This window comes from Mercenaria mercenaria, chromosome 13, assembly GCF_021730395.1.
Source record: "Mercenaria mercenaria strain notata chromosome 13, MADL_Memer_1, whole genome shotgun sequence".
Lineage (NCBI taxonomy): Eukaryota > Metazoa > Mollusca > Bivalvia > Venerida > Veneridae > Mercenaria > Mercenaria mercenaria.
In genome coordinates, this window is record NC_069373.1 from 70,504,037 (window position 1) to 70,630,638 (window position 126,602).

At 35.5% G+C, this 126,602-nt stretch overlaps 3 protein-coding genes across 4 annotated transcripts; 1 reads left to right on the plus strand and 2 right to left on the minus strand.

Moving 5' to 3' along the window:
- Positions 1 to 13,231: 13,231 nt before the first annotated feature.
- Positions 13,232 to 27,591, minus strand: LOC123528568 (kielin/chordin-like protein). The gene is made up of 5 exons (XM_053522207.1): positions 27,381 to 27,591; positions 22,342 to 22,578; positions 20,373 to 20,612; positions 19,024 to 19,167; positions 13,232 to 17,923 (listed from the first exon to the last, which is right to left on the minus strand). The coding sequence occupies exons 1-5, from the start codon at positions 27,538 to 27,540 to the stop codon at positions 17,847 to 17,849; spliced, it is 858 nt and encodes a 285-aa protein (XP_053378182.1). The 5' UTR covers positions 27,541 to 27,591; the 3' UTR covers positions 13,232 to 17,846.
- A 130-nt stretch (positions 27,592 to 27,721) lies between these two features.
- LOC123529505 (P-selectin-like) lies at positions 27,722 to 117,989 on the plus strand. 2 transcript variants are annotated; one of them, XM_053522206.1, is made up of 9 exons: positions 27,722 to 28,323; positions 63,086 to 63,533; positions 104,828 to 105,004; positions 105,695 to 105,871; positions 107,112 to 107,282; positions 109,215 to 109,397; positions 110,490 to 110,513; positions 112,638 to 112,667; positions 115,848 to 117,989. In XM_053522206.1, the coding sequence occupies exons 2-9, from the start codon at positions 63,212 to 63,214 to the stop codon at positions 116,042 to 116,044; spliced, it is 1,281 nt and encodes a 426-aa protein (XP_053378181.1). In that variant the 5' UTR covers positions 27,722 to 28,323; positions 63,086 to 63,211; the 3' UTR covers positions 116,045 to 117,989. The 2 variants fall into 2 exon arrangements, with proteins under 2 accessions (XP_053378181.1, XP_053378180.1); XM_053522205.1 differs by lacking the exons at positions 27,722 to 28,323; positions 63,086 to 63,533 and adding an exon at positions 101,294 to 101,867.
- Positions 46,861 to 51,883, minus strand: LOC123528567 (uncharacterized). The gene is made up of 5 exons (XM_045308379.2): positions 51,658 to 51,883; positions 49,685 to 51,117; positions 48,270 to 48,420; positions 47,892 to 48,024; positions 46,861 to 47,689 (listed from the first exon to the last, which is right to left on the minus strand). Exons 2-5 carry the CDS (start codon positions 51,109 to 51,111, stop codon positions 47,073 to 47,075), a joined length of 2,328 nt encoding a protein of 775 aa, XP_045164314.2. The 5' UTR covers positions 51,112 to 51,117; positions 51,658 to 51,883; the 3' UTR covers positions 46,861 to 47,072.
- Positions 117,990 to 126,602: the final 8,613 nt, after the last annotated feature.

Genomic DNA, 126,602 nt, shown 5'->3' on the forward strand with positions numbered 1-126,602 from the left:
ATTTTGATACGATTTTGTCCATATTGAACGGCAGATTGTTATTACAAATTACGATTAAATTCTGATTTCTGTCTGTTTTAGGTAAAATGAAGCAATATTAGTGTTATTATTGCAAGAAACGACACCAGACTTTGAAAACATAATTAAACACAACTTTATTCAAAACTGACGAAAACATACAAATTAAAATCGAAACACACGACAACATTGAAAATAAGAAAGTTTTATTCACAAAAGATTTCCAAGTAATCCCAAAAGAAGTTAACAATAGCAATATAATGATGACACCAATTACAGAAAAAAAAAACAATAAAAATAAAAAAGATTCCGCTAGTAAATTAGAGGCTTAAGGAAGTTTAGCAATCCAAATTTAAAATAATGACACTCGAAAAAAAAAAAACATTAAGGAGAAGAATTCTGTAAGATTGTATGTTTCATTCTTATCCTTTCCTAATTATCTTGTTCAAACTACGATGTATGTATTTAATCTGTACATGTATTACTGGGAATAAAATATGTTTATAGTGAAAAATAAGGCTTAGGCAATTTTTTTTTTTTTTTGGATTTAACGTCGCACCGACACATGATAGGTCATATGGCGAGTTTCCAGCTTTAATAGTGGAGGAAGACCCCAGGTGCCCCTCCGTGCATTATTTCATCACGGGCGGGCACCTGGGTAGAATCACCGACCTTCCGTAAGCCAGCTGGATGGCTTCCTCACATGAAGAATTCAACGTCCCGAGTGAGGCTCACACTGATGAGGGGCAAGTGATTTGAAGTCAGCGATCTTAACCACTCGGCCACGAAGGCCCCGCTTAGGCAAGTTATGCTTAGTCAGAATAACACGGGAAAAGGAAAAAAAGGTGAGAAAGTGTTTTAAAATTATTTAGATTTTTAAAATGCTAAGCATGATGTATAAATTATGTTGTAATACCACTCATAATGAAGGCTATATTACACGAGAATGAGGTAGTGCCAGCGTTTACATTGCGTGTTTCCGTCATTTGACAAAAATATTAACCTAGGAAGAAAAGGAATGCCACTTATTTATAGCCCTCAACCTAAAACATGTGTTAAAAAGATTAACTCGGGAAGAAAAAGAAAGCAACTAAGCCCTCATCGCAAAACAAATAGCCTGATGACAAACACACAAAATACTGTCTCATAACAAAAATTATGGAAGGCAATGGACTTAAAGCACAGAAATGTATCCGCAGTTTAAACATTTCAAAACTCAGACGGTAGTCAGTCGCCTGTTGATAGAATTGTTATTACCGGTAAGATTGTAATGAACAACAAAATAAAGTGAACTAGATGGCCGAAAAATCTAATTGAGGTTTTGTTCTTAAATATTTAGTAAACTATAACTACATCTAAACTATACCCAACATAATCATGAATAATTGTCACTCAAACCAAACAGCTGCCAAGTTTCAAACACATATTGCACAAATTAGTTATTGTATGTACATTTGTATTTGCTAAAACTGCATGATAAATATTGTAAATTCTTTCAGGTCCAATACCACTGGCACTGTCTACAAAATCTCTCCAGTTTCAACAGTTAACTGAAAAAGAATTACTATAATTACTCCCAGTTAATCGCTATAAATTTTCAATAAAATCGCAACAAATCGTTCACATCATTGTGGACAGTTTCAATAAATCGTTCAATATGAAATGACACATTGACTACAGAAATCGATATATTTCTACGCAAATGATAAATACCTTGTAACGCACGAGTTTAAGAACAATTTATTGACAATGCAGGACTTCTTTAATATGAATCTTATACACGTCCATTATCAACTAGAAGGGAAAACTTTGTTTATTCGTGTGACACTTTCTGAAGTTTCAACAGAAATCGGTGATTACTTTTGATTACGGTAACATAACGACGGTACTTAACACACTTACTGATGAAATCTAAAACGAATTATCTCTTCAATGTATAATCTATTGACTACTTACAGATAATGACGCCTAAACTCCACTATAGTGTAAAAATAAATGAAAATAGCAGCGGCGTGTAAACCCAGATACTGTGTATGTCGTATAATCACATCGCTATTTCCGTTTGGGTTGTTCACTGTTTCTACACTGTGTAACCTACACAATGTGCAAATACCACAGATAACAGGCAAGGTCGCGTATGACTCAATAATACGGTGTACCTGTTGGGTCATAAATGTATTGTCAAAGGCCGTTAAACCGGTGTAGTGCAGTTCGGTCATAAACATGGAATAATTTGAATTTGCCAATTAAACAGAGTAAATAGACTGAATTTGTAATAGTTTTATTCGGTTAGAACATACAATTAATTCAAATAAAGTCTGTACACAGGTTGGACACTTACTTACATTTATAACTTAGTTATGACTGGTATAACTACAAAATTTTGAACTACATGACAACACTATATTGAACAACAAATGGATACAGTTTTACCGGGTTTTACCGTAGGCCTATTTAGCAGTATCATGTTTTAATATATTTAACGTGACGAAGAGGTAATTATAATATGCTCGCAGAATAATTTCACGAGTGAACGATCATACGCTTAAACAACATGTATATTTAATAAGTAAATGCTATTTTGTGCATTATTACGGGTATAAACCAAATTTGGACTTCTTGCAAATCCATGAATCGCGCTAGCGATTCTTGAATGCTTTTCAAGAAGTCCCAATGTGGTTTACACCTGTATAAACGCACAAAAAAGTAGCATTCAATTCCTATATTTACATTTTACGGAACCTTAGTACAAAAATAAGTGGTGTTTCCAGGAGTATCAGAAAATTAATATAAATGTCAGGATATTGATCTTTTCTACATTTAAACAGAACAGCCAAAAACACCCGCCCACGTTCAATTGTAATTTGCCGTCCGATGAAAATTTCATACAGTCGTGTCGATTAAATTTCGACTTTTACCATCAGATAAATTAGTTTAAACTATAATTTTATGTTCTTTTTGAAAATCTACCGTCAAATTTTGAAAGAATTTTTGGAACGACGCCATTTTGTCAATGTTTCTTTTTTTGTGAATGACGTCAGACTGCTATTTCGATCCCGCGGAAAGGGTCGTTTTTGAAATTATTACACCAATGTTGTTTATACGAAAATAAACGTCTTTTTCTTTCCATACAAAGTGTATGCTGAATATAAATATGATATGTTTAAACTATGATATCTTTTTAAAGAAAATCTTTATAGATACAAACGACAATTCTCATACTGTCATTCTAAAAACACAACAATACGGTTATGTAACAATTGATGCACGCAAACTTTGTGCCGTTTTTTCTGTAAATTATTTATTAATTTAGCTAAATTACTGTATGAGTTTGTATAAAGATGAACAATGATATAGGCTATATACCAATAAAAGAAATTGTTCCTTGTTTCAAATAAAATTCAGCTACTTCAGATCAATTTTGATACAGTTTCTAGATTTTCTCTACAAGATATCCGTACATTTGCTTCAAGAAAACGAAAAGAAAAAGGGATGTTGAATAGTATGCAGTGAAATGCAAGTCAACTGAAGTCAGGTACCCTAATATTGTCGCATTTCAGAAAGCGGTCCCCAGAATAAACACCTTGCTTTCGTTTACAAGTAAACAAGTCGAAAACATGCAAATATAAGCATGAAAAATGCTTATTTATGCAAAATACATTCCACGAGGGAAGAAATGCTCATTTGACCCCCGGTTTTACGCGCAAATGCGCTAAAAATGGAAAACGTATACGACCTATTTATTAGGGTTTTTTTTCGACTACACCACGGAAACACTTTTTGACCGAATTACTCGACACAACCTATACATCACATACAAGTATATATCCCTTACTTTAAGGGAAAACTATGGTGGCTGATTTCTGCCATTTCGCGTTTTCGCCCCGCGACCCCGCCGAGCGAAAACACGAGAATTAACAAGTTAAAATGGCGGGGGCGCGGGACGAAAACTCGCTATTTAGCGTGGGCGCGGAGCGAAAACTCGCTGTTTAGCGGGGTCGCGGGGCGAGATTTAGTATCTGGTATGTCGGGGGCGCGAGACGAAAACACGATAACTAGCGCTGCTTAAACGTCGAGTTTTCGCACTACGCCCCGACATTCCAGTTACTAAATCTCGCCCCGCGCCCCGCTAATTATCGTGTTTTCGCTTCGCGCCCCCGCTAAATAGCGAGTTTTCGCCTGGTGCCCCCGCCATTTTATCTTGTTAATTTTCGTGGTTTCGCTCGGCGGGGTCGCGGGGCGAAAACACGATAATTAGCGGGGTCGAGGGGTGAGATTTAGGAACTGGAATGTCGGGGGCGCGGTGCGAAAACTCGGCGTTTAAGCAGCGCTAATTATCGTGTTTTTGCCACGCGCCCCCGACATACCAGTTACTAACTCTCGCCCCGCGACCCCGCTAATTATCGTGTTTTCGCTCCGCTCCCCCCGCTAAATAGCGAGTTTTCGCCCCGCGCCCCCGCCATTTTAACTTGTAAATTCTCGTGTTTTCGCTCGGCGGGGTCGCGGAGCGAAAACGCGAAATGGCAGAAATCAGCCACCATAGAAAACGTGTAAATTACGTTACGGCACAAATCTGACAGATTTAGATCTATTGGGTTAATAAGATATTTGAACAAAAGATAAAACTAAAATATTTGTATAAAATGTTTCAAATTTACTGATAGAAAATCAAGTATTTACGCACTACATTTTGAATATATCCTTGGAGAGGACAACCGTAAGCTGATATAGCTTTCTGTCCAATTCCTTAATTAATGTTCTGTAAATGTTTCATGTATTACTGAAATAAAATATGTTTAAACTAATATATCCTTGCAATTTTACTAATTTCTATTCATAGTTGTTCTCTACAAATGTTAACACTGTTATTTTCCCGTAAATTTATACAAAAATCAAATACAAGGTAAATCTTTACTGTAACAGATATAATTTTACAAGCTTCAGTAATTCTGAGGAACAAAATACATTTCATAAATTACACACACAGGCTCTTCGAATAAGGTTAAAATAATTCATTATGTCGCGAAATGAACACAAGACACGTTTTCTTTTATTAGTCCAATTTCTAAACTTTTAAAGCTATTCAAATTATAACAGTTGACCCTTGATTTTCAAGTTAATCAAAGCCCTGAAAGGACTGATAGCTAGTGTTTATTGAGTGATATTCCAACCAATACACCTGATATCATCAACATTTCATTGTCCATAGATCGGTCATGATTTGAACAATGTTGGTAGAGGTCCACTAGACAATGCTACATACCAAATATCTAAGCTCTGTGCATTGTGGTTCAAGAGAAGAAGAGTTTTAATGGTTTTCCCTATACAACTCTATGTAAAACTAAGATTGCCCCAGGGTGGGGCCAGTTTCAACCCGAACCCTAAACTCTAACCCTAACCCCTAACCCTAGAGCGGAGTGATTCCGAATATTTCGAATGTGAATATAAAGCTCATAATTATTCTAGAATCCGTTGCTGCTTGGTTTTGTTGTTTAAAACAGTAGTCCTCGGTTGCTCACACACTTGCACAATACCAAGATTATAAACAAGAGGACCATGATGGTCCTGAATCGCTCACCTCTTCCCACATGTCCCAGTTTTGAGTATGACGTCGTTTTTTCTATTATTTGACAGTGACCTAGTTTTTGAGCTCATGTGACCCAGTTTTGAAATTGACCTAGATATTATCAAGATAAACTGACCAATTTTCATGAAGATCCATTGAAAAATATGGTCTCTGGAGAGGTCACAAGGTTTTTCTATTATTTGACCTATTGACCTAATTTTCGAAGGTACGTGACCCTGTTTTGAACTTGACCTAGATATCATCAAGGTGAACATTCTCGCTAATTTTCATGAAGATCTCATGAAAAATATGGCCTCTAGAGAGGTCACAAGGTTTTTCTATTTTTATACCTACTGGCCTAGTTTTTGACCGCACGTGACCCAGTTTCGAAACTGACCTAGATATCATCAAGGTGAACATTCAGATCAATTTTCATGAAGATCCATTGAAAAATATGGCCTCTAGAGAGGTCAAAAGATTTTAATAATTTTAGACCTACTGACCGCAGTTGACCCAGTTTCAAATTTAACCTAGATATCATCAAGATGAACATTCTGACCAACTTTCATACAGATCTCATGAAAAGTATGGCCTCTAGAGAGGTCACAAGGTTTTTTTATTATTTGACCTACTGACCTAGTTTTTGACGGCACATGACCCAGTTTCAAACTTGACCTAGATATCACTAAGGTGAACATGCTGACCAATTTTTATGGAGATCCATTCACAAGTATGGCCTCTAGAGAGGTCACAAGGTTTTTCTATTTTTAGACCTACTGACCTAGTTTTTGAACGCACATGGCCCTGTTTCAAACTTGACCTAGATATCATCAAGATGAACATTCAGACCAATTTTCATACAGATCCCATGAAAAATATGGTCTTTAGAGAGGTCACAAGGTTTTTCTATTATCTGACCTACTGACCTAGTTTTTGATGGCACGTGACCCACTTTTGAACTTGACCTAGATATCATCAAGATGAACATTCAGACCAACTTTCATACAGATCCCATGAAAAATATGGCCTCTAGAGAGGTCACAAGGTTTTTCTATTATTTGACCTACTGACCTAGTTTTTGTCGGCACGTGACCCACTTTCGAACTTGACCTAGATATCATCAAGGTGAACATTCTGACCAATTTTCATGAAGATCTCATGAAATATATGGCCTCTAGTGAGGTCACAGGGTTTTTCTATTTTTAGACCTACTGACCTAGTTTTTGACCGCATGTGACCCAGTTTCGAACTTGACCTAGATATCATCAAGATGAACATTCAGACCAACTTTCATACAGATCCCATGAAAAATATGGCCTTTAGGGAGGTCACAAGGTTTTTCTATTATTTGACCTACTGACCTAGTTTTTGATGGCAGCTGACCCACTTTCGAAACTAATCTAGATATCATCAAGATGAACATTCAGACCAACTTTCATACAGATCCCATGAAAAATGTGGCCTCTAGAGAGGTCACAAGGTTTTTCTATTATTTGACCTACTGACCTAGTTTTTGATGGCACGTGACCCAGTTTCGAACTTGACCTAGATATCATCAAGGTGAACATTCTGACCAATTTTCATGAAGATCTCATGAAATATATGGCCTCTAGAGAGGCCACAAGGTTTTTCTATTTTTAGACCTACTGACCTAGTTTTTGACCGCACATGACCCAGTTTCGAACTTGACCTAGATATCATCAAGATGAACATTCAGACCAACTTTCATACAGATCCCATGAAAAATGTGGCCTTTAGAGAGGTCACAAGGTTTTTCTATTATTTGACCTACTGACCTAGTTTTTGATGGCACGTGACCCAGTTTCGAACTTGACCTAGATATCATCAAGATAAACATTCAGACCAATTTTCATGAAGATCTTGTGAAATATATGGCCTCTAGAGAGGTCACAAGGTTTTTCTATTTTTAGACCTACTGACCTAGTTTTTGATGGCACGTAACCCAGTTTCGAACTTGACCTAGATATCATCAAGGTGAACATTCAGACCAATTTTCATGAAGATCTTGTGAAATATATGGCCTCTAGAGAGGTCACAAGGTTTTTCTATTTTTAGACCTACTGACCTAGTTTTTGAAGGCACGTGGCCCAGTTTCGAACTTGACCTAGATATCATCAAGATGAACATTCTGACCAACTTTCATAAAGATCCCATGAAAAATGTGACCTCTAGAGTGGTCACAAGCAAAAGTTTACGGACGCACGGACGCATGGACGCACGCACGGACGGACGACGGACGACGGACACCGCGCGATCACAAAAGCTCACCTTGTCACTTTGTGACAGGTGAGCTAAAAATAAATATGGGACTATTTTTTTACACGTCCAAAATATTTATGGTATGCGGTCACATAGAAATAGAAAACTCAAACGACGCGAGGTTGAAACTTGGTAGTTGATTTAGAGCTATAGCTAGGCTAAAACGCAAAGCCGTTACACGTCTGAACACTGGGACTATCGATTAATGCAGACTTTTAGCTTTTCAAAAAGTACCATCGCCGAAAATAGCATAAAACGCTGCGATCTGCTGCTGGCATCTAATTCTACAGAAGAGGATATGGCGCGAAATGATTTGAAAACTTGCAACCGATTCCACATTATGTTTTCAGTTCTTGTAAATGTGCAAATAGGTACAAAATGCTTATTTCCCAGGGAATTTCACATAAACTACTATATATGACTTCATGTACGTTTCCATACAATGTATTAGTCATTAATCATTTACAAGTATTTCTTGATATGAAATACACTTTTAGTATGTAAGAAAAATGTAATACTATGTTGAGATAACGCATAATCTTTCGCGTTAAAACATCTGCAGAATTCCGAGGGATCAGTTAATGGCTTGGCCTGATGGGGTGAAGGTACCAACGTATAACGTAACGTAGGGATTCTGCTACAGTAACAACATGAAGCAAATATGTGTCAACTTTATATCCCAAACAGTGATTTGTCGTTGAATAAAATCTTTGATTAGAGTTTAAATGCGAAATAATTATATATCACGAGTGCGCAGCAATTTTCACAATTTGTAGTCTTCTTTGTTTAATAGAAAAAACAAATCGGGTCATATTAGAATCTAGCATAAATCTCGTGAAATAAAAAAACACAAATAAAATGAATATACAGGAATGCCGACGGTGTTTGATCACGTTAACGGCTTTTACTTTTGAATTATACAGGGACGTAATACGGTTACGTTTTGCCGGGCAACGCACATATGTTAACAGCGCGTGAGCATGGGAACCTCTTTGTAAACGCATTTCCAGGCACACTATGAAAACGACAAAAAATCCAGCTGTTTTATGCCTGAATATTGAGTTTAATCACTTAAGATTAAACTGTTTATCTAGCACAAAAGAATAATGTATTTTGTTAATTGGTTTTTAATTAGATGACGTAATATAATGAGAAGATGAGCACGCGCTTAGAGCGCCATCTATAATGAAAAGATAGCACGCGCTTGGAGCGTCCTCTTTCTCGCTGGCTTCCAACGAAGGTAGACACGCTTTTGGTGCTCTGTCAAAAAATTTAATTTAAGTCTCTAAAAAACACCACCCACCCTCCCCCTCTTGTTTTCAATAGTTTGTTGTCCTCTTTTTTGTATATTTTCAGCTCCAACTCCGCTTTGTCATGGCTGTGGATGCGTTATGGAAATGCATACTTCCTGAGAAGATACATACATGTACTTATGGAAGAATTGGAAACAATATATACAGACTATACACTATATAGTTCAATTGTTTTGCTACCGTTGCCGGAGCAAAAAGCTAAATCTTAAACTTGAAGTGTGGAAGTGCTTTTACATAAGAACAATAGCTGGAAGAATTACGACATTCGTTGGCGTTTTTAACGCATAAAATTCGCTCTGCTACCGTTGCCGGAGCAGAAGTTTTAAATAAAAAGACTTATGGATTATCATCAATGCATCTATTTATAAATTTATCAAAAATTAATATATATTCACAGCCATGGTCAATATATGCCACTATCTAAACAAGAGCACCGCCTTGCGGGTGCTGACGCTCATCTGATTTTTTTTGTATAATAGAAATATTGTCCTACCCATGATTTTCTAAGTCTAAAAAGGGCCATCACTCTGGCAAAAAGCAGGATAGAGTTATGTTTCTTGATGTACAGTGTCCACTTATGATGGTGAAAAACTGTTGCAAGTTTTAAAGCAATAGCTTTGATAGTTTATGAGAAAAGTTGACTTAAACATAATATTCAACCAAGAAAATGATTTTTCTAAGTCCAAAAGGGGCAATAATTATTGCAAAAAGCAGGATGGAGTTATGTTGCTTGCTGTACAGGGTCAGCTTATGATGGTGAACAAGAGTTGCAAGTTTTAAAGCAATAGCTTTGATAGTTTAAGAGAAAAAGTTGACCTAAACATAAAACTTAACCAAGAAATCTGATATTTTCTAAGTCCAAAAGGGGCCATACATCTTGCAAAAAGCAAGATGGAGTTATGTTTCTTGCTGTACAGGGTCAGCTTATGATGGTGAACAAGTGTTGCAAGTTTTAAAGGAATAGCTTTGATAGTTTAGGATAAAAGCTGACCTAAACATAAAACTTAACCAAGAAAACTGATTTTCTAAGTCCAAAAGGGGCAATAATTCTTGCAAAAAGCAAGATGGAGTTATGTTTCTTGATGTACAGGGTCTGCTTATGATGGTGAACAAGTATTCCAAGTTTCAAAGCAAAAGCTTTGATAGTTTAGGAGAAAAGTTGACCTAAACATAAAACTTAACCAAGAAATCTGATATTTTCTAAGTACAAAAGGGGCCATAAATCTTGCAAAAAGCAAGATGGAGTTATGTTTCTTGCTATACAGGGTCAGCTTATGATGGTGAACAAGTATTCCAAGTTTCAAAGCAATAGCTTTGATAGTTTAGGAGAAAAGCTGACCTAAACATAAAACTTAACCAGGCAACGCCGACGCAGACGCCGACGCCGACGCCGACGCCGACAACCGCTCAAGTGATGACAATAACTCATCATTTTTTTTCAAACAAGAGATCACAGAGTGATCTTGGCGCCCACCAATGTGTCATTTTTGTGTGTTCCAAATTTCAAGACTTACTGACTAGCTCAAGGTCAAATTTCATTTCCGAACACAACACTGTGCATGTGGTCTAAATTCGAAAGCTGTAACTTGAGAAATGTGAAAGTAGGTCACTAGATCAATTTCAAGGACAAAGTTCTTTGTACACAAAACTATGCATGTGCTTCAATTTTGAAGACTGTAGTTTGAGAAATTTGAAAGTAGGTCACTAGGTCAATCTTAAGGTCAAAGTTTATTTCGGTACACAAAACTATGCAAGTGGTCCAAATTTGAAGGCTGTAGCTTGAGAAATGAGAAAGTAGGTCACTAGGTCAAAATCAAGGTCAAATTTCACTTCACAACACAAATCTATGCATGTGGTCCAAATTTGAAGCCTGTTCCTTCAAAAATGTGAACTTAGGTCACTAGGTCAATATCAAGGTCAAAGTTTGTTTCGGTACACAATCCTATTCATGTGGTCTAAATTTGAAGCCTATAGCTACAGAAATCTGAAAGTAGGTCACTAGGTCAATCTTAAGGTCAAAGTTCATTTCGATACACAAAACTATGCAAGTGGTCCAAATTTGAAGGCTGTAGCTTGAGAAATGTGAAAGTAGGTCACTAGGTCAAAATCAAGGTCAAATTTTATTTCGGAATACAAAACTATGCATGTGGTCCAAATTTGAAGCCTGTACCTTCAAAAATGTGAAAGTAGGTCACTAGGTCAATGTAAAGCTCAAAGTTTGTTTCGGTACACAAAACTATGCATGTGGTCCAAATTTGAAGGCTGTAGCTTGAGAAATGTGAAAGTAGGTCACTAGGTCAAAATCAAGGTCAAATTTTATTTCGGAATACAGAACTATGCATGTGGTCCAAATTTGAAGCCTGTACCTTCAAAAATGTGAAAGTAGGTCACTAGGTCGATGTAAAGGTCAAAGTTTGTTTCGGTACAATTACCATGCAGGTGGTCCAAATTTGAAGGCTGTAGCTTGAGAAATGTGAAAGTAGGTCACTGGGTTAAAATCAAGGTCAAATTTCATTTCGGAACACGAAATTATGCATGTGGTCCAAATTTGAAGCATGTACCTTCAAAAATGTGAAAGTAGGTCACTAGGTCAATGTCAAGGTCAAAGTTTATTTCAGTGCACAAAACTATGCATGTGGTCCAAATTTGAAGGTTGTAGCTACAGAAATGTGAAAGTAGGTCACTAGGTCAAAATCAAGGTCAACTCATGTCAAGGTTCATCTTGCCACTCAAAACCATACATGTGGTCCAAATCTGAATGTTGTAGGTTATTGACAAGAAGTTTTTATAAGCTTTTCCTATATAAGTCTATATGAACCATGTGACCCCCAGGGCGGGGCCATATTTGACCCTAGGGGGATAATTTTAACAAACCTGGTAGAGAACCACTAGACGATGCTACATTACAAATATCAAAGCCCTAGGCTTTGTGGTTTGGACAAGAAGATTTTCAAAGCTTTTCCCTATATAAGTCTATGTAAACCATGTGACCCCCGGGGCGGGGCCATATTTGACCCTAGGGGGATAATTTGAACAATCTTAGTTGAAGACCACTAGATGATGTCACATACAAAATATCAAAGCCCTAGGACCTGTGGTTTTGGACAAGAGGTTTTTCAAAGTTTTTCCCTATATAAGTCTATATAAACCATGTGACCCCCGTGGCGGGGCCATATTACACCCCAGGGAAATAATTTGAATCATATTGGTATAAGACCACTAGATGATGCTTCATACCAAATATCAAAGCCCTAGGCTCTGTGGTTTGGGGCAAGAAGATTTTCAAAGTTTTTCCCTATATAAATCTATGTGAATTATAGAAATAAACAAAGGGCCATAGCTTACTTAAAATTTGTTGAACCAGTCTCATTTTCATGGGGACACAACTAGGGTACCAATACATCATTCTGACAAAGTTTGGTCAAAATCCCCCTGGTAGTTTCTGAGGAGATGCGATAACGAGAAATTGTTAACGGAAGGACGGACGGAATGACGGACGGACGGACGGAAGGACGACGGACCACGGACGCAGAGTGATTTGAATAGCCCACCATCTGATGATGGTGGGCTAAAAATCAGATGAGCTAAAAATAAATTTCATCAAACTTTATTTGTAGTTTGTTTCCTTTGTTGCTAGATAATGGTTATTTACACGTGTATTGTCTTCATCACATATACGAAAACATGGCGTTTGTCGAAAGTAGAAAATATTCGCTTTCTTTGATACACCTGTGTGAAAACTTAGGGGTACTTATGTACAGACAAACTTCTATTGGTTAATGAGCGAAGCGGCAAGTGAGATCACTGCGTAGGAGTTTGATGAATTCAAAAATGCGTGCGCATTGTTATAAACATGTATACATGTACTTTAAAAAGTTGTACTGGATAGAAATTTATAAGCATATATTTGTAAAATAATATTATTATGATGAGAAATTTACGTATGTCATTAGACTATGTACTTCTTATGTATGTCGCAACACTGACATGCATTGTTGTATTGCCATATTGGTCCGGGACCTTCGGGATGCAAAAATAAACTTAAACTTTAACGTAAACATATTAAAATGATTATATTCATACAAATGGCATGGACATAATATAACAACAAAATGTAATGATACAAATGTAGTACAGTTCTTGAAATTTTCAAGAGTCAGTGCGGATTATCTATCTTTTACTCATATAGACCAGCATTCTAATGTGTTTCCGTGATGGTGATTATAAACAATTTGCATAGAAACATTGAGAAATATAATATCAGTACTTAACAACCATTCTAACTCCACACTTTGTGTTGTTAACCCTGTAACAATTAGGATAATGTTCTGTTTTAAAATATTGATAAATGATGCACATGTATATCTAACAAGAGGGCCAAGATGGCCCTAGGTCGCTCACCTGAGAAACACACCATAACAGTGTAAACATGTTTGACCTAGTGATTTCATGGAAACAAATATTCTGGCCGATTTTCATTAGGATTGGATCAAAAATGTGGTCTCTTGAGTTTAAACAAGTATTTTCTTTGATGTGACCTAGTGGCCTAGTTTTTAATTCCAGATGATCCATATTCAAACTTGACCTAGATTTCATCTAAACAATCATTCTGACAAAATTTCATGAAGATCAATTGAAAAATACAACCTCTATCGCATACACAAAGTTTTTCTTTGATTTGACATAGTGACCTACTCTTTAACCCTAGATAACCTAAATTCGAACTCGACCTAGATTTCATCAAGGCAATCATTCTGACAAAATTTCATGAAGATCAATTGAAAAATACAGCCTCTATCGCATACACAAGGTTTTTCTTTGATTTGACCTAGTGACCTACTTTTTTACCTTAGATAACCCATATTCAAACTCGTCCTAGATTTTACCAAGGCTATCATTCTGACTAAATTTCATGAAGATCAATTGAAAAATACAGCCTCTATCGCATACACAAGGTTTTTCTTTGATTTGATCTAGTGACCTAGTTTTTGAACCCAGATAATCCATATTCAAACTTGACCTAGATTTCATCAAGGCAATTATTCTGACCAAAATTCATGAAGATCAATTGAAAAATACAGCCTCTATCGCATACACAAGGTTTTCCTTTGATTTGATCTAGTGACCTACTTTTTGACCTCAGATGACTCATATTCAAACCCGACCTAGATTTCATCAAGGCAATCATTCTGACAAAATTTTATGAAGATCATTGAAAAATACAGCTTCTATCGCATACACAAGGTTTTTCTTTGATTTGACCTAATCACCTAGCTTTTGACCCAACATAACCCATATTCGAACTTGACCTAGATTTCATGAAGGCAATCATTCTGATAAAACTTTATGAAGATCAATTGAAAAATACAGCCTCTATCGCATACATAAGGTTTTTCTTTGATTTGACCTAGTGACCTAGTTTTTGATCCCAGATGACCTATTTTCGATCTTGGCCTAGATTTCATCAAGGTAATCATTCCGACAAAATTTCATGAAGATCAGTTGAAAAATACATCCACTATCCCATACACAAGGTTTTTCTTTGATTTGACCTAGTTTTTGACCCCAGATGACCTATTTTTGAACTTGACCTAGATTTTATCAAGGTAATCATTCTGACCAAAATTCATGAAGATCAATTGAAAAATACAGCCTCTATCGCATACACAAAGTTTTGTTTTATTTGACCTAGCGACCTAGTTTTTGACCCCAGATAACCCAATTTCAAATTTGGCCTAGATTTCATCAAGGTAATCATTCTGACAAAATTTCATAAAAATCAGTTGAAAAATACAGCCTCTATCGAATACACAAGGTTTTTCTTTGATTTGACCAAGTGACCTAGTTTTTGATCCCAGATGACCCATTTTCGAATCTGGCCTAGATTTCATCAAGCTAATCATTCTGATCATAATTCATGATGATCAGTTGAAAAATACAGCCTCTATCGCATACACAAAGTTTTTCTTTGATTTGACATAGTGACCTAGTTTTTGACCCCAGATGACCCATTTTCAAACTTGGCCTAGATGTCATCAAGGCAATCATTCTGACCAAATTTCACGAAGATCAATTGAAAAATACAACCTCTATCGCATACACAAGCTAAATGTTGACAGACGACAGACAGACAGACGACAGACAGACAGACGACAGACGACGGACGACAGATGACAGACGACGGACGCCGGACATCGAGCAATCACAATAACTCACCTGAGCATTGCTCAGATGAGCTAAAATCCAGTACCTTTAATGCAAAAATGTAAACGTCTTTAGTTTCATAACTTAATGTTTTTGTGAATATTTTACAAATGCTGCGAAAACGTCACTGAATCAGAAAAAAATTGTACTTACAGCGGACACGACTAAGTTAATTTCCTCAGTGTACCATTTTTGACCACCACAATGCACTAAGAAGGCTGTTCTTTGAAATAATTCCTGCCATGGAAATATAGAACGCAACCAAGCAAAATAATGGCAGACTCGGTTACTGCTTATGGGACCTAACACCGGCTCAATCGGAATTTCTAATAATATATATGTTCATACACAAGACGAATTTGAAAATTAACAAGAGCTGTCGGAGGACAGCAACGCCCGACTATTCAACAGCCTTGTCAATTAAATGAATACGAAAGTCGAAAAAGGGGCATAATTTTGTAAAAATGCAAAACAGGGTTATGAAACCTGCACAGTGCTTATCAGCTCATGACAGTGGACAAGTGTGTGAAGTTTCAATCCATTCCAATTAGTGGGTACTGAGATACCAGCTTACATATAAGAATTTAACCAAAAACTGCTAAGTCGAAAAAGGGGCATAATTTTGTAAAAAGTAGAGTTATGGGACCTGCTTAGTGCATGTCAGATCATGACAGTGAACAAGTGTGTGAAGTTTCAATCCATTCCCATTAGTGGATACTGAGATACCAGCTTACATACAAAAACTTAACCAAAAGCTGCTAAGTCGAAAAAGGGGCATAATTTTGAAAAAAAAAGTAGAGTTATGGGACCTGCTTAGTGCATGTCAGATCATGACAGTGAACAAGTGTGTGAAGTTTCAATCCATTCCCATTAGTGAGTACTGAGATACCAGCTTACATACAAAACCTTAACCAAAAATTTCTAAGTCGAAAAAGGGGCATAATTTTGTCAAAAAGCAAAATAGAGTTATGGAGCCTGTGCAATGTAAGTCAGTTTATCACAGTGAATAAGTGTGTGAAGTTTCAATCCATTCCCACAAGTGGTTACTGAGAATAGTCGAGCTAAAAATGGTTATCATTTGCCACTAGGGTGGGTTGTTTCTTGTATATTTGTATCATGACGAATGCAGGCATTCCCTAAATAATTTGAATGCAGATAATAAACAAACGGATGCATATTTAGGCGGTCTAGTAAGAATGGTGATTATTTGCCTCTAGGGTTCCATGTACATTTTCAAACTTTGCTCTCGCAGTACGATAAATTTAGGCGTCCTCTGATTAATAAGAAAGATGATTATCCACAAAGGTTGCACTTGCAGCTCAGCAAATGAAGGCGTCCTCTGATTAATACGAAAAGTGATTATTTGCCACAAGGGACCTTTTTGTATATTTTTAACCTTTGCACTTGCAGTACGGCAAATTTAGTCGTCCTCTGATTAATAAGAAAGGTGGTTATTTGCCGCTAGGATTCCTCGCACATTTTCAAACTTTGCACTTGCAGCACGGCAAATAAAGGCGTCCTTTGCTAAATAAGAAAAGTGATTATTTGCCACTAGGGGCCTTTTTGTACGTTTTTAACGGTAGCACTTGCAGTGCGGCAAACTTAGGCGTCCCCTGATTTATAAGAAAAAAGAAAGGTGGTTATTTGCCACTAGGATTCCTCGCACATTTTTAAACTTTGCACTTGCAGCACGGCAAATTAAGGCGTCCTTTGCTGAATAAGAAAGGTGTTCATTTGCCACTAGGATGCCTTGTACTTTTTCGAACTGTGCACATGTAGCATTGCAAATCTGGACACTCTTTCATAAACCTGATTAATACGAGCGGTGAATATTTGCAACTAGTGTCTCTGTACATGTATTTTCAAACTTCGCACTTGTAGCGTGACATATTCATGCGTTCTCTGATCAAAACAGAGCGGTTATTATTTGCCACAAAGTTCCATTTTGCAAGTCTGATTTATGTGTACTCTGATTAATAAGAAAGGTGACTTTTTGCCACTAGGTTTCATTGTCCGTTTTCAATCCATGACATTGTAACATGGCGAATTCAGGCATTCTCTGATTAATGATAATAAAAATGGTAGTTATTTGCCGCTAGAGTTCGTTGTTCGTTTATACTTGTAGCAAGGCAAATTTAGGCGTTGTCCAATTGATATACGTGTTATTTGCTAGCAGGTTTCGTTGTTTGTTTTCAATATGTGCCCTTATAGCCTGGCAATTTAAAGCATTCTCTAACTAATAATAAAGGTGATTATTTGCCACTAGGATTCGTTGTTTATTTTCATACTTTGTGCTTGTAGCATGGTAAATTTAGGCGTTTCCTAATTAATACAAAAGGCGATTATTTGCCACTAGGGTTCTTTGTTCATTTTCATACTTTGTGCTTGTAGCACGGCAAATTTCTGCGTTCTTTGATTATTAATAACGGTGATTTTTTTCCTAGCTCAAATTTCTTGTAAAGTTTTCAAAGAAGTTGAATTTCTTTCGATATCAAGAATAACGTCAGCAAAAGAAACAAGCTTGTCGTGAACTGTGAGGAACCTGTAAAAGAGGAATAGATATACAATGTATATTTGGTTATAGACCAGTAATGATACACAGTAATTTTCTTGCAAATATCTATTCACTTTATCCTACAGCTGCATGGAAATGCCGAGATCGCATCGGAAGAAAACGTAAGCTTACGTAAATTGCCGATTCCCATTATTGGTTTTAAACTGATATATAAGGCATGAACACACTAAATAGCTGGCCTTCTTTATTCTATATAAAATTGACAACTTTCCAATGGCTGCAGCACACATCAGGATCCATTCTAAATGTCTGTAACTTATATGTTCTTGATGAAAATTGTCAATGCTGAATAAAAATCTAAAGAAAAGCGGGCGTAATGTTTGATGCAAGAAAAATATTTTAGTCAAACACACAAACTCAGCTTGAGACCCAAAACTGTAGTGGTGGTGTATGATCCAAGATTCCATGACGAATTCTGTCATGCTCTCATTTCATTATGAAAATGCTTCCTAAATGTCAAGTATAGATCTGTCATGTGATTTCATAAAAAAAAAACTTGCAAAGAAAATAAGAAAAAAATAGTTCTGCAGAGCAAAAAAACAAAACAAAACAAAAACAAAACAAACTGAGAACTATTTGAAATCGCCATTATGCGGTACCAATTTCTTTCGTTTAGTGTCACCAACTGCCGCATATAAATGCCAGAAGATGGCGCTGGGGCAGGTTTTTATATCAATTATGAATGCTTCACATCAGATCCCTTTTCAAAATTTTAAAAACTACTGATAAAAAAGTTATGAAATTCGTTTATATGTTCTTATAATGCTCATACAAACACAAAATGGTGTTTTACATTTAAAGCGTACTTACAAGGATTTCAAGCTATAGGTCAGTCTAGCGCTTTTCATTAACAACCATAGATTTACAACTTCCATAGTCATAGAGATATTTTTATTTTCAAATTAATGGTTAGTTTGATTAAACGAACTTGGCTAAAAATTAGTGTCAACATTAGAAAACTTTTTTTCTACACAGCTTTATTAATGTTGAACTTTTGATGCTTATCAAAATGAAGTATTATGGAGCTGCTGTTAAAAATCATGTAATGAAAAATAGTTCTATTTTACCGCATGTAAAGCAGCACATTCCGTCTGGCTTATATTTGACATCACAATCCAGCACCGTATCATCACAAGTGATGTTTAAGCACGATTCTGTGCCGTCTATTGTGCACGTGCACACGTGACATGGATCAGTGTTCGTTCGTTGACCTGAAAACAGAGAGGATTAGTTCTGTTTATATTCTATCAAAGCGACTACTGGGGTCATACAGCGACGGCAGACATCTTCAGATGTATTTCTATACCCGATTCGTAAATGATGAATCAGAGACAACGCGTAGTACTTCCGTTATTTCTAAGCAGTATTCTTGTCATCTATCTGTAAAATATGGCAAGTCGTTTTACTATTCAGTGACTATAGGAAATAATAAAAATACAAAGTTGGCATGATGTCTTTGTGTAAAATGTGGCTGCAACTTGTTCTTGATATAATCATAAGATATATTATCTTGTGCAGTCCTTTTTTTCGATAATTGCTTCCAGGGACTGAATATCTAGACGAAGTAAAAAGGATGGACTACAAAAATCCTAATGCGGATTGAAATATGTGGCAACTGTTTCGGAGATGACAAGACTTTGCCGAGTTTCCACACAAAAAAGTTGCCAGCGAACCACACCTTCTACTAGTGGCATATAGATTCTTTTCCTTGCATTTCATATTCTTCAAACAATAGCAGGAATGAAAGTAAAATGAAAGTTTTTCTTCCTAGCACTATTTTATTACAGTAGCGTATTAAAAAAATAATTAAAAATTCAGGGTGAGAGTCATGATTACACCCCGGGATGTAAAAGAATTTTTCCAGCACCGGCAAAACACTGGTAAATCCTGTCTGACATTCAAGAAAAGTGGTTCTACATCAATCACTCTAGCCCCGGTGATTCCCGAGACTAAAACTATTCTTTTTGATATTGAGACTGGAAAAAATACTGCTTTAGGCAAAGCATCCTAATTTCTGTTTGTTCACCTACTGCTATTCTGTTGTGTGTAGTCTATATCTAGCTGACAGATGTGTCGTGACGTTATAATAAGCAGCTGTAAGAAGAACTTCTGCACGGACGGACAGAAAACAACCAAGTTGAATAACAGAATCGGTTTATTTGAGTGTTCTTTTAAAAAAATGAAACGTGAAACAATCCTCACGACCACTTCCTGATGCTTAACATATATTGGATGGATTTCTTAATCTCGAAGAGTTAGAAATTAAAACAAGATTATTTCATCGTTTGATTAATGTACACCATTATAGTACTCAAACGACAGTATTGCAACAAATTCAGGTATAAAAATCCATACGAATTTCATTGAACATGCTTTAGATTTTGAGTGTTTATCTGTAAAATTTTACAAATCTTACCAACTATGTAGTGTCTGTCCCCAATTTTGCACTTCTGTTGCGGACCACTAGTGGAGGTAGTAGTTTCAGGCTGTGGTGAAGTTATATTGACGCAAACTTTACAACATTCCCCAGTTATATTCCTCCATCCACCTTTACACACGTTTGGAGGATACCAGCAGTTTGTTTGCCAAGTGTTTACTACCCCGTACTCACATTTTGAACCGAAACAGTCATATGGATCTTTTTCAACATATTCCCCTATAAAAATATAAACATACATTATTATACTTTTGAAATTGTTGATCGCACTTCATCACTACATCATGAATTATTTCAGCATGAGACGTTTTCGGAGAACAGAAGAACACTGACAGACCTACAGGACGTCATTCCTCTTTTTTAGGGTTCACATAAATGAAAAAATCTATCTGTGTGTCCATGGGGCACTGGTGCCCCCCCCCCAGCAGTCACTGTTCCGCCATACGCTACTTTTCGGCAATGTAAGACTAAGCAAAAAAAATAATACATTGGGTTTTGGGAATGAGTTCGGGTGGGGTTTGTATACTATACAAAATAATATCGAGAAACAAAAAAGTAGAAAAGAATAAAAGAAACTAAACGAGCAAAAAGAATACATAATTAATATCTAATGTATTTATTTATATATTTATTTGTTTATTTATTTATTTATTTATTTATCTTGGTTTGATGACTCCAGGTCATAACATAAGCTTTTGAGCCTTCGTGTATATTTTTGATAAGTCAAGGGTTGTAACTCTGGGATGGATTAATTAAATCCTTGATAGCAAAAGCCCCATGTACACAACTTCACATACTGAATAACAATCCTTGATGTCTGAAGACTTCAAATCAATTGAGCCGTGCCATGAGAAAACCAACATAGTGCATTTGCGACCAGCATGGATCAAGACCAGCCTGCTGTTCGCTTTCAAAGCCTACTGCAATTAGAGAAACCGTTAGCGAACAGCATGGATCCTGACCAGACTGCGCGGATGCGCAGGCTGCTCTGGATCCATGCTGGTTGCAAAAGCACTATGTTGGTTTTCTCATGGCGCGGCTCAAAAACTTCTTGAAATATGTATAAGAAAACTATTTTACAGCAGGGCAGACATCCGTACAGACGGAGAGGCCTGAGGTCAAGGGAAAATCTGATTATAAATGCCCTCCCCCCACCAAAAAAATCCTGGTGACACAAAAAAAAAAAAAACAAATGATGATATACTTTATGCCTGCTGATGACCTGCAAAATTCGATTTACTCTATACAACTGAACAATTAAAAGAAGAAATGTAAGTTGAAATACTGTTGTTGAAGATAAATATGACGACGATGTAAATATGCATATTCTCGTCTGAAGTTAATCGTATCTATAAGAAGATCGTTTTGAAGAAAGAAAATGCAGCCAAGCAAAATAACAGCAGACTCGGTTTGATTTAGTAATTTCACGACAGGTAATGCGATATGTAACACTCCTCGCTCTCATCGGCAGCTGCTCAGATGGAACTCAATTATCGAAACATGTTGAATGGGCTCCTTTGCTTCAAGGACAAGAAAATACAACAGCACTGAGTCCAAGCAAGGGAAACCTACAATGTCCACCACAGGACACATAAAGACTGTGCATTTTGATAGTCAATAAAATCTATAAAATAAAGATCCTTTGGAAGCAAAGAAAGCAACAATGCAAAATAATAACAGACACTGTTTAGCTGAGTATTTTCATGAGAGGCAATGAAATGCGCAACATCCCAAACGCCATGTAACACCGGCTGAAGTCATACGGAACGTTGTGATATTTTATTAAATGCACACAGGGGAGATTTTTTTTATTATTTCTCCATGGAAGCACAGAAAGTAACCAAGGAAAATAATAGCATACTCGGTTTTACCGAGTCTGTTCAATAAAGGTAATAAAATGTGTAACACTCAACGTTGTATGTGCAGAAATACAGAAAATAGCACTCACCGTTAGCGTATATCTTCTCCTCGTACACACACCCATCTTGAGGGGTACTACTGGGGGGTATTGTTGTGGGTATAGTCGTCATGTTATGGCATATAGGACAACACTGTCCGAGAACTCGTTCACTCCATCCGTTACAGTATGGAGTACGAAAGAAACATTCACCATCCCATGACACAATAGCACCACCGTCACAATACGTACCATAGCAGTTATAGGGGTCTTTTTCAATATTTTCTCCTGTAATGCGAAGATCGGCAATAACGTTTCGATTAATTTAATTCAAGATGTGATCTCCTTCCTTATTATGCAAAACAAATGCGTTTTATGTAATTTTAAAGATATTTGGAATAGATAGTGTGGGTTTCACTTTGACGGCATATGTTTTAATTGATTTTATATGTATTTACTATATGTTGTTTTATTTAAGGACGCGTATTAAATAAAGTCATATTTTGAATATGTCTAGCGTTCCATATTTATTCAACGCAATCGAATTCTGTATCGTAAACAGTTGTTCCAGGTATGAATAATTAACATACAAAATTTAATTAATTACTTATATTAAAATAATTTCTGAGTAATCACCTTACAGAATCCTATTCGTGCCAGTTGTAATGTCGTCCGTCGCGCTTACAGGGCGACATACGAAAATGTGATGTGACATCGTGACAATGTGATATGACACACGGCAATGCCAAAGACGCTCGACAATGTCAAACGAACGACAATGTGTACGGATGATGTCACGATGTTAAATTGTATTGTCGCGTGTCAATAGCACGAAATATCGCAATGTCACTTCGCGTTGTCGTGCGTCGTATCGCATTGTCGCGAGGTCACTTTGCATTGTTACGGAATCCTGGTAGGACCATGTCGTATGTCGTCCGTCGCGCTTTGAGGTCGACGCTCGACAATACGACACGACATCGGGACAATGGGACACAACATCGCGACAACGCGACACGACATTGCGACACGACACACGACAATAATATCGTAGTGTCATGTCAAATTGTCGCCTTTCAAAAGTGCCATATTTCGCATTGTCGTGTCGGATTGTCGCGATGTCGTGTTGCATTGTCGTTGTCGTGTCGCATTGTCGCGATGTTGTGTTACATTGTCGCGATGTCATGTCGCATTGTCGTGCGTCACGGTCTGCCTTTTTTGCTGCTCGCGACGCGACGTTCGACAATGTGCCGGAAAATGAAAATTAACCTGTTAACGTTGTCTATGGGAAGATGAAATAGTTTGGCACCACCTCATGAAGGTCTGCGAGTGTTCCTTTATGTATCACAGACCAGTGCAAATAAACTGGAACACTCGCAGACCTTCAGGACAACGTTAACAGGTTCATATTCATTTGCACTGGTCTGCAACATTTTCAGGAACATTCGCAGAATTTAAGGAGTCAGTGCCAAATGAGTTCATCCTCTCATAGACATCTCTTACAGGTTCATTTTCATTTGCAGTTGTCTGCAATATTTTAGGAACACTCGCTTTCAGGAGGTCGTGCCAAACGAGTTCTTCCTCCTGTATTTATCAACAACAGGTTCGAATCCTATTGCACTGGACTGCGACATTTGCAGAAACTTTTGAAGACTTCCATTTCGGTCGGGTAAATATGGACTAGACACCAGTCGACGCGCGACAATTTGAAAGAATATTATTAATGTGTCGCTTCGCATTGTCGAGCGTCACTTCGCGTTGTTGCGTTTCGCGTCGCGTTGTCGTGTGTCGTTTTGCATTGTCGCCTGACGCGATTCCGGCACAGTCACGACGCAGGACATTTCAAGATGACAATGCGAAATATTTACATTCGCCCTATTCTTTTCCATTGAAAATTATGACGTTCATTTCGTATGAACAGCAAAAGGAAAGGCGCGAAAGTTACGTCATCGCTGCTTAGTGATAACCGACTGCTGTTTTGACGACGTCCGCGTATAGTAAGGGAGAACGTTCCTTAGATGACATCGCAGTTGTTCTGTGTGGTGAACAGAATGGCCGGGAAACTGATATTAATGTTAAATGCCACAAAATATGTGCAATTTATAATATTATCTTATTTACAAATGGAAAGGAAATATAATGTAAATATGAGAAATGAACTATTTTTTTCGGTGTTCATGCGAAATGAACGACAGAATAGGATCGGCAAATTAAACATAAATCGCTAGCGGGATTCATGGATTTGCCAATCCTATTATGTTGTTCATTTCGCATGAACACCGAAAAAAATCATTTCATTTCTTAAATATCGCTTCGTATTGTCGAGCGTCGCGTCGCGTTGTCCCGCGTCGCGAGCAGCAAAAATGGCAGACCGCGACGCACGACAATGCAGAACGACATCGCGACAATGCAAAACGACACACAACAATGCGACACGACATCGCGACAATGCGACACGACAAAGCAACGCGACAATGCGAAATATCGCGCTTTTGAAAGGCGACAATGTGACACGACACTAAGATATTATTGTCGTATGTCGTGTCGCAAAAGTTGCGTTGCATTATCGTGTCGCGTTGTCGCGATGTCGTGTCCCACTGTCGCAATGTCGTGTCGCATTGTCACAGCGCGATGGACGACATACGACATGGTCCTAACAGGATTCCATAGAAAATCATACGCCGCTCATGAATTATTTAATATAAAAACCAGCGTTGTTTATTTTAACAAAAAACATTTGAATATCCAACGTTTATTACGTACATATATTTCAAATGAAAGATACACAATATCTACCTTTTACTAAAATATTTAGTATTTAGATATTTACTTCAAAAGCAGAGAATCCTCACCAAATGTATCTAACTTTTTTAAATATATAAATTTGTTGTGTATCTATTGCTACAATTATAATTAAATGTCATGCAATAAAAAACAATAGCTGTCTCCATAGGATGACACATGCCCCCGATGGCACTTTAAATGAATAGTTATGGCCGATGTTAGAGTTTAGGACCTTTGACCTACGGAGCTGGGTCTTGCGCGCGACACGTCGTCTTACTGTGTCACACATTTATGCGTAGTTATTTTAAAGTCCATGCATGAATGACAAAGATATGGACTGGACACGCCCATCAATGCACTATCATGAAAAATGACCTTTAACGTCTAAGTGTGACCTTGACCATTGAGCTACGGACCTGGGTCTTGCGCGCGACATGTCGTCTTACTGTGGTACACATTCATGCCAAGTTATTTGAAAATCCATCCATCGATGACAAAGATATGGACCGGACACGCCCATCAATGCACCATCCCTTAATGTCTAAGTGTGACCTTGACCTTTGAGGTACGGAACTGGGTCTTGCGCGCGACACATCGTCTTACTGTGGTACACATTCATGCCAAGTTTTTTGAAAATCCATCCATCGATGACAAAGATATGGACCGGACACGCGCATCAATGCACTATCCCTTAATGTCTAAAAGTGACCTTGACCTTTTAGGTACGGACCTGGGTCTTGCGCGCGACATGTCGTCTTACTGTGGTACACATTCATGCCAAGTTATTTGAAAATCCATTCATCGATGACAAAGATATGGACCGGACACGCCCATCAATGCACTATCCCTTAATGTCTAAGTGTGACCTTGACCTTTGAGCTACGGACCTGGGTCTTGCGCACGACACGTCGTCTTACTGTGGTACACATTCATGCCAAGTTATTTGAAAATCCATCCATCGATGACAAAGATATGGACCGGACACGAAAAATGCGGACAGACCGACAGACAGACAGACGGTTCAAAAACTATATGCCTCCCTTCGGGGGCATAAAAACAGTCAATTATTAAAAGAACTTCCAGTCTTTTAGTGGCTGTGCACATTTATATTGTGTTCAGTAGTACATGTATACAGTGTGTATTATTTTTTCAAATGCATAGTAATGTTAATACACATAAACTTGTTAGTTCTATGTTTACATAAACTATATGTAGTATTTGATCATGATTTCAAATATGAAATTTTGGTCTTGCATACCTTTAACTGAATAGAAACAAGAGCAGTCACAGGAGACAGCGCGCTCGACTATTTCGATGCTGGAGAGTGAAACTGGGCACATCTGAGGAAATTGGAGCTGTCACTGGAGTGTTTAATGACTCCAATGGTGGACGAAGATATTGCACAATAGCTTGAGTCTGTGTAAAAATATTTAGTAATAAGACAGGTAAAGATAAAGTGTATCAAAACAAGAGTTATGCACCTTGTGTCATATGATGTGGGTGATGATGTGGAACAACTACTTCAAGTTTGAATCAAATCCATGTCGTAATAACTGGGATATAGTGAAAATGCATCAAAATTAACCTTAAATTCTTAGTAAAAGGGGGCATAATTCATGAAAAATTGGTGCCAGAGTTATGCACCTTGTGTCATGTGATGTGGGTGATAAGGTAGAACAACTGTTTTAAGTTTGAATCAAATCCATTTAGTAATAACTGAGATAGAGTGAAAGTGTATCAAAACTTAAACCTGAAATTCTAAGTAAAAAGGGGGGATTATTCATGAAATATTGGTGCAAGAGTTATGGCCCTTGTGTCATATGATGTGAGTGATGATGTTGAACAACTATTTTAAGTTTGAATCAAGTCCATTTAGTAATAACTGAGATATAGTGAAAGTGCATCAAAACTTTAACCTGAAATTCTAAGTAAAGGGGGGATAATTCATGAAAGATTGGTGTGAGAGTTATGACCCTTGTGCCGTATGGTGTGGGTGATGATGAGGAATAACTATTTTAAGTTTAAAGCAAATCCATCAAGTAATTACAGAGATAAGGAGAAAAAAAGAGAAAGTAGAAAAAAAACTTTAACCAAGGTGGGGACGCGGAAAGACGCCGACGCCGACGCAGGGGTGAGTAGGATAGCTCTCCATATACTTCGTATAGTCGAGCTAAAAAATTACATGTATCCAAAACATATAAATATATACCATATCACAGTATGTATAGTAAAGATAATTTATTTTACTGGTAAATAAGCTGTATTAATAGAGCCGAAAAATGTTACCTAATTAACGTGTTTACTCTTACCGTCAAGATAATGTTTTCCGTAATGTAAACATCCTCCCGGAGGAGTACCTGGAGGAGTAGTTGTACGAGGCACAGTTGTTATAGGTGGCGTTGTTGCTGCTGTTGTTGTTGTTGTTGTTGTTAGTGATGCCGCTGTCACTATGATGAAGACAAACTCCATAGTCACAATCCTAATTGTTTGTTATCTGCTGAAAACTTAAGTTCGGAAGAAAGACATTTAAATGGGATGTTATCAAAATCAAACCCTTAAAACTGTTAATAAAATGCCAGCAATCTAGGCAATCCGTTGCACATATAAAGATATATTTGAACATGAATAAGGCCATGCAAACACTTCCAACATTATAAATACGCTTATTTTGCTATAAGAGTTGTGTTTCAGAAATGAATCCTAAACTGAATCGGCATATTACATTTAAGGCATCGCCACAGTCACAACTCAGTATCAGTTCATATTTTCAGGCCGAGTATTTTTCTCTTGAAAATTGCACTGAAGCCTTAACAGCTGGTCAAATTATCATCAACGTAAGAAGCATATGATGATTTATAGTACATATGCCGCTTGTAAAATATTTGAGTCTCGTTTAGACCGAAAATTTACCCCAAAATATTGAAATTTTGTGTGCAGTAGAACTCCAATATAAAAAATATTACACAAGACAAAATTTAGTTAATTTCATAGTACAATAAGTATACTGCAAACTCTTATGGATTTTTGTCGAAATTGTTCCTGGTTATTGCATTAGACACAAAAAGACAACCCCATGTAAATTTAATTTAAAATGTTGTTTGTACATGCATTACTGACCACAGGTAGCCAGGTAAACCTATACATAATCCTATAATATCACCTGTTTATATACATGTAAATTATGTGTGAACAGATAACACAAATTGGATAAATTGATGGTGTTGGGATTTTTGTGTATAATTCAGTAATCAGGTAAAATTTCAAAATAATTTCTGAAGACTTTATTCTTCACGGTCTGCTTTACAATTGGCTGTAATTATCTTTGAAATGTATTGAATATATATTGAGTTTGACTGCAGAGAAAATTGCAAAATTTTGTCATAAAAAATATCGAATTAAGGCATAATACAGGTAGTGAAATGCACATCCTTCTACTTGCATATGTTCACATAGAAATTTAAAACATAATTATGACAAATTTATTGACTTTATAGTTACCACTTAGTCATCTTTCATTTTTATGAAAATTTGCATGTAAAATTTTGAGTCAAATGGCTGCCACTGTAGGCGATGCCTTAACTAGGGCAGCCAAACATCCTTGACACTGCAAAAATATTTAAACATAAAAGTATTTCATTAACACTATACAACAGTAAAGGAAAGGAGACATTTGTGTCGGCAACATTGTAACCAGACATTAATTTCTACTTCCACAGGCTGGTAACATTGCCCGATCGGGCTTATGACACAAAAAGTAATATTTCTTGAAAAATAATGAATATATTTCTTTCAAACTCGGTCCATTTATTAAGCATAAGAAATGATACAAATTAGAATAAAAATAACTTGGTTGCCTTCATCTTTGGCAGAATTATTCCCCTTTTCAGATTTTTATGACGCATAAACTTTGAAGTCCAAAAAAATAATGTTCTAATGCTAAGTTTAAAACAAAAAAGGGTTAAATGGCTTTCTAATGCTCTAAATTATTGCGCTAGTACATAAATGTATACATTTTACTCTGCTTTCACTTACAACATTATAGAGAAATGTTAGTCCTAAAAAAATTGCTCATACATCTGCACTAGAAACAAAGTATTTACACTAAATATATAGAATAAAGGTACTGGCGCACAAGTTTGGAGCAATAGAAAGCCATTGAACCTTTTTCTGTTTTAAACATTGCATTAAAACATATTATTTTTGGACTTTAAAAATTATGCAACATAAAAATCTGAAAAAGGGAAGTAATTCGAACTAAACTAAAGGCAACAAAGTTGTTTCTATCTTGATAAGCATTATATGTAATGCTTAATAAATTGACCAAGTTTGAAAGAAATATCTTCATTATTTGTCAAGAAATATTAATTTTTGTGTTGTAAGCCCGATCGGGCAATGTTACCAGCCTGTTCCACAGTTATCATTTTTCAAAATCTGATATCTTAACCAAATTAACATATATTATTATTATTATACCACATTTATATAGCACTTTTTTCACGTTCAAAAGTGCTTAAATATTTAACACAAAATAAAGCTGTCCTAAATACATATGAAAATCAATAAATAATAAAAGAGCTTCCACTTACTTTGTTAACAAAATTCGCTATTGTACCTGTGTAAATCACAATTTACTGTTTGTTTTGATATTTTTAAAATGTGTATATTCATGTGCTCAGCAATGCGGAACCTGTTTGTTGCAAGCGATTCAGACCGTATGGATTGTTTACAGCTTAAATGATCGCCCTGACGTCACGCATCAACACCTGTTTATCTGCTGGTGGGTAAAACAAAATATTTTTACATCGTTTGTGTATGGGATCGGAATTTTCAATTTTTAACAACTTCTTCGTTCATTTATGGATTTTAAAAATTCAAAAAGTTTTGAAATGCTTACGATTTTCATATTTTCTTATTCAAATATCTTTTGAAAATGAATAACCGTTTTAAATGACATGTGATTTTAATAGCGGCGTAGCTATGCTCTAAACTTTTAGAAAAAACACTGTAAGTTAAGCGTCCATAATTAATCCATTTTATTTCGAAATAATGATTAAAAGTTATCAATAAATTGCTTGTTTTATATTCTTTCCATTGATCAAAAATATATTGATATTATTTGTATTTTAAGAAAGTTTAAGCCGTTTGAAAAACATCACTGTTAACAAAAAAACATGGACGCTCGGCGTCTGCCCACCCGATCTTTGTCTTATCAGTTCTAAAAATAGAATATACAACGGATTTGTGTACAAACACATTTTCAGATTATCACTACGTCACACTCAATGCGGTCATCTCTATTATTAGTAACAAACACTCGTGGCTCAGAGGTTTTCGGACAGTAGAATTCTATAGCACATAGAGTTAATTACTGTAAGGATTGCATATGCACATTCTTATCTCACAGTAAATGATGTACCTGGCCAGTGTTGCAAAATTTGTTTATATTTAAGGCACTAAAATGCATATTAACTGAGATGGTTGAATATTTGGTGCATTTTGTTCGTATCATTTTAATATAATCATGAATGGAATATACATGTAATAATTGATCATGTATACATATTTATTTGAGACTTTTTGCCAATACTCTTAGTAAAAAATGTTTATAAAATGTATTAACAATTGGCGAAAAGGGCAGTTAAAATAAGAACATCTGCATGATTTATACATACGATAGTATAACTTAAAAAAATAATTTATTGTAATTTTATAGCCCATTTTAAGCTACTTAATTAATGTTCCTAGTGAAGGTGCTGGACAAACTTTTAAACTATTATCTTCCACAATGTTATTAGTTGATATTTGTTAATGATAATAAATGGATTATATTTTGTAACAATCACTGCTTTTGTTTAAGACGGAAAATCAAATTTGAATTTAGTAACTTTTACACATAATAATTATTTATATGATCTTGAATGATTGTAAAAAATTGCAGAAAAATATATTGTTTTTAATTTTTGTTACATATATAAATTTGTAACATTTGTTCTGACAGATTCTACTTGTTTTTTTTTGTTTTTTTTTTTTATTGTTTGTTGCGGCATTATTATCATTTTAGTCATATTTAGGCTATGTATCATGAGTCTCTGAAGTAATGTAAACTGTCATACAACTTCCCCACAAAATTTGGATCGAGAACAAATTATTTCTGATTTACTCTCTCTAGTCAAATTGTCACTGAGATCAAACTCGCAACATCTGGATTGGTCGCACTGAGTTGGCTAAAATACTGATCATGTTTTAGTTTAAACATAAAAGTAAATTTTCTTACATCTTACAAAGTAAGACAGTTGTTCATGATCTCCCCACTCTGGTTCTCAAAAAAGGAAAAATTGTTTTATGCTGACAGATCACTTTATGTAACTTTCATATTAGAATCTAATATGTATTTTCTTTATTGATATAGATTTCAATCTAAGGCTTCAATAACAGATGGTTTATTTTCCTATCCGTGTCGTCTGTTGTTTACATTCACCAATGATAATACAGAACAATATATCATTTGATTTTATGATAATCTTAGCTAAAACCCAATTTTTAATGTTATTTTTTATTCATCAAGTTTTCCTGAATTATTATTCAAGTCAAGTCAAGTCAATACTTTTATTCAGAGTCACAGTTTACATGGTGTAAATACATGTGAACAAATAAATACACATAACTGATAAAGTTCATACGGGAGTGGTAATTTCTGAAGGGGAAGTGATCAAATCAAGAAGACACTTTAAATAGAAAAAATTGATACTATACGATGAAAAATATCAATAACATAATGTCAGATTTAAATAACAAGTAGAAATAAGAGACAAAAGCAAAAATAGAAGTTGAAAAATAAAACAACAAAAAACAAACATTGCTTTCAAATTATATGGCACGTTATTTTTGTTGTGTAATATAGAAGTAGCTAGGTTTGCATATACTCTGTTTTGATTGGACGAGTTCGCAGGGCGCGCGAAGATCACGGAATCCACGTGTACAGTTTATGAATGGAGGCTACTATCGAGAGTTTATCTTAAATTGTAATAACAAAATAAGTCCGAAAGTACATTTTCCGTATGCTGATATCAAAATGGATTAAGATTTCGGAATGCGTGGACTTACACGAAGGTACTTTATTTTCTTTCTTGACTGAAATGCAAACAAACAAGAATTCGTAATGCATGGACTTACACTGGTTTGTTAAATCTTATTAAATCATTTGGTACATAGTAAACACTGTTTAAGAAAGGTGTGTATACAGATAGGAAATTACTTAAATTCTCGCAATACATGTTTAACAAATAAGCATACATTATGAATAATTGTTTCATTTTTGCACGTCATCAGTTCTTTGTATTTCAGGATATTTGGTCTATGGGAAAATCTATGAGGAATATATTTATTCCTAAGAGCTGTAAAGAAAGGACAAATTAAGAGGTAATGCATTTCGTCCCCAATATCGTTAAGTGGGCACCGTGGGCACTTTCTCTCCTCATGTGCAACGTGAGATTGTCGCCAGCGCCCGGTTTCAACCGGAAGTCGATGGTTTCCTGTTCTGAAATGCAGGAGACTTAGTCGGAGCGAGCAAGGCAACGACAACAAATAGCTTTCCATCTGAAGTTTATCTTTAAATAGGCTATAGCCTGTACCTTTTGATGATCCAGTTAGGGAAGTTGACCACTGCTGGTTAAACTGGTCTGTTAGAACCCTTTTAACCAAAATATCGATACCTTTACAATTTAATGTCGCCTGATTAAGCCAGTAACAGGAATAGCCAGTATTGTCTAGAATGCTCTTAATACAAGATGACCGTTTAAAAGCGTGTACAGACTGTATCATGTTCTGATAACAAATATAAACAATTTTAGAATGCTTGGATAAGATTATTTTATTCCAAAACTTTATCATTCTAGCTTTAATGATAATTTCAATCGGGTATCGCCCAAATTCTGCATACAGCATATACCTAGGGGTACTGCTCCTACATTTTCCTATTTTACGTAAAAAAGTACAATGGACATTTTCTATCATGTCTAGATTACTATAGCCCCACACTTCGCACCCGTAAGTTAGTATTGGTAAGATGGTGTGATCAAACAGCTTTAACTGAAGATCTACGGGAAGATCTAGATTATTTATTCTTGAAAAAAGTGCAAACATTGCCTTATTTGCTTGTGAAACAATATTCTTTTGGCATTGTAAGAAACTACCCGATGATGCGAACAGCACTCCTAGATATTTATATGTTTTTACGACATCAACCACTTGTTCACCTAACAGAAAATTATAATTCTGTGGCTTATTAGTTCCGAAAACAATAATTTTGGACTTTGTAAAATTTATATTGAGCTTCCAAGCGCGGCAATACGAAGCAAAATCATTTAGGCTGTTTTGGAAATCTTTTTCGTTATCGCTAATAACAATAGTATCATCTGCGTAAAGTAAAACCAGTAGTTGTAGAAATACGACTGCGTTGTCAATTTCAGCATTTAAATTTATTCCTGCATTTTTCGTGGATAAAAAGTCTTCTAAATCATTTAAATACAATGAAAACATAATTGGAGACAAATTCTCGCCCTGTCGAACCCCGCAATGACTTTCAAATAGATCAGAGTTCTGTCCATTTGCCGAGACACAAGACTTAATATTTTGGTACATGTTGGTTATAACATTGAATATTTTACCACGTATCCCACTTTTAAAAATTTTACTCCATAAACCTGATCTCCAAACTAAATCAAAGGCGGAAGAAAAATCAATAAAACAACAAAATAACTTTTTCTTACTTGATCTTAACTTCTCTATTAAAAAATTTAGTGTAAATATATGGTCTATCGTAGAGTAATCAGCTCTAAAACCAGCCTGATTTTCATGTAACAAAGTGTTATCATTCAAAAATAGTTTAATTCTGTCACCTAGTATCGAAGTAAAAAGTTTACCTAAACAGCTTAAAATAGTTATGGGCCTATAGTTACTGGGTGATAGTGGGCTACCTTTGTTTTTGAATATAGGTTGAATAGAACCCATTAGCCATATATCGGGTAAGATACCTGTGTCAAGGATTTTGTTAAATAACAAACAGTAAATGGGAAGCATCAATTCGGTCGTACTTTTTAAGTATTCGTTCGATATTTTGTCAAAGGGCGACGTCGCTTTATTTCTCTTACATTTTGAAATCATTTTCTGATTTCGTCCGCTGTAATTGGTCTATTTAGCGAATCTAAATTATGTATGTTTGGAACAAACGAGTCATCATAAGGTTCATTAAAATTTTCGTGCCGGGTTTCATTTACCGTTTTATAATAGTCATAAAAAGACTCGATGTTAGGCATTGTTTCTGTTTTCTTTTTATTAATACTGTTAAGAAGACGCCAGTAATCTCGCGGTCTATGTGAGCTCATGTCGCGTAACTTTTTCTCATGACTATGATTATGCTTACTCAGGTAGGTATTGATTGTTTGTTTATACGCTCGGCTGGTCGCATTTAGTCTGTGTTTATTTAACATCGACCTATTTAACTGATAATCTTTTCTCGCCCTGTTATATTTATTCCTTGCGCGTTTGCAGTGCGGCCCAAACCATGGTTTGTTAGATTTATTTTTACTAAAATATTTCGCATTGGAAAAAGTGCAATCCGCTGAGGTTAGAAAAAGACGAGATATATTTTCGGTAGCTTGATTAATAACTAATTTAGAATTTTCAGTATTATCATTCCGTAACATTGTGTCTATTTCATCTAAAAGTGACGTATTTAAATTATTAAAAAAATCGTTTTGTTTTCTGTTATCCCATTTCGGAGGGCGAATTGAATTCGGTGTGTCACAAGCTGTTTTCTCTTTTGCTGCGTTAGCCTGAGTACAATTTGTACTCAAACAAATCTCTAAAAGACAGTGACCATCTGAGAATATTGGATCTGTTTCTAAAACCTTAAAGTCCTCAATCATGGGCAGAACCGGAAGTGACGAAATAGAATAATCAATAACCGATAAATTTCGGAATGTAAATGCCCCATCGCGATCAGAGCCTATCCTTCCGTTATGAATGAATAAATTGTTATATCTGCATATGTCTAACAACTTATGTCCAAGCCTATCAACTTTGGTACACATGGATGACCTATCAAGTCGGATATTATAATCGCTTAGTAATCGATATTGGTTAAAAACATTTTCATCTAAATCAAAATGGTTAATTAAAAAATCATCAAACTCTGCATAGTCAGGTAGCGAGCCCGTATGCCCATTTGTGTCACCTAATAATAAGACGTTCTGAAATTCTATACATTTGCTTGCAATATCATTTTCAAACAGAAAATATTCATCCTCATTTAAAAAACGCGACTGCTCAGGCGGTACATACATAGCCCCTATTACAAAATGTAACTCATCTGTTTTAATCTTGAGCCAGTAAATGTAGTCACTGTCACTTGACAGTATTTCAATATTATCTAAAAGAGAATTTTTAACGAAAAACCCTATTCCGCCAGATTTCCTTATCACATTTTTTGTCCTTGGTTTTGAAAAAAAAGTATAATTAGGAATGTCAATAATATCATACATATCTAGTTTTGTCTCTATCATGCATAAAATAGAATACTGAGAGATCATATCAAGGAATTCTGGAATGTTAAGCCTGGCCTTAAGGCCGCACACATTCAGCGAGCCTATCTTAAGTTTTTCATTACCTGCTGGGCTACAGTTATTTGATACAGAATTTACCATGGATAAATTACAAGTTAAAACGTTTTCATGACTGAGTGTGGCACTTTCAAAGTTAGTGGAAGTATTTTCACAAGCTTCATTTGACTTACGATTTTCACAGTTGCTGATGAATGCATTTTCACAGTTTTTGTTTAAATCCAAATTGACAAATAATTCCTCATTTCCAGTTTTGACTGTTTTAGATCCAAGAGTTAAAGAATTAATTCCACTTTTATATTTTTCAGAAAGATGAATACAGAACAGTTGATTGGAGGAACACGGCAAGTTTACACATTTGTCACAGAAATAGGTCACGTTCCCCACGTGATCCTAGGCTTTGTTGTCAATGTTTGAATCTTCGTTGTCAGAGGGTTCCGGAGGTACACATTGCTGGATGGGTGGGTGGACTCCAAGTAAATAGCCAGGAGCAGTGTTAATTTCTACTGGAATCTGAGAAGGTTCCCCTAAGGTTACCGGTTCGTCATCTGAAGATTCAGAAGAATCGGACATCTGAATATTAGTGTTTTCTGGCTGACGGGAGGGTGGCGCACTCTGCTCATCTCTGGTAAATGGAGAAGAGATTCGAGTTGAACGTTGATAACTCTCCTCCACCCGGGCCCTGACATCTTATAGCTAATGTCATAGCTCTCAGTATAGTCAGTCTAATTAAATTTCAACACGAATAAGATATAATCTAATTTGGTGTGAAAACAGTTTACTGCATGTTATAATAACATCAGGTAAAGTAAATGTTTTCTGTAATTCAGTCAACAGAGTTCTAGGACATGTCTGAATCCATTTACAGTTCTTAAACAGAAAAAATAATGTGTATAACAATATTCAACCATCACATAACATTCATTGAGTCTATATAAATAACACACATCTCTCTGAATGTTTGTCCGAATCCTAAAGCCATAAACCTGGGTTTATTCAGGTCATTCTAAAAATAGACACAGGGGCTGATTAGTGAATGTGCTATTGGACTCCCTGCTAAACCCTTTCATCAAGATATCAAAATGTTTAAGTTAAGTAAAGTTATATTAATAGATTAAGGAGTGACTACATGCTTGTCTAGTATGTATGATTCGTGCTGTTGGTACAAGTCATACCATTATACCGTGTTCACACTGGCAGAACGGTTTTATTTTTATTAGGCACTAATTGGCTTTAATTGGTATTTGACATTCAAAACCCATCAAAATATAATCTAGTTTGCGTCCACACTAGGCAAAGAAATGTGGTTTAAATATATACATGCAATGTTGAAAGTTAACAAATATCTTGCAATAAGCAAAAAAGGTTACAAAGAATTGAGACTAACAGCAACAAGAAGGTGTCATAAATATTAAAAATTCTGTGTTCATCTAAGAATTTCTGTTCATTCCGTCTCTTGTCCATTTTGAGCGTCAGCATGACTCCATATGGCAATTTAATGTTTTTGTTTCAACAACAGTCCAGTTACTTTTACCAGCCACACCATTGATTGTTTGATACCAAAGAGAAACGCATGGTATTCTTCCTCCAAAAGGTAAGATCAGTGGATTTGGTATTGCAAAACCAGTTATAACCCACATTTGCGTTCACATTTGTAAAATAATGTAGCATTACTTTTTAATGTACAATGTAGTATTAAAACCACCTCCCAAGGTAGTTTTATACCGTGTTCACACTAGAAGAACGGTTTTATTTTTATTAGGCACTAATTGGCTATAATTGGTATTTGACATTCAAAACCCATCAAAATACAATCTAGTTTGCGTCCACACTAGGCAAAGAAATGTGGTTTAAATATATACATGCAATGTTGGAAGTTAACAAATATCTTGCAATAAGCAAAAAAAGGTTACAAAGAATTGAGGCTAACAGAAACAAGAAGGGCTCATCAATATTTAAACTTCTGTGTTCATCTAAGAATTTCTGTTCATTCCATCTATTGTCCATTTTGAGTGTCAGCATGACTCCATATCGTAATTTAATGTTTTTGTTTCAACAACAGTCCAATTACTTTTGCCAGTCACAGCATCAATTGTTTGATACAAAAGAGAAACACAGGGTATTCTTCCTCCAAAAGGTAAGATCTGTGGATTTGGTATTGTAAAACCAGTTATAACCCACATTTGCGTTCACATTTGTAAAATAATGTAGCATTACTTTTTAATGTAGTATTAAAACCACCTCCCGAGGTAGTTTTAATGCTACATTACAGAAACCACTTGACCTTTACAAAATTCACATTTTACACCACATATAGTGTGGACGCAAACGAGTTTAAAAAATAAACCCAAGTTAATGTAGGATTAAAAACGTAGTCTGAACACGGTATAATTGTCCTCTACTGATCATGTGTCTTTATTATTATTATTAGAATGTGAATCTCATGTTTATGTTATGTACATACTGATAATTTAATAATAAACTTGGAACTTGGAACTTGGATGCAGCTACTGTAGGGATTTTTCGGCGACGCCGTCTAAATTCGTTTTCGTTTTTCTATGCCACGTGACTTCAGTTTGCTAATCAAACTACTTGATAACGCATTATAGATAATTTATCAAAACGGAAGATTTATGCAACACTCTGCCTGATTGGACGAGAGTGTCAATTTCTTTCACTCTGTTGACTGTGCTACGCTGAGTGAAATGTAGACACAGCGTTTATCCTAAACGACGCTGCTCACACTTTTAAAGCCAACTTTGGCTCAGTATATTTAGCAAGAATATTGATATATCTCAAAATAATAAGTAAGTTTAATAAATATGATAAAAACCTGTTCAAATACCAACATATATCAGATTAAAGAAAGAGCTGAATACGGTCTGCGTATCACATGAATAAGGGTGTGATAAGAGTCTTTTATGTAGAGAAGTGCTTTTTAAAAGATTTTCCTTACAATTGTCGTCTGTATATGAAAAGGTTTCTTGCTTTTGTGACTTATTCAGTTTGCATATTAAAATGAGTACTTGTTTGCTTTGATATATTTGTTACAAATTATTTAACTGATTTGTTATATATGAATATTATTTTTTAGTATTGTATGCAAGTATTGAACTCAGTTGAAATCTGTTTCATTATATATATGCTATATAATGACTGAATCTCATTTTACACTGAAATGAAGGTACGTTGCATACAGTTTTTCTATGTGATATAACTACGGTCAAACTTTGCTTATGCGGTCAAAATTTGCTTATGAAACAGAAATATTGAAATAATAACAATTGTATGTTTTGCTTGACCTTCACTTTTTATAGGTGTGACGTCATTGTCCAAAGATTCACGAATAGCGAATATGCATTTGTTAAAGCGGGATCAGTTGGCCTATTTTAGAAATAAATAAAAAATAATAAATAAAAAAATCCTTTAATTGATTTTTTCTCATGTATTCTAATCAAACTTGATTTGTAGCATCTTTATTAGGCCCGCAGCCAACTTTGTTCAGGTGGGACATTTGACCCCTTTTAGGGGCTGCTAGAGCTAAAACTAGAAATGCCTTTATACAGCGTCTCATGAACAGCTTGGTGGATCTTTGTCATACTTGGTCTGGAGCATCATTATAAGGTCCTCTTCCAAATTTATTTATATAGGAACTTGGGCCCTATTAGGGACCACTATAGCTAAAAGTAGATATGCCTGTCTTCGCATTAACCACTAAAATGTAATGGATTTTTATCAAACTCGATGTGTAACAATATCGTAAGGTCTCCTGCTATTTTGTTACAAATGGGGATAGGGACCAATTTAGCTAAAAATATAAACACGTTTAATGACCTCTTCTCATGAACCGCTTTATGAATCTTCGTCGAACTACTGCTGTAATTATTCGTCTAAGGATAAACGAAACAAAATTGCAACCCTACGAAACCTTTGCGAAAAATTAAAAGAGAACCATTTGAATTGTTAAAATGCGGTGTTTAGTTTTGCAATTTGAAAAATGTTAGATGAAAGATGAATGTTAGATGAAAAATTTATAAACTTCTTTCCTTATTACAATTCGCCGACCATCTTTTTTAAAGATATTTCTTGTTAATAATGCACTGTTATGATTAAATGATTATTCTGTGCTTATATTTCATATCCAATCAGCAGCGATTAGCATCTGCACCACGTGCAATATTTGACAATTATAAACTGATTAAATTGATAGTAAAGCTGTCTTGAAGTAAATGTGTTCCTTTACTACCTGTATATTATATGAGGTTAAGGGTAAAAGATTTTGACATTTAGCCTGCGGACGGCAAGTGATTCTGCCTTTGCGGCCAGTGAAGATCAAGATCAGCCTGCACATCCGTGCAGTCTGATCATTATCTGCAATGTTCGCTATTCAGTCAGTAATTTTTCAGTGATCACCCCTTCGAATAATAAACAGTCTTGCCCAAATTGAATGATGCACCTGTCCAGTATAGAAATTTAGCAGGATAAGGGTTAAACCATTTTACTGACGCGACTGCATATCGACCTCGCGACCCATCCATTCAAAGTGCGCAGATCTACAGATCTCAGGGTCGTGAGTTCGAACCCAAGGCGAACGTATGTTCTCCGTGATGATTTGATAAAGACATTGTGTCTGAAATCACTCCTTCTCCTCCACCTCTGATTTATGTAGGGAAGTTGGCAGTTACTTGCGGACAGCAGGTTAGTATTGGTACAGAACCTAGAAACATTGTGAAGGATAATTGTCTGCCGTTGCATAACGGAAATACTGTTGAAAAACAGCGTTTAAGGGTAAATGCCGCAAATTTTGCTGGTTCTTTTAAGGGAGGTAACCAAAATGTTCAATTAACGCAAATTTACATATACATGTGACATTCTAAGAAAGCTGTCAACAAATGAAAGATATCTGAGAAACTTAATAATAACCCGTCTTGCAAATTCTAAAACATAATCGAACCGTGCAAAGTTTGGTACATTTCTTTAAGAACAATATCAAAAGGTAATTTCTGGTTATGGAACAGTCGAATCACTGTCGCAAACTGTTTTATGACTTCGTTGTTCGGACTGTTTAATGTATTAACATAACATTATCATTTTAGCAACGCATAAACTCAATTTTCTTTATTAACTTCTTGATATGTTAGTAACAAAACAGTAAGAGTATGTAATGGTACACGAAGTTATTTTATTGCAGGAAATAATACACACAACTTTTCTTTGGGACTGATTTGTATGCACCATAGAAAGTAAACTTTAAAATGTGTTTTCAAATATAGTTAAATTATTTATGAAACAGTCTTATGCAAAAACGGAATAACATGTTTATTAGTAAATCATATTGAAATTACTTTGTCTATAAATGCCACACCGATGCAAGTTAAACTTAAATATTCATACCGGAGAGATGCCTCATTTATTACACATTTTAAATGTTGCATAATTCCGTTTTTGAAGATGTGAAACAAAGGTTGAATCCGCGTTTTAATCAATACATACACAGAAATAAATTCATATTTAATACTTTGTTTTCGAAGCGGATGTAGAAGTTAAGGAAGCGTGATGAAGCGTTTATAATCCTACAAATATTCAACAACAAAGCTAGGACTAAGGGTTGACTTGCTAAAATAATATGAATTAAGGCACCACCTAGCATTGGGGATTTATCTTTTTATATCCGCTTAGAAAGAAATATTCAACGCTCAAGAAAGTGAAACTTTGCTCTAAACTGCAGTTTACATTTAGTGTCATCATACCTCTTACAGCGAATATCATACTTTGCAAAATTTACGGAAGCCGTGACGGTGACGTCATTCAGCGTTCTCGCACTAGCTTTTAGAATTTTTTTGTTTGTTTGCACTCCACGCAGAAACTTGACGGCCTTTACACTTCCTTACTGTTCTTAAAGTGTTTTTCAGTTGCATGTACAGTTTTCATTACGAAAAAGAAGTAAAATAATCATGTTAGCGCGGTTTACGAGTTTCTATGACTGATTCGGGGTGCTCGGATGTTCATGCAGACAACCAGTCTGCGGTGTGTATATAAACCGGAACCGGAAAACATCCAAAAAATTGTCTCAGTATATGCAGACAACAAAGACGAATAACTATATACGGACGTTACCGTCTCGGGGATTTTCATCCCCTATTAAGGTCTACCTCTATTGTAATACGTAAAATACAATTGAGCCGCGCTATGGGAAAACCAACATAGTGGCTTTGCGACCAGCATGGATCCAGACCAGCCTGCGCATCCGCGTAGTCTGGTCAGGATCTATACTGTTCGTTAACAGTTTCTCTAATTGCTATAGGCTTTGAAAGCGAACAGCATGGATCCTGACCAGACTGCGCGGATGCGCAGGCTGGTCTGGATCCATGCTGGTCGCAAAGCCACTATGTTGGTTTTCTCATGGCACGGCTCAATTGAATTCCGATATCTCGAACTCCCTTATCTCAAAGTTCTGGCTATCTCGAAGGAATTTTCCATTCCCGTCCCGACACACATACACAAAATATCATATCTTTTTAGTCGAATTTCGGTTATCTTGTTCCTTCGGAGTTCGAGATACCGAGTTTCAACTAATTGGTAAAAGGTAGGTAAACTGTAGAGAAACTAAACATGCCTCTGAAAGAATGTAAATGGTGCGATAATATATAAATATATCTCTGCCTAAGAACAAACACTGAAACAGCAAGACATGGCTTTGTTGGTTCTATGCTTCGAAGTGATTTTCGTAAAGCTTTATTGAAACGGACTTGATTGGAAATTTAGTCCTAAAGACTTCCATGGAGTTATGGTTTACAAGATACGTTAGAAAGAAATTGTTTGTTTCTGTGTAACTTCTTACAGGAGTCCAATGTAAAAATAGTCGTGTTTACTCTTCTGCAAAATAGACAGATGTTCTTTTGTTCTGAGTGTCTTCAATTGTAGAAATGACAAAATCTTTCTCGCCGAAAAAAACAAAACGTACAGGCATTTGCAGCATTTTTTTAAAAATGTCTATACGAATGTCTCATGTCTATACGGATAAGCATTCGCTTCTATTTTTGAATGACTATGCGAATGTCTAATGTCTATACAGATAGGCATTCGCAGCATTTTTTAAAGCCTATACGAATGTCTAATATCCGGGCATTCGCTTCATTTTTTGAATGTCTAATGTCTATGCAGATAGGCTTTCGCCTCTATTTTTGAATGACTATACGAATGTCTAATGTCTGTACAGATAGGCAGTCGCAGCAATATTTTGAATGCCTATACGAATGTGTAATGTCTAACCCACTTCTAACTTCACGCACCTCAATCATGTTATGTTTAAGGCTTGTCTCTTCTTAAAAGTGCAAGATCGATTGACTTATAAGGGTAGCTCTAACGCTCATTCAAATAGGTTCAAAGAGATTGTGATTTAAAACATATACATTTTACAGAGTAAAATTAACATAGTAAGAACTTTCATTGATTTTCTGTAAATTGTAAATCATAAGTTTTGGAGCTCGATGTTTTATTTTGCTCTATCATTTGTGTCCCAGGTATGACTCAACCTTTATTTTTTCAGAGCATTCAGGCATATCTGAAACAATCGAGACCTACTAGTGGTGTCTATCGGCTGATCACTACCAAATCAAATGAAAACCTATGTAGGATCTAGTTGCAAGTAGTCAAAATATAAGTAGTCCTACTTTCCTCGTACCCTTTTTCAATAGCAACGTATTTTCCTTTACTCTAATGCGTTAAAAGTACGTATATCCTTTCCGCAGCCTTAACGTATTAAAACGTATTAGCGTCTGATAGCCCTTTCACGCTTCCGTAGAATCAACATTTATTACACGAAATTTATTTTGAAAATATTTCTGAAATGTCTAGGTCTTCAGCTCTCAAATACGGTAATATAGTACATCCGAGGCATATACTGACACTCTCAGACAACATCAAAAACGACCTTTCGAGCGATTTGATGAAGTTCCAAAATTATCAATGTACCCTTGGTCCGTTACGAACCCCTGTGGGATTTGTGTTTATTCCATGCTCAAATATATTTTTGTAGATGAAAAGCTGACATGCAGTACTAATGCCCAGGTAATTTCAATTCGTTAGAAAATGCTGAAAATTGACTCCACAATAGCAAAAAAAAAATCAAAGGCCTGAATGGCCTGAGTCGGCTAATGATTGATGTACTGGCATTATAGTCTACCAGTTTCAGTTTGTTTTTAGTTTTTTTCTTAAAATTTCATAACACAGCTCGATATTTATCCAAAATATTATATCCGGATACGATTACACTTTTCTCCAGTTTGAACAATATATTTTACAAATTGTGATGATACGAAGACATTTAGCAGCAATTGGCAGTATCTGACATTGAAGTTTACGGTTAAATTACCTCTTATTTAAATCTTTTCATAAAAAGTTGTTTCGTTTCGTGAAAGCAGCCAAACATAGACGATCTACTTTCGATTTCAAAAACTACAAGAAAATACAATTTAATGTTTCGCCGATTTGTTTATTTCTCGAAAAATAAGAATTAAAATCATTTTTAATATCAGTAGTAACTAAACAAACCAGTAAGAGCTTCTTCTTCCGATAATTTATCCGTTTACTGACTGCAAATTCAACCCACGCAAAGTTTATAAAAATCATACGATGCGTGTTTACGTTCAATGTGGGAGAATTAAGGCTGATCGGCTATGTTACCTAACGCATCCAGACGATTCAGATTTTGTTTTTAAAAAAGCATTGTGTGCGTTTCTGTAATTTTATATACGTTTTTATACGCTTAGAAATTATTAGACATGCGTATTTGCATTATTTCTATACGTAATTTACGCTAATATATACGCATCTTATCTGGAGCCCTGTGGAACTATTTTTTGTCTTTCGCTGGATGTTACCCAAGCTTTGTAAGCCTGCGCAATTCTTAAAATGCACATTTATGCTTAATGAGTTACATTCGAGTATTGCACAATTACAAGTCATAAATATGACAGATTACATCGTATATTGGTCATAGCAAAGGGAATTGACACAACTTAACTTCTTTCATGCAGTGAACTGTTTGAAGTTTGAGAAATCTAATGGAACTACATCCCTTCACTGTGTTATTTGGTCCATTTAGAGAATCGTTGGATAGCAAGGACTCGTCAAAAGGCTTTCAGCCTTTAGCCGACTCAAAAAAAGAAAAAAAAAGATGATCTTGGTCTGCACTGTTCACTATTCAGTCAGTAAATTTTCAGTGAACACCCCTTCGAATAATAAATTAGGCGTTGATTTCATTTATACTCAAGAGCTCAGCAACGCGGAACTTGGTAAACATATCGCTTGATTTCGTTCACTGGCGGGTCTGTTATGAAGCGTCATGGCTCACCGCCCATAAAAGAGACACGATATAACTAAATTTTATCCCGATATGTTCTATTCTAATAGTAGTGACTGCTCGTTTATGATAAAAGAATAAATATATACTGTAGTAAATCATCGTACCACGAGAAACATTTTTAAACGCTGGTTGGGATAATTCACGCTTGGTAATGTCTTACATGTTCACTATGTAGATGGGAAATAACTACTGTTTGGCACTTTATTCGTTTGTTTTTCATTCAGTTGAGCGGTTCACCTTCCTTCAACATATTCAGTAAACCGTAACAGATTAAAGCTAAAATTATGTCTGTCTGATATGGTCAAAGCAACCCACCGGTCATTACTTTGTTTGTGAAACGTTGCGGTTCCCCAAGTTGTGTAGACGCTTATTGACACAAAGGAAAAAGCGTCTTCTTCTAAAAAATCCGAAGGTAAAAGCTCAAGGCACTTAATGGAAGAACACAAATTTTTATTTCATAGCGTATTTATGCCCCCGCCCCCACCTTCGAAGAAGGAGGGGTATATTGTTTTGCTGATGTCGGTCGGTCGGTCTATCCGTCGGACAGTCGGTTCGTATACCAATCTGTTTTCGGATGATAACTCAAGAACGCTTTTGCCTAGGATCACGAAAATTAATAGCGAGGTTGGCCATGGCCAGCAGATGACCTCTATTGATTTTGAGATTAGTAGGTAAAAGGTCAAGGTCACAGTGACCCGGAACAGTTAAACCGTTTCCATACGATAGCTTGAGAACGCTTGGACCTAGGATTTTGAAACTTAATAGGTAGGTTGATCATGACAAGCAAATGACCCCTATTGCTTCTGAGATCAGTAGGTCAAGGTCACAGTGACCCGGAACAGTTAAACCGTTTCCGGACGATATTTTGAGAACGCTTGTTTTTCTATACGAAAGTGTCCATGCAAAGAGTTCTTGACCCAGCATTGTTCACATTATTTCGCCAAACCTGTATACATGATAGGGTGCTGGTACAGACTAAGCTGTTCGACCGAAGTCCAGCTAGGCATATATTTCCAATCATTTTAGTTTAAAGTGTAAGCATATAATACTTTATAGTATAATACTAAACATTATAACAGGTCTTCTCATAATTGAGCCGCGCCATTAGAAAACCAACATGGTGCGTTTGCGACCAGCATGGATCCAGACCAGCCTGGGCATCCGCGCAGTCTGGTCAAGATCCAAGCTGTTCGCTTTCAAAGCCTACTGCAATTAGAAACTGTTAGCGAACAGCAAGGATGCGCAGGCTGGCCTGGATCTATGCTGGTCGCAAACACACTATGTTGGTTTTCTCATGGCGCGGTTCATATGAATTGCCGGGTCATAGTTTCTACATCTAGATCGGTCGAAATTCAACTTAGGTCTTGAAGATTTGAGTCAAACGTTTTAGAAAAATGTTGGTGAACATTTCTTTCTACTGTCATGCAATTTAAAACGTCGGACTCGATTTCAATACATCTTTCAGAAGGAGTGTTCTCTCTTCTCAGTATACTGCAAATCAAAAATGACTAAGGGCCTTTACATATGAAATCTCAACTGAAAGTTTAAACTTTGAGGAAAATTAGGATAATAGGAGCAAATATCATGTTTATTTCTAATGTATGTGCTGTAGTTCAAGATTAAAGAATAACCTAGTTTTACGAGTATATCTGATGTTATATTAAACATTAAACACACAGACAGGAGCAATATAATATCCTCTATATAAGTCTAATTTAATATATTCATATTCCGCATGCCAAAGCCCGATACTGGGACATTTTCTATATTTCATCGACTAGCGACGAAATTATGAGATTAATGTACATTTTATAACATTTATTTTCAAATTTTGAGCGTTTTACTTCTGTATCTGTTCTACACACATGATATAGTTGGCCCTGTATTGTTGTTTTAAAATTTAGATTCACTTTTTAACAAACTAGAAAGAGCTGTCTGTGAAAATATTATTACACAAAAAATCGTCAGTCTCTTCCTCCACAGCTTGCACACCCAGCACCATCACCACCGCCGTCTCATCCTCCGTCTCCACCATCAACATCTCCACCGTCCCAGCCACCACCGACAGTCCCACTTCCACATCCACCGCAGCCACCACACCCTGCATCCTCGCCGTCAGTGCTATAGTCAAATCCTCCAATGTCACCGTCATCATCACCTGCAAGGTTGTCCCACTCATCATCAATATCAACATGGTCTTCTCTACCACCAAAACACATTGCACAAAAACGAGATCCATACTGACTTGCAATATAATGATTTGACGGCGTTTTGGTGATCAACCCAGCAGCCTTGACACAAGCTAATGAATCTGATGGGACAGGTTGCACTCGTCTTGTTCCTCTGTTTGTTTCCCTGGCAACTGGTTCTCCTTCTTTCCAACCTTTCGGACGTGGTACACATAGCACATGCAGCAAAGATATGGAGAATGCCAACGCAATGTTCTCCGCCACCTCGTTCGTCTGAGGGTCTATATGAAGTATGCCCGTCTTTAAGTCTACTCGTGCAGAGTCTATGCTGAACTTGTACTGTTTTTGCAGGTATGGGAGCTCAGTTTGGATTAGTTGTCCGGTGGCCATTTTGTACAGCTTGATTCTTAGTGTACCGGGACAACCAGGTATCCCCCTCCGATCTGAAAGACAAGTATCTCTAAAGAGCTAATACAATGTATAATCAAGAAACAATAATAAATATAGTGGACACTGTTACTTAGTTATTTTTCTCTAACGTCCCTTTTATTCCATTATGTCTAATCGTTTAGGAGTGTACGCCATGTATCTAAAATTATACAGTTAATCATTAACTATGACGACAAAACTTGACAGTTGTTTTACCTCTTGTGGGTGGAACGCCTTTTCTAAGTCCTGTCCACTTGCCGCAAACAATACCCCAGTCACCATTGTTGTTCTTGATAAGCACAGCCCTTTCACCAAGTTTCGGGTTAATTGTGACAATATCGTGATTCACCTGAAATTATCCGTTATTGCTACAGTTTCATAGATAGAATCTATATCTATATAGTTTATTACTTGCAACTAAAACCAACGCCGGCACCTGTGATCGACCATGTCCGTCCTCGGTATCAGTCACAATGTCGTTCAAAATCACAAGTACTTAGAAAAGTAGAACAATTTTGATATTCTTTTAACATCTAGATATTACCAAACTACGATCACAGATAACTGAGACATAAAATCTTACATATTAGGTACCTGGGTCGGTAACGGCAATTGATCTGCTGCAATCAAGTGCGCAACAGAACACAGTTTGTGTTGATATGATACGTGTATAACTGACGTCATTAAGGAAACACTGTGTATTGTCCGTACCATGAACGCATCCTGGCTCAGATGATTCCTGAGTCTGAAAACAAATATGTAACATAGCTAAAAACAAGTATATCACCAAAAATTGTTGTTGTTATATTTCCTGGTCCTTTGCCATCATGATACACTCAGTTTTATAACAGAATTCTGCTTAAGCCACTGTCAGCGGGGCGTAAGTGGTATGGCACATTTTATTACCTCTCATGAACCGAGTCAATATTTTGCAGAGTTGCGTTCTGTGCTTCCAAAAAAACTTCATGTATATTTCATTATATGTAAGCCAAATGTTTTATATTCAACATACTTTATAAATCAGAATATTTTTATTATTCTCTGCTAAACAAGCAAATACCTCCTACAAAATATATTTACTGAACAAAACAATTAAGCTCTCAATTGTAATTTTGCCAATATCTTAAAAAATACTGAAAGTACTCTCTTAAAATCCAGTGTACAATTCGAACAAAATATGTTGTAGATAATCTTTCAAAATTTTAACAAAATCAAACAATGATGCTACACAGTTACTCAATTCATTTTGAAAGGTCACAAAAATGCACTCAAATGCCTAGACTTTATACTTGTACAAACTAGTGTAAAATGTTGTGAGGGGAGAAAATGACAAGAGAAACAAAATAACGTTCTTTTTGTGTCCTATCGAAAAATATCATTTGATACTTATATGTATCATTTGATATTTATATGACATTTAACCTTTTTCTAGTACAAAATGACACTTCCATTTTCTTACAGACTGTAGTCATAAGTTTTCTAAAAACACAACAGCTATGTAATGTATATATTGTGACTGTGGTACTAAAGTGAATAACATTATCAACAACATGTTGATTTAAATGTGTGCTTAATTAAAAAAATATATATACTTTTCGATATTTTTAAGATATTGACATGTAACAAATGGCTGGATAGCTGTTTTGTTATCAATCGAGACCACCTCTCTATATTGAATTACCACACAGCCTGAAATAAATAGGGTATATTGTTCAGTCGTCTATATGGTGTGTTTTTGACCAATTTTGATCTGAAAAGTTGCCCTGTTACAGTTGAAACTCGGTATCTATTTCCAAGGAATTGTGCGTTTTACTTCGAGATAACCAATATTCGACATAAAATGATATTTTGTTCACGTATTTTTGAGACGGGACTTGAAAACGTCTTCGAAATAACCAGTTTTTTAGATAAGCGAATTCGAGGTATTCAGTTTCAACAATATTAAAAACAAAAACGAAAAAAAATAAAATAAAAACAAGCAGCCTAATGTTAGACTTGTAACTACTTACTTATGTGTTGCTACTTTACAGCTATTATCTGATCCAGGAGGTAGCCTCTCAATAGCTACAGGTCCTAAAAGCTGTTGTACGGTATCCGGTATGATTTCATCTTTATACGATCCTTCTATGAGAAAAAGAAAAACGACTCCGATTTTTGGTTGCTGATAGTGACCTTGAATTTCCAACGTTGTATTAGCTTTAAAAGTCAACTTGCTTTTTAATATACCGCCAGGCTTATTGGCGTTTGCTGGCGACTCTATCAATGGTATGAGGTCTAGAAAATTGGAGTCCAGTTCAGATTTAGAGCCGAACATGCCTGACTTTTGTTGTATTGAAAACAAAATACCATGTTCAGTGCTGGTATCAAAATTAAAACTCCCAACCTTTGTCCATAATATTGTCGGATTCCCTGGTCGACTGTTAGCCGGGCGTTTTAATTTGAACCACTTCGTGAATTCTGTCCGGGATATCTTTGCACTACTTGCTTTCAAATCAACATGTTTGCTCCGGTTGAGATCCGGTGAAGGCATGTGCAATGTCAACTGATCTAACGACACTATGCAGTATTTTGTACAAAATGCAAATTCATCCTTCTGAGTAATAGCATACAAATTGCCAGATGGTGGATTTCCTCGGAACATGGCTCCAAATTTTGAAAATGATTCGTTGTAAACTTGTTTCCAAAGTTCACGTGTTCGTTTGTCGGCGTTGTTTAGCTTTGAACCTTCATGCCTCTCATTTACAGAATCGTCATGGTTGAACAAATGCCCAACAATTCGCGTTGTATCATATTTATAGATTAGAGGATTGAGCTGATGTGTGTGCCAAATAAGGTCAATATCATAACAAGGTACTAGAAACTCCTCTGCATATTGTCTTTTCAGTAACAGAAATTTCTTGTACCTTTCTAATGCTCTTTCAAGAAATCTTCTATCTTGGTAGTGAGGCAAAGACACCTGGTAGTAAAAGATTCTTTGTCGCTCGGCAGCAGCTATGATGTCGTAGGAGATTTTTGAAGTGAATTTTGAAACAAGTTCCTTGTCGTAAGTATCACTATAGTCGATGTAAAATGGTTCAGTATATTTCTCAGTCCAGTACGCATGGGCTTTATTTCTCGTCCTTTGAAATTCCTCTGGTCTCAATATTGTATGATTGACAGTGCTTCGAACAACGTTCTGGCAATCCGTTTCATAGGCCTTTGGGGACAGCATGTGACAATGCCACACCCACTCAATATCCATGGGCGCAGACAGATATTCTCGTGGATGTTCCACTGCCAGGGGTAACCAGAATTTCTCATATCTATAGGCAGCTCGTTTCAAAACTTCGGCCTTGCGGAGTTCTGCATTGTTGTTTACAGCCTTGATAAATGCGACATGGTACATCGCTTGATCAACAAGATCAATACCAAAATGTAACCTCGCTGCTCCCGCCATTTCATACTGAAAATATATTTGATAAAAACGATCTAAGTACAACATAATTGTCTACAGTTTTTTTTTGTGCTGTTGTAGTAAATTACAGAGAGATCTTACCTGCCAATAAGAGTTTACAATACTGAGGATTTGTGTCATAATTATAAACATCTAAAACAGAATGTGAACCTATCAATACGGATACTTCTATTGCATAGGAAATTACAACATATATCTATTTATATTATGTTTTCTAATTCTAGTTCCATCGATCATTTTAGGTGGAAAAATGATATAAATGCATACATGTACTCATTCGCCTAAATCCGCAGACTTTGCTGTTTTCAGTTAATATACAAGTAATCCCACAAACTTTTAACTGCATATACCTGTTTATATCCACATACATTTTTATCTGAGGCAGTGTAAATGCATATACCTTTATGTAAGTACACAGACTTTTTTTCATTCAAAATATTGACCTCTGTACTATACGTCCACAATCATTTCTCACTATAGACGACATTAACACAAACACCTTTACAGAAATCCACAGACTTTTCTTACCTCTAACTATCGTTTCCTAATCAATATAACGTTTTCATTAAATTCCCATTGAAAATTAAACAGTTTTAAAACAGATGTTTAATTTTTAAATACGACACATTGTGCGAAAATATGACGCGGTATCAGGTAAACACACTGCCGATATTTGTATTTAGCCAAGCGAAACTTCATACACAATTTTTTTATTGTCCGAATTCAAAATGTTTTGAATGTCAGTTATGGTCGTATTTTATCTTACGTTTCAATGTTTCGTTTAAACATATTTCGATCTGTGTCAAGTTACTTGCTTGGCTGAATTTAAAGCTAGACATAACATTTTGAAAATGTCACCTATATTTTGGATAAACTTTATAATTATAAGTTGAGATTGTGAAAATAGGTTGTAACGTGTTTACTATTCAGGAACTAATTAAAAGAAAAGGAAAAAGTGGAACGTACAAAATGAAAGAATGAAAGCTGTGTGGTCGTAATTAACTATCATTGTACAAATAATGAAATAATTGTGTGTGTGTGTATGTGTGTGTGTGTGTGTGTGCGTGCGTGCGTGCGTGCGTGCGTGTGTGCGTGCGTGCGTGTGTTAGTGTGTGTGTGAAACTTAAATGATGGGGACTTTTAATAGATGTATGTTCTAGCAGTTTATTTCTATTCTGTTTTAAACGCGTATTTTCAGTGAGAATCACTTGAACAAAATGAAAGTAATCTCTTATTGACTTTCGAGTATAATTAAATCTGTCACTGGCTGTATATCCGGGTCTGGGGAAATGTTTTGGTGAGATTCTTGGATGATTTGCCAAAAGTCTAAGTGTGGTTTATACCAGTATAAACGCACAAAAATAACATGAAGTCGCCAGTTACTACCAAAATATGAGGTTTCTGTCCAAATATACACTCGAACTAGGATTATTCGGACAGTCCTTTCCTCAATCTCGGATAATTCGTACACCACGCCTGCCTCGCTAATATGAATACCAAACATCGCTTGAACTCATTATCAGATCCCGGCAATATTCCTACATGATATAAATTGTTTTATTGCTCTACTACCGATAATTCGAACAAATTTTTGCCTGGCGAACGAAGTTTGACAGTTTGACTGTATACGAAAATCACAATAAATCTTTGAATACCAATTTTTACAATAAAAACATAGAACAGCGAAAAGACCCGCCAATGTTAAATTCGATAAAAATATAGTTCCTGATTTTGGTTTAAAATATTTTTAAATCCAATGAAATATGTCATAGTATTGTCAATTCTGGTGTAATCTCTATCTTGAAAAAAAAAGGAGTTTTAGTTTTTATTTTATGTTCTTTTTAGATTTTGATTGCCAATTTTCAAATATTTTTTTTGAACGATGCCATTTTGTTTATGCTTTTTTTGTGAATACCGTCAGGTCACATATGCAATCTTGCGAAAATGGCCACCTTGATATCATTGTATACGAAAATAAATGCTATTTTCTTTCTATACAAAATGCAGATGAAATATATTTCAATAAAAAGATAAAGCAGACATGCAAGCGTATGTACCTTAACAGCTGTATGTGCTTTCATTATTATAAGAAAACGAAACATACATAGTCGATTTCTTAGAGTGGACACAGTGGTCCAGCGGTAACACTGTCTGACTACGAAACCAGGGGTCGTGAGTTCGAGTCCCCGCTCCTCCAACTATAAATGACTAACATTGGGATAATAGTCCCGAATATGGATGCTTTACACCTGGCACGCTAAAGAACCAGGGAAGCTTCTGGAATCGGAGTATCTTCTGTATCTTGCACTATCCTCCTATTGGCATTACTAACAGTCTTCTGGAGGAGTCACCAATATGGGTTACCGTTGACGACAATAAATAAGCTTATTTACAAACAAAAAGTCGTTTTCATTGATTATACAGTTTGTATTATTATAGGTAAAATGATTTCGAAATGCAGTTATAATGCACGTAGACAACAATTAAAGCAATGTACATTTTGGTGTCGCCGAAGTACTAAAAAACATAAGAGATGTCAACTTCCATTATTGTGTACTTCAATGTTGCTGAAATAAATGTTGTTGTTTTTTCGTTGGAGGCTTGGTCTAGGTTAAGTAGCAGTAATTCGGTCAAAGATGTGCTTCCGTTCGAAAAAAGTCCCTACTAAATAGATCATAATTTTCCCATTTTTAGCGCATCGAGGGTCAAATGGGCATTAATTAACTCGAGGAATGTATTCTACATAAAGTAAGACACCTTTCATGCTTATATAACGACAGCTGAGTGTTTATTCAGGGGACCTCTTTCTGAAATGTGGCAATATGAGGGTACCTGACTTCAGTGGACTTGCATTTCACTGCATACTATTCAACACCCCTTTTTCTTTTGGTTTTCTTTAAGCAGATGTATATATTTGTGTGAAAATAGGTCTACGACGGAGTGAAAAAATAGAAACTATATCAAAATTGATCTGAAGAAGCTGAATTTTATATGAAACAAAAAACTATTTCTTTTCTTGGTATAGAGCCTCTGTGTAAGTCGTGCCTCTAGTAACCTTAGTTAATGTTATGGCTAAAATATTTTCTTTGTTGTTAAGAAATAGAATTAATAAGTGGTGTGAAGAGGAACAAGTATATTGTAACGCACAATTTGGATTTCGTGAAAATCGTTCTACGGCTGACGCTATTTTTTTGTTACATTCTATTATTCAAAAAGTTTTATCAAAAAAAGGCACGACTTGGTGCGCTCTTATTGATTATCAGAGAGCATTTGATACTGTTCTAAGAGATGCATTGTGGATAAAGTTATTGCAATCGGGTGTAAGCTGTAAAATGATTAATATGATTAAGAGTATATACAGTAATGTAAAATGTTGTGTGAAAATATCATCTAATATGTCAATGTCAGACTTTTTTGATGTCACAATGGGCTTAAAGCAAGGAGAGCCATTATCTCCTCTCCTTTTTCTATTGTTTATAAACGATATTATGGCAAGTATTGATTTAGAAACAATGACTGATAAAGATTTAGAGTTATTATCTATGTATATGATTTTATTTGCTGACGACATTGTGCTTTTTACAACTGATCCAAATAGTCTTCAGTCTCAAATGGATAAAATTCAGCAATACTCTTCAAAATGGGGCTTGAAAATTAATGTAAAGAAAACGAAGTAAATGAATTTTTTATAAATGGAGAAAATGTTGAGATTGTTGACAATTTCATTTATCTTGGTGTGAAATTTACATATACGGGAAACCTTCTAGATGCCGTCAAAACATTATCAGATCAGGCCCTTAGGGCTTACCATAATCTTATATATGTGTTTGACAGAGTAAAACTTGATATTAAGACCAAATTACAATTGTTTGATTCGATGGTTGTACCTATTTTGTTATATGGTTCGGAAATATGGGGAGTTTATAATTATAAGGAAGTAGATAAGTTACATATACGATTTTTGAAATATGTGTTAGGGGTACGTAGGCAAACTCCTAATATCGCAGTATATGGGGAATTAGGTAGATTCCCACTCTCTGTTATTGCTAAAGAGAGAGCAATCAAATTTTGGTTGAAGATTAGAAACTCTGTTAACACACCGATATATGACGTATATGAAGATCAGTGTATTAATGTTAATGGTACATGTTGGTCAAAGCGACTACATTCTATAATTGACCATCTAGGGTTTTCAAATTTATTGTATAATTTTGACACAAGTGTAAATTACTTTCCTATTTTAAAAAGAACTGTACGTGATCAGTTTATTCAAGACTGGAATGCATCGTTAAATAATGTATCAAAGTTGGATTATTATAGAGAATTCAAAACAACGTTTAGCTATGAGTTATATCTAGATAAGATTGCCAGTGATACTTATAGAAAACAACTTACATGTTTAAGACTGTCTGCACACAATTTAGAAATAGAACTAGGTAGATATAATGGATTAGACAGAGAAAATCGTTTATGTAAAATGTGTAATCAAAATGCAATAGAAACTGAATATCATTTCCTTTTATGCTGTACAAAATATTCAGACATCCGTAAAAGATATCTTGGTTCCCTACCATGGCCTTCATTAAATAAGTTTAATGCTATTATGTCTTGTAAAAGTCAGAAGAAGGTATGGGCATTATCAAAATTTGTTAAAGAAGCTTTTGAAATTCGTAAAAATACCCTTGAAAATCTAACTGTTTCATGAAATGTAAATTCATATTTATTTGTAATGCTATTATATATTTGTATTGTATGTCTTTGCCATACTTCATGTGTATTTAAGTAAATGGCCAAAGGCAAATTGTTTGGCTGATTATACCAATAAAGTTGAAACTTGAAACTAGTAACTTCCCCTGAAAGAAAATCAGACTGAAATAAAATGACGAGTTAGATTATCAGAATGAAATGAAAGAGATAATTAAAGACGCGCAACAAAATAACTGTATTCTTTTGTATTTTCATAATGGTGATTATACATGATTTTCATGAAAAAAAAGTGAGAATACAAGTATCTGCTAACAAGTATAATGCCAAGATAATGTGTTTAATGTCTAAACATCATATTGAATAAATGTAGCATTAAGGACAGTATTTGATATATTAAACTGAGTTTAGATCAAACTTTGTTTTTGCAGGGTAAGATAGTTATTTATCTATGTTTTAAAACCTATACTGAAAAGCGATTCACTGAATAGGTTTGTAGATGAAGTTGTGAAGACATATTAATTCGGGAACGGCCTGCATTGTCCGCCTGTCATCAAGTAATATAGCTGTATTATACTAGTATTATTAGAATGATTTTCACGAAGTTCTTATGGGAGAAAAAAAAGTAGGTCACTACGTCGTGGTGGGTCTTTAAAGACGTGCCACAAAATAACTGTATTCTTTTGTATTCCCATGATGATGATAATAATGATGCATGATAAAAATGAGAACTATCCTCGTACAATATGATAGATATTTTATACCAGTATCAATGGTTTTTACGAAGTTCATGTGGGAGACTTGTCGATCTTTTTAAAGTTGACAAATGAATCTTGAACAATGCCGATATGCATCAGAAAGTGAAACGTTTCATTTAGCTTCACTGCAGCTATCAGTCCATTCAAAGTACAAAACATAACATTTATTGTCTGCTAATGGATTAAATTAAATAATCAATGTAAATTTCAGCACCGTTACAATTTCCACGACTACGCGCACAATTTTAACAAAGACATATGAGGTAAGGTAATAAACAATTGATTGGATTTTGTCTCCGTGTTCATGTTATAGAAGCAAGGACGGGAAAGGTTCATTTTATGACTTGAACATATTTTAGGGGAACTCAAAGTGATGGAGATAAAAAGTGTTGTGATGGTTTTGTATTATTTCGTCTTTTACGAAACTGAAACTAATCAATTTGATTGAACTCTTATTTCTATATAATGACATATTCAGTGGCGTTGTACATTTACTTAACAACCCTTAAAAATATAAATGATGAAATGTAAAAACTCGCAAAATTTTAAAGACTAAGACCTGCTATTATCGCAACTAAAACAATCAACAATCATCAAACAATTTAAAACAATGCCATGAAGTCTCTTAAAAGGTGTCTAAAGATTTTTTATGTATCAAGGGATTTACTTTTGCATAATTCTAACGGCAGTTCATTCCACAGTTTTGGACCAGTTGTACAGAAACCTCTACCATTAAATGTTTTACACTTGTATGGAACGACATAACGACATTCATTTTCTGACGTTCTCAAATCGGGTCAACTAGGAACATACCCTGTAAGCAATTCTGTTCAATACTTGCTTTCACCGGCTACCAATGTAAGTGATACAATGCTCGTTTGGAACTGTCGATTTTCCCCCTGTTAAGTACAAGTTTTGTTGCGAATACATTGCACCTCATCTGATAGAATGGCCAAACGACATTAAATTACGGGGTGTAAGTACAATTGAGTGTCTATCTGTTTCAAGTCATTCAAGTCATTCGATTTCAAAACCATGGTTTCGACCACATTGATTTGATCTAAAACAAATTCTTTTAAAGTTCATTTGTTAAGGAGCAGCGATAAGTAAATGAACAGAAACTAGGCCCCTACTAAAACATTTGTTTGTTGTTTTTACCAGCAGCTAAAAGCAAACGGCCTGTACAAATCAGGTTTTTTTCACAATTCAAAAAGGAGTTTGAAGAATACACAGGGCTATTGCACACATCCGTTCGTCGGTTCCAGCGTCCCAATTTGATACTATTTTGTATTGTAAACGAAACACGTTTGTTCAATGTAATGACCTGGCATGTAACGTATATGTTCCATAACTCTTATATTCTTATTTGCATTTTGAAAAAAATATTACCCTTTTCTGTTTTGGCAATTTTGTATCATATTTGTTTGTACGTTAGTATTTCATTTACCACTACTTGGAATGGAATAAAACCTCACACACTTTTTTACCTATCTAGCATACAATGAACAGGGCTTCATAACTCCGGTTTCGACTTTTTCACAAAGTTAGCTGTCTCTTCCACTAAACAAACTCTTGTTAAGCTTTTGTATAGATGTATGTATGTATGTATGTATGTATGTTTCCTTGCCCTCTTTTAAGAACGAAAGGAAACTTCACAACTTCCAACAGATGATCAGACATACTGTGCATAGATTCCATGTTTCTGCTTTGCTTTTTCAGAAAGCTATGCCGCTATTTTGACTCAGCAATTCGCTGTTAAGCTTTTGTATGTCAGTAGGTATTTCATTTAACATTACAAAAGAGAAAAGTTCAATTGCTTAATATATTTAAACAACATTGTCTATGTCACTTATTAATTCCTTTAGCTTTCTTAAGTAACATTATTCTTCGGTAGTCGAGCTTGGTAGTCCTCATTTAAAGTTGATATTAGCCAAATTACAACGAGATATATGGTCAATCATGAAGTGCTTTTCAGTTTATAACAGAAATAATTAGACAGCCAGCAAGAGAATAATTATTATTCTAAGCAAGTTCTACCTACCTTCCCTTGAAATGCAAGATCGGAGACAGCAAATGTTTTAATGGGCCTATCATCAGTTAAACTAGCAACCATGCATAATTAACATTATTATGTATTATTGTACCTAACTATACTGTAAAGTTCTAGACTGGTGCGTTCAAATTTCCATTTATAATGAATAGCATTTACAATTGCTTTTATTGGCATTTCCTCTCCCACTGGTGTTTTAAATGGGAAAAATGGAAATTATATCTAACAGGAAAACCACGTTCTTAGGACAAAGTCTCTTCAAACTATCGGCTTGGAACTGTCACTAGCAAAAATCTTCACATGGGAGTAAAAGACTTGTAGTACATAGGGAAAGGAGATAAAATAAACTTGTCCTCTGTTGTTACTAAATATTCAACCTTTGCTTAACGTATTTTCTAGTAGCTACTTATACTAGAGATTATCATCAATTTGCGTCAAAATAATTTGACTTATCAATTAACAACACAATTGGAGACACAATTCCAGAAACCCAAACATAGGAATAAAAACAACATAGTATCAATCTAAATCTATGGTTTATTATATTATGAGTGGCAGTTTTATGTCCATGGCTGCTTGACATAGTAAATAGCAACATTTCAAAGTAAATGACAACAAACAATAGTGAGGTGCCAAATTCACTTACAAATCCTCCAAAACACCATATAAAACAAGGTTTTATCACCTCAGTCTGGTGATCAGATAAACACTATATAAAACAAACTTGATCACCTGAAAACAATTACAGTCTGGTTATCAGATACTGTCTGTTTGAGGAAATGCTTGTTAGGTTAAATTCTGCAGAAAAAAAAACAACACTTATCACCGAGTGTTATTGACTGTCTGGTGTACAGATACTGCCTTTTTTATAAAATAAAATAAATGTGTCTCTGAATTGACCGTGCCCGTCTTCTGCCACTTAGTGTCACTCTTGAGCAACCAAGGTTCTGATCCTTTATATATGTTTATTACCATGCAGCCATGACGAGTACCATGGACAATGTTCATTCATGTAGAAAGTAGACACTGCATATATCTTGCAGAAAAATCCTGGTGTGGGGATGAGAGGGAGGGCGGCTCCTGGGTGGGAAAAGAAAAAATAAAGAGAATTGCTTCTCTGCTGATGAAATCGACTTTTTCTCAGCTGGGTTTTCCAGAAAGAGGCTAAATTCCGATTGTACGCACTAAATCCAATAGAATCGTGTAACACGTACCCGTTCCGGACACTGTTTTTCAAATAGCAAAATAAAAGAATAGTTTATAGTTCGCAAATTGTAATTCAAATTTACTTGAAGTCCGTGAACACAACAGAAAAATGCAATTTTGCGTTTTCCGCCAAGATCTTCGTCCCTTCTGGGTAGCAGCTAATTTCGAAAAGTAATCTATAAAAATATTGTTTTGAATCATGGGACGCATCCAAGCAAAAAATAATATCAGGCTCCGTTTGATTAAATCTTTTCATGAAAGGTAATATGATATACAGCACTCATCATGCCCGCACCCCCACCCCTCCCCTTCCCATAGCACAGGCTTCAGTGAAATACTGTTTTACAGATAGACTGAAATGAACTCCATTATCCCAGAATAAAAGAAAACTGAATCCATGTACAGGGAGACATTTTACGGTGGCCAATTTGCTCTGAAAGAGTGATAGTTAATAAAATAAACAAGAAAATCAATGGGAATCATAAAATACAGCCAAGCAAAATAATAGCAAACTTGATTTGATTAAATGTAAGCTTGATCATGTGAGCTAATATAACTTCTAGACTAGCGCGCGCTGTTTAAGTAATGGCTTTAGCAATAGAGCAAAGCCAGCGTCAATGATTATTTTATGACTTCCATCATCATAATTGCAATGTTCGTCATGCGAATACCCAGGCATAATAATTTATTGTTATTTTCTATGTTAAGAAATAATTATTATAGGTTTGAATTCAAGTAGAGAATATTTGATAAAAATAGAGAAAATTGAAATTATGATATATTCCCCTTATGACTATCAATCAATATAGCTGTATAAATGCATGCGCAAAATTAAAAGTGGTTCTGTTTTACCATTTAATTATGCATATTCTCTATCTGGGAAACATCCATGTTTTACGGCAAAACATGTGTATTTGATATGCAAAACCCTTACAGAAAGTTCATTTCTAAATTTGGCCTAGACGAGAAGATTTTAAAAAGATCAGTTTTCAAAAGAAAAAATAAGTCAGTCAAACTTTTAAGAATGTGAATATCATTGTAAGATGACCAGTGGGGATATGCACTTGATTCTGGATCGATTTCAGCCATACTAATACCATTTCCCAAACTTTTTTTCCGTATTCAAAGTCAAGCGCAGGGACAGACGAAATTTGCAATACCGTTGTACGGTGGAAGTCAAAGAAACGTAATACCTAAGTGCATTGACAGTCCAAAATCGCAGTACCTAAGCGTAGAAGCAGTCCAAAATTTCAGTTCCTTAAGATAGAGAAGCAGTCCAAAATTGCAATACTTTAGCGTAGTAGCAGTCCAGAATTACAATACTTAAATGTAGCAGAAGTCCAAAATCGCAGTACCTTAGTATAGTAGCGTAGAAGCAATCCAAATTTGCAACACCTTAACGTGGTAGCAGTCTAAAATCGTAATACGTTGGCGTAGTAACAGTCCAACATCCCGATACCTTGAGGTAGTTTAGTTTATACCGATTTGTTTAAGCTTGACTGTGATGAAAGCTTTAAGCTTATGATAACCACACTCGAGTCCGCTTCCTGTTCACAAGCTGACAAGAGATTGGCTTTCTGTGCATGAGGCAAATGATCTGCTTGGGAAATTTTGACCAGTTTCTTTTATTTCACAGCATCGTTCATAGTTCTTGCTTTTTTTCTTCTTCTTATTTCAAATGGCTACGATAGAGTATCTTGATGCTCTTCTTTACAACAGAAAATTTTCATCTGCTTCTGATGTCAATAAGGCTCTCAAGCATCTGTTCATGCAAAAGGCTTACATGAGGTATTTTGATAAATTCGAACCTTTCGGGTAGTTTTTGCCTCGAGTCCCAATCTCGGCAATAGGTCCTCAAGTAGCTGTCGAGGATTATGTAAAGTAAAAAGTGCTGAAATGCTCTGCACTGCCTTATGCAAGTTTATTCATGGTGTCTACCATCTCATGCTTGTGTGTACTGACACGTGTAATTAGTGTGTACCTTATTTCAGATACCATCTCACTTTGTTGAGTGATATATATCATAGAATAGGTACTACGTGTTTTCCAGGAAAGCAATATTTTCAGACTTACTAGTCGTTACACAGTGTGTATTACATACGCAGTAATAATCTGATCAATGTATTCGTTGCAATGTTTTGAACGTTGTTTCATTTGATCATACTAGCCCGTCGCTACAATCTATTATGCTTTTCTAAGTCCCGAACCTGGAGGGGCGTTTGTCATATTTGGTTGACCTGCATATTCTCCAAATTATCTGCCAAGAAGACATCTGTTAAATTTGTACATATGTAGTTATGGAAGAATCCACCATTTGTGACTGATGAAAGTGCATACAAACAGACGAACAGTTGTACAAACGGAGAAAATAAAATAACAAGCATGTTATCATGTTTTTCTTCTATCTATGTACAATTAGTCAAGAAAATTCTCGCTTACTTTTGAAGAAATTGCAGACCTACTAATTTTTGGCATATTTCTTGAGTATTTGTTGCCATAGCAACAAACTTAAATGACTTTGACATTGTCCACATTGTCATCTCTTCATGTACCACGTTTTATAAAAAATATGTTGCTTTTTTAAAGTTATCGCAGTATCCCACTTTGTATGGTAACAGATTGACAGGCATACGGGAATGATAGCATGAAATTTTCTGACATAAGACAGGTGCGGCGTTCCATAAGAAGATGGATCGTGAATGGCTTCGTCTGAGTGAACTAGACACTCTTACTAGCTTAGAAGAAGAAGTGAACTGATCACGGACATATCGGATATTTTTATGAAAATGTTTCCGAGAAACCTCGAATACCTCAATGAGTTCGATATGAGGTTTTATCGACCAGAGAGAGGGCGCAGCCAGCTGGCACCAACCCAACAGATACCTTAGTCTCGCAACTTTTGACCCCAAAATATCATTTTCAAAGAAATTAGTATATAATTGTAAAGTTTAGTTAACCATAGGTTATTGCTACAGAAGCTTTAATCATGTGTTCAAAAATGACCATGGACAATTTGGTGTGTCACTATAATGCCGTAAACACTTACTTTTGCACTCACATAGTTTTAGATCTCGAAATGAAAATATGAATTGTTAACAGATACACCCCACTTCTACTGATGAATAATTAAATGCGAATTCTCGTCAAAACGAAGTATTATGGCGTTTTAATAAGTCTTACATTACACTAAAAGCTCATTAAACTTGTATAACTGATTACTTTCTTTCTTTCTGCGCAGAATACAAGTTTCTCCTCCGTGATATGGTTTGAAATCCAAGAAAAGGGCGGAAAAGTAAAAAAAAGACGGAAAAGGTTCTTTTCTTTTCTACCACAGACTAGCTTTTGGGGAAAAACTCTCAAAAGGATGGAAGGAACTTTCTTTAGGATTGTTTTGTGTTATATCGCATTTTCTCAGATGTATTTAGCTGCGTTTTGCACTTCAGAAAGTTTAATGTTTAGTCGTAATCAGGAACTTGACGATAAAACATGTCCAACTGAGGACATCATTTTCACGGAGACGGCACCAAGCAAGATCGTTTGCGCCTACAAATGTTTCGAAAATTCTGGCTGCAGAGGCTTCTCTTACAACACCACTGATTTAATGTGCACGGGTTGTGACAAATTTTACGAAACAGAAACAGATCTTGTTGACAAACTAGGCAGCGTCTTTTTTGTCTCAATCATCAGTAAGTATATTTTAGCTAACTAGCATCTAGCTGAATGATCCATCGTCCGCCGCCAATCGTTCACGATATTCTTTAAACAACTTCCCATGAACCGCTACAGGTATCAGGCATGAGGGTTATTCGCTAAAAAAAATAAAAATAAAAAAGAAAGAAAAAAATACTAGTATTAAAATGAGCCATAGTAGATTATCAAAGTAAGAGTGTCACGCGCGGAAAGGCTGTTTTTTTCTTATATACTCTCTACTTTGTTTTGAATTCTGTCATTAATCTCATGTTGTGTAGCGTTTAAAACAATTCTCTCGTTAAATTTACATTGTTTGGAAACAAAAATATGGTGTGCATAGAACGTTCTTCTCACATGAAATTTGAATAAAACCGTTTTCTATCCAACTTTTATCAAGCATTAAATCTGGTACTACAACTGGCAATTCAATTGTTTTGGGAGTTGTCGGGCGTCTGGGTTCAACCATTGATCTTCCGTAAATTTCTCACATGATAAATTTTACACCCCAAGCGGGTTTTGCACCTACGTTGATAAGGAACAAGTGATTCGAAGCCAGTGACCTTAACCACCAAGACACGTAGACTCCTGGACATATTTTTGGACGAATGCTTATCCGGTAGTACAATAGGCAAATTTACAATGCGGTTGGTTGCCACGTAGTTTTACCGGGTGCAAAAAAACGCTCAATAGTATGCAAACCTACATTTGTACATTTAATCACCATTAAATTACGAATTGTATTGCGACTATAAAAAAGATTTTGATCAAACCTGAGGTTCCGTATTCTAAAGTCTAGAATCCACTCGCAAAATGAACATAAAAACAAGGAAGAATAAAACTTGTTCTTTATATTTGGAAATGTAATATTTTGATAAATTATCTGTCAATATATTTTTTTCTTCAAATAGCTTACCTAATAATTATATTACTATCTCATCTCATGTTTATATTCTGGACCACTTTTATACTCTGAATGTTACCAAAAATACACTGTGCGCAGAAATCAACAACCTTCAATTAATAGAATAATTATACTTAACTTAAATTCCACAACAGATAATTTGAGGGTAGAACAGCTTCCTTGCCACCCGGACCCCGTTCACCGTTTAATTTGACCGCTGCGGTCACCACCCTCACTCCAAACCCTTGGATATTATGAATTAATCTGTTACCCTGTCGAAAATATTCAGTTTTTGCACTATTAAAATACTTTAACGAAAATGAAATATCTGTTTTAATTACTCGTCATTAAACATTTCATTTACATTTTCATTTCAGCACGTCCTTGAATGATATTACCATGTAAGCGAATTGCGACATGCTGTAAGTTTATGTTAAGAAATATCCATGCAAGCATAATCTTTCGAAATTGATAAAAAATATCAATTTTTCATTTCTCTTTAACCTAAATTCGGCAAGATGATAGATCAATATTGCTGAAAAATAGTTTATGAATCCGTAATCATCAGTTATAGTATCAAGCGCATTTGTTGAAGTATCTCATTTTGAACAAGGCAGTTGTTGATGTGCAAAGATTTACATATATTTTCCTTTACCATGCATTATCATAATACAGACTCATATTTATCAAAGACGTGTGTGCAAAGAATGAAAATGCAAAACATATATAAATTGTTAGTTTTACACATGACATTGCGCATTTTAACATAAATTAAGTTCAAGTCGCAAAAAAGAAAAGAAAACATCACTTAATTCAGTTATTATTCTAAGAAACATTTATCTATGATATAGTGCATGAAAAGATAGAGAAGCGGATGGGGGCGGTTGTTGCACGTTCGCTTTTAAACATTTAACAATCTTTTGAAGTGTTAATAAAACATACTTATAATTATATGGTTTACATTAAGAAATATTGATCAGTATTTTAACTACAATACTGATATGGGAAGATTATTAAGATAATATGGAGGCGGTTGCCTACATTCTTGATTTCGCTTTACTCGCATGTATACGTGATTTTCACTATGCCTGAGATTTTCAACTGTAGCGTGTGTAATAAACAACGTCTTTACTTCACCTTCCAATAAATCATAAATTACACCTCTATGCGTTTCCCTGCCACTACTACGTTATGACGTAACGGATCTGAAACTGATAAACTGAAGCGGTGTTCATATTCAATAACAAAGGATAACGAAGGATTGGAGTAGCAACAGGCGACGACGGCGGATTGGAGAAGCAAAGGACGACGACAGATTGGAGTAGCAAAGGATGACAATGGATTTGAGAAACAAAGGACGACGACGGACTGGAGAAGCAATGCACGACGACGAATTGAAGAATCAAGGGATAAGAAGAAAAGGAAGACGACGGACTGGAGAAGCAATACACGACGACGAATTGAAGAATCAAGGGATAAGAAGAGAAGAAAGACGACAGATTGGACTAGCTAAGGACGACGACGGATTGGAGAAGCAAAGGCCGAAGACGAATTGGAGAAGCTATGCGCGACGACGGATTGAAGAAGCAAAGGACGACGACGGATTAGAGAAGCAAATAAAGAGGATGAACTGGGGTAGCAACGGACGACGACGGACTAGAGAAGCAAAGGACGACGACAGATTGGTGTAGCTAAGGATGACGACGAGTTGGAGAAACAATGCATGCCGACGGATTGGAAAAGCAAATGATGACGACGGATTGGAGAAGCAAAGGACGGAGGCGGATTGGGGTAGCAACGGACGACGACGGACTGGAGAAGCGAAGGACGACCACGGATTGGAGAAACAAAGGACGACGACGGATTGGAGAAGCAAAAGAAGACGCCGGATTAAAATTGGTTTTTAGACCAATTGTCACCATTTTTTCCTTTTGAAGAAACATGTTAGCGTTAAATAAGGGACGAAAAGAAAGACTGCTAATTAATGTGTGGATATGTTCAGAGAGATGGGCGAGCGCCGCAGGAGCATACAATGATAGACATTAACAGTTGTCAATACTTTTTTAATTTTAGTTGATTGTGGTGAGCCGTCTGTCTCCGACAGTCACGTAGTTCTCGGATCATTTGATGGGAATTCAAAATGTGGAGCTGAAGTGTCCTACAATTGTACTCCGTGCACGTTTTTCCCTAACACGGAACCAGCTGTTATCACGTGTCAGGCTAATGCCACATGGAGTAAACCAGTGTGCGTTTATGGTAAGTGATAACTTTTGTCCGTGGATGGAGATGGACTGTTTCTCTTTTCAGACAGGCATCAGTAATGTATTTGGCACATTATATAAATAAACACAAAGGGGTTTTAGTTGTGTTTATAAACAATAAGTTTACTGCTTAAGTTCCAGAACAATTTTAATTTTATGTCAAGAATAATATAGAAGATCTATACAAATAGAGAATATGCATAATTCCATTGCTAAGAAAATGCTACTTTAACCCTTAGCCTGCTGGCGGCAAGTGATTCTGCCTTTGCGACCAGTGCAGACCAAGATCAGCCTGCACATCCGTGCAGTCTGATCATGGTCTGCACTGTTCGCTATTCAGTCAGTAATTTTTCAGTGAAAACCCCTTTGAATAATAAGTGGTATGGCCCAAATTGAATGATGGACCAGTCCATTTTAGATATTTAGCAGGGTAAGGGTTAAATATTTCACATGGACTTGCACACTTAAAGACTAATATCGGGAGATATTCAAAAGCTAGGGTTCAGTAATACTTTCTTCTAAGTAAATAAATCAGTAAACTTTTGACAAATATACCGTTAAGCAATTATTAAAAATAAAACTGAGCGAAGAATAAGTATGTTTTATTTTCATACCCATTTATAGACACAAAATTAGGCATGAGTTTTGAATTTAAAATATATATTTACTGTACATGTCATTTAGTTTCGTAATATTGTTTCATTTACAGGTCCAGATGTTGGAAGACTTCCGAGTGAGTAATAATAAAAAATGCATATATTATCTTTTATTTAATCCTAGACTTAATAAACCGTCAGCGTTGGTGACAGAAATGTGAATGAAATGTATTAAATGTTACCAGTATAATTTTTTTCATTATGTATGCATTATTTTAGCTCATCTGATTTTTTGAAAAAAAATGATGAGTTATTGTCATCACTTGAGCGGTTGTCGGCGTCGGCGTCGGCGTCGGTGTCGGCGTCGGCGTCGGCGTCTGCGTCGGCGTTGCCTGGTTAAGTTTTATGTTTAGGTCAGCTTTTCTCCTAAACTATCAAAGCTATTGCTTTGAAACTTGGAAGACTTGTTCACCATCATAAGCTGACCCTGTATAGCAAGAAACATAACTCCATCTTGCTTTTTGCAAGATTTATGGCCCCTTTTGTACTTAGAAAATATCAGATTTCTTGGTTAAGTTTTATGTTTAGGTCAACTTTTCTCCTAAACTATCAAAGCTATTGCTTTGAAACTTGGAATACTTGTTCACCATCATAAGCAGACCCTGTACATCAAGAAACATAACTCCATCTTGCTTTTTGCAAGAATTATTGCCCCTTTTGGACTTAGAAAATCAGTTTTCTTGGTTAAGTTTTATGTTTAGGTCATCTTTTATCCTAAACTATCAAAGCTATTGCTTTGAAACTTGCAACACTTGTTCACCATCATAAGCTGACCCTGTACAGCAAGAAACATAACTCCATCTTGCTTTTTGCAAGATTTATGGCCCCTTTTGGACTTAGAAAATATCAGATTTCTTGGTTAAGTTTTATGTTTAGGTCAACTTTTTCTCTTAAACTATCAAAGCTATTGCTTTGAAACTTGCAACACTTGTTCACCATCATAAGCTGACCCTGTACAGCAAGCAACATAACTCCATCCTGCTTTTTGCAATAATTATTGCCCCTTTTGGACTTAGAAAATCATTTTCTTGGTTGAGTATTATGTTTAAGGCAACTTTTCTCATAAACTATCAAAGCTATTGCTTTAAAACTTGCAACAGTTTTTCACAATCATAAGTGGACACTGTACATCAAGAAACATAACTCTATCCTGCTTTTTGCAAGAATGATGGCCCTTTTTAGACTTAGAAAATCATGGGTAGGACAATATTTCTATTATACAAAAAAAAATCAGATGAGCGTCAGCACCCGCAAGGCGGTGCTCTTGTTTAAATTTATGCATGTTTGAATATTCATGAATTCGGTAAAAAACAATTTTTATTATCACATATGGAGGTAAACTGACCTCACTGTCAAAACAGACGACATTACTGGGCTAAAGACTTTTACAGTGGTTTTTCTGTCATACTACAGTCATACCTCTTGATCTTACTGAAGATCCCTTCCGAATTAAAACCACAAACATAAAACCTGCTTATAAAAACCACTAATACTTATTCACGTTCAGCCATATATTGTGTAAATCGTATGTATTGAGAGACCACTTGTAACCAAAAATCACTTTTTTTCATGACCCAAGGAGGGTCTTTATCCCTTACCATACTAAATTTCTATTAAGAACTTGTCCATCTTCCAATTTGGACAGTACCATTAACTGTTAAAGCTATGCTCACCAAAAGGATACTGACTGAATGTCGAATAGCACAGATATTGATCAGACTGCACGGATATGTAGTCTGATCATGCTCTTCACTGGTCGCAAAAGCAAATCAACCGTTTTCAGCATACAAAGGGTAAAAAACAAATTTTTGACTGTAAAATCAGTTTCAAACTAACCAGGAAAGTGCGGCCTTCCGTTTGGACAAACGAGATCTTTATTCCTGAAACAAATAGTAGAAACTCCAAAAACCGGAATCCTCTGAAAATCGGACGATTTTCAAAGTCCAAAGTTTATCCCTTATCTGTACAGTTAAAAACTCTGAATTCTGAAAACCGGACGGTTTTTCCTAGCCACAAAGAAATATTGTACATAAAAAATCCTCTAAAAAGCGGACAGTAAGTGTCAAAATTCGAGTGTATTATCATTTTGAATTGATTTTAAAAACATAATCATTTTTGTTTATCAACTAACAATTACAAATGTTGCCTAGGTAGGTGGGAAAAACATTTGTATGTTGGTTTGTATTTTATATATTAGCTATTATAAAAGATAAGTTTGTAAAGTGCAAAACATTTTAATGTAATAGGGAGAAGTTAAATTGATCTATTGGTGATTTTTCATAAAATTACATCTCTTTTTTTTAATATGTAAAATTTCTTATTCTTATTAATTATCATTGGTATTGGTACATGTATTAATTATTAAATATCGATATTCACATGATGCATGCTCCTTGATTTATAGAAGCTAGACTATTTATATCCCAATGATGCGCGAAACATTCTTTTCATTATAAAGTTTCATTTTAAGTGATGTTTTTTTTTCTCGTTTGAAAATAATTCAGTTTTAATATATAACAGAGACGTACAAAGCAGAATTGGGAAAAGAAAACAACTAAATAACACTGAATGTAATATTGTAAGATGAAATAAGTAAGAATAAATATATATAAACTCTCTCAGAAATTTGTGAAAATCCTCTGAAAACCGGACTTTTGACTTGGTCAGGACAGGGTCCGGTTTTCGGAGTTTCTACGTAGTACCTCGAAAGTCGAAATCACAAAACTGCGATGATTAAAGTCGAAACCACGATAATGAAAGTCGGAACGTACGTGAAAGTTGAAATCGCAATGATGAAAGTGAAAACTACGATGTTGAAAGTCTTAACTACGATGATGAAAGCTGAAAGTCGAAACCACGACGGTCAACAAGCAAAATGATATCGCGTTTTCAACATAGTGGTTTCATGATATCGACTTTTACAATCGTGTTTTCGAGTTTTATCATTGCAGTTACGTGATTTGGGCTTTCGAGATATCGATGGTCTAAACGGAACACCGTAGGAAAGAGTTTTAAATATTTTTATGATCATCTGCCGTTCATAGATATTTAAAAAAGGTACTTACATGTATACTGCATTAACTTTTTCTTTATCTGGATCTATGTAATGTTTATCTATTACTTACTAATCTAACATTTAAAAAATCATGATCTTTCAGATGGTCAACCGATTCCGGAAAGAGCTATAGGTAAAAATTAGCACTTGTTAGTTACAATGCACGGACCACGGCTTTATATACACTGGTGTATCTAAGTTAAAAGATAATATAGAGTGTAACAATATGCCTGTAAAATAAAGTCCCAATCGTTTAGCATAAAGCGAGGGTATTTCAGAAGCACTTTCTTCACTCAGTCATAGACCTATGTTTTACAAGGAAAGTACATGTACGCTTCAGAAAAGAACTAGGCAGGGATATATTTCCGTTCATTAAATGTAAATAATAAAAATATGTGTTTTTCTTCCTGGCATTCTTGGATGACCAGTGTTTGCGTTTTGGTCAGTAAGTTACTAAGTTGAAAATCATTCCAATTTATTAACTGCAGATATGTTGATGTATTGCGACCAAACTTTGTATATACGTGGACTGCAAAAAAGATCAAAGTTCAATGAAATTTGCATTTTGGATTTCTTTAGTTAAGATCTAGGTCACAGACACAAAATAGGAATAGAAAAAATAGATTTGATTATAACCGCTAGACATGAGGTATTGCGGTCAAAAATAATACATTAGTAGCTTGTATGGAGACAAGTGCATTTGCTTTTTATGTTGTTTGGGCCAAAGTCTTGGTCAACATTTTTATTTTAGTTAAATATCTTGTGTTTAAAATGAAATAACTAGACAAAATTTGATACATATGCATAGAGAGACCAAGGTCTGGTTGAATGTCGTGCGCTCCACCAATGTCAGGTAATTATCACTAATACACACTATTATGTATGATATATTGCAAACAAGCAATGTACAGGTAATTTTCACTTGTATTTAGGTGTGTTTACGTCGCGGTCAATATCAACAATAATTAAACAAAGGAAAATTGCATTCACTCACTCTGTTATTTCTGTTGAAGAAGAGACCTGCACAAAAAACGGTACATGTAGAAACCGAGGTACGTTTGCATCTTAGGTCACTTGGCTCATAGTAAAATCACGTTTGGCACTATTACAAAGTAGGTTAATGACTGTTATATATTGATAACTTTAATGTTATTATACTATCTCACAGTGACTCTTCATTTCTACCTTCAAATTATTTTAAATTATAATGGATGCAGGTCTTTTAAGGAAAGGTAACTGACATGTCATTTTTTCTTGCTGCTAGGTACATGTTGTCTTTTGCAGGTAATAGAAAGCCATTTATTCTATTGAGTAAGATTGAAATCAGTGATTCAGAGATATAAAATTATTACCATTTTATAAAATTTACCTGTCGGTGTTTAAACATAGCACACTGAATATCTTTATATCTCTGTTTGTCTCCTCTGGGGTTTTGATTTAAATCTTCCTATCAACTATGTCAGAATATTAAAAGACAGCCGTATGAAATTCCAAACTGATGAAAACTGCTAAAATATATTTATCATGTATGCTTATTTTGTAATAATAACTGCTGCTGATGATGACTATGGTGATGATGATGATTATTATTATTATTATCATTATTATCATTATTATTATACTAATCCATACATTAAGGATTCAATCATATTTTGCAATATTAATGTGATGCAAAGTTAGTAAATATATATGCCCTTTTTCTTACATCGCAGTTCGCAACTTCCGTAAACTTCAATAAATAAATTCTGTTTGAAAGTTTGAAACGTCTCGTAACTAACGGTGGTTTCTGTACCATATACCATGATTTTAAGTTCTCAGTCGCTGATCTCATTCAAAAAATTAAACCTCATGGGCTCACGAGGCACGTGAAATCGAGGGTGATCAAATTCCAAAGTAATATCTATGTTTTTTCTTCATCTTTTTGTCCATCTTTTGTGAACTAGACCTCATTATTCTTTGTATAACAATATATGTTTATATTAAATTAGAAATCAATCTGTTACTTTAACCTACTCTTGTGGAAGGGCCGTCGCTAATATAGGAAAAAACTTGTGAGCCAACACTTTGGCTGGTTTCAATGTATATGTTACTTTATAAGCGTTTCAAATTTTCAAGTTATGTTAAAATATTGCATGTGTATATGTGTATGCTAAACATGTATTGATTCGTTTGCAATAAAATAAGTTAAAATTAAACTAATAAACCCACAATGCACATAGCTTTTTCTAGATAATGTTCATAAAATTTAACATTTTCAAAAAATGATAAATATATTTTACGGATTCTTCTTACGAAGCACACATGTTTTTAACTTATTTTGACAGGCTGTGCTGCGACGTTTGGTAACACATGTCCAAGTGCTTCAATATCTGAGTCTGCTTTGTTGCTGGATGGGTCTACCGGAAGTTGTAACTGTGACAGTGCGTGCTGCTCATCAGGCAACTGCTGCTTCGATTCCACGTGCAATGACGATGAATATGACTATGACTATGACTATGATTATGACTATGATTATGACCTATGATTATCATTATGACTATGATTATCATTATGGCTAGGATGGTGATTATTTGTAAAACATTCAGGCAGTTTAAAAATATAAAATCTGTAAAAAATAAAAATAAATTGCCATCTGAATGTAATGCATGTCGGTAATACAGTGGCAGCCATTTGGGGTATAGTGACATCATCGTATATTTCTTACATATGCAATCCCATAAACGGTAAATCAATGAATAATAAGTTAGCGAAAATAAAACAGAACTACTTTTGAAACCTCTCTTAATTTATATGAAATAATTATAATACTCTGACAGATTTTTATTAAACATTGTTCATGATTTAGAGAAACACGCAGTTGACGTAATGGGTGAATTTGTTTCCACAGAAAGTTTTTATTTCAAACGTTTTTCTTTATTGAACATTTGGTTATATCAAAATAGCCGTAGAATATGTTAATTAGGAGATAGTGTATAGTGAAACCGTGTTTTAATGTTATTAATGCACAAAAATAGGTTATACGTCTGCGGAATAATTTCACGGGGACGTAGCCCAAGTGAATTATTTTTGGGACGTATAACCGATTTGAGTGTATCAATTTTAGTAAAAGACATTTTTTTGTAGATTATTTTGATTCTAATATGCTCTTAATATAAAAAAGTAAGTAACATATTCTAGCGCTCTTTCTCCCACGTAGAGGTTACATTAACGTGACGTCATTTTAGCGTAAGCGTATTTTAACCGAAACAAGCATATTAGGATATGTGTTGTGATTGCATTTGATATGCTGTATTATTGGTTTATACTTTGTTATGATATAGTTATAATATGACATGCATGAAAAATATGATATGCTACAATGCGGCGATATTGCCATACAAGATATTGCCCTCGTGCTTTACCGGTCTGGTATGACAATATCATCTGAAGACACACAAGCACTGGGCCCAATTGTTCTATATTCTAACATCTGATTAAGCTAACGGCCGGTTAACTTTGTTTTAGGAGACGTAGTAAAACAAATAAATAAGTTAAAGATTATTAACACTAAAATGTCTTTGCAGTGAAACCGAAACATTATAACCGTGCTCATCATCAAGACTAAAGTTTCGAAACAATATTGCCTCGTGTTGTGATTATGCTGCTGACCTAAAATGACAATAAATGAATAAAAATAAATAAATAAATAAATAAATAAACCAGCGGTTAGTTTAACAGAAGGTTAATGTTTCGAACAACTGGGCCCTGATTTGTAACCTTTTTAACATATGTGCCACTCAACACATTTAGAGAAATTTTTAAGAGTTATTGAATCTTTATGTGATAATCGAAAACGTCAACGTTGTTTGATGACGTTGACGTCATGTCCTAAGTGGCCCGGTGGTAACACGCCTGACAGAAACTCCAGAGGTACAGAGATCTTACTTGCGGAGAACAGGTTTGTACTGGTACAGAATCCAGGAACACTGGTTAGGTTAACAGCCCGCCGTTTCATGACTGAAATACTGTTGAAAAACGGCGTTAAACTCAACACAATCAAACAAATACAGAGATCGAATTCCAGTCCAGCACTGGAAATTTATGAGATATTCTTGAATGTCTCCCACGTAGAGGTTACTACTGGTACGGGTTCGCGTGTATCCGTGCTATATACCATGTAATATTAGTAACCAGACTGTCTATTTGCCACAATCTAGGCCAAGTTGGCTGGACATGCTTGTATTTTAAAGATTTCTCTGTCTGTGTTCTGGAGGCTTTCTCTCGCTCTGTCCCTTTGTTCAGATCGCTCTGTGTCTGTACTAGCATAGGGCCTGGCTGTCTGCTTTATCATAAAAATGGCGCTATATTAATTCTTCTATAATAAGTGTGTTCCAAACATTCTGATGCAGGACCGTCGCTTATTCAACAACGCTAACGTAACACATGACGGATATGTATTCTTGCATATCGTATACTTACAGGTTTTATATTCAGACAGGTAATTTTTTATCGCTTACCGTATTTTACAAATAATATAATAAAAACAGCAAATAGAAATATTTTTGTAGCACACTTTCTATTAGTAGAGTGTATACACAAAGTTTGACCAGTTTTTTCTTTCCCTCAGATGGCCTTTGTTCACATGTTTGGCTGTACATAAAGCTTTCTTCTTCTTCTTCTTCGTCTTCTTCTTCTAGTCATTGTGTTATTAAAATAAGACGTAAACAATTGTTTGTTTCCGGTATCCCGACCTACCCTAAATTTTTGGCCCAACCCTTAATGTTTTTATGACCTTGAGGAAACTGGATACAAAGAAGTTTTTATGCCTAATCAAAGCTGCTTTGTAATTTGTTTTTATATTTTAGATTAACATTGATTTCATTGTCAAAGTATTGGTATATAATCTTAATTTTTAACTGTTATAGGTGTAGAACTGTATGGCGGTATTTAATTTATACTTGATGTTCGTTCTCTTATAATAGGTAGAAATAAAAACATTATATATTTATAAATAAATTGATTTCTTTTAAAAGTAAAGTGATTAATCGTTTGGAGTACTGCTAGATTACTGTAAAGGTCGCTTTTAAACAACTGAAGAACTGTTAAAATGAGTGCCACACTTAACAAAGACCATCTAATCACACGTAAAAACCGTTTTGTTAAGTGAACCTTGTCGTAAAAGTCGCCCCGACTTCATCACAGTGTTGTTATATTTTCTGGTCCTTCAGGATCATTGATATCAAATCATTTAGATTTGAACATTGAATACTGCTTAAGCCAGTGCTAGGGGGCGTGGGCAGGGTTGCATTTTCCATTACTGGTCATGAACAGACTCAATCAAACCGAGTCTGCAATTTTAGCTGTTTGCCTTCTTCTCGATGCTTCTTAGTGATCTACTTTTCAGATTATATTACTGCAATATATTATCACACTTAAAGCCAGAAACCAAGGTTTATGAACTTTGTATTTAATGACAACCTTAAATTATGATAAAAATCAAATGACAAACGACTAAAAATAGTCATATATATCATATTACGGGTGACAGCAATCTCACAATTTAAAGTCAGATAAAAATAATTACATGTACAACCAAAAATTAAGTTACTCAACACCAAAAGATTTTTTTAGCTTTGATAAACGTACGTCATTAAATCACTCACCAATTTAAGGTCATTTGATGTACTAAAAGGTACCCACACAACTACTCTTGAAAAATAATTTTAAAACGAGGTGAAAGTTTGGGACAAAAGAATATTTTAGTTTTACAACCATATAACTTATTTCTCATAAACACGCACCTGCCAGCCCGCTTAGCTCAATAGGGAGAGCGCAGAATTCCGGATCTCGGGGGTAGTGTGTTCAATCCACGGAAGGGGCTTTGTTCTCCATGACGACTTGATGAAAGAAATTGTGTTTGAAATCATTCGTCATGTGAGAAGTTGACAGTTACTCGCAATGAATAGGTTCACACACGACGAATCAATCCAGAACAAAACGACATGCTTCCGATTAAAGAATATATGTTTAATCACGTTCTCCTGACTTCATTATCTTAACATTTTGTTGAAGCATCACCTATCAGAAAGATGACATTAATGAAGATTTGAATTTGGAACTTTTCTAATGGAACATATATATCAGGCAGTGTGCATCTTTTTGAAAAAAGACTAAGAACTTCGTGCGATAAAACCTCAAAGAATGTAAAATTGAAATGTATGTTTTATTGTTGAGATGCATAGCCGAGCTTCAAAACTTGTGAAGCATTTTGTAAGATTTATTTCCATTCCATTTTATGCGTTCATTTATAAAGTAAGTCCGTATTGAACCATTTCATGGCACCACCTAGGCACGTATTTTGGGACACGGCACCACTTAGATGCGTGATTTTGGGCACGCCACAACTTAGACGCGTGTTTTGGGGCACGCCACCATTTAGGCGCGTGCTTTGGTGCACGGCACTTAGGCGCGTGTTTTAGGGCACGGCACCACTTATACACGAGTTTTAGAGCACGGGCGCACGTGAAAAGGACTGAATCACTTTTATGGATCCGATCCCACCCCCACAAATAAACCTACTTGAAATATTCTCTTAGGAAGGCATGAAACGATGGGGCACAAGGTAAGCGGGAACTAACTCGATTTCCATATTGGAATGGTTTCCGGTCATGGGTCTTTCCTTACATTTTAAATTTTGATGCCACCTACTCACTTTTTCCTCCTTGAACTTGGTTACCCATAGTTCGGCAGTATTTTTTTTATGAAAATGCCATATTGATAAAACATGCATATTTCTCACACAGCATACGTCATTCCCTACAATTTTTGCCAGTAATCATGAATTAGAATTTTAGTTTATGAAATGAGATTTCAAACAAATCCAACGTATGTTACACAAATGGGAAATCACTTTACATGGTAAATATACACTGCGGAATCCATATACTTTTTCAACCAATCAGATGTCTTTTGGCCAAATGTCTCATTTATCTTTAAGAATCATGTCAGTCACTGTTCTTCTACAGTTTCAACACTAAGACCTCTAGGCGTAAATGAGTTTCGTGGTGTATTCAAGTTCTGAGAATTGGCTACGCAAGGTAAGAACCAAATGGAGCTGCATCTTCACGACTTAAACCTTCGGCCTTGGTGTTGTTTCGAGCTTAGTGTTTAACATCGTCGATTTCGGATAATCTATCATCAACGGTACGGGTCTGAAATTAGAATTCTTTCATATGAGGAAGCTGGCACAATTTCGTTACGGAGCTTTGGTGACTTCTAACATCTATGTACACGCTCGTGCTTGAAATAATCTTCCTCCTCCACCAATGTTGGACAAACACAATATGACATAATAATAAATGTTCTAAAACATATTACGTTCTAACTGCTTTACAGGGATTTAACTTGCTGTATCGATAAAATCATCTTCGATACGTGCACAAAAAATAGACGAGTAAGCTACTTTTTTTTCTTTTCATGTAAAATTTCATGAACCTACATTTGGCTATATAGAATATTATAATGATAATACATTTATTTTAAAAGCGAACTAAATGAAATCTTTAGCTTTGACATTGCACTGTATGGAATCATCCTCAACGCATAAAAATAAACGCATAACCTGCTACTACATGAAATTATAATATTCTGTGAATTTACTTCATCCTGAATTCTTTTTTATCAAAACGATGGAATGAATGAGTAACATTGATAAAAAAGAGATCACAAAAATAGTGATGTGCACCCAATATAAATAAGAAGAATAAAAATGCGCAAAGAAAGAAAAAGGAACAAAAAGTGTTATTTGTTCTCCTTTTTTATTTCTTTCTTATTCATTTTTTATCTCACTTCATGTCTTATCAAAAAGTGTAATAGCCTTGCAATGTTCGCATTTTATATCATGTATTACATCTGTCTGTTGATAGAAAACATTTTAGATCACATTGACATCGAATTGATCTAAATAATAGCCATAACATTAAATGTATTGAAATCAATGGCTCACTCGTTATAAATGAGAAACATACAGTACATTACAAAAAATGTCAGAAATTAATTTCATACTTCTTCAAAATACCAACATTTCCGTTACAAACTAATAGCTAGTAGTTGTTTTAGTGCCCTCACCACATGCACATACACGCACACGTAGACTCACTCCACACACACACCTACACCTGTATCTGAACTATATCTGTCTACATGGTTTAACGCAAGGTGTTCATATATGAGAAAAAAAAGTTGCTTTGTTTATTTTCGCAACTAAGGCAATTAAAAGAAGACTATTGTCAAGCAAAAAGTCTCCTAACGGAGGGGGTGTTTGTTATATTGACTGTCATAGAAATCACATGTTTATATTGAAACTTAATAGAAGTACCTGCAGCATTTTTCTCTATATAACCTACAATTTATGTCAGGTCTCGTGAACAAAAATCTTGAACATTGAAAACAAAGGATTTATCTCTTGTGACTGACGAATATACAGATAAATGGATGAACAGACAAACGGATGGACAGATAAACGGAAAACGGATGGACAAAAGGACAAAATAAAATGAATGAATTGTTTATTGTACATTTCGCTCCCTATGTATGCCCCAGATTTCATGATAATTCTCAAGCACTTTAAAAGTTATTCAAAGTCCACTTTCTATGACTGACAGTAGGACAGACTGATGGACGAACGGACGGACAAAGGAATAAAGACGTGCATGAGTCCACACTATCCTTTACGTACTCACCAGTTTTTAAGAAAAATCTGTTGAACATTTCAAATCAATTCAGAATCCACTGTTTTCGTATTTCGGACTATTTCTTGTCATAGCAACCAAGTTTGTTGCCATAGCAAGAAAATAAATTTCTATGCTGCCGTCTATCCATGCTTCAAGTTTCATGCGAACATATCTTGATTTTTATTTCTATCGCAGGATCCCGCTCTATCACTTTTTCGGCGAACGCCGTCTAAATTCGTTTTCGTTACCTATGCCACGTGACTTCAGTTTGCAAATCAAACTACTTGATAACGCATTATAGATAATTTATCAAAAGGGAAGATTTATGCAACACTCTGCCTGATTGGACGAGAGTGTCAATTTCTTTCACTCTGTTGATTGTGCTACGCTGAGTGAAATGTAGACGAAGCGTTTATCCTAAACGGCGCTGTTCACAGTTTTAAAGCTAACTTTGGCTCAGTATATTTAGCAAGAATATTGATATATCTCAAAATGATAAGTAAGTTTAATAAATATGATAAAAACCTGTTCAAATACCAACATTTATCAAATTAAAGAAAGAGCTGAATACGGTCTGCGTATCACATGAATAAGGGTGTGATAAGAGTCTTTTATGTAGAGAAGTGCTTTTTAAAAGATTTTCCTTGTTACAATTGTCGTCTGTATATGAAAATGTTTCTTGCTTTTGTGACTTATTCAGATTGCATATTAAAATGAGTACTTGTTTGCTTTGATATATTTGTTATAAATTATTTAACTGATTTATTATATATGAATATTTTTCTTTAGTATGGTATGCAAATATTGAACTCAGTTGAAATCTGTTTTATTATATATAAGCTATATAATGACTGAATCTCATTACACTGAAATGACGGTACGCTACATACAGTTTATCTTTGTGATATGACTACGGTCAAACTTTGCTTATGAAACTGATATATTGTATGTTTTGCTTGACCTTCACTTTTTTATAGGTGTGACGTCATTGTCCAAAGATTCATGAATAGCGAATATGCATTTGTTAAAGCGGGATCAGTTGGCCTATTTTAGAAATAAATAAAAATAATAAATAAAAAAATCCTTTAATTGATTTTTTCTCATGTATTCTAATCAAACTTGATTTGTAGCATCTTTATTAGGCCCGCAGCCAACTTTGTTCAGTTGGGACATTTGACCCCTTTTAGGGGCTGCTAGAGCTAAAACTAGAAATGCCTTTATACAGCGTCTCATGAACAGCTTGGTGGATCTTTGTCATACTTGGTCTGGAGCATCATTATAAGGTCCTCTTCCAAATTTATTTATATAGGAACTATTAGGGACCACTATAGCTAAAAGTAGATATGCCTTTCTTCGCATTAACCACTAAAATGTAATGGATTTTTATCAAACTTGATGTGTAACAATATCGTAAGGTCTCCTGCTATTTTGTTACAAATGGGGATAGGAACCAATTTAGCTAAAAATATGAACACGCTTAATGACCTCTTCTCATGAACCGCTTCATGAATCTTCATCAAACTACTGCTGTAATTATTCGTCTAAGGATAAACGAAACAAAATTGAAACCCTACGAAACCTTTGCGAAAAATTAAAAGAGAACCATTTAAATTGTTAAAGTGCGGTGTTTAGTTTTGCAATTTGAAAAATGTTAGATGAAAGATGAATGTTAGATGAAAAATTCATAAACTTCTTTCCTTATTACAATTCGCCGACCATCATTTTTAAAGATATTTCTTGTTTGTCATATTTTGGACCATTTGTTGCACCCCTATTTATGTCAAAACAAACACATTTTTTGCCATAGCAACAAAATAGAGAAAGTTCATACTTTTTATATTGCCATTTTACATGTACCAAGTTGTATGGAAAAAAAAATTTTGAACTAACCATAGTAGGATCTCACTTTGTGTGACTGACTGACGGACGGATAAACGGGGGCAAACTATCTACATCTACATTTAAACACCGGTTGGGACTTATTACAACTGCAACGTTATGATAGTTTTTTATACTGAATAACTGAACAATGACCATATTGATCTGATGAACTAAATGAGGAGTAAAAATTATGCTTTGTCATTTTCATGAATTATTAACGCGTAATTCCACCCATGACAATCTATAGATCAGACAAAATGTAGACAGTGTATGTCACCGGTGGGATTTTTATAACGTCAAATTCTAAATTGAAATTCAATTTTCGGACATAAACCCATTTCATTTTTGAAAAAAACTGCATGGGACAGATACTAAAAGGTGTTATTACATCTAATGTAGATGCAATTCAAACTCTAAACAAATGACAATCGAAAATATCCGTTCGACATTCTCCGATTGTTTTCTGTAATGACCGAAAAGTACCGAAATAGCATACGAGAATACGTAAAAGATACGGAAATTGCCGATTGCCATTACGAGAATACGTAAAAGATTCGGAAATTGCCGATTGCCATTACGAGAATACGTAAAAGTACGGAAATTGCCGATTGCCATTACGAGAATACGTAAAAGATAAGGAAATTGTCGATTGCCATTACGAGAATACGTAAAAGATACGGAAATTGCCGATTGCCATTACGAGAATACGTAAAAAATACGGAAATTGCCGATTGCCATTACGAGAATACGTAAAAGATACGGAAATTGCCGACTGCCATTACGAGAATACGTAAAAGATACGGAAATTGCCGACTGCCATTACGAGAATACGTAAAATTACGGAAATTGCCGATTGCCATTACGAGAATACGTGAAAGATAAGGAAATAGCCGATTGCCATTACGAGAATATGTAAAAAATACGGAAATTGCCGACTGCCATTACGAGAATACGTAAAAGATATGGAAATTGCCGATTGCCATTACGAGAATACGTAAAAGATATGGAAATTGCCGATTGCCATTACGAGAATACGTAAAAGATACGGAAATTGCCGATTGCCAATACGGGTCCAAAATCTTAATACGTGTATCAATATGCGTGTTACTAATGCAAAAGAAGGTTTGGTTAGAAAAGTTAAGAAATTGTCGAGTTCATTTTACTTCAGTTTCAAAATCAGTATGTGATAAATTACAACAAAGCTGTCCTAAATTCTAGCCAAAAAACTGCTCGTTCCGTCCTCTTTTTGCTGTCTCAAAAGATATTAATTGTTTGCTATGTTACGTTCAGTTACTTTTATGCATATTTGAGCACTGCTGTCCCATACCGCATTATAACCAGTCTCCCATTGTTTTATATGCATGAATAATATTGATTGATATTTCTCTTTGATGAAAAGCTATTATTTGTTTGCTTGTTGTTAAGGTAGTTATAGAATAAGGTCAGTAATTCAGTCGAAAATGTGCGTCCGTGGTGTATCGAAAGAAGACCAAAGTAAATATATCCCAATTTTCCCATTTGCGCAAATTCGTGTGAAACGAGTTCTTTAATCACACGTTTTAACTTCTAGAATACATTCTGCATGAAATGAGACGGTTTCCATGTTTATATACCATATGGCAAGTTTGGCAAATCGAAACCGAAAGTAGGGGTTATTGTGCGGACAAGAGCAACTATGCGCCACTTTTAGGGAAACAGGCCCTAGCTGGTTGGCATTTCACTAGGAACTATTCAGCTCCCTATTTTCTTTTCATTGCTATCGTTAATTTATGATTGAACTTTCACGAAAAAAGGTGTAGGAAAAAGGGATGTTCTATAAAGCTATAAAGATACGTAAATACGACCTAAAGTTGTTATTTTTTACATGAAATAAAGGAGGATTTGAATAACTGACCTTCAACCTTATGCATATTTCATAAACCGGAAATAATGGCGTAACGCCATCAATCCGGATAACGTAGATTAAAGAATGGTATCGATAAATGAAAATTCTTTTATGAATTAAAAGCAATCCGTAAGTTAATTTGATAAAAGAGCAACACAAATATCCTTTGAAAATAAAACAATTTATGATATTTAAACATTTGATTTAGTCCAAAAGCCAGTGCATGTTTATTTACTTTTTTTGTGCCTTTGAAAAATAATCATATAGCGGTTACAGGCAAAGTATGTAGTTTTCAGAACTGCGCGTCTTAGTTGCCATATCCGGGACACTGACCATAAATCCAAGATGGCCGCCATTTTTCTGTAATATTGGCCATTTAAATAATTTGACGCTAGGGAACATTTCAAAAGTATCTAAGTATTATTTCTTTAAAAAATTTTATGTCAAATAAACCATATTTCACCAAATTTGTATAAAAAGGGCTTCAGAATTGTCAAATTCTAAGAAAATGAAATAAAAATAGCAAAATATAGCGATTTTTCAGCATTTTTTCAAAACCTGTAATTTTCAATTGTTGCAATTTTTTTACGTTTTGCCACATTAGGCCATACCAAATTGATTAATAGTTCTTCGGAAAATTTTCAAAAAAAATGGGAGCGAGCGATTTTTTTTTCTCAATTTTGATTTTTTCAGAGGCGGGTAGCTTTTACATGGAGCGAGCGGGTATTTTTTTTTGGCAGTTATGATTATACATGATGTTAACATTTCTTTAAGAATAACACAGAACTTAAACATTTACAGTGTGACTAACACAGTAGATAGCTTTTCTATATGTTTTAAAGACTACATGAATGGTTTTGCAAATAAATTCTTGCTAAAACTCACTGAATCACTTTGTTTTTATTTTGTATTTATAATTACTAAGGGATGAGTGTCTTATTTTTAATTTTGATCTACATTAATCTGAAGGCGTGCCCATTTAACGGCAGAGGTTGAGGAATATTTAAGACAAAACGGGCATCCAAGTGGAATAACATATCTTCTGAAACCCAGTTAGATGGCTTCGACACATGAGCAACTTTGTGCCCCTAGTGACACTCCAAACGGTAGAGCTGAGGGGAAAGTAATAAATCACTTGACCAATGAGAGCAAACGGAGTTGGGCACACAAATGCTTCGACATTGCTCGAATCCCATTGGAATAATTTCTTAACAGATCAGGCTAGCTTAAGTGTTTGTGGTAGAGGTTCATTTCAGTCAAAAATGATCCCAATATGGCCACTCTTAAAAGTGTTATTTGTTGTGCTTTGATTGAGAAAGAAATTTTAAGTTGGGAAGGTCTGTTTTTTCAGATTCTTTCTTTCATCCAATTCACAGCCAATTAATATACAAACAGGGAAAACACTACTTATTTGAAAAGCTAAACATTTTTTTTTTAATTGAATATATGCATTTTGATAGAATATCTGACTGCCGTACTAAAGAAGTTACGTTCAAAACGATTTTGGCCCGAGACAATTAACAAACTATTTTTTTAAGAAAGCACTGGCTTTGGCTCTAGATCTAAAATATTGAACTAAACAAATGATAACAAATGATTTGAAAACTTTATCTGAACAATATTTGTGATCTATTTAAGTTTGTGATCTATGTAATTGCAAAATAAAAAATAATAAAAATATATTTCTATGTTTAATCCAAATATTTTCAATTGAATCCCCGTGCACGTCTTACAAGTCGGGTTTTGTTCTTTTCACTGTATTGAACAATCGTAGAACGTGCCTACTTCATCACCTATCGGCACATCGAAGGTCATGTGTGGCACTAGCACAGACACTCCAGATTTAAAACAAATGATGAACAACACCATAATTCCTGACTTTTTGAGTTTGAGTCATCAGCTACATGTATTACAAACGCATGAATTCCGATCAATATCACTTTGACGCATTAAACCAGCGATAAAACCTGTTTTGCCGTTATCATTCCGGACCGCGTAATCAGAAAAACATTTTTTTTTCGGAGATTTTTATGTACGTGCGGGCGGGTGATTTTTTTTTTCTTTTTCTCAAAAATGAAATCATTGATGTGGTAGTTCCGACGAACGACAAATCAATTTGGTATGGCCCAAACATATAATTTTACAACTGGTTTATCAAGTCATCTAATTTGTAAGAGCGGATTTTATTTAGAACTGTACCAGCACCACGTTACGCTAAAGTGGGGGAGTGGGGGGTGGGGGGGGGGGGTATATAGGAGTCAGTTTTGTCGCGTCCCGTCCCGTCCCAAAAGTATCACCCACATCACGTGCCACAAGGTGCATAACTCTGACACCAATTTTTCATGAATTATGACCCCTTTTACTTAGAATTTAAGGTAAGTTTTGATGCGTTGTCACTATATCTCAGTTATTCCTAAATGGATTTGATTCAAACTTATAAAAGATGTTCCACCTTATCACCCACATCATGTGACCCAAGATGCATAACTCTGAGACCAATTTTTCATGAATTATGACCGCTTTTACTTAGAATTTAAGATTAATTTTGATGCATTTTAACTATATCTCAGTTATAACTAAATGGATTTGATTCAAACTTAACATAGATGCTCCACCTTATCACCCACCTCATGTGACACAAGGTGCAAAAATCAGACACCAATTTTGATGAATTATGCCCCCTTTTACTTAGAATTATGTCTCCCACCACACAGTGGTGTTGGAGACATATTGATTCATTACAGTCTGTGCGTGTGTCTGTGTGTGTGTGTGTGTCTGTCTGTCACAAAGCTTGTCCGCACTCTAAGTCGAACATTTCTCATCCGATCTTCACCAAACTTGAACAAAATGTGTTTGACCATAAGACCTCGGCCAAGTTCGAAAACTAGCCAAATCCGCCAAGGCACTTTGAATTATGGCCCTTGAATTATTGATTGAGTCCACTCGTCCAAGCCATCTAATTGGGTCCACTCATCTAATCCAGCTAGAGAAACTAGACATTTTTCATAGGGGCAGTTGCGGGAGACATGCGCTTTTCTCAAAAGCGTCTCTAGTTTAATTTTGATTTTGATGCATTTTCACTATAAATCAGTTATTACGAATGTATTTGTTTCAAACTTGAAGTAGTTGTTCCACATCCCATCCCTCATCATATGACACAAGGTGCATAACTCTTGCACCAATATTTCCTGAACTATGTCCCATGTTTGCCTAGCCGGTGCTAGGGGGCGTGAGAGGTGTTGCACAATGCCATTACCTCTCATGAACAGACTCAATCAAACCGAGTCTGCTATTATTCTTCTTGGTTGCATTATTTGCTTCCAAAGGATCTTTTTACAGATTTTATTAGAATTATACATATGTATATAGTGTTTTGATACACTTTATCTGTACCTCCCTCACTCATTATCTAATATTTTTAACACAAACTCAAGCTATTGTGCAATATTCATCCACCATTGGAGTCACTAAACACTCCAGTGACAGTTCTTGACAGATTTATATGTTTTTCGTACACAGGTGTAACATCATAAAATACAGTTCAATTTAAATTGCCCCTTCTTGTGGCCATGTCTTTCTTATGGTTGCCATTCTTCTGTGACAAGACCGTATTTTGGAGTATTCGCCACAGGAGTGACAGTTCTAGTTATTGTAATGCTAATTTGTTATAATGTATCAGATTAAATCTTTTGACATTACCAAGAAACTTCATAGATGTAATGCAATGACAGAATCTTATTTATTCACATGTTTATAGACACTTCGAGATTTGTATAAATGAGCCGTGCCATGGGAAAACCAACATAGTGGCTTTGCGACCAGCATGGATCCAGACCAGTCTGCGCTTCCGCGCAGTCTGGTCAGGATCCATGCTGTTCGCTTTCAAAGCCTATTGCAATTAGAGATTCTGTTAGCGAACAGCATGGATGCTGACCAGACTGCGCGGATGCGCAGGCTGGTCTGGATCCATGCTGGTCGCAGACCCACTATGTTGGTTTTCTCATGGCACAGCTCAAATGTTAGAGTGCTGTTTTATTCAGTTGTATCTGTGATTGTCTATAACAGTGAAACTGTTGGTGATCAAAATCAGTGGCAAAATTTGTAAAATGGTTTAACTTAAATACATTGTAACTGTTGCATTTGGACTGAGATATAAAGTACCTTAAAGACCATTGGTCTAAGCAGTAGTGTGTTGATTTAGCTGAAATTAGAAGTAAAAGGTAAGCTATCGTTTTGAGAGGATAAATATACATATACATGTTATGGGATTTTATCATTAAATGTGTACACATATGTAAAAATATGAAGGACTTATATTTATGTACGAAAGAAGGTTGCAAAATATCAGTTGTGTTAAACAAGTAGAGATTAAGGTATATAGGATTTTTCTAACGTTTGAAATAGCATTGTGCAAGATACTGATCTTTTGTCTGGTAAAGTTCAATTTTAACACATGTAATGCGCAACAACCTAAATGAAATAACTTTTACAATAAACAGTATTTTTAAATTTTCACCATTTATATTTATGTACGGAAGAAGGTTGCAAAAAATCAGTTGTGTTAAACAAGTAGAAATTTAGGTATATAGGATTTTTCTAACGTTGAAATAGCATTGTGCAAGATACTGATCTTCAATCTGGTAAAGTTCAATTTTAACACATATAATGCGCAACGACCTAAATGAAATAATTTTTATAATAAACAGTATTTTTACATTTTCACCGATATTCACAATTTGAAATGCATTTCGCAAAATAACTTAATAAGGTGATGAATACATATTTTCAGAATACCTACTATAACATTACCATGAATTCAGAATTGAAATGCTTTTTGCATCTTGGAAAGATCAAAGATACAGGGGAAGAATTAAAAACATTTGATGATGAAACCTGGAACACTGTTAAAAACTGTGAAAAGTTAAGATGAACTGTATGGCCTGATTCAAAGTTTAATGTATTAAAACTACCAGATGAGTGTTTAACAACATTATGCTACCATTCAAGCTGCTATAAATCTTATACAACTGTTCCAAAAACATTGACTGAATCATGTAACAGTGTCAGTAAAGATGACAATGATAATGATGTACCTAAACCTATAAAACACCCAATAGCAACTTCGTCAAGAGTATTTAGCTTGGCTATTTAAAGAATAGTGGAGCTATTGGACTCACCCGTGCGTTGGCGTACTGATTTGCTTAAGTTTTTGTACTGGTATCTCAGTAACCACTTGTGGGAATGAATTGAAGTTAACACACTTATTCACTGTTCTCTGTGCTAAACTGACTTACATTGCACAGGTTCCATAAACATATATTGCTTTTTTACAAAGTTATGCCCTTTTTACGACTAAGAAATTGACATGCACTAAGCAGGTGCCATAACTCTACTTAAAAATTATGCCCTTTTTTCGACTTAGCACCTTTTGGTTAATTTCTTTTGTATGTAAGCTGGTATCTCACTATCTACTAAGGGGAATGGATTGAAACTTCACACACTTGTTCACTGTCATAATCTGACAGGCACTGTGCAGGTCACATAACTCTACTTTGCACTTTTTGAAAATTATGCCCCTTTTTTGACTTAGCAGTTTTTGGTTAAGTTTTTGTATGTAAGCTGGTATCTCACTATCCACTAATGGGAAATGATTGAAACTTCAAATACTTGTTCACTGTCATGATATGACTTTCAATGCAAAGGTTAAATAACTCTACTTTACATTTTTACAAAATTATGCCCCCTTTTCAACTAAGCATTTTTCTTATGCCCCCGAAGGTGGGCATATTAAAATCGCGCTGTCCGTGCGTCCGGTTAATTCTTGTCCAGGCTGTAACTCTTTCATCCATCAAGGGATTTTGAAATCACTTGGAATAAATGTACACCATAGACCGCTAGCTCCAAGGTCAAGGTCACACTTAGAAGTCAAAGGTTAACAGGGTCTGTTCCCTGTCTGATCCTTAACTCTACCATTCATTAAGGGATTTTGAAATTACTTTGCATAAATGTTCTTCATAATGAGACGACGTGTCATGCGCAAGACCCAGACCACTAGCTCCAAGGTCAAGGTCACACTTAGAAGTCAAAGGTTAACAGGGTCTGTTTCGTGTCCGGCCCATAACTCTGCCATTCACCAAGGGATTTTGAAATTATTTGGCATAAATGTTTCTCATAATGAGACAACATGTCATGCGCAAGATCCGGACCCATAGCTCTAAGGTCAGGGTAACAATTAGAGGTTAAAGGTAAACAGGGTCTGTTTCTTGTACGATCCATAACTCTGCCATTGATGAAGGGATTTTGAAATTACTTGGCCTAAATGTTCCTTATCATGAGATGAGGTGTCATGCAGAAGACCCAGACCCCTAGCTCCAAGGTCAAGGTCACACTGAGAAGTCAACGGGTTTTTTTTTTGTCTTGTTCATAACTCTTCCATTCATCAAGGGATTTGAAAATAATTTGAAACAAATGTTAACCATATTGAGAATGTGTGTCACGCTTATGACCTAGGTCATAGATCAAGGTCAAGGTCACGAAATGATGTGTAATTCTTTTCACGCATACAGCTGTAGCACGGGCACGCTTCGGGGGCATTTGTCACCAATAGTGTCAGCTCTTGTTGTTAAATTCTTATATGTAAGCTGGTATCTCAGTACCCACTAATGGGAATAAATTGAAACTTTACACACTTGTCCACTGTCATGAGCTGATAAGCACTGTGCAGGTTCCATAACCATGTTTCCCGTTTTTACAAAATTATGTCCCTTTTTCGACTTTTGTATTCATTCAATTGACAAGGCTGTTGAATAGTCGAACGTTGCTGTCCTCCGACAGCTCTTGTTAAGAATTCTTGTTTATTTTGTAATAAGTAAAGGAAAAAATGTTAAACGGAAACATGAAAATCTGTCTTGTACTGTACAGCAGTCCAATGCAGAAAATATTAAACGTGCAGCCATTGCATTAAATGATGCTGTATTACTTGCAAAAATATCAGACACCGATTTAGTTGCAAAGAGGCTGAAATGCCACCCTTCTTGCAGAAATATATACATGAAAAGATGGGAAAGATCAGGTACAGCAAAGAAGAAGAACAATGGTTCAGATGTAATCACTTGCCGAAATATATCAACTTATGTTCTAATGTAGTCGTTACTATTAGTTTCAAGTTGTATCTGAATATTACTTTTAAACACTGCAACCGTCATTGCTTTAAATGACTGAAATTTCATAATGTGTTAACTATTTATAAATTCATAGTTTATACTGTTATTCTGATTATTACACATCATAAGAGTTTAATGTATTTTAAGTGATATGTTACTTCTTTGCACCTTAAATTGTGCCATTGCACTGTGATGATCGTAACTAGATATTAAATCAAACTGTAATATTTGGGTACTTTATAATGTTCTCTTGTGATGCATTTACTTTGTTTAAAAACCTCAGAAGCAAATGTAAATGCAATAGTTAGTTTTGTGTATAGTCATGCCAGTTCATAACTACTTGTATCTAAATATAAGTTTCAGTTATTGTTTCAGACTTATTATACTGAAATGACATTGAGATGATTTACTGTAGACATAGGAAATAGAGATCAATATAATTGCACCTTTACTAATCCTACCAGGTGTTCTGTATTACAAAAGTGGTTCTATTGTGACATTTTGATACAAGCAAAACTGTATTATCTGCACTATTATTTACTTACTGGTACTTCATTTCATTATTGGCTTGTTAAAAGTTAATTTTTTACCATATGTAAGTTGACAAAATCATAGGAACCATGTTTTGAGGGGTAAATCAAACACAAATGAATAAATCCTAAATGTTTTGTTGTGCAAAAATGTATGATATTGTGTCTAAAACAGTTTTCATTTTCCACTCAATTGTGTAATTGCAAGGGAAGTAAACTAATAGATATCTCTGCTTATAAGTACTAGCCCAAGGCAAGAGTTGTCATTCTTTGTGGATCACAAACTTTAAATTAAATATTAAAACTTCTGTTATTGATATTAACAAAACTATCATAAACTTCACATTTGTGAAATTATTTTTGGTTATTTCAAGGACTTGGAAATAAATTTCTAGACTTTATTTAATGTATTACTATCCTTGAAAATTTCAGCGTCTATCTCTATTTACTGTGCTATCCTATATTTATGTCATATTACTTGTTGAACTGTTATATCAAATATAAGTATATACAGTTTAAAATTTATACTTCTGGTTTGTCTAGAGTTGCCATGGTAATGATGAGTTATGTTTAGTGACATCAATTAATATATTGCTATTTCAGTTTCATGCGATACCTTTAATTTATGTTTAAATGATAAATCATTTATACCGATTTAATTTGCCAACTCATAACACTATTATATTATTCATTTTAAAGATCATATTGCATTTCTGCTTTATATATTTGTTTAACATTTTGCTTAGACAATACATTTGCATATTTCACTTTGTATGTGTAAGAAGTCCTGATAACCTTCAGCTATAAATACTCTGCATATGTGCGGTTATATAATAAATCAATTACATTTATAACATCTTTACAATGATAAATAGCCAACCTTTGAAGACAAAAAATGCTATTTTAACTATAATAAATCAATGTACCTTGGTTGCCATGGTTACAAGAATCACTGTATTTTATGTAGTATTTGTTATCTAGTACTATACTTTGTTTTGTTTGTTACATGAATTTTACAAATGATGTAAATTATCTTCAAATACAAATTAATTATTTCAGTTATATACTGCCTAAATACAGACTGTGCAGTTGAATTTCTTGGGATTTCCAGTGTTATATGTGACTTTGTTGAATGTCCTATTTTCATACATATATGAACCATTACATGAGTTGCATGCTACGTTTATCAATTTTGTGTGCATATAAGCACAAAAATATTAAAGTAAATAGTTAAATCTATTCTTAACTCTTCTACTGTATGTCTAAATAAAATCCGCTTTTACCATCTGCATTAGGCTCCTGATTGCAAATGGCGACCTAGTAACTAAGGGAAACAACTCCTTACGGAAGGTTTTGTTTAATTACAATTTTAGTAGGATATGATTACGATTTTTTTTTGTCAGCTATCAGATAGTCAATTATAACAAAACAATACACAGAATATCTAAAATTTCTCATTACTAATGATGTGTATACTGACACATGTATACATGCACAGTTTTTTGTGCCCTGCGACTTCCCCCCCCCACCCCATGAGTGGTGGGGGCATATAGATTTGGTCTTGTCCGTCCGTCCGCCCGAAGTTCGTGACGCGCCTAGCTCAAAAAGAATTTGATATAAATTGATGAAACCTTGCATGATATGAACTTGCGCACCTCTTATTTTTCGTTTGGCTCCGCCCCCTATTTTCAGAGTTATGGCCCCTGAAATAGTCAAAAATGCATATTTTTACTTTGTGACACGCCTACCTCAAAACGTATTTGATAATATAGATTCATGAAACCTTGCATGAGTCTTAATCATGATATGAACTTACGCACCTCCTATTTTTCATCTGGCTCCGCCCCCTATTTTCAGAGATATGGCCCCTGAAATAGTCAAAAATGCACATTTTCACCTTGTGACATACCTAGCTAAAACAATTTTGATATAGATTCATGAAACCTTGCATGAGTCTTAATCATGATATGAACTTGCGCATCTCCTATTTTTCATTTGGGTCTGCCCCTATTTTCAGAGCTATGGCCCCTGAAATAGTCAAAAATGCACATTTTCACCTTGTGTCATGCCTAGCTCAAAAGTATTTGATATAGATTCATAAAACCTTGCATGAGTCTTAATCATGATATGAATTTGCGCACCTCCTATTTTTCATCTGGCTCCGCCCCCCATTTTCAGAGTTATGGCCCCAGAAATAGTCAAAAATGCACATTTTCACCTTGTGACATGCCTAGCTCAAAAAGTATTTGATATAGATTCATGAAACCTTGCATGAGTCTTAATCATGATATGAACATGCGCACCTCCTATTTTTTATCTGGCTTCGCCACCCATTTTCAGAGTTATGGCCCCAGAAATAGTCAAAAATGCACATTTTCACCTTGTGACATGCCTAGCTCAAAAAGTATTTGATATAGAATGATGAAACCTTGCATGAGTCTTAATCATGATATGAACTTGCGCACCTTCTATTTTTCATTTGGGTCTGCTCCCTATTTTCAGAGTTATGGCCCCTGAAATAGTCAAAAATGCACATTTCCACCTTGTGACATGCCTAGCTCAAAAAGTATTTGAAATAGATTCATGAAACCTTGCATGAGTCTTAATCATGAAATGAACTTGCGCACTTCCTATTTTTCATTGGGTCCGCCTCCTATTTTTAGCGTTATGGCCCCTGAAATAATCAAAAATATACATTTTCACCTTGTGACGCATCTGGCTCAAAAAGTATTTAATATAAATGGTTGAAAACTTGCATAAGTCTTTATCATGATATAAACTTGCACCCCTTTAATTTTTTGGCTGGCTCCGCCCCCTAATTTTTTTAAGTTATGGCCCCTGAAATAGTAAAAACATGCACTTTTTCACATAATTATGTGCCTAGCTCAAAAAGTATTAGATGTAAATTCAGAAAACCTTGCTGGAGTCTTTATCGTGATGTGACCTTGCACACTTGGCATTCTTCTCGAGAATCTTAGCTCTTATTACAGAGTTATGGCCCTTGAAATAGCCAAAATAGTGGAATTTTTGTTTGTGATGCTCACAGCTCAAAAAGTATAGGGCCTAGAATAATGAATCCTTTTCATAAAATGTTTGTTGAGGCTATACCCCATTAAGACTGCAGACATTTGAATTATTGCCCCTTATTTGTGACAAATGTACCAGTGTGCGGGGGGAAGGGGGCACACCCTGTGTCCTACAGACACATTCTAGTTGGAATTATTCATGCAGCGGTGGGTACATTGAATCCCCTTTTATTACGCAAAAACAGGTAGCTGATGTCTAGTAACATTATATTTCACTCATAATTAGATGACTTGATAAACCAGTTTTACAATTATATGTCTGTGGCAAAACGTTAAAATTTTTGCAACATGAAAATTACAGGTTTTGAAAAAATGCTAAATAATTGCTATATTTTGCTATTTGTACCTAATTTTCTTAGAATTTGACAATTCTGAAGCCCTTTTAATACACAGTTGGTTAAATATGGTTTATTTGACATAAATAGAGTCAAAGAAATAATACTTAGATACTTTTGAAATGTTCCCTAGCGTCAAATTATTTAAATGGCCATTATTACAGAAAATTGGCGGTCATCTTGGCGGCAATCTTGGATTTATGGTCAGTGTTCCGGATATGGCAACTAAGACGCGCAGTTCTGAAAACTACATACTTTGCCTGTAACCGCTATATGATTATTTTTCAAAGGCGCAAAAAAGTAAATAAACATGCCCTAGCTCTTGGACTAATTTGTAAAATAATCTCAAATATTGCCGTTAAATCAGCGTGTAATGTTCGGTCTCTTTAATCTTGGGCAGAAAAAATGAAAAAACAAGCACGCAAACCTATACATTTCTTTTCACTATATTGTGGATCATATGGTCTTGAACGGATAATGCCTGTTGAATGGGGTCAACATTTTTAAAACTAGTCTAGCAAAACACAAGCACACGACCCTGACTGTATTTAGCTTTTAATTGGCCGAAATAACTCTTACAAAATCGAGTTTAGGACAACAGATTCAGGAAAGCATTACATGAACAATAGATACCTTAAAGTAGAGTTAGTTATATCGTTAAAAGAATTATTGATATTCAAAATTGAAAATTACTTTTGAACGGCTTAAAATGGATTTTCTGATTTTATTAAATAATAAACCGTCCGATAATACAATTACCGCCTTCCTTTGAGTTCGATATGAAGTTTTATCGACCTGAGAAAGGGCGTAGCCAGCTAAGACCAACCCAACAGATACATACCTTAGTCTCGCAACTGTTTGCCTCAAAATCTCATTTTCAAAGAAATTAGTATATATCAATTCTAGCTTATTGCTATAGAAAGAAGCTCTATCAACGTTCAAAAATGACCACGGACAATTTGGTGTCACTAAAATGCCGTAAACATTTACTTTTGCCTATGTACTCGGACATCTCAAAGTGAAAATATGAATTGTTAACAGATACACTACCTCAGAAATTTTCACCAAGTGTAGGATGCTATTTTTATGTTCTGCATTATCGGATTAAACCTAAAATTGGATTATTTTGCAAAAAAAAAATAGTGATTCTAGAAACTGGACTTTTGCTATGTTTTTATGAACTGGTGACCAACACACTGCAGAATTTATTTTATGGAATTATCTTTGGATTAATGAACAACTTTGATGAAAAACAACTGGAGTAACTCTTCACTAATTCCATTAGTTTTGGTGAACAACATCCCACTAGGAGTTATGGCTATTGTAATCCATGTACAGGTAGAGACCAATTTTGTGCCGAAAAGTCATTCTATACCAATGAAGAAACATCAGCTGTGCTTAAAAATATGATCTTTTGAAATACAGACAGACATAAACGAGCTGCTCGCCCGAGGATAAAGTCTAAAGCTGATGTTCACTTGACAAAGGGGGGTCCCAGTTAGGTGTCTGCGCAAATGTTTTTTGATTTTCTTTATATTTTATGACAATATACCTACATGTATAAAGTTTCATTCACAAGTGTTACTGTTATCAGTTTTGACTTACTTTTATAGAAATTCACATTTAAAGTGGGTGGGGTAATTTGACATGTAACCAGCCAGGAACACAATCTCCGCCGCGTTTTTAAAAATGGTTCAAACTTTTTACCTGGAACATTCGTGATAAAATTACTATGCAATGGACATTTACACAACATGTTGCGTTTTAAATTGTCTTGAATACTTTTTTCAACACAGAGCCACAAAGTGGCCTAATCAAATTTACTGATTTTCAATAGACGAACTTCACCAAAAATCTAAAACATTTTTATTAGTTGAGATATTCAGGTGTTATTTTCAGCAGATATTGTAAGCTAAATAAACATTAAAATGACAATATATCAATACACTCTGATTAATATTGGAAGAGTGGTACACTCAAACTAGGGAAAAGTGGGTGGGGTAAATAAACTTTTGAAGCTAAACATCCGAAGCAACACAACTATAGGAATAATAATTTTGCAGTTCAAGACATGGCCTCAGATTATCTACTACTATCTTAATTATGTCCCTATGAGTGGTAGGGGCATATAGATTCGGTCTTGTCCGTGCATCCGTGCGTCTGAGCGTCCGTCCGTCGCACGAAGTTCTTGACGCAACTAGCTCAAAAAATATTTGATATAAATTGATGAAAAATTGCATGAGTCTTTATCGTGATATGTACTTGCGTACCTTCTAGTTTTTGTCTGACTCCGCCCCTTATTTCCAGAGTTATGGCCCCTGACACAGTCAAAAACACATATTTTCACCTTGTGACACGCCTAGTTCAGAAAGTATTTGATATAAATTGATAAAACCTTGTATGAATTTTAACCATGATATGAACTTGCGCACCTTTTATTTTTCTACGGTCTCTACACCCTTTTTCCAGAGTTTTGTCCCCTTAAATAGTCTAAAATGCACATTTTCACGTTGTGATGTGGATAGCGCAAAAAGTTTTTCATATAAATTGATGAAACCTTGCATGAATCATTAGCGTGATATGAACTTGAGCATCTCTTATTTTTCGCCTGACTCCGCCCCCTATTTCTAGAGTTATGGCCCCTGAAATAGTCAAAAAATGCACATTTTCACCTTGTTGTGCGCCTAGCTCAGAAACTATTTCATATAAATTGATGAAACCACGCACGAGTCTTTATCATGATATGAACTTGTGCACCTCCTATTTGTCGTCTGGTTCTGTCCCTTATTTCCAGAGTTATGGCCCCTGAAATGTTTCAAAATGCACATTTTCACCTAATGACGTGCCTAGCTCAGAAAGTTTGATGTAAATTCATGAAGCACTGCATGAGTCTTGATTATGATGTGACCTTGCACACTTGGCATTCTTCTTGAAAACCTTAGGGCTGATTACAGAGTTATGGCCCTTAAAATTGACAAAATAGTGGATGTTTTGTTTGTGATGCTCATAGTTCAAGAGGTATATGGCCAAGAATAATGAATCCTTTGTATAAAATGTTTGTTGAGGCTATATCCCCTTAAAACTGCAAACATGAATCATTGCCCCTTATTTGTGACAAATGTACCGTTGGGGGCTCACCATGTGTCCTACAGATACATTCTAGTTTTATTAAATACAGCCTTGGGTGATACACTTTCTGGAACTTATAGCGGCTTATTGAGTGCAACAGGTATATGTTCCTACCTGGAACTAACAATACCTAGATTGCTGTATGTTCCTGCTTTAGAACAAGTGTAGATAATGTGTTTGTTCCTTCCTTGAACTTACTTGATGGATTCCTTTTTAAAACTAACAGTGTCAAAGTACATTTAATGCAATTACATGTATAAGTATTTGTTCCTTCGTATAATAAAAGTACTTGAAGCTTGGTGCAGATTTATGTTTCTGACTAGAAATTAACGATCAATGTGTTATATACATTCAGGTAAATGACCACTGACAGCAGTGCCTGTACTGTATATTATATGCCCTATTGACAAACCAGATAGAATATTAAAACTACAGCATTAAAGCTACCAGTTAGAAGACCTATATTCTACTACATTGAAATTACAAATGCAGAAAATTTAATCTCAACTATAACAATACCATTCCTAATAATATACTGCCTCAGGCAAAACTTTTTGTTAAATATCTTGAGCTTTCAGGGTTAATTTTGTTTGTCTACATTTCATGTTCAAGGTCTATGCTTTTTTCCATGACACACATGTATATAGTGGACAAATTTGTGTTTAAGTTTATCACCCATGGCTGTATTTAATACAATTAAGAGGGTAGTAGACAATCTGAGACCATTGCTTAACACTGCAGAATTTTTGTTCCAATAATAGTGTCGCTTCGAATGTTTATTTACCCCACCCACTCATTCCCTGTTTGAGAGTGTACCTCTCAGTATTAATAAGAGTGTACTGATATACTGTCATTTTAATGTTTATTTAGCTTACAATATCTGCTGAAAATAACACCTGAATATTTCAACTAATAAAAAATGTTTTAGATTTTTGGTGAAGTTTGTCCGTTGAAAATCAATAAATTTGATCAGGCCACTTTGTGGCTCTGTGTTGAAAAAGGTATTCAAGACAATTTAAAACGCAACATGTTGTGTAAATGTCCATTGCATAGTTATTTTATCACGAAAGTTCCAGGTAAAAGTTTGAACTATTTTCAAAAAAACGACGGAAATTGTGTTCATGGCTGGTTACATGTCAAATTACCCCACCCTCTTTAAATGTGAATTTCTATAAGTCAAAACTGTTAACAGTAACACTTGTGAATGAAACTTAATACATGTAGGTATATTGTCATAAAATATAGAGAAAATCAAAAAACATTTTGGCGCAGACACCTAACTGGGACCCCCCCCCCCCCTCTCTCTCTTTGACCCGAATTAAGCTAGATCACACATTCATATGAAATGTCCACAGAAATAAACATTTGAAACGTTCAAATTTGACCCAAATTAAACTAGATCATTCATTCTTATTAAATGCCAATAGAAAGAAACAATTGAAAATTTCAACTGTGAACATAAGGTCTGTGCGAGGAACATCTACTGACCTTCTCTAGCACATATTCAAATGATATTGGAAGATACTATAAATCTCTGTGTGATCACTGAAATTTGGCTACAGTCGGATGGTGATGACGTTGTCAGGAGAGAATTGTCTTTGGGTTGTCACTGCTTTGATGATGTCCCTATACCCGACTGTAAAGGTGGAGGTCTAGCCCTATCATAGAGAAACAATCTCAAACAGTCAGAATGCCTAACAAAAATCTTTCAGTCCTTTGAATGTGCTGAAGTGTGTAGTCAATCGTTCATCCTCTACATCTTTGGTATATATTCGGAGAGACACGCAGTGACTAAGGCTATGTTCATAACAGAATTCACTGAGTTTCTTGAGCAAATAGCGACCAGATATGAGTTCCAGATGCTGTAAGGTGACTTAAAACATCTACATGGACAATAAGTCAGGTTGCTACACCAAACAAGTCCAGCAGTGTTTGAAATCTTTTGGACTAGTTCAACATGTCAATGCTCCAACTCATTCTGGTGGTCGCATACTTGACCTGATGAGCACAAAGCTAGAAGACAAACGTGTGAATGTCTCAGAACCTTTATCAGACAATTACATCTCTGACACTGCTTTGTTAGTTGTAACATTGAACAGTGTCGTCCTCCCTTGATCGGGAAAGAAAATAAATCTCGCAATTGGACATCTTACAAGCAGAATTCGGACAATTAAACAACATTGTAGTGAACTCGTCAAATGTCAATGATTTTGTGTCTGAATTCGCAAGAATCACGTCAGATATTGTTCAGAAACATGTCCCTCTAACGGAAAGAACTATTCTCTGTAGACCGACAGTTCCATGGTACCCAAGGCTACCTAAAACAGCTGAAACAATAGAAACAAATCTTAATAATTGACGAATCTGTCAAAGAAATTATATAGTGGTGTAAGAAACATTTATAGTGCTGAACTTTCTAGGGCCTAGAATGAGTATTACCAGACCAAGATTGGAGAAGCAGAAGGAAACATCAAAGCTATATGCTGTTACATCAGATTCACTGGGGAAGGTCGAAGGGCAATCTGCCCCAGTCCGCTCAATTTCCCATGATACTCTGCCGATAAATTATTCAAGTTGAGAAATGACCTTGGCAATATACCAAATGAAACACCCAGCAATGATAATTATTCCTACTCGAATTCACCTGTGATTATGAATACATTTACAGCGTTCAAACCACTTTCTGAAAACGATATTTTGAATCTTGTATATGCATCAAAATCTGCAACATGTGAACTTGATGAGATTCCAATTAAAACATTAAAGGAGCATTTTTCACAACTTGGTCCCGTTGTGAAGGAAATTGTAAATCGATCACTGCTGTCTGGTATGTTCCCCGAGGAGTGGAAAAGTGTTGTGATTAAACCTTTGTTGAAGAAAAAAGGTCTTCCGCTGGAACTGCAAAACTATTGTCCAGTGTCAAATTTAAAATTCCTCTCCAAAATTCTTGAAAAAGCTGCACTAAACCAAACCAAATAGCATATTGAATCTAACAATCTCCTCCAAGTTTACCAAACCAAAATGCATATAGAAAATATCATGGGGTTGAAATAGCAATGGTCAAAATGTAGAATGATCTTTTGGAAACAAGGAAACAAGGAAAAACTTGAGTGCAGCGTTCAATACCATCGATGTCCCGATACTGATTCAAATCCTTCAACATGAATTTGGTATGCATAGTACTCCCTTGAAATGGATCGAATTTTATCTCACGAACTGAACAATGAAAGTTTAAGTCGAACATTCAGCACCTGACACTGAGTCATTGAAGTTAGGTGTTTCGCAGGGTTTTTGAGCCGGACTGGTGATCTTTACCTTGTATATATCGGCTCTCAACCGAGTGGTGAAGAAATATCCAGCCAATCTCTTTGGATAGGCGGATGACCACAACATTGCGTTAAAAGTTCTCAAAATAAGACAACAGTTCTTCAACATATTGACAGTTGCCTCAATGAAATCATAGAATGGATGACAACCTTAATATTGACAATGAATAAGTCTTAAACTGAAATAATTATATATGGAACAAGACAACAGTTAGCGAAATTAAACATCACATGTGTAAACGTTGGTCAAGGTGACTGAAAAGGCGTCAATCATTTGTATGGTCCGTTTCATTAACAATGAGTGTGCTCTTGTTAAATACAAAATATTTGTAGTGATATGAAATAGTACATCTAAGTTCTAGAATCCTGTTCATATTTTGAATGTTTATGTTTTATTAAGAAATGAAATTATTGTTTTTCGGTGTCCATGCGAAATTAATGGATTTCCCGATCCTATTCTGTCGTTCATTTCGCATGAACACCGATAAAAATAGTTCCATTTCATATATCAAAATTATATTTCATTTCCAATTGTAAACTATATAATATTATGAATTGCATATAATTTGTAGCATTTAACATTAAAATCAGCTTCCCGGCCATTCTATTCACCAGACGTCATCTAAAGAACGTTCTCCCTGACTATACGCGGTCGTCAAAACAACGGTCTGTTATCACTATGCAGCGATGACGTAACTACCGTGCCTTTCCTTTTACTATTCATTAAGAAATGAACGTCAAAAGTTTCAATGGAAAAGAATAGGGCGAGTGTAAATATTTCAATGTATGTTGTGTAAAGTGCAATAGAATATTTTATAACATTTTGCGCTACATTAATGCTATGTATTTGTATCTGCATTTGTTTGCTGGTTCTGTTTATGAATAATTAAATGCTAATTTTCAAAACGCTTCAATAATTCTTAAATTACAATAAAAGCACGGTAACCTAGCATAATAAATAACTGAATACATAGTTTGATCTTTTCGCATATTTTCCGCCGTAATCTGATTTGAAATCCAAGAAAAAGACAGAAAAGATTCTTTTCCTACCTATCACAGACTAGCTTTTCTTGGAAAAATCTCAAAAGGATGGAAGGAACTTTCTTTTGGATTGTTTTGTGTTATATCCCTTTTTCTCAGATGTATTTAGCTGCGTTTTGCACTGTGGAAAGTTTAATGTTTGGTGGTAATCAGGAATTTGACGATAAAACTTGCCCAGCTGAGGATATCATTTTCACGGAGACGGCACCCAGCAAGATTGTTTGCGCCTACAAATGTTTCGAAAGTTCAGGCTGCAGAGGCTTCTCTTACAACACCGCTGATCTAATGTGCACGGGTTGTGATAAATTTTACGAAACAGAAACAAATCTTGTTGAAAAACTAGGCAGCGTATTTTTTGTCTCAATCATCAGTAAGTATATTTTAGCTAACTAGCATCTAGGCCTTTACCGTCCATCGTCCGCCGCCAAAGGTTCACAATAATCTTCAAACGATTTCCCGTGAACCACTTCAGGTATCAGACATGACGGTAATTTGCCGAAAAAAAACCCACAAAATTAAGAGTACCAGACTAGATTATCAAAGTAAGAATGACACACGCGCAAAGGCTTATTATGATAATTATACTCTCTCTCTTCTATGTTTATAGCTCGACTCTTCGAAGAATATGGAGAGCTATACTACTAATCCTGGCGTCGGCATCAGCGTTGGTTTAACACATCTGCGGATGTCTTTAAATTATTTTTGTACTTGTAGCATGTGTAAATGTTGAGTTCTGCTCAACCTGGGGCTGGAGGGCATAGACGGTAGCATGCATTTCCACTACCGTCCATGAACAGGCTCAATTAAACCGAGCCTGCAACATTTTCGTTTTTGTCGTGCTGAGCGACCTGTGGAGTTTCCACTTTTCTATTTTATAATGTCAAATATCTTAAACACTTTCAAAGATATTCAACTAAGAATTAGAATACTTGCATATAAGGACAACGTGCAGATGTATGGCAAGGGACATTACTCTGTCAGCAATATTTCAGATTTATGCCCCTTTTTAACTTAAAATTGGTTGAAATTATTCATAATGATAACTCTCTCTGCAATGCATTGATGCATTGGATTCAAACTTCACACATGTCTTTAGTGTCAGTAAATATAGTCACAGATCCAGGTCCTGGAAGTACGGAATCCTGTTGGGGCCATTTACAATGTCGCCGTCGCGTTTGCAGGGTTGACACACGACAACGCGAAGTGACATCGCGACATTACGAAGTGACATAGCGACAATGCGATATGACGCTCGACAACGCTAAGTGACATCGCGATATATCGTGCTTTTGAAAGGCGACATTTCACAGTGGATATCGCGACATTGTCGTTTGGGATTGTCGCCGTCGTTTGCGATTGTCGGGTGTCACTTCGTAATGTCGCTATGTCACTTCGCGTTGTCGTGTGTCGACCCCACAAACGCGACGGCGACATTATAACTGGCCCCAACAGGATTCCGTATGGAAGTCTAACTTGTATTTTAACAAAATTGTATGCCTTTTTATACTCATGTGTTAATACAGAGTAAAATTTTCTGCCTTTGTAACTATTACGGGCTTTTGCATTAAATTTAACACATGTTTTGGGGTCATTGCTCTGAATTGTATCTTAACGGAATTATACCTCTTTGTCTACTTAGTTCATCTTGAGACTTTGCATGCAACTTAAAAATTTTCTAATTATTAGGACTATTAGATTGAGATTTCAAAGCTATGTTAAGGGTCAGAATATAAGGTCGCATTTCTTGGACTTTTATTCTAACAGAACTATGCCCCTTTTCTACTTAATGTGTAAATATTGTATACACATTTCTGCCATTGTAAGTACTTGTAAATTACAACAGGTTTTGTACTTTTGACCCTTACACACAGCTGACACAGCTGTTACAGAACTATTATTAAATCCATTTTACTGACAAGCCTTTGAATAGTCGAGCGCGCTTTCGCTTTACTTCTCTCATTAATCTCATGTTGTGTAGCGTTTGAAGAAATTCTATTGGTAGATTTACAAACGTTGATTTGGAAACAAAAAAAAAAGCGTGTATAAAACATTTTTCTAACATATAATTAGAATAAAACTATTTTGTATCCAAATTTTTCAAGACAGGACTAGTACTAAAACTGGTACTAAAACTGTTTTGGCATGGTCAACCAACGACCTTCCGTAAATCAGCAAAATGGCTTCCTCACATGAAGAATTTTACACCCTAAGCGGGCTTTGCATCCAAATCAGTGAGGTACTAGTGTTTCGAAGCCAGCGACATTAACAAACCGGCTACGTAGACCCCTGGACATATTTTGGGACGAACACTTATCCGGTAGTCCAATTTGGTTGTTCAGCTATGTAAAAGTATAAATACAGTTTCATATCGTTTACTGTACAAACTGCTGTTAAGTTACCATTTTCAGTTTTATATTATTTTCATGCATTTGAAAAAGAAGCGTATAGGAAATGCACGCCCTGTGAAATTGATTGTCCATTTATTCGTAACCCTCTCTGTCTCAGTTGTAACGTGATCTAAACGCTTCAACGATGAAACTTTTCACATATGTGATAATGATTAAAAATATTGTAACGTTCAAATGTCAGGTTAAGGCTCTTGGCTTTGGTTAAAGGATTTTCTATACCTTGCGCATATTTGGTACTGGAACTCTGGTTGTGTTGAAATGTCGTTAGTACTGAGTGTTTGGCCCTTACTTTATTATACTGCCCATCGTTAAATGTAAGTTCTTTCTTTAAACTTATCCATCATATTATGGATCGTGTATTACAGACTACATGCCTGTTACTTACTTGAGGTATACCTGCAAAATCGTTCAGATCATTTTTTTGCAATTATTTTGAATATTTGAATTTCTCAGTACATGTCTGAAAAGGTTCATAAGTGTGTGACCTATCCATTTGTCAGTCCTTCTTGTTGGCCACATAATCTCTAGAGGTTTATTACACTGCAAAAACAAAATATTCTGAGAACACGTGTTTGTCAAACGCAGTTTTTGTTTCAGTAAAAATGGAGAAAAGAACAAATTGCAATGCTGGATGGATTCAGACTTTGTGTCAAAACAATTACTAGCTTTAATAATCTATAAGTTACGGCGCCGCAGAACAAATTTTAAGGATGGGTATATTTTCCAAGCTGTTGAGAATATCGCATTAAAATTTAAATTGACACTATGGTTTTTCACAATGGAAGAACGGGTTTAATTTTCCAGACTGTCGAGTATATCTCATCGAATATTACATTTAAACTATGCTTTTTTCACAATGGAAGAACGATTTTAATAACATAAAAGTAATTTGTTGTAAATGCAAATTGATTATTTCTTGCAGCGTGTGGAATGTTGAGTAATCCAGCAAATAGTAATGTTTCCCAGACAGGAACCACGTACCTTGAAACAGCGACATACGTTTGTAATACCGGCTATGAGCAGACTGGAGGAAGTTCAATACGCACATGTCAGGCAGATGGTACATGGAGTGGTAGTGAACTTGTCTGCACTATTGAAGGTGTGTTTGGTAGTGGACAGCATGTGCTTTGAAATGTTTGTTTTACATCCACACTTCTAGTAGTCATTTTGCTTTGCTTTTCATTTTTTATTTTTAGCCTACTCAACTTCCGGACAGCATGGCGATTGTGCATTTTATATTTTGTTTGAAATTCGTTACAGGTGATAGACAGCATATGCTTTCCAATGATTATTACCTCGACTTACGTGGTGGTTTTTCCACTGACCGTTCCAAGGCAATGCCCCACTGTGTTCCTGTATTTGTTTGTTTTGTACTAGCTCTTGTGTGTGTGTGTGTGTGCGTGTGTGTGTCTGTGCGCGCGCGTGCATGCGTGCGTGTGTGTGTGTGCGAGTCTTGTTCATGTGTGCCTTTGGGGAGGCTGCGTTTTTGGTACGTGGCTTTCCCTGTTGGATATTCTTCCTTGTTGTTACGATAATGAACAGCATGTGCATAGTTTGGTTAATGATAGACAGCATGTGCTTTTCGATGTTTGGTACTTTCACTTAACAATTTCGTGGATAAGGAATCAAATAATTCTAGTTCCGTCCTACCGAAATACGTTTATTTATGGATAATATCATAAACTGTCATATGGGCCCGGTATCGCCTTTCTGAATAACGAGGGAAAATAAAGATGAAATTTTAACTAAAATAAAAATGTAAAATTTATCAGTGACATATTTATCACAGATTGTGGTCCGCTATCATCTCCAGCCGGAGGGACAGTACATTATACGGCTTCTACCTATCTACAGACTGCTACATACTCGTGTAGTACAGAGTACCGGCAAATTGGAGGTGATGTATCCCGTACCTGTCATGCAGGAGGAGTGTGGAATGGAACTGAAATTATTTGCCAGATTTACAGTAGGTTTTGTTTAAATTTTATTACATAACATAAAATAGTAGAAAAGTAGTAAAAATTCATATGTTGCCATCTAGACGCCACGTCTGCTTCCTGGAATGGTTTCCGGGTGCTTAGTGTGCTACAATTTAGGATTATTTCATATAGACTGGGATTATTTGTTATAGATTATAATTATTTGATTCACAAAATCTGTACAAATATCCTTTGGAAGCAAAGAATGCAACCAAGAAGAATAATAGCAGACTCGGTTTGATTGAGTCTGTTCATGAGAGGTAATGAAATGTCCAACACCTCTCACGCCCCTAGCACCGGCTTAAGTGGAACTCTATTACACATATGTTGAATGAACTCCATCATCCCAAAGGACCAGAAAATAAGTCCGGGATAATTTACTAAAGGTCTGCATTATCTGCAATAGATTGGGATTAATTGCTGAAATTAGGGATTGTTTACTACAGACTATGATTATCTGCCATAGACCAGGATTATTGGCTGAAGTTTCGAATTATCTGCACTAGACTTGGATTATTTGCTGAAGCCTGTGGTAACATGCTATAGACTCAAGGATTATCCGCTATATATTGTGATTATTTGCTGAATTTTGGGATAATCTGCGATAGGTCTGGATAATTTGCTTAAGTCTGGGATTGTTTGCTAGCGATAGTGAATATCTGCTTTTTGCTACAGTGTCTTATTAATTTCTGTAGAATAGCGTGTATACTTTAACACTCTTACAACATGAACTTTTAAGTGTACGTTATTTAGAAGAAAATAAAGCACTGTACAATGAAATATATAATGGAAGAAAAACTATAAAAGGATGAGTGTGTGGAGGAGATGGTGGCGGAGGTGTTTCGGGGCAACTAGCATGTTTGTTTTTCTCCATGGAAGACCTGGATGGCTTTGTTCGCCCCAGTTAATGTCTTGATAATACGTCTGTGCCAATAAGCTCCCATAATAATATTCTTCATTCTATAATTACATTGTAATTATTAAGTTTGCTTGGAAATAGTTCATTGTGTTTCATATGTCAAGTGTAGCGTATTTTCATGGATTTATATACAGAACCCAACGAATATCTTCTAAATACTTCCATTTTGTACTCTTCTAAACAGGAGGGACTTGTTAATATTCATTTCATCATTTACGCCACCATTGGGTTCTTTATATACTTTGATGTTCTGCTGTTCATGTCATTGTTTCAGACACGAAAGAAATTATTGGATTGTTATATTACAGCATGTGCGACGCTAACTGACCCAAGTGATGGAACTGTGACAGCAACTGGTAACAGCTTTGGAAACACCGCTACTTTCAGTTGTGATCCAGGATATGATTTGATAGGAAGCAGCTTATTGACATGTGGAACGGGAAGCTGGGACGATGGTGCACCAACCTGTACTAAAAAGGGTATGTGTGAATGCCCTCGTGTTTAAATCCTGTGCACCCTGACACTTAACCGTGGTAATTTAGACGGTAAATCACGAGGTCTATTGCATTTTTGTATTATATCTACAAGAGCATCTTTATGTTATACATTACACACCTTCTGTTGCCTTTACGTATGTTAGGGTTTCACCTGGCGGGGATTACTTTATTTACAGTCTTGTGACTTTGGAACATCGTGAGTGTAAGAGTGAGGTAAGGTGCACCATAAACCTGTTTAATCTCCCCAGTGGTAGTTTTGCCACTGACCGTTCCAAGGTGGTGCCCCACTGTGTTCCTGTATTCGTTTGATTTGTCCTTTTGTGTTTAATTTGTGTGTGTGGTGTGCGAGAGTTGTTCTTTGTGCCTTTGAGGAGGCTGCGTTTTTGGAACGTGGCTTTCCCTGTTCTGTTGGATATTCTTCCTTATTTTTTTACTCATTTAAATTCTTACATATTTAGTAAAATATTAAATACGATTAAAATCATGCTGGACATGATTTGTGATACGAAAAGTGAATAAACGGATGTCATGTTCCAACTGTGCGTCATAATTGACGTCATCTTGTACTCTCATCGCACGGCAAATGAAGCCATATTAGAATGTTTTCTAAAAATAATGGTTTATTACCCTGTCATAGCTGTGCGAGAGAATTTTATCGTACATCCAGGGAGTAATACTAAGTCGGCGTTTTTAATGATTTTTGTTTTGTAATTGTACGGTTATTAATTATTACGTATCCCAGCAGAATAAAAAATGTTTGAAAATATGATTCCATGTTTATTGTTGTTTTCGTACTGTTTCCGAAATTGTAAGTAATTGCCGCCGATTGAAAACTTTATCGGAAAGAATAATGACTAGTATTTTAACTACAATGCCTCCGTGGCCGAGTGGTTAAGGTCGCTGACTTCAAATCACTTGCCCCTCATCGATGTGGATTCGAGCCTCACTCAGGGCGTTGAATTCTTCATGTGAGGAAGCCATCCAGCTGGCTTAAGGAAGATCGGTGGTTCTACCCAGGTGCCCGCTCCTGATGAAATAATGCACGGAGGGGCACCTGGGGTCTTCCTCCACCATTAAAGTTGGAATGTCGCCATATGACGTATCATGTGTCGGTGCGACGTTAAAAAAAATTGAAGAGATTATTATGGTAATACGGAGGCCGTCGCCTGCATTCTTGATTTCGCTTTACTACGTGATATTCACTGTGTCTGAGATTTCTAGCCGTAGCAAGTGTAATAATCAGCGTCTTTACTTCACCTTTTAATAAAACATAAATAAAACCTCAATGCGTTTCCCTGCCTCTATGACGTCATGGATCTGGAACTGATAAACTGGAACGATGTTCACATTCAGTAGCAAAGGATAACGACGGATTGGAGAAGCAAAGGAGGACGATGAATTGGCGAAGCAAAGGACGACGACGGATTGGAATAGCAAAGGTCGACGACGGATTGGAGTAGCAAAGGATGACGACGGTTTGGACAGCCATAGGACGACGACGTATTGGATAGGCAAAGGACGACGACGGATTGGAATAGCACAGGACGACAACGTATTGGTGTAGCAAAGGACGACGACGAATTGGAATAGCAAAGGAGACGACGGGTTGGAGTAGCAAAAGATGACGACGGTTCGGAGAGACAAAAGACGACGACGTATTGGAGAGGCAAAGGACGACGACGATGGTTTGGAGAGGCAAAAGATCTCGCCGTATTAAAACTTGTTTTTAAACCTGTGGTAACCCTTTACTTCTATTTTTTGTTTGGTCCTTTTAAGGGATTTGAGAGCGTTGATCGTGTGCCGAAAGGAAAGAATACAAATTAATTTGTGGACATGTTCCGAGAGATAGGCGAGCGCCCAGGGAGCATACAATGATAGACATTAACAATTGTCATTTTTATTTTAATTTTCTAGTTGATTGTGGTGAACCATCTGTCTCGGACAGTCACGTGGTTCTCGGAACAGTTGGTGGTAATACACAATCCGGAGCTGAAGTGTCCTTCAGTTGTACTCCGTGCACGTTTTTTCCTGACATGGAACCAGCTGTGATCACGTGTCAGGCTAATGCCACGTGGAGTATACCAGTGTGCGTTTATGGTAAGTGATATCTTAGGGATACAGCCAGGCTACCATAACTTATCATAGCTGCTTGAAGAATAACACATTTTGCGACTTAAATTGTAACTGTCATAAGCGTACCACGAAATTCAAATTAAATATATACATCCAGGTTATAGTTAGCATCTAGTGCTCATCAACAGTAGTAAGTAACAAAACGATCATATGTCATGTAAGGAAATAAAAAAAAGTCTGAGTGAAATTTGTGCATATAGCATGCATGCGTGCGTGTGTGTCCACTTTGCACTAACATATTGTGAGTTTTACCTGAGCAATAGGCGGTCGCACTCGCCTCGGTCAATAGTTTTCTGATAAGAGTTAACAGTCATTTTCTTAGAAATTGAACAAACACAAAGTCACTAACATAGATACAAAAAAAAATAACACTTTTAAACATAATTATTCAAATTTAAAACTTTGGTATCACATCTAGACTGAAATAGTTTTTAAAAAATGACACAAGGAATGAAAACGAGATGCAGAAGTTTGCGCGGAACAAGAAGTGTGCGGGGGCGGTGGGTCTTTTTTCTGTGGATGTACATGGATTTTGTCCCTTTTCAGATAGGCACATTATTGACTACTTTATATAAATAAACACAAAGTTTAGCTTTATAAACATCTGATTTACTGTTTTATTTCCAGAATGATTTTAATTTTCAACTTTATGTCAAGAATAATAAAGAACATCTATACAAATAAATAATAGTCATAACTCCATGGTTCAGAAATTGCTACTTTCAATATTGAACGTGAACTTGCACAGTTAAGACTAATACCGGGAGATAATCGTAAACAATGGGTTCAGTAATAATTTCTTCTATGTAAATCAATCAGCAAACTTTTGACAAATATATCGGTAAGCAATTATTGAAAATAAAACTGAAAGAAATTTGTATGCTACATGTTCATACCAAAGACGTGGTTGGCATTTATAGACAAAGGCATAATGACGCTTTCGAGACAAAATGGAAACATCTTAACCTATGTCTCCACATGAAATCCGGCATGAGTTTTAAATTTAAAATATATATTTACATGTCAATTAGTTTTGTAATATTGTTTCATTTACAGGTCCAGATGTTGGAAGACTTCCGAGTGAGTAATAACAAAAAATACATATATTATCTTTTATTTAATCCTAGACTAATAAATTGTCATCTTGGTGACAGAAATGTGAATGATATATATAAAATGTTCCCAATATAAATTGTTTCATTATGTATGCATTTTTTGTCAAAATTTATGCCTGTTTAAATATTCATGAATTCGGTACAAATTCCATTATCATATATGGAAGTAAACTGGCCTCATTGCCAAAGTAGATGCCATTACTGGGCAAAAGACTGTTAAGACACAGTATTGAATGGTGTTAAGTGCTGTGTGGCGGCCGTAAAATGTCGCCCCGACTTCATCTCAGTGTTGTTATATTTTCTGGTCCTTCGGGATCATTGATTTCAACTCATTTAGATTTGAAGATTGACTACTGCTTAAGCCGGTGCTAGGGGGCGTGGGCAAAGTTGCTTTTTCCATTACTGCCCATGAACAGACTAAATCAAACCGAGTCTGCAATTTTCACTATTTGCTTTGTTCTCGGTGCTTCCGAGGAATCTACTTTCCAGATTTTATTCTCTTGATCTACTGAAGGTCCCCACTACAATAAAACCTGCTTATTAAGGCCACTTATTCTTATTCACGTTAAGCCATTTATAGTTTAAATCATATGTATAGAGCGACCATCTGTTACCAAAATCCACATTTTTCATTAAGAAAGGAGGGTCTTTATCCCTTACCATGCTAAATTTCTATAATGAACTTGATCATCTTTCAATTTGGACAGTATCATTAACTGTTAAAAGGGGTGCCTACCAAAACATACTGACTGAACGGCGAACAGTGCAGAGTTTGATCAGACTGTTCGGATGTGCAGGCTGATCATGATCTACACTGGTCGCAAAGGTAGAATCAATCGTGTCCAGCATGCTAAGGGGTAAAGACATATTGACTGTAAAGTCAGTTTCAAACTAACCAGAAATGTACTGTGTTCCATTTGGACAGTCGAGATTTTATTCCCGAAATCCATCTCGAAAGTCGAAATCACGAAACTGCGATGATGAAAATCGACACCACGATGGTGAAAGTCGAAATCACGATGGCGAAAACACGAAACTACGATGGTGAAAGTTGAAATTACGAAACCACGATGACGAAAACGCGGTTTCATTTCGTATTTTTACCACCGTGGTTTCGTGTTTTCATCATCATGGTTTCGACTTTCATCATCGAACTTTCGACTTTCACTATCGTGCTTTCAACTTTAAGTGGTGAGAGAGTTGAAACAACGTTGATGAAAGTCGAAAACGAAACTACGATGGTGAAAGTCGAAATCCCGAAGCCATAATGATGAAAACGCGATATCGTTTCGCATTTTCAACATCGATGTTTCGTGTTTTCATCCTCGTGGTTCGACTTTCACCATCGCACTTTCGACTTTCAGTCGTTAAATTCGGTACCCTGATAATAAAAGTCGGAAAGTGAAAGTCGAAACCACGATGATGACAGTGGAAATAACGATGGTGAATACGCGAAATGGTATCGCGTTTTCATCATCGTGGATTTGTGATTTCGACTTTCACCACCATAGTTTCGAGTTTTCACCATCGTGATTTCGACTTTCATAATCGTGTTTTCGAGTTTTATCATTGCAGTTTCGTGATTTCGACTTTCGGGATATGGGGTTTAGAAATAAAAATATCAATGGTCCAAACGGAACACCGTAGGAAAGAGTATAAACAATTTTTTTATGTTTTGTCATCTGTCGTTCATAGATGTATTAAAGAAGGTGTTTTGTTGGGTTTTACGTCGCGACGACACAATTATAGGTCATATGGCGACTTTCCAGCTTTGATGATGGAGGAAGACCCCAGGTGCCCCTCCGTGCATTATTTCATCTCGAGCGGGCATCTGGGTAGAACCACAGACCTTCGGTAGGACAGCTGAATGGCTTCCTCACATGAAGAATTCAACGCCCCGAGTGAGGATCGAACCCACATCGGTGAGGGGCAAGTGTTTCAAAGTAAGCGATCCTACCCACTCACCCATGGAGGCCCCCCTTTAAAGAAGGTACTTACATGTATACTGTATTATCTTTTACTTTATCTAGATCTGTGTTACATTCATCTATTACTTATTAATCTGATTAAAAAAATCGTGATCTTTCAGATGGTCAGCTGATCCCTGCTGGAGCTATAGGTAAACATTAGCACGTGCTAGTAACAATACATGGGCCACGGTTTTATATACACTGTTGTATTTAATACGTTAAAATATACTATATAGTGTAACAGTATGCCTGTGAAACACAGTCCAAATGGTTAAGTATAAAGCGCGGGTATTTCAGAACCATTTTTATCATCAGTCGCACACCTGTTTTGCAAGAAAAGTACTCTTATTTCAGAAAAGAACTGGAAAGGGATATTTCTATAGTACAGTTCATTAAATGTAAAAAAATATATATATATATATAAGTTTTCTTCCTGGCTTTCTTGGACGACCAGTGTTTGCTTTTTGGTCAGTAAGTTACTAAACATGCAGCTATGTTGATGTATTGCAACCAAACTTGGTATATACGTAGACTGCAAAAAAGATCAAATTTCAAGGACATTTGCATTTTGGGATAAGTTAAAGTCTAGGTCACTGCCACAAAATAGGAATAGGTAAATTAGATTTTAACAAACGCTAAACATGAAGTATTGCAGTCAAAAATAAAGCATAAGTAGCTTGTATTTTGTTTGTTAACTATGTCCACTAGATGTTTGTCTCTAAAAGTTTAATTTACTCACGCTAAAGCTGTGAGTAAGTCAATTATTCTCTAATCTCAATTACCTTCAACAAGACTAAAAAGAAACAATAAAAGTAGGAATAAGGTATATAACTGGCAGCATAAAAGTGTACAATTGTTCGCGAAGTAAATTATATTTCAACAATCGATTTAATGTTCTTCGTATGGTTCCAAGCGATCTAGTATCCGGGTAAATTTGACACGAGACTAAAAGTAAATTTAATCATGTTGTTAAGATAAATGTTTCAAGTTTGCGTAAAACACAGGCGTGAATAATTAATAAAATCTCTAATTTTATCTGGTGTTTAAGATTTTATTAGAAAAAACATCACCAGAACCAAACAGATACAACCAAAATTGTAGCTTTACAACTAATAATCGGATTGATTTACTTAGAAAAAACAAGCACACATTATATATATTCAAAACTTAACATAACCTGTGTAGAATAGTAAACATAAACCAAAAACAACGTTTATTTTATAATAAAATAAACTTAATATTCTAGAAAAGCGATTTTCAGGCCAGTTTGTTTCATTGAAGCAAGCTATAACTAAAATACAAGCACCAACATACATCATGGGAGAGAGGGGAGGGCGGGTACAGACTGTTTGCTGCCAATCATAAACCTCGAGTGGTGAGAACAATATCAGTTCACACTTATATACGCCGAAATATTTCACGAAATTAACGTGACAAAGAGCGCCGAAATATACTTGCATAAACTTCAGACCAAACTAGTACTGGGATAAACTACCAAGAAAAGTAATTTCGAAACGCGAATAATTTTATTCAATTAGGTGTGATAATTACATTTAATTTCAAAGTTCACCTGTGATATGCAAATTAATTGTGATGTTATCGAAGTTTTATTTCAGTGTCTTTTAAGTTTGCCTCTCTGTGTCATGCCACCAATGCTTATAGATAATTAGATTTGTATCGAGAAATTTGTACGAGTTCTACAGCGGAAATATTGCGCGTCTTTAGGAGGGCAATATTATTCCGCCAAAAGAACGAGTGCATATTTCTGGATGCAACGCTAATAATCTTTTTATTACATATGCATCTAAACTTAAAATTATTGTATAAATGATAATTATTTGTTATTACGCCTTAGGGAAATTGAAAGTATCGTTCTTAAAGAACTTTTAAACGCGACGACATAAATAATGTTACACATCCGATATGAAATTTGAACGTCAATATGAATAAATATTGACGTTTCAGGTACCATTGAAACTTAACGGAGTGAGTATGTAATAATATAAGGACCTCAATGGAAATAAACGCTGGCGCTTTATTGTCTTATTCTTGGTTTTGGAAGCATGTCATGGTTTAATTTGTTTTGTTTTTTTCTCATCTGAAACTTATATTCGTTCTATTTATTATATTTTATTATATATGTCTGTAAATCATTGTATGTTTCCAGTGTCGAACTAAAGCTACCTGTCTGCCTATCCATGGGGACAAGTTCATTTGCTTTTTATTTTAACTGTGCCAAAGTCTTGGTCGACATGTTCGTTTTAGTTAAATAATTTGTGTTAAAAATGAAATGAGTGGAGAAAACTTGGTACATATGTAACTTGCATTGAGAGACCAAGATCTTGTTGAATGCTGGGCCCTCTAGCAATGTCAGGTAATCATCACTAATGTTTTCAGACATATCTCCCAGTGACTTTTCAGTTCTACCATTTATTTAAATTTGTAAAGGGTGCAAGTCTTTTATATGGTAAGTTAACTCTTTTTTGGTGCTTGCTGATAATATTTGTGGGCAAAATATCTCGACCAAGTTCGATAACCAGCCAAATTGCCCCAGGTACTCTTTGATTATGGCCATTGAATTACTCGAAATACTTCGAATTTATATTATAGCCTTGTCCGCTCTCTAAGTCGGACAGTTTTCATCCGATCTTCACCAAACTTGGTGATAATGTTTGTGGGCATAATATCTCGGCCAAGGAAATCAAGGGTGATCAAATTCCAAAGTAATATTTTCGTACGTTTTTTATACGCCCGTCTCTGAAAGATCCCGTGGCGGGCGGCGGGCGTTTGGGCGGTCGGCGTCCAAAAGCATGTCCGCTCTCTAAGTAGAACAGTTTTCATCCGATCTTCACCAAACTTAGTGACAATGTTTGTGGGCATAATATCTCGGTCCAGGCACTCTTGGATTATGGCCCTTGAATCGATATTTTTTTTTGTATCATTATTCTCTATATAACAATATATATTTTTATTTAATTATAGATCAGTCTGTAACTTTAACCTACTTTTGGGGAAGAGCTGTCGTTAATGTTGGAAAAACTTGTGACCCAACCCTATGGCTGGTTTCAATGTACATGTATACTATGTTGTTTAACAAGCTTTTCAAATTTTCATTAGTTTATGTTAAAATAATGCATGTGTATTTTGTATGATAAACATGTATTTATTCGTTTGCAATAAAATATGTTTAACTAATAAATCCGAAGTGCGTATAGCACTTTTTCTAAACAATGTTCATAAAATTAAACATTTACAACAAACTTGAAAAGAAAATTATATCTTACCAATTTTTCTAACGAAACACTCATAATTTGAATTCATTTTGACAGGCTGTGCTGCGATGTTCAATAACACATGTCCAAGTGATTCAATATCTGAGTCTGCGCTGTTGCTGGATGCGTCGACCGGAAGTTGTTACTGTGACATCTCGTGTTGCTATTTTGAAAACTGCTGCTTCGATTCCACGTGCGATGACGATTATGATTATTGGGACTATTGGAACTATTATTACCGTTATTACGGGTAAAACATTCAAACAATTTTAACAAATATAAAAATCGGTCAGTAAACAAAAACAGATATTACCATCTGAATGTTATGCATGTTGGTAATACAGTGGCAGCCATCAGGGTATAATGACATCATCGTACATTCCTTATATGGGCAGTCCCATAAACGGTAAATCAATGAATAATAAGTTCGCGAAAATAAAACATAACTACTTTTGAAACCTTTTTTAATTCACATAAAAGAATTATGAAGCTCTGGCTGATTTTTTTTTTTAAATATTATTCATGATTTAGAAAAAAGCACAGTTGACGTAATGGGCAATTTTGTTTCCGCAGAAAGTTTTCGATTTCTGTTTAAACGTTCTTCTTATTGAACATTCGCTTATATCAAAATAGCCGTAGAATATATTAATATGTGTTGTGATTGCAGTTGATATGCTGTATTATTGTTTTATACTTTGTTATGATATATATGATTTACTAAGCTATAATATGATATACATGTATATGATACGCTATAATACGGCGATACTGGCATACAAGAAGAAGTACTGGCTCTCGTGCATTTACGGTCTGGTATGACAATTTCGTCTGAAGACTCACCAGCCGCCCTGGGCCCAGTTGTTCGATATTTTAACAGTTGATTAAGCTAACGGTTGGTTAACTATTAAGGTCATCTTTCGATATTTTAGGAGACGTAGTAAAACAAATTAATGAATTAAAGATTATTAACACTAAAATTTCTATACCAGTGCTTACCATCAAGACTAAAGTTTCGAAACAATATTGCCTTGTGTTGTGATTATGCTACTGACCTTAAATAAATAAATAAATAAATAAATAAACCAGCGGTTAGTTTAACCGCCGTTAAAGTTTCAAACAAATGGGCCCAGATTTATAACCTTTTTATAACATATGTACCACACAACTCCTATAGTGAAAATTAGCGTTATTGAATGTTCATGTAATGCGCGGGAACGTCAATGTTGTCTGATGACGCTGACGTCATTTCCCAAGTTGCCAGGTGGTCCAGTGGTAACACGCCTGACTGTCACTCCAAAGGTCCAGAGATCGAATCCCGGCCCAACATTGGAAATTTCTGAGATGATCTCGAGTGTCTTCCACTTAGAGGTTACTACTGGTACGGGTTCGCGTGTATCCATGCTATATACCATGCAATATAAATAACCAGACTATCTATTTGCCACCATCTAGGCCAAGTTAGCTGGACATGCTTGTATTTTAAAGATTTCTCTGTCTGTGTTCTGGAGGCTTTCTCTTGCTCTGTCCCTCTGTTCAGATCGCTCTGTGTCTGTACTAGCAGAGGACCTGACTGACTGCCTTATCATAAAAATGGCGTATATAAATCTGCTGTAATCTTGTGTTCCAAACGTTTGTTATGTATGCATTCTAGGGCCGTTTTGTTCATTTACTAATAATATCTGTCATGTGTTTACGAATCGGATAGAAATATCCGTCCCGAGGGCGCGGTAACTCGGCAAGCCTTGTTACCGCCTAATGCGGGACGGATATTTCTATCCGATTCGTAAACACATGACGGATACTTTTTTTGCATATCGTATACATATAAGCTTTTTATTCTGACAGATTATTTTTCTTGCTTACCGTATTTTACAAATAATAGAATAAATACAACAAATAGAAATACTTTTTGTAGCACTCTTTCTTTTAGTAGAGTATGTACACAAAGCTTGACCAGTTTTGTCTATCCCTCGGATGGCATTTCTTCACAGGTTTGACTTCTTCTAGTCATTGTGTTGTTAACAAAATCAAAGCTGGTTTGTGATTTGTTTAAACATTGATTTTTTTGTAAAAGTATTGATATATAATCTTAATTGTTAACTTTTATAGGTGAAGAACTGTATGACGGTATTTAATTTATACTTGATGTTCGTTCTCTTATAATAGTTAGAAATAAAAACATTATATATCTATAAATAAGTTGATTTCTTTTACAAGTAAAGTGATGATTCGTTTGGAGATGTAAGCTCTAGTACTGCTAGATTACCGTAAAGGTCGCATTTAAACAACTGTAAAACTATTAAAATGAGTATCACACCTAACAAAGACCAAACATCTAATTACATGTAAAAACCGTTTTGTTAAGTGAACCTTACCTTTATTGCTGTTCTAAAGTCATTCCCATATATTCAATGCCGCTGTCGACATCTTTTCCTTTGACATCATCCTCTCCATCCTCATTATCTGAAACGTCGTCATATTTTGGAGATTTAATCACCCTTGGAGCATTAATTGTCTCGTCGGCTTTCCTTTAACGAGTTAAGTTTCATTATCGCCGCTTGAGTAAAACTCACCAAGATTAGCACTTAAACCGCGAAACAGTTCAAGATGTTTTGTCTCATACCTGCTGTCCCGTACTCTTCGCAACTGTATTGAAATATTATTTGTCTGTCAGTCCAGTTCCTCCTGAATTTTACAATTTTCGCTTAAAATTCGAGCTTCATACATTAAAAAATCATATAGTTTCTGTTTTAAAACGGATAATTCAGACAGCGCGTCATCAATTTCCTTATTTAGTTTCTGGTTTACCCTCTGTAACATTTCGTTTTTCTTTGTTTAAATCTTCATTCACATCACGGTAAACACTAAGTTCTGCATGTAAATTGTCACTTTCCATTATTAAATTGCTGTTCTGCTAAGCACCAATTTTTGCATGTTCTAGTACATAAATATGCACGTAATCTTTAATTTTCCTGCCGTAAATCAATAATTATCTGATCATTTATGGAACAACAATCGCTCCACATTTCATTAGACATGTCCAAAAGCTTGTTCATAAATGATTCTGCCATATTCGTCTTCGTTGTTATTTTACGTAACGAAAAGTCTTAACTTGAATCAAATCGTGTTCTGACATGTTGAAGAAAAGAAAGGCTTTTATAAGGAACTTAAACCTACGCATCTGTTCCAGAAGGATTATGTGGGAGAGCTGATTAAATTTATTCACAGCAAAGGTCGAAGAGGCTATATAGCAAATTTGATAAGACTACGAACGCTTCAAAGAGCATTAGCTGAGACATATTTGGAACGTTTTTGCGAAAATATAGAAGATTTCCATCAGAAAGAAAACGAAAAAAATGAATAAATTTATTCATGAACTGTCGGACAATGCGGAAAAGGAGAAAATATGTTTAAAACTAATCTATTTACAAGAAGTTGGGACCGCCTCGACAATTCATGACAATTCTAAAAACTGGATTGTAATGTTTTACAATTAAATGTAAACTTGGAGCGTTTGTTTTATTGTTGAGGCGAATAACGAGCTTCAAAACTTGTTGCATTTGGTAAGATTTATTTCCCTTCCATTCTATGCTATAAAGTAAGTCCGTACAGATGATTTGCTTGAACCACCTATTGTGACTTTGGTCATTGCATGTGTATGTGTAAATTCATAAATGAATGTTAATACTATCCTAACATTAATGAAATAAAGATATCACAAAAATAGTGATGCACCCAATATAGATAAGAAGAATGAAATCTGCGGTAGATACGCAAAGAAAAAGAACAAAAAAGTCTTATTTGCTTTCCTTTTTTCTTTCTTATTCATTTTTATCTCATTTCATGTCTTATCAAAAAGAGTAATAGCCTTGCAATGTTCGCATTTTCATATCATGTATTGTTATTTTTTCTTTAGCCCATATTTGTCATAATAACAATATTATTTCCTTAAATGTAATCCAACGCTTTCCCGTACATTTCTCACACAAGAACTGTTTTAGGGTTTTGGTGCGCGGATTACAAATAGCGTTTATTCTGTAACCACTTGTACATAGATTTATCTTATTTTAGTTTCTGTTCATTGTTCTACCTATTGTTTATGCCACTAAGAATTAATTTGTTCATAATACAGTATTTTGATTCATGACTTTCACTTCACTGTATGTATTAGGATCAATTTTTACATTATTATGTTAGAGGACCATGTGTTAGACTAGCTATAGCCAAATATGCTATCCTCTTTAAATAAAGTTTATTATTATTATTATTATTATTATGATGACAGGTCTTGATTTAAGATGAGAAAGATGAGGGGGTGGGGACTCAAACCCGTGACTGCCAAAACGAAAACGAATACATTTGTCAGTTGATTGGCTACATCTTAGACCATACTGACATCGAACTGATATCAATAACAGCCAAATTATTCGAAGATGTTTTGATATCAATGGTTCACTCTTTTTATAAATGATAAACGGCAAGTACATTACAAAAAATGTCAGAAATTAATTTCATACTTCTTCAAAATACCAAAATCTCTGTTACAAACTAATAACTAGCAGTTATTTAATGTTTTTATTGTTTGAATATTAATTTAATGACTACAAGAATGAAATAGCAAAGAATGGCAACAATTACTCTACCCACGCCCCTCCCAGCAACCCCCCCCCCCCTCCACACACACACACTTGCACACACACAAACACACACCTGTATCAATGATGTATCTATCTACATCGTTTAACGCAAGGCATTCATATATGAGAAAAAAATTTTGTTGCTTAGTTACTTTTAGCAATTAGGGCAACTAGAACAAGATCATTATCAAGCAATAACAAGAATCTTGTACATTGAAGTCAAAGGATCTATCTTTTGAGACTGACGGATGAATAGATAAACGGATGAACGGATGGACAAACGGACAAAATAAAATGAACTGTATATTGTACATTTTGCTTCCTATCTAAGTCCCAGGTTTCATGAAAAATCTCGTGTACTTTAAAAGTTATTACAAAATCCATCTTTATGACTGACGGAAGGACAGACAGATGGACGAACGGATTGACAAAGGAAGGAAGAAAAAAAACAAAATAACGTGCATGTTTCCACATTGTCTTTTACCTATTTACCAGTTTTTAAGAAAAGTCTTTTGAACATTTTAAATCATCGCAGAATCCACCAAATTTGTTGCCATAGCAAAAAAAAACAACAATTCTATGCTGCCGTCTATCTATGCCCCAAGTTTCATTAGAAAATATCTTTAATTTTTCAACTGATTGCAGGATCTCTCTCTCCCTCTCTCTCTCTCTCTCTCTCTCTCTCTCTCTCTCTCGCTCTCTGCCACATTTTTGTCATATTTCGGACCATTTGTTGCCATAGCTCCTCTACTTTTGTCACAACAACCACATTTTTTGCAACAGCAACAAAATAGAAGAAAGTGCATACTTTTTACTATGTCATTTTACATGCACCAAGTTTTATGAAAAAATGTCTTGTACTTTTGAAATCATGGTGTGGTACTGACGGACGGATAGACGGGGCCAAACTATAAGTAGTCTACATTGAAACACCGATTAGGGACTTATTACAACGTTAAGATGTCTGTTTTTTTTTTGAACTTATAAACTGATCTATTACAATATTGATCTGATCAACTAAATGAGGAGTAAAGATTATGCTTTGTTATTTTAATGAATTATTAACGCGTAATTTCACCCATTTTAGTGCACACAAGGTTTAATTTATATCTCCTGTCGTTTGAATTATTCGTTTTCATATCAAGAACAAATTGTAGAGAAATTCGAATGGATGAGGAGAATGATATGGATGAGAAGATCATTCGATGTGATGGTTTTGTATTATTTTACCATCATTTCACATGTATAACTTAACATTTAGTTTTTATATTCAAGGTTAAAATTTAAAGGTACTGGCCCCCTGCTGCCAATTGTATAAAACTTTTAACCGCACGGTAACCACTATGTGCCAGTAACCAACATGGTAACATCGTGGTAAGCGATTGTATAAATAACGTCATTCGTGGTAACCACAATATAACCACGGTTAATTTTAACCCACCTATGGGAGCTTGGTAACCACAAAGTAACCACTCAAATATGGCCGCCGTACAATTCAACGTATTTACAGACAAAATTTGACGGACTTGGCGGATGAAAAATTACACAAAAGGTATACAAGTGTTAGCTGACAACATAGACATACTTGTTGGACTTCTTGGACCGACTTTGCAACGACGGATGCAACGGAACCAAGCTCTGACACTACCGAAACAGATTTTATTCGACAACGAATCATGAGTGGATTTTATGCCGTTATAGGGCTCCCGTCTGTAATTCACTATTCAATTCTATTGACGAGACCCATGTTAAAATATTTTCGTCCGTTTATCCGCATTGAGGCCGCATGTTAGTAAAAACATCAACACAGTATCAATGTCCAGACGAACTGCGACCCCAACGATCATTGCGCAATAGCTCTATATATATATATGTACAGTACATTGCATACACATTTATTCAGTAACTATGTGAAATAAAGAAGAAAACATCTTACTTGATAATCCACATTCAGCAAAACACGTCTGTAGACATTTCAAGAAGCATTTCCTTTTACAGTTCTACTGTCACTATAAATAGACATTACTCCGAAGATACTTTTAAAATCCATATTATAATTAAATGCACAGATTCTCTCTAGTAAATGCAGTTGTTTACACTGTTTAATAACCTTGAAATTGGTAAAACACAATATGTACTGTACACACGTGTATTGATGACATCATTATACTGATGACATCATAAAAGTGCCTTGTTCAGAGAACTGTATGGAAGGCCGGTTATGTGCGCAGTGCATTACCGGAAAATTTACCGCGGTTAAATTGATATTTTACGTGGTTAGGTTACCGTGCGTTTAAAGTGGTTTATACAAGAGAAAATAATCAGTAGTTACCTAACCACGATATATACCGCGGTTATAGTTTTACCGTGGTATATTTTAACCATTGTTTATACAATTGGCTGCAGATCGTAAGATAACAAAAAAAGAAAGCAAAAGATAGGTATCAGGAAATTAATGCTATATACCAAGAAAGCTTAAAAACTTAATTAGTAACATATGTTATGGAAACACATGAGAATTAGTTGTTTTTACTAAATTTTTCACTAAAACTTAAAAAGCGTTTGTATCGCTTTACTCAAGGTAAACTGCCTTAATTATAAATACCCATATTTTTCTTGATTTGGCCTCAAATTATTCTAATATTCATAATATGACCAAACTTCAGTTTTAAAGAAAGATCATTTAAACCAAAATCTGGAGGTCAGTTCCTTTAAGCGCTAACTCGGTTACAGAACACAATTTATTAATAGTTTGGTTGTATCAGCAAACGGCAGCAATGTTGTAGTTAAGCTGAAAATCTGTTATTTTTTATTGTTTGTTTTGATCATTGCATATCGTGTGCCATTTATCAAGTTATATACATGCATATTGCAAGAGCAAATTATTATGTTAATATTATGCAAGTTTTCTGTATTATATTGTGGCTGGATAAGGACATTTTTGTCATGTCTCGTTAGTATGCGGGCGGCTTTTGAAATACATTTTGTTGATTTATTTGGCACACGCCAACGCTCCATAACGAAATTTTGAAACTTTTATGTGTCGTTTTGACGCTTGCAATGCGACAAAATGAAATTCACAAAGCAACGAAACAAAGACGGCAGAACAAAGTATTTTATTTTTTTGCGTTGGTGTGCACACCATTAATACAAATCTCACTTTCGTTTGTTAGTTTATACTAATTTGTTTAAGCTTGTTTGTGATTAAAGCTTCAAGCTTATTGGAACCACTCTCGAGTAAGTTTCCTGAAAAAAAAAACAGTACTGGTGTCATATGAGAAGTCATGGTCGTGACCCCAGTGGGGCTTAAACCCGCGACCCCAGGATTGAGCGGCCGACACCTTATCCACTAGACCACCGCTTCCCTTTTTCACTTTGGATTGTTGACTTTAGCTTCAAGATAAAAATAAAGTGTTTCGTTATGTGGCATTGGTGTGGGCGCGGCCATATAACAAATTTCGTTGTGGCGTCCTGGCGGGCGTGCCAAAGCAAGACAGCGAACCGTTTCATTTCGTCTTTGCATGCGCACAAATATGCCAAACGAAATATCTGTTAATGGCGCGCGACTTAGGCGACTGAATAAAATATTTAATCTCGTTCGCCTTGGCGTGCGCGTCAACACGCTGACACGATGTTTTGTTGATGACGGGCATGCAACGAAATAAAATGTTCTGTTCTGTCGCGACCTATTTATCTCTATGAGGCGTTGCTAGTTACGTTTTGTCTCGTTTGCACGAACGCCAAACCTTTTAAAATTTTGTTATGGTGCGTTAGTGCGCGCACCAGGACAACACAGCAAACTGTGCAACAAAAACGGCGCGCAAGAAAACGCAACATAACGAAATGTCCTAAATCAGCCACCATAGTATTATCTTCTATCATCACATTTTGCTCGTTTTCTGTATCATCCAATGCCTTCTCATATCATTTTATCTGCAGAATGCGATATGCTTTCAACATCACGTGTCAAGAAAAAGGATTTGGCTCTACCACGGATCAACCGGAAGTTGTAATTGTGACAGTGCGTGTTGCTCTTCCAATGATTGCTGCTTTCGGTTTAAGCTCCCCAGTGGTGTTTTGGCCACTGACCGTTCCAAGGCGGTCTCCCACTGTATTTCTTTATTTGTTCGTGTGTCCTAGTGTGTTTGCTTTGTGTGAGAGTGTGTATTGGTGTGTTTGCTTTGTGTGAAAGTTTGTGTGTTGGTCACGTGCGCGTCCGCGTGCTGGATTAACGTTTGTGTAGGCTGCATTTTCGGAATGTGGCTTTCCCTGTTGGATATTTATCTTTGTTTCTTTATCATTCTACGTGCGATGACGACACCTTTTACTATGACTATTGTAAATCGTTTTATTAAAGGGTTTTCAAAATCAAATTCTACGATATAGTTTTCATTGAATGTTTGATTTTGAGTAAATTGTGCAACTATTATTTATAACTATTAAAGTTTCCTCTCTAAAGAATAAGAGTGAGTTTAGGAACTTCCAAATTTATTTTTATGTCAAAACTTAATTATGAGAGAGAGTGGTAAATTAGTTTAAACATATTTATTGCATGAATTTCACAAATAACAATAGTACAGTAACCATTGTGCATGCAAAGAATATTGACGAAAGCACATTGTACTTATAAGGTCAATCTTCTATTATAAGATATACACCAAAAACATGGCTTAAATTTACAAAACAGAATAATATTTCTTGTGCAATACATCCAATTTTAGAAGAAAATATACGATAAGGGATGTTTCTTAAAATCGTATATACATACGTATAAACATATAAGGCTGTATTCCTATAAATCCCAAGAACAAAACAAAATATTGACAGCCTGTTCGTACATATTTTAGAAGTCACAAATAAGTTAAGTGCTAGTAAGAAAATCGTAGTCACTTAACAACAAACAAGGCTCTTTTATTCCTATAGTTACCAAGAAAAAGACAAAATATTATCAGCCTGTTCAGTCATATTTCAGAAGTCACAAATAAGTTAAGTGCTAGTAAGAGAAGTAAAGAATTTCAAATCGTGATAGTTATAAGAAAAATATGTAGAGAAAGAAAGGAATAAATCAATAAATGAAAATAAGTGAAAAATAATGAAAATAGAAATAATCCACCTGCAGATGAACAAGTTAATACGTAGAAGGATGTCAAGTGTTATCAAGATATTACAGCACATGTCACAATGAAAGTCAATGTTAATTATTAGAGAACCTTCCACTGTCAAGAATATACTTCTGGACAGCTGCAAATAGTTCTATGTTATCTTCATCAGATAAAGAGTCGTCACCAGAGAGCAGGGTAGTTTCACAAATATTCCTAGTGATAGGGACAAGACTCGCCAGAAGTGAGGTGCGACAGTTGTCATAAGCTCTACATACAAATAAGAAGTGGTGACTGTTTTCTACTTCACCGCACTGACAGAGAGGGGATTCAACAATATTACGTAGAAACAAGTGATAATTCAAGCTACTGCACTTCATCCGAAGTCTCGCGTGAAGGACCTGGGCTCTTCTATTGCCAGTGTAATAGAATTTTGGAGTTTTGTTAACGTTATTTTTCAAAAGATTCTTGAAGCTAGTCAAAGTTGGCGCATTTCGGATTTCAGTGGACAAATTGTTCCAATCACGTATAGTAGCAGGTAAGAATGAGTTGAAGTACTGTGAAGTGCGCGAGTATACCGGTTTTATAAAATCAGGATTGCGAAGATTGTATTGGATTGAAGCTCCTGCTGACGGAGGAATTAACTGTTGTAGATACTCCGGGGTCAGTCCTTTTTTCATTTTATAAAATAAAATCAATCAGTGGTCTCTTCTTCTGTTTTCAAGTGATTTCCAATGGGTTTCGCGTTGGAGATTTTCTAGGGATACTAGTCAAGTTGCTCCTGTCACAATTCGCGCACATTCATTCTGAATCTTGTCTAACTGATCCTTTTCAAAAGCTGTACAGTTATTCCAGATAACGTCGGCATACTCTAAAATAGGGCGAACAAAAGAAGTATATATCGTTTCAAGGGATTTCCTGGCGAGAGTCATTTTCAATTTACACATAATGTGTACTCGTGTCCAGGCTTTTTCAGTGATGTAGTTGACATGTTCATGCCAAGAACAGTCATTAGTAAGTATGAGTCCAAGATGTTTATGATGTGACACTTCCGGAATCGCTTGGCCATACATAGT

Bases quoted from the DNA above. Each gene is read 5' to 3' on its own strand.
- LOC123528568 (XM_053522207.1), bottom strand. From the start codon at position 27,540: ATGGAGTTTGTCTTCATCATAGTGACAGCGGCATCACTAACAACAACA. The intron at 22,579-27,380 runs GTAAGAGTAAAC...TTCGCATTACAG, and splicing joins CGGAAAACATTATCTTGACG to GAGAAAATATTGAAAAAGAC. The intron at 19,168-20,372 runs GTAAGATTTGTA...CTCTGTTTTCAG, and splicing joins GGACAGACACTACATAGTTG to GTCAACGAACGAACACTGAT.
- LOC123528567 (XM_045308379.2), bottom strand. From the start codon at position 51,111: ATGGCGGGAGCAGCGAGGTTACATTTTGGTATTGATCTTGTTGATCAA. The intron at 48,421-49,684 runs GTAAGTAGTTAC...ATTTGTTTTCAG, and splicing joins TGTAAAGTAGCAACACATAA to ACTCAGGAATCATCTGAGCC. The intron at 48,025-48,269 runs GTACCTAATATG...GGATAATTTCAG, and splicing joins AATTGCCGTTACCGACCCAG to GTGAATCACGATATTGTCAC.
- LOC123529505 (XM_053522206.1), top strand. From the start codon at position 63,212: ATGGAAGGAACTTTCTTTAGGATTGTTTTGTGTTATATCGCATTTTCT. The intron at 107,283-109,214 runs GTATGTGTGAAT...TTAATTTTCTAG, and splicing joins ACCAACCTGTACTAAAAAGG to TTGATTGTGGTGAACCATCT. The intron at 110,514-112,637 runs GTGAGTAATAAC...GTGATCTTTCAG, and splicing joins AGATGTTGGAAGACTTCCGA to ATGGTCAGCTGATCCCTGCT.